The following is a 140,684-nucleotide window of genomic DNA, read 5'->3' as shown; positions in this document are numbered from 1 at the left end:
AGTGCGCCCTATAATACATGTATTTTCAGGAATTGCGGAACAGAATTTATAAGGGTCATGCAAAAATTCTACGTTTGTCACTTTCCCTAAAGTAGTCTTCTTATGAACCTGTTTTTTTTGAAACCATTTATAATTCATGTAAATTTTCAATTTACTAGGGGAGGTAAATGCAAATTTATAAGATAATTGACAAAAATTTTGAATTTCACTTCCCCTTTGTCCTTAAACCTGTTTTTTTTCTAACGCATTTATCATGTTGTAAATTTTCAATTTACTAGGGGAGGTAAATGCAAAATGTACAAGATAATTGACATAAATTTGGAATTTACTAGGGGAGGTAAAGACACCTGTTTCGGAAATAAAATTTTAACCCATAGTATTATAATATTATTATACTATGGGTTAGAAATTTATTTCCGAAACAAGTGCCTAGCTATGGTTGAAATTACACCACATTTCATAAAGGAATTAAAGACTTGTTAATATTTACACTGATCGTCAATCTTTCCCATTTCCGTAGAATTTTTGGTGTCTTTTACCTATTCCCACTTTTTAAAAAATCTCAATACCAGCTATCTATGTGTTTAGATGGTTAATTTACATCGGGTTCAAAGGATTTAGAAATCTAGTCGATAACCTTATGTAGAATCATAATGTCCAACGAAAGTAGATGTCATACAGGATAGATATTTTAAACAACGATTTATAAAAATCTACTTAATGATAACGGATGCATTGTGCACTTATATGTACAAACAAGGACGTATTACGTCACTGACTTAAATAAATAAAGAAGGACCCAGAGATATTGAATGAATTTTTCGAAGGAGTGTTTTTAAAAATGCTCCTCCCACTTAGCGGGTTAATATAAGGAATGCATTCTGCACGTACACAAATATAGATCTGTGCAGGACAAGGAGGTAGGCATTCGGTCTTTATTTTTTATTTTGAAGAATTTCTTATTTTGAAGGAAATTTAAAGCTCCTCCTACTTTGAATGAACAAGGATTATGCATATATAATATAATGACAGCATTTACATCTGCACATTTGTACTACAACAGGAGGCCCATAGGCCACAACGCCCACCTGAGAAATCATCATAAGCATTTTAATTCTTCTTTTCTGTATACATTTGATATGTGTATTTCTACGAAGAGCTTTGGTTCCTGTTTTGATGTAACCCAACCCAGGTGTTTTGTATTTATTAAAGATGTAGTATTTCCTTATAATATTACCTTTTGGTCATTTGAAGAAACTGGAATCTATTATTAATAAACCTCAAGATACTTCGACGTTTAAACCCTTCCCTACTACTGTTCAGTGTCATAATCTGAAGAAAGGAAAATTTATTTTTACCTTAAGATACTTCCATGTCAATATATATGTATGATAAGCATGTTTTTTTATAGTTGCTGAGAAAAAGATTTTAGCCCCTCCCCATGTTTTCAAATATACATTCTTTGTGACCTCACGACGTGGCGGGTCACGTTTTGAACAAACTTTAATCTACACTATCTGAGATTACTTCCATATCAATATGACTAATATGGCTTTGTTATTACCGACAAAAGATTTCAAAAAAAAAAGTCCATTTATTCCTATGAAACACTTTGATTCCCTACTGTGGCTCCATCATACACGATAGGAAGGCCGGGACCACAATAGGGTGACCGGGTAGTGGAGTGGTTGCGTACTCGTTTCTTATTGCTGCAATCCGAGTTCGATCCCTGTGATCGACAAAGGTTGTACTTGAAAGGGTAAAATGGTTGCCTGCTCAGATACGTGTTTTTATCCCCGGTTTTCTCTCACAGAAATTATCCCCCTTGGCCCCTCACACTAACATCCGTGCAAAGAATGTCATTAAAAATAATAAATGAATTTAACATTAATTAAGTTGAATCTACATTACCTGAAAAAAAATCCATATCAATTACCCTTATCATAGCTTTGCTGTTTTTAAAAAGAAGATTGATAATAATTATTTCCTGTAAACGTGTATTCTATGTAAAACTGATTTACCATTGTGTCCTTACTCAACCCCTTTGGGATGGGGGTGGGGGACACAGTTTGAACAAACATGATTTTCTGAGGATTAATATGACTAAGAATGTTGTCTTTGTTCTTATTGAGAAGAATTTTTTCGATATTTATAGTCATTCATTAATATTTATTCCTATGTTAAACTTTGATTCAGTGCCCAATATGAATAATAATAAAAAAAAAAACAATGTTTTGGGGTATGTTTAATTATGCATTGTAATTTTTCGTCTTTAATTAACAGATTAATTTCAGTGACATCTTTGAGGGCTGTTTATAAAATGGATTCCACAGAAGGAAATGACTTACAGGTTGAATTAGAAGAGGGACGTGAAAATGAATCTCCAACTGAGCCACAGTCGAGCCAAGCTGATCCAAAGCATATCAACGTCTCTCTTGTAAAACAAAATCAGGCCGCCAAAAGCAAAGACCAAAAAATCACAAGCTATGAAATTCAAGCCTCTAAAGAAAATCCACACACAATGACATTGCCCCACCTTGTGAGAAAAGTCCCAGAGAGTGATTTGACCCCACGTCCCTGGACAACCTTTAACCAGATTCTATGCTTGTCGTATATCAGTGTCTTATTCTTTTTCCCTATAGGGGCTTTTGCCAATAAATATGCCTGGAAAGCTATTAGGACATACAGGAAAGGTCTCTATGTCTTGGCCAAGAAGTGGGCCAAACCTGCTGTAATATTGAGCTATATTGCCGTCCTTGTTGGCTGTATTGTAATCACAATCATTGTACTTGTAGTGAAAAAGATACTATGAGAAAAGTTTTTGTGCCCTGGTCTAATATGCGTATGTGTAGCTGCCTTATATTACGCGTATTACACAACAAAAATCACCAACATAAATAACTAACGCTTGCCAATTTTTGTCCCCCGCTAGAAAAGTGGGGGATATTAATTTGGGTGTGTCCGTCCGTCTGTATGTCTGTAACGCGTTTCCACACGATATCTCGAGAACCCTTTGAGCTTTCGCAATGAATTTTGCATAGCATCTCCCTATGGACTAAGCAAGAACCTATTGATTTTGAGGTCAAAAGGTCAAAGGTCAAGGTCATAAATTCGCAAATTCTGTATGTTATAACACTCGTTTCCACACGATATCTCGAGAACCCTTTGAGCTTTCGCAATGAAATTTTGCATAGCAAACCCCTATGGACTAAAGAAGAACCCTATTGATTTTGAGGTCAAAAGGTCAAAGTTCAAGGTCGTAAATTTATACATTTTTTCTGTATGTAACACTATCCTTTTCGGGCGATATTTCAAGAGGATTTTGAGCTTTTGCAATGTAATTTTTTATGCCCCGTTTGATTATATTACATGTCGCTATTTTTAGCACAGGGGCATGAGGAGAGTTATTACGTATAAAACATGTTCTCGGCCGACTTTATATTCTTATTTCATCTATTAGAACTGTTTAATGAAGGTTAAATTAGACACCATGTATTGTGTAAAATTTTGACAATATCGATAGTGAATATATACATGTATGTGACTTCATCTTTGCATATAATTTATATCAGTGAACAGCATTTCCGTGGCGTAGTGGTACATGTGAGAGTTCACGGGTTCAATACTCGGACGATCCATTTTATTTTTTTCCCCGACATACTGTTTTTTACTAAATGATAGTATTCAGCATGTGAAATGAAAAATTTATGAGGTCCAGTATGTACAAACTCATAAAATCATCATTACAGTGTGATAAATATTCCATTTAAAAAGAATCTTCTATACACATAATTAAGAATAAGCAATCAAATCTTTATATCCATATTTACATATTTTATTTGCTTCAGTATACATGTATATATTTAATAATTCTACAAATTCAGTGAGGGGGATCCGACTCCCCCCTCCCTTGAACTGCACATGGTTTACCTTTTCCCTAAGCGGGGGACACAAATTCTCTGAATTAGCTTGTTAGATGGTAGCTATACATTTATATTGCTGTTGTACTGGTTTATTGCATAACATATCTTGAACAAAAGTGTATCTATCACATGTTACTTTAATACTGTAGAGGACCAGTTATTATTAAAAGTAGATCTGAATTGAAAAGTATGACATTAATTACTGCTTAAATTATTACTGTGAATCTATGTACTGTGAAATCTCATGTGAAATCACTAATTTTCGTGGGGGGGGGGGGGGTAATTTTCGTTGTTTTCGAGGTATGAAGAGACCCACGAATCCATGCCCACCACGAAATGTAAATTTTCATATGCACAACTACTAAAAAGTTTTCATCCACGAAATCAAATCCCCATGAACCAACATTTTTTCCTCAAACCACGAAAATTTGACCCCACGAAAATATGTTATTTTACAGTACAATGATAATGATCATTTTGATTGATCTCATATAATCTACCATAGTTTTTTTTAGGAATATTGAAAAAAAGTTATGTATACATGTATATATATTTATATGTAGCGCAGTTTTACAAAAAGTTGTTTCTTCCTAAACAATTTGAAAATTTAAATTTTATTTGATGTTGTTGCGTGTGTTTTTCTACTAAGTAGAATACTAGTATTTGATTTTATGAACATGTAAGTTACTTTATTCATGTGAGAGCCTTCACTTTATACTTTGAAAGGTTGACGTCACATGTTTATTCTTATGACATTGATCTTAAATACAGATATTTTCTTTCAATACTTTTTTATGTGTAATTCTTTTTTACTGTGTATTTCAATCTCGTAGAATTGTTAAACTGTTGTGTTTAAAATAAATTTAAATAATTTTCTTAATTTTTAACAATAACTTATTATCCTTAAAAGATAGCACCTGGACGACAATGTGTGTCTTGTGAAACCAGTTTTTAGCACAAGTTGTACAAAAATATTCCTCGGTGAAGGGGAGTTTAAATTGTTTAAATGAAGGGTCATTTCCCTTATACAGCTGCAGGGACGTCTATCGTTTTTAAAAGTTTGGGGTAGCCACAGAAAAAAATAAACTTACCTGGAAAGAAAATTTAGAGAGGGGCGGGGGTAAGCATCACTTCTTTCAGTACCAAATTTTATTCATATACACTACTACATTACCCTTATTTCACTTTCCAAAAAATGGAGGGGGCAACCGGCCTTTCAAGAACATTTTTAATGGAAAAAAGTGTGGGGGGATCCCAGACCCCCTGAAGGTACGTGCCCGTAACATGGAGAGGTTTTCAAGAAAAGACAAAATATTTTTCTCAAGAATCAAAATGCCATAAAAGCTGAAACTTATGTGGAAGCCTCCTGGGGTAGTGTAAATTCAACGCTTTCACTCGGCAAGTTGAGTTTTGACCCAAAAAAGACGTTTCAACTTGGCAAATCTGTAAAAGAATTGCTGTGTTTTATCATATTTGATAAATTGCTGTGTTTTATCATATTTGAAAAGAAAAAGTGAAGATTCTTAGAGATGTGCACACCAAACATCGAGATACTGTAACTATCCATGTAGGTAATAATTCTTTAACTTTTTTTAAGTAGGGGTCAGTCGAGTTATTATTTATCCCTATTTGGATGTGTTACTAGTATCTGAGATGTACATGTACATAAAATACAGGCATACCAGGGACCTATGTAAGTATATACTTTATAATATGATATTTAATCATATTTAAAGATATCGGCAACAGACTAGTATTTAATCTTTCATGACAAGAAAAAATATATATTCTTGATCTGACATTGCTTCTAAATTAATATTTAAGTTAGTTTTCATTATACATCATTAATTTGGTGAAGAGTACTTAATATTTTCTTCATCAATTTTTAGGTCGGGTTCAAAGTATCTGAAAATCTAGTCGATAATTTTATGTAGATTTCGTAATGTCAATGTACATGTCGTAATCCTGAACTGCTGAAGAAGGTTAATATAAGGGATGCATTCTGCATGTTTTGCTTGTAAGGAAAATTCTTACGTGGAGTAAGAGGTAATTTGATTAGAAAAAAATCTATTTTTATCAGTTAAATTATTCTGTGTAATTTCATGTTATTCATTTGTAAGTTCCTAAACAGAGCACTTGGTTCATAAATGTGTACTTTTTTTTAACATATCAATAAGGTAGCCTACATGCATATTTATGAACCAAGACCCAAGTACCTGTGAAACAGAGAGCAAAAAATTTTTTTGATGATAATTACATGTTTGCTACTGGAGTGGGCAGTTTTATAAATAATCATGATAATATTGAAAACTGCCGACTCCTACACATAGCATAATTATCATAAAATATTTGTCATAGACATGTGGTATATTGACAATTGTCAATCTATGGAATTATTATAGTGTATACTTGAATAAGGGAAAAACAGAGCCAATCAAATAACCTAGCACAAGCTTTTAAAACAGCTAACACCTATGAATTCTCATGCCATGGGTTCCATTATATCGATAACTGACTGTCGCTTGTAAGTTACGCAGATATGTGGAAAATGTATGGAACACACCTCGCAGGAAATTTATTCAAATAAACAGTACTTATGTATAAATATACTGGTATCTCTACTATCTCATAATGTAAAGAAAACCAAATAGTACCCAATTTAATTCAGCAAAATTTGAAATAGAATAATTGTTTTACACCACATGTGTGGTTTTTACAATGTTTTTAAATATATAATGCCTTTATTTTTGATTCAGTGAGACCTGTGAATTTTACAATGGATTCCACAAAAGAGATTGATTTAAAGGTATCAGAGAAGGAAACTTCAAAAGAATCCCCATCTGAATCAAAATCCAGTCAAGCTGATCCAGCACATGTAGACGTCTCCCTTGTAATACAAAAACAAACTGCAAAAGACAAAGACCAAAAAATACCAAGTTATGAAATTGAATCTCAATTCAAAAATGCAAAAGAAAACCCACATACAATGACATTGCCCCGTCTTGTGAGAAAAGTCCCAGAGAGTGATCTGACGCCGAGGCCGTGGACAAAATTCATCCAAATTCTGTGTCTGTCCTATATTAGTGTCCTATTCTTTCCTCTCCTTGGTGTTTTTGCCAATAGATATGCCTGGAAAGCAAATAGGGCCAATGAAAAAGGACTGTATGACTTAGCAAAGAAGTGGGCTAAACTTGCAGTAATACTTAGCTATGTTGCTTTTGGACTTGGATGTATTACAATTACAATAATTGTGCTGGGAGTGAAAGATATGTTATGAGAGAAGATTTTGTTGTCTTAGAACTTTTGTACTTTGTTAATTTAATTTTATGAAGGTGCTTAGTGTTATAAATAACATGCAAATCAAAATGAAATCATAAAATTAGTCATTTTATTTATTTCATCACATTTGTTACTATATTTAAGTGTATCCTCTTGTAAATTGACCTATTGTGTTCATTTAATGATTTATAGTAGGAAAACAAACTGGTGTATGTTTACTCAAATATTGTGAAAGCACTTTTATTTGAAATCGCAATGTAAATCTAATTCTGTTTAGATTAATCTCATAAAACATGATAAAACGCTCTGACGGATTCTAAATTTATGTTATATTGTAAATTTACTCTATTTACATTTTCAATACTAGGTGAAAATTGATTTTTCAAATTGATGCATGTTCCGTAGCAATTTCCTGTATGTTCTAGGTGCAGAAATAGACACATCAAGGTATTCAGCAATGCACTTGATTTAGTGGAAGCTTGGTATATACATGTGCTTTCATCATGATCACAAAGCCACGTTAACTGAATCTTTTAGATAATAAATTTGGTAATTGGCAATTGGTAATTACCTGAAAAACTTTATTTCAATTCAATTGTTTATATGTACATATCTGATTCATAAATGTATATATCCACTGAATTGAATTTACAATTAGCCAATAGCTATAGGAAGGTAAATCTATTCATCTTTATAACTTGAACCACAAAAAAACTTGCACTACCTGTTTTGATTGTACATGCATACATGAATTTTATGCATGTTTATGTTTAACTGAATGTTAAAAGTACTGTACTAGTCACCCCCCCCCCCCCCCCCTCCCCCCAGTACTTACCTGTTTTTATTGTACATGCATACATGAATATAACCTCTTGAACATTCACTTCTGTCACATTCAATAATAATACCGTTAAGAACTAATGCTACACTGTATTTACATGATAGTTTTTCACATTGAAATACATTGTACATAGACCTGAAATATACTTAGGTTAATTCTTGTCTTTTTATGCAATTTGAGAAATTCGAGGAGGGATGTTGTACTCCTTGTTCTCTTAAGATCTGTATTTATATGTTGGTATTTTTATGTGTTGATATTTTTTTGTTCATTCGTATATCCTCTTCATTCCCCAATTTGTAAATTTCAATATTAAATGCCCATTTGCATAGTTCTATGAATTATTTCTGTTATGTACAACATATATAGTGTCCATCAAAAGTTTACTAGACTTAAGCTTATTTATTTTTCTTTATTAAAACTTATTCTAATTATTTTTTTATCATTTCATTATTTTTTTTAATGTAAAAAAGCAAATATCTATTCTAACACTTGTATCAAATAAAGGTAATTTTTTTTGACAATGGTATAACAATGTTTCATACAAAACAAAGCAGATGTATAAACCTGCATGCTAAGAGCGAAGCTGAGTGCCTCAAACCTTTAAATAAAAAGATTGTGTTAAAAGCTGCACAACTTATTTTAAAAGATCAGGTAAGTTGATCGCCTTTGAAAATATAAAATAAGTGCGTAATAAAATTCCAAGTAAAATCTGCATAATAAAATTTGTTTACTCTCAAAATAGCACATCATTTTTTCCTGAAATAAATTGAGGTACATGGAGACATTTTGTACATGTAATATAACAAGAGGCCCAGGGGCCACAGCGCTCACGTGAGAACATCGGCTAGGAAAAAGCACATATCAGATCTGAACTTAAAGTTTACTGAGGTTGGGGGGGGGGGGGGGGAGGCTTGAATTTTAACCCCCCAGGGGGTCATGATTTGAACAAACTAGAATCTACACTACCTGAGAATGATTCCATATAAATAGAACTAATCATGGCTTTGAAGTACTTGAAAAGAAGATTTTAAAAGGTTTCCCTATCTATTCCTATACAAAACTTTTTTGGCCCCACCCTACACCCAGGGGTCATGATTTGAACAAACTTGAATCTACACTACCTGAGGATGATTCCACATGAGTTTCATCTTTCCTGGTCCAGAGGTTCTTGAGAAGAAGACTTTTAAAGATTTTTCCTAATTAAAATATATATTCCTATGTAAAACTTTGATCGGCCATTTTTGCCCCACCCTAGCCCAGGGGGTCATGATTTGAACAAACTTGAATCAACACTACCTGAGGATGATTCTACATGAGTTTCATCTTTCCTGGTCCAGAGGTTCTTGAGAAGAAGACTTTTAAAGATTTTTCCTATATATTCCTATGTAAAACTTTGGTCGGCCATTTTGGCCCCACCCTAACCTCGGGGGTCATGATTTGAACAAAGTTGAATCTACACTACCTGAGGATGATTCCACATGAGTTTCATCTATTTTGGCCCAGTGGTTCTGGAGAAGAAGATTTTTTAAAAATGCCATTAATTTTTCACTAATTCATAATTATCTCCCCTTGGAAGTGGGCGTGGCCCTTCATTTTAACAAACTTGAATCCCCTTCACATAATGATACTTTGTGGCAAGTTTGGTTGAAATTGGCCCAGTGGTTCCTGAGAAGAAGATGAAAATGTGAAAAGTTTATGCCGACGCCGACGACAACGACGACAGACAACGGACAAATTTTGATCAGAAAAGCTCACTTGAGCCTTCGGCTCAGGTGAGCTAAAAACGGAGACTATTAAAAGAGAAGAAATTTTAGCTAAGCTTTATATATATATTTCATGTTTTCATTAATCAAAAATATTCATATATAGTTCACTTTTAGTAATGGTGTGCATAATGTGATTCTTTGAACCATTAAAAATGAGGTTTGAAATAATAGACTGGAACAATTAAAAAATCACACTGCACTTTTCCTATTTTCGTTGTGCATTAGCACTACAAAATACATTTATTAAGTCAAGTAAAAGAATGCCTTGTTGTTATCAGGGGATTAACGGTTGCGACACAGGAAAATATGTAAGCTGTTTAAGCGATACGGATGAGAGCTAGATTGCATCCGTAATACTTGACAAACTTATATAAAGTAATAACTAAATTTTGGAGGTGAAGGTACTTTAAGTTCACACATAATACACACATTATATAAAGAAAATATCAACACAAAATTTTATTAAAAAGTAGGAAAGGACCAAATCTATCGAATGCTCAATTTACTGAATTAATCTCAATTTACTGAATTAATCTAGGAAACTGCACGCATGTGTTACAGACTTGTGATGTGTGCTGGTGTCAGATAAGAACAACAAGGCTGTTGGTTCGAGTTTTGACAAGACGAATCTCTTTATTACGATGGATGTAAAAGATCAAAACCCTATAATGAAATAACAAATTATAAATATTTAGCATAAACACTATAAAGCTTTTAACCAATATACTTGTACAATCAATATGTTATATAGCTTTATCATAATCAAAGGAGATAATCCAATTATATGTAAAATACACAATAAAATCCCCCACTGCTTTAATCAATGAATATTTTTAATAAAAACTTTACAATAATTATCTCTCCAATGTATATGTACGTTATCAATTATTTTTCAGCATGAAAACAATGAACATGCATATCATTCAATGGGAATGGGTCAGCAAATAAGCTGCATACACAAGACAGCTATACATGTACTAGCCAGGATAATATCTACAAATCAACAATGAACAACCTTGTAGATATCTACACTAATCATAAAATAAAGTTTACTTTAAAAATATGAAAAAGTGAGACAGCAATGTATTTACTGTTTACACATAACTTTATATCTGAGGTCTCACTCTCACTATACATTTACTCCAGAAAAAGTGATTTAAAGAATTAAGTGCAAAAATTACAGATTTCACATTTAATAGAATTAGAATCTGATCACATTTAATAGAATTAGAATCTGATTACTTATTAGTATGAAAGAATTACTTACCATGCAATAGGAAATGTTGGTCGTACTCTATGTCAAATGTCAGATATGTAAAGCAAGACAGTATATTTAATGACAAAACTGTAACACTCCATCACATATGGCAATCAAGCAAGAATTGACCAAAAATACAAAGAAAACTTGGAGGGAAAAACAAAAACCAATGGAAAAGCATATTAAGACAATACTAAAAAGCCAGTGAAACTAAAAGATACAAAATGACCATGGCCAGAATATAATTAGAGCCCTGAGGCTAACTCTGGACCTCTCTGGAAAAGAATAATTTAAGGAATAACTGTCTTATTTTTCGATTTCATGATGTGATCAATCGATAAGGCGTTTATGCATAAAATTATCACGCAAGCCAATCGATTGATCATCGTTATGAAATTGAAAAATAAGACAGTTATTCCTTATATTTACATGCTTTGTGCTTTACGTGTTTTTTGGAACCGGGCCAATACATTTATGGGGAAATAAAGTACATTTACAATTTGTAATTTTATCTCGGACAAAGACACTGGGAATGTAAATATTTAAAAACCAATACACTTAACTAGGTTAAATGAATAATTATGTAATTCAGCAGTAGGAGTGTGCTGCAAGTAAAAACATATACATACATTAAATTACTGAATAGATGCACATGCAATATGCATTGCATGCACATGTGCATAATATATAAAAACATGAGTCTGTCACACATGTATTTTTTTTTAAAGATAAATTTTTATTCTAAACAATTTTAATTTGTTTTCCCTCTAGTTAAAAAAACCAATCCATGGTAAGAAATATAGTTTAATCTTATGAAAAGATCGAATAGAGACGGAACAGAAATTCACGAGAAGGTTAAGTTAATGTTCACGTACTGTTCAGACAGGATATATGCGACCTATGATCTTCCGATATAATTATTGTGCATTATACATGTAATTATAAAAATGTGTATTAGCTGCAAGTATAATGCAGCTCTTATTAGTCTATGGTTAAATCCTCATAGACTTTATATATTCAACTGAAATAAACCTAAAATATTGAGATGACAGTAATCAAGCTAGAAAATCCATTGAAAAAATACAAAATCGAAGAAGAGCAAATACGGACTTGTAGAATCCAAAGGAGGATCAAGTGACATGGGGAAATAAACATCCCCTGTTCACCAGTCACACTTGCTGTGTGCAGGTTGACACGATCGGACAACCTGCAAAATCCGTAGACATTTCAGTGTGTACATAACGACCTGACAGTTTTAATGGGAAACGTATCAACTTGCCTGCACCATTTTAGAAATTGTTCATACGTAGAACACGCTCTTGCTTATTGAATCAAATGGGAAACATAAACTCTGCAGTTGCATGATAAGGGTATATTGCTATATTTATAAATAAGGAAGTTGAACAATAGAACAACGTTATAATGTTTATTTTATTTTTTTTCCGTTAGATTACCATGAACAATTTCCCAATAAAATATCACATATATATGAAACAGATATGTCAGGCTCTGTGACTTTTTTTTTTAATTTCCAGTTCAAAAGGAATTGACTCAATGTAATCGAAAATGAATATTGTTAACTGAAAAAATGTCGTCGATATTTCTACAATGTATGTTATATGTCATTAAGAATATTTTATGTCGTGGTGTCCTGATTCTATCAGTAGTATCTAGAAAGCAAAAACAACCTTTATTCCTCATCGAATATACCGTCCCGATAGATCAGTCTGTAAAGCTCTCGCTCCGTGATCGGAATGGTCGTGGGTCAGCATGGCTGCACTGACGTTAGCAACTGTTCCGTGACCAAGAGCTCGGCATCTCTAAGTGCAAGTTGAGGGTCTTTCGGATGAGAAAAAAAGATCCCGTGTCACGCAGGCATTAGTACGATAATAAACCTTTAACACCGTGTCAAACCGTTACTTTGACGCCAGGGGGACGCCAGGGGGAGTCGATTTTCTTCGCTTGAAAAACTGCCGAAAGGTAGGTCACGGTGTTTTGTTGCATTTAGAAATAGTTTTTGCACAAATACTATATCGCACGGAACAATACGATAACTAAGGTACATGTACATCAGAAGTTTACCAGTCTTAACCATCTAGTATGCTCAAACACTTCGGATCTTTTTTCAGTATTCACAAATTTTACTTTGACGATGACAAAAAATATGCATTAATGAATATTTATGCAGTATAACCAGGTTGTAGGTGATCTAAATGTTTTATTATTTGATAATCGTTTTTGTTTGACAATTTGAATTTGGAAAATGATCGTTTAAGGAATGTACGGAGGCGATCGCGATTTCTAATTTCAGTGCAAAGGTAACGGAGGGGGGAGTCGATTTCTGTTCATGATTAAAAAAGGGGGAGTCGCAAAGTAATCTAAATAATGAATTTTGGCAATCAATGTTGTCGAAATGAGCATTTTGAATGTTGAAAATGTCATATTTTATTGTCAATATCAATCTTTGAACGTAATTATTCTGAATTTTTAGAAATGACAAAAAAGAAATCATCCTTATGACTCCATCAACCTAACAAAAAGGGAAAATACAAAATACCAGTAGTCCGTACAAATGGAAATTGACAGCTGATATATTAAACACCCCCTCAAAAACTCCTTGTTATTCAAAATCTCCAACACCAAAAAAGCTGAAAGTTCATAGAGTTTTTCAGTGCAACCAGACAAGAGGGTCACCTTCCCCGTTGAAAGGAACTCCCAAAAGACAACGGGTTGACAAATTTTCTGATATACAACAATTCAGCGAAATCGAGTATCATGATATATGTACAGCTGACATAGGTATCCAAACACAGGATGAAAATTCAAAAACAATATCTGAAGACCTTTTTTCAAAAGCTTCTGCGTAACTCTTCAAATACGATAAAGGCATATACTGTGAAGCACAAATTTTCGTGGGGATAAAATTTAGTTGTTTGTCATCTAGAATAGTTTCGCGGGGATTTAATTTCGTTGTTTTGAAAGTAACCCTAGTCAATATATAGTCATATAAAATTTCGTGTGGGATTAAATTTCGTTGATAATTGTTAACAAAAATAAAGTTTAAAGTTTTAACATTTTTGCGCCTTATTGATCAAAGTTCTACATAGAAATATGTAAGAAAATTCTTTAAAAATCTTCTTCCCGAAAATAGCAAAGCCATAATTGATCATATCAATATGGAAGCATCCTCAGGTTGTGTAGATTCAAGTTTGTTCAAATCATGACCCCAGGGGTAGGGCGGGCCCAAAATGGCCGATCGAAGTTTTACATAGAAATATACAAGAAAATTCTTTTAAAAATCTTTAAAAATAATTGCTTTGCAAAGCAAATTTGTTCATAATTGCTCATTTTACATAGAAATATACAAGAAAATTCTTTTAAAAATCTTTGCAAAGCCATAATTGCTCATATTTATATGGAAGCATCCTCAGCTAGTGTAGATTCAAGTTTGTTCCTAGCCACAATGCTCAGGTGAGCGATGTGGCCAATGGACCTCTTGTACTGAATCATTGTACCAAAGGTTGCCTTTAGAAACAGCATCACACACATTTGTAATAGATTGATGGCAGGGACGTAGCAACGGGGGGGGGGGGGGGGGGGGGGGTAAGGGGACCCCCCCCCCCACCCCAATTTTTCCCCAACATGACCTTTACTATAGAAAATATTCATTGAAAGTATGGTTGGTCCCCCCCCCCCACTTTTTACCATAGTATAATGATATCAAGGAATTGTAGACAAAAAAACTGAAGTACTTTGCTTTGAAAAAATTGCCCCCCCCCCCCCCCCCACGAAATAGGATTTTCGAGTTTGGGTTTGGGCAACTTTTAATTTTCTTTTTTTTTGGCTTGTCAACTTCTTCAGGTAAGTAACAAAAAAATTTCTCTGGTTGCCCCCCCCCCCACTTTCAAAAACGATGCTACGTGCCTAGATGGTAATCTTTTTATTTAAATAATGCACATTCTTTATTCAAAATGTCTAATTTCACAACCTCACAATCTTTTACAGGGGGTCTGATAGTCCATATTTCAAACTATGTGGGCAAAAAGGGTGTGGTTAAATTTCTTTGATATTACATCAAAGAGAAATTTTGTATCCTAAAACAAAATGATAAAAGATTTTCAAACATTGAGTTAGAGAATAATTTTGGCCTGTTTATTTTGTACGAATTAAACGCCAATTTGTCTCTCTCTTTGCAAGACTTTGTAGAGAGTGGTGCTAATTAACATATGTGCAGAAATCGAATAGACTGGCTCAGACTGTGATATATTTTTTTAGGTTGATGGAGTTAAAAGGATGATGTCTTTTTTGTCATTTCTAAAAATTCAGAATAATAACGTTCAAAGATTGATATTGACAATAAAATATGACATTTTCAACATTCAAAATGCTCATTTCGACAACATTGATTGCCAAAATTCATTATTTAGATTACATTGCGACTCCCCCTTTTTTAATCATGAACAGAAATCGACTCCCCCCTCCGTTACCTTTGCACTGAAATTAGAAATCGCCTCCGTACATTTTTTAAACGAACATTTTCCAAATTCAAATTGTCAAACAAAAAAGATTATCAAATAATACAACATTTAGATCACCTACAACATGGTTATACTGCATAAATATTCATTAATGCATATTTTTTGTCATCGTCAAAGTAAAATTTGTGAATACTGAAAAAAGATCCGAAGTGTTTGAGCATACTAGATGGTTAAGACTGGTAAACTTCTGATGTACATGTACCTTAGTTATCGTATTGTTCCGTGCGATATAGTATTTGTGCAAAAACTATTTCTAAATGCAACAAAACACCGTGACCTACCTTTCGGCAGTTTTTCAAGCGAAGAAAATCGACTCCCCCTGGCGTCAAAAGCGACTCCCTCGTTCTTTTTCGCGACTCCCTCAAAGTAACGGTTTGACACGGTGTTTAATGACTGAGTGCCGAGTAAAGATCTAAATTTGAAGTTGTCCACTGGTATAAGGTGACGTCTGTATGTGAGTGAAAAATTCTCGAATGGGACGCTAAGGAACGACAATCATGCATGCAATCAATTAAACATAGATACGATTTCAATTTCCTGCGCTCCCTGTTTACGTAGAAATAAAAGAGAAAGTAAATTTTCTCAAAGATATAAGGTCAAATGTTAAATGTCCTGTTTATGAGCTTTTCACTAAATTCAGATGTACGTCACCTGCTTCAGATGAAGTGCCAGAAGTTTTGACCTATGGTTAACTTGCGATCGTAGCAGCAAGGGTGTTTATCAGGCCAAAGCCTATTGTATCGTAATGCAGGTCCTCGGTTTCTTTTCCCGAAAAAGACCTGTGACTTTTCATTTCTAGTGCCTGGCACATGACGAAGAAATAGTCACTACCCAAGAAAAAGACTCAGCGCCGTAAATGAGACTACTTAGCTGGTGACCTCCCCATCACAAAGCGTTTGCCATACGACCAGTCATGCATGAAGAAGAAAGGACAGTTGACATGATACATGTATGATATTTGATGTATCTGAGGTATTATGTTATGAGATACATGTATCATTACTGAAGCACATCAATTCATGTTTTTTTCTACAGTACTGCTGGGCTAATTTCAACCAGATTTCAAACAAAGCATCCTTGGATATTTTGATTTGTATTCGTTATTTTAGATGAGGGACCTATCCATTTACACTGAGAGATAATCAACAAAAAGTGAAATTAGTGTTGGTCATTAGCATTTTTTTTCTGCCATTAAGATTTCAAAGTCAAAAACCTAGAAAAACTTTATTGTTGTCTTCCCATCTGCGCTAGCCAAGAGTTTCTGATACGCTACTCTCCTCACATGAGTACAGTAGCGTATCAGAAACCGTTGGCTAGCAAAGATGTTTGTCCATATACACTGTACAATGTCATGTATTATTATTCATTTAAAAAAAATAGATTGATTTGCAGTTAATAAAAAGTCTGAAACTTAGAAATCAAGTTGAAAGAACAAACTTTATTTATTTTAATAGAAGTTATCACATCCACTCGGAACAATACAAGGAAGCGAGAAGATACTTGTGACATTTAGCGCGAAATGATTATGTCACCCCAATGGACTGATCCAGTAAATTAGAAACGCAGAAAAAACTGTTACACTGACATTGATATAAGGATATCACCGTATACAACGGGTAACGCGGGGGAGTCGCTAAAAAGTATGGGGGAGTCGTTTTCAACGTACGGGGGAGTAGATTTTCACCGCTTCGGAGTCGGAAGAAATGTTGGTCACGTCTTTTTTCGGTATTTATAACATGTATTTACAAAAAACAAATATCCCACGGAAGATGGCAATAGTTAAGTTTTATTTTGGTCATTTGTCCGGCTATCATATACGTCTAGTTTTCTCAAACACTTCGAAACTATTTGACAGTTTTCATATTTACGTTGATCGGATGGTAAAAACATGCTTGATTGCACAATCTACGGCTCGCGTAGGGATTCTCACAGTTAAAACAGCAAGAGAAAACGTTTATCTTTTAAATGCAACAACTTAAACTTGACTAGACTTTATTAAAATTAATAATTAAGACATTTTCTCCTCAGACAGTAACGGTTACGTAGGGGGGAGTCGTTTATGGGAAAGCACATCGCAGGGGGAGTCGCAAAATAAAGTCAAATGCATACTTGGTGTTGTTTTCATCTCTTTTATACTGCTAATACCTTTTTATTTACTCGTAGATATCTTTAAATCTATGTTTGGTTATTTACTTTATAATTTGAAGTTACGAAAAGAGATTTTTTCTGTGGCTTTATTACTTCTAGAAAAAAAAATCAGCAATATACATGAACAATTGGATTATATATCATCGGAGCACATGTGCTAGGGGACAGGACCCTCCTCCCTCAATATGTAATTTTCGTACATGTATATCATAAAAATTCAATCCACGAATTCAGGAACACTAACTAACGACAATGAAAGCCTCTCCATAAAACAAAAGAACAATGTAAACCTATAGGGTTTAGCACAGACATATTGTTTGAACATTTTAAACTTAGACAATATTAATATCATAATCATTTTTAGTTTTTAGCAGTGAAAATAAAATGATATAAAGGTTTATTAAATCAGAATGTATATTATTAGTGACGCAAATTCGGTGACTTTATAATTGGAAAAATGACTTTAATTTTGTAAACAATTATTATCTTGTCAAAACAAATTGGATTTTGTTGTTGTTCCAATGCACTATAATTTGGTATATCATTTTGTAATGAAATTGATCCGAATTGAACAATCAAGCCCATCGATAGTAAGTAATAAAATTTGAACGGAAATACAATGGCATTATTTAGAGTTTTGACTAAGAGCAATAAAATTGGGAACTTAGAAGGAAATAAGTAAAAGAGCTTAGGGCTAGAACTCCTGTGGTGCAGAGATGGGGACTGAACCCATAAACATATTAGTAACATGTATTTACCTGCATTTGAGGGTGGTGCCTTGTTGGGGTTCATTGGTCAACGAACAGACCTACGGACAAAGCGCAGGTGATTGGTGATGGTGAATTAGCCAATGAAATGTATTTTTATATCCGGGATCATGAATACCCATTGAGCACAGAATACTCTGTTTTGGTCAGAAAAGAGCATTCCCGCTCTCATTCCTATTCCCGTTTTAATTTATTCCCGGTTTTCTTCTCAAATTATTACATCTCTTTGGCATTTTATTATTTTGGGAATCATTCTTTTGGACTTTTGTTTATTCATTTATTTGGAGTTCGATCTTAAACTCTTTATATTTTGGATGGATCCTTTGAACATTTATGTGCATTGGTTTATACGGATCAAATTTCAAATTTCGAAAACTATAAAAATCTATACGATCACGGAGAAATTTTAAACTTGGATTTATTTAATAAACTTTTGTAATCGACAAAAGAGTCGTCATTGGCTTACAACAACCCGATTCATAATTTGGAAAATTTCTTATTAATATCAAACATTTTTTCACTATAATTGATGCAGAATACTTAAATCATAGTAACTGTTATTTGCTAATGTGTTGATAAAATTTGGTTGTCAAACTGTTATTATCTCCTTTCAACAAGCCTTTTTTTGCTTATCAAAAATTTTTAGGTGAGTTGTATGTAATTTTTGTTTGTTATACTTGTAAAAATGTTATATAAATTTATACTAAAAAGAATAATCTTTCTACTGTTTTCTTAAGTCAAATAGTCAGATAAATAGCTGTTTGACCGAGGAGCGAGATGTTGGACCTTTTGATGAGATATTGTACCGTTTATGTCGGGCGGGGTCAGCTGTCAGAACTTTACGGAATTGACAGTTTTTAAATGCAGTGAGGGTTAACAAAAATGTCATCATGCTAATATCATAGTAAACAGTAAGATGTATAACAAAACATTTATCGAATGTGTTCTCTAGATCTGGCAAAATGTGCTTTGTCGTCCCCTCGAACAAAACTACTTGCCTTCGGCCTAACAGTTTCCTGCAAACAGTTTGGTTCTTGGGTCCGACAAAATACATGTTGCCTTCGAACCCTGTCTATAATTGTATAATGCTGGTTGCCTCAGACTGATTCTGGTACAAGAATTCACCATGCTATGTGTTCACGAAACTGCGAAAGGGGGAGGGGTAAAGGGGGTATCATATTCCGAGGAACTGTATATAGCTGGGGCAAGGAAAGGGAGGGTATCATGATAATGCAATGTACACAGAGAAGAAATTTTTCGTTTTTCCTCTTTTCAAAGTTTGTGATTAATTATTTTTACATTGACACTTCTCATTTCATTATATCATGGACATATATTTCCAGCGTTTTAGGTAATATGCAATTCAGTCCCTTCTTCAGCATTCATCCTGTATATTTACCTATGTGTATTAACCTCAGATTATCCAAAAAAATTCTCAATTTGACATGATACTAATTCGTTTGTGTCTGAAGATGTGTTATTTTATATGATAAATAAATAAAAAAAATAATTATGAATGTTATCTGTGAACCTATTCGAGAGAGTATACCAGTTAAATTTAACCCCCTTCCCAAAGAAGAAGTCAAGGGGCGCGTGCAGACGCGTCAGCGATCTGCCTTTTTCTAATTAAAAAAAAATGGTTGATATCATCAAGAAATTTTCCATATTATAAATCTGGTTGCTCTTTTTTTATGGAGAGGCTTTCATATTGCAAATGAGAGTTCGTGAATTCGTGAATTGAATTTTTATGATATACATGTACGAAAATTACATATTGAAGGGGACGGTCCTGTCTCCCAGCATATGTACTCCGATGATATATAATCCAATTGTTCATGTAATCTATATTGCTGATTCTTTTCTTGAACTGATAAAGCCACATAAAAAATCTCTTCTCGTAACTTCAAATTATAAAGTAAATAACCAAACATAGATTTAAAGATATATCTACGAGTAAATAAACAGTATTGGCAGTATAAAAGAGATGAAAACAACACCAAGTATGCATTTATTTTGCGACTCCCCCTGCGATGTGCTTTCCCATAAACGACTCCCCCCTACGTAACCGTTACTGTCTGAGGAGAAAATGTCTTAATTATTAATTTTTATAAAGTCTAGTCAAGTTTAAGTTGTTGCATTTAAAAGATAAACGTTTTCTCTTGCTGTTTTAACTGTGAGAATCCCTACGCAAGCCGTAGATTGTGCAAATCATGCATGTTTTTACCATCCGATCAACGTAAATATGAAAACTGTCAAATAGTTTCGAAGTGTTTGAGAAAACTAGACGTATATGATAGCCGGACAAATGACCAAAATAAAGCTTAACTATTGCCATCTTCCGTGGGATATTTGTTTTTTGTAAATACATGTTATAAATACCGAAAAAAGACGTGACCAACATTTCTTCCGACTCCGAAGCGGTGAAAATCTACTCCCCCGTACGTTGAAAACGACTCCCCCATACTTTTTAGCGACTCCCCCGCGTTACCCGTTGTATACGGTGGATATGGAGATAACGAACAGTATTCAATATCAAAGTCAATTAAACAATACAAAATAGGAGCAGAGCAAACACGGACCTCCAAAACATCAGAAGTGGGATCACGTGCCATGGAGGAGTGAGCATCCCCTGCCGACCGGTCACACCCGCCGTGTGCTCCTTGTCATGATAATAAATGATAAATAATCAATAATCAGTAATATAAATAATCATAACACATCGTTATTATGCATTAGAAACATGATTCTTCTTTCTGCAAATTGTATTTGTTAAAATGCAGGGAACAATTTTCGAAGTATATCAACACAAAATCTAGCTCACTATAAGTATGTTCACTTTGTTTCCTACAATGGAAAATTTTATCTATACCTGAGGCTCGTAGAATCAGGGAATAATATTTGATTCATATCTTCCGAGGTCCCGTGTCGCAGTAGGTGCTGGCACGAAAAAGTTCCCTTCCAGCTCAATGGCCTTAAATGCCGAGTAAGGCTGCATTTCATTTCCGGAATTTTTGGTAATTATCAATTTTTCATTTCCGACATTTTTTAGTTTTCATTTCCGACATTTTTTTGTTTTCATTTCCGACATTTTTCAAATACATAAATAGTACCTATAGTAAATTTGATAACTTTACTTATGAAAAATTTAAAGGAATGAATCATAAATGAATTATTGAAATCCAATTTTGTAAATCTATCAGTGACTTCGACATAAGTATGGTGCTGTCACTGACATTTAATTTAGTGCACCTTAAATATGGTGAAAATGTTTTATGCTCGTTTAACCTTTTTACCTAGACTTAGCGCTACATGTATGCATACGTGTATAGATGTTATTTTTATTAACATTTTGGCATAAATACTTTTAAAATTCCATTCTATTTTACTTAGAAAACATTGAATTGCCACACAGGTAAATTCCGGAAATGAAAAAAAAATTATGTCGGGAATGTAAACAAAAATATCGGAAACGAAATAAAAAAAATGTCAGAAATGCTATGCATATTTCCGGAAATAAAATGCAGCGGCCGAGTATTGTGCAAAATTTGCAGCTCTCCACCGGCACGTGGTGGCGTCTCCATATGAATGAAAAATTATCGAGAGTTATAGAAAGGGACTTTAAACAACATATAATCAATCCAAAAAAAAAAATATTCAGCTTGATGCAAACAGAGAGAAATTTATTAATTTATCCAAAACTGGCGCAGTGATATAAATAACTCATCAAAAGGTTGAACACAATTTTAAAAGTGATTTTTTTTTTGGATGTGAAAAATTAAGTGCAATGAAATCATTTCGTAATTTGTTTGAAAAACTGTTTAATCTCAATCTATTTCTGTAATTTTTAATGAAAAATGAGGTCCAAATTGCATCTGATGAATTATGGTATAAATTCATTTTATAAACATCCATCATACTAGTCTACTTTCCCACTAATGAGGCAGAAGATGAAACTAAGCAAGACTTCTACAAAGCACTACAAGCCGAACTTGAAAAGATTCCAAAACATAATTTAACCATCATCATGGGAGATTTTAATGCAAAAATAGGCCAAGACAACACCGGATATGAAAGAGTCATGGGAAAATATGGCTGTGGTACCATGAATGAAAATGGTGAACATCTGGCAGAGTTTTGTGGTAACAACAACTTGGTTATAGGTGGGACTTTATTCCCACACAAGGACATACACAAGTTCACGTGGATATCACCCGGAGGAAGAGACAAAAATCAGATAGACCATATTGTTATAAATGGTAAATGGAGACGATCTCTTCAGGATGTGAGAGTAAGACGAGGTGCAGATGTAGGCAGTGATCATCACCTTGTAACTGCAGATTTTAAACTTAAACTGATGTAAACTATACCCAAGTACAGCTGGAAAAGATTCGATGTTGGCAAACTTAGTGATACAAAAACCAAGCAAGATTTTAGATTAGAGTTGAAAAACAGATTTTCTATCTTGCAAAGTAGTGATATAGACGAAGAGCAGATAGACGAACACTGGCTGAAAGTAAAAGATAGATTCAACAATGCAAGCGAGAAAGTTATTGGCTTCAGAAAACAGGTACACAAAGAATGAATAACACCAGGTACATGGAAACTCATTGACAGCAGAAAAGAACTAAAGAAGAGGTTGTGCAACACACACTCAGAAAGAATAAAAGAGAAATTAAGAGAACAATACTCTGACAGTAACAAAGAAATAAAGAAGGCCATAAAGAGGGACCGTAAAAACTTCATTGAAAATATGGCACAAGAAGCTGAAAAAGCAGCATCAGAACAGAGAATGGGCGATGTTTATCAGATCACCAAGAAGCTTAGTGGACAAAGAAGAAATGCATGTATGCCAGTAAGAGACAAGCAGGGCTCAATGATTACATCTGAGAAAGACCAAGAACAAAGATGGAAGGAGCATTTTGAAGAGATACTAAACCGCCCAGATCCAAGCAACAGAGCAGAAATACCCGAAGCAAACATTGACTTAGATATCAACATAAATGAACCATCAAAATTAGAAATAATCACAGCAATCAAGAGTTTAAAGAACAATAAAGCACCTGGGAATGACAACCTACCAGCTGAAATATTCAAAACAGACCCTATCCTTGCAGCAGATATCCTTCATCCTCTTTTCTGCAAGTATGGAAGTAAAACATGATACCAGCAACATGGTCTGAAGGTAGCATCATCAAACTACCAAAGAAAGGAGACTCACAAACTGTAACAACTGGAGAGGTATTGCTTTACTCTCTATACCAAGCAAGATATTTAGCAAAATAATTGTAAGCAGAATAAAGACAGCAGTGGATAAAAAGCTAAGGAAAGAACAGGCAGGCTTCAGAAAAGGAAAGAGCTGCTGTGATCAAGTATTTGTACTAAGAAACATAATAGAACAGTGCACAGAGTGGCAAAGACAACTCATCATAAACGTCATTGACTTCGAAAAAGCTTTTGATAGTATTCACAGAGACAGTTTTTGGAAAATCCTGAGGCACTACGGTATACCATCTAAACTAGTTGACCTAATAAAAGCATTTTATGCAGAATTTAAATGCTCTATTGGTATATCATCAAACACAAGCTTTCTTGTTAAGTCAGGAGTGAGACAAGGATGTCCGATGTCAGCTCTATTGTTCATCATAGCAGTAGACTGGGTAATGAGATCAACCCTTAGTGATGAGAATACGGGCATCAGATGGACTCTTTTCAACAAACTAGAGGACTTTAGTTAGATTATGCAGATGACCTGGCTTTATTATCTCATCTGGAAACACAAATGCAAAGAAAAACATCTAATTTACAAATAAATGCCAGCAAAATCGGATTGGACATCAATATAAAGAAAACAGAAGTAATATCCCTAAATTCAAAAAACCCACCCAAAATACAATTGAATGGAGGAGATATCAAAAATACATCTAGTATTTTACATACCTGGGAAGTGTGGTAACATCAGATGGCGGAGCTGACAAGGACATAATATCAAGATTAGGTAAAGCCAGAGGAGCCTTTGTCAAGCTTAAGAACATATGGAAGTCAAGCAGTATTAGCAGACATACTAAGATCAAACTGTATAATAGCTGTGTCCTATCTGTTCTAATGTATGGTGCTGAATGCTGGAGGATGACTGAAAGTGACATTAAGAAACTATCAAGTTTTCATAATGGGTGCCTCAGAAAGATCTTGAGGATATTTTGGCCAGCAAAAATAACCAACAAAAATTTGTATGAAACAACTAAAACAACAGACATGAGGACTTTACTAGTGAAATACAGATGGAGGTGGATAGGCCATGTCTTGAGAAAGCCCACAGATGACATCACAAGAGTGGCACTCAGATGGACCCCAGAGGGGAAGAGGAGGAAAGGCCGACCAAAAACAACCTGGAGGCGAACTGTAGAGAAAGAGCTAAAAGAGATAAATCTTACCTGGGGAGAGGCAGAGAAGATAGCTAAGAACAGAGAGGAATAGAAATCCCTAGTCCTTGCCCTATGTGCCTCCGGGTGCAACAAGGACTAGGTAGGTAGGTAGGTAGGTAGGTATAAATGACAAACAAATTCATTATATCAGTGACACATGATTTTAAAGACTTTTTCCTGCAATTTTTCGAGAGTAGTTTACTCTGCGAGAAAATGAGTGAGAGAATTATACAAAAAGGGTGCTCCAAGAAACAGATGTGTCGCCTGTTTTAGCACCATTAAAGACATATCTATATTTAATAATATGATATTGGCACTAAAGTTAAAGCTAAAAAAATATCCACGGATAGTAAGACAGCGATAAATAATATTTATCATAAAAACTACGATCGAAATAAATTAATGTTAAAATAAATAATTAAATTAAATTTATTAGAAATAATCATCTATTCATCAGAATTTTTTCAATAATATCCAAGGTTCAATGCTCAAATTAGTATACCGATCATAACGTAATGGAACATCAGACAGGCTTTCCTTCAAGTTGAAAACATCGACCTTTTCTGTCAAGTCGAAAAAAATATGATTTTTTTTATTAATGCAAGCCTATTTCAACAATTCCCTAATTTCACACGAAATGGTCAGTTTACCGATCCCGTTTTATTCTTTTAAAGGCAACTTATAAAAAAATCACATGACTCTTTTGTCGCGAGAAACCGTTTCCTCTTGGTTGACCGAAAAGACGGAGTACCAGCTGAATGCATCAAAGTTTTAATTTGCATGTTTAATGTTATCATGGTTATCTGTACATGTAAATCTGGTTTTTCATAAAAGCCAATCTTCCAAGCATTACCATGATCAAAATATCAAAGCAATGCCTCCAGCAGTTCTCTCAAGTTTAAGGCATGACAGACGGACGGATGAAGGACGGACGCGGACAAACACCGAGCCAAGTTATCCGGAGATATCGCTCTGCTTTGCAAATGGCTCAAAACATAGAAAGGAGGTTTAATAAACTGAAGCATACGTGAAAACCCCCACTGAAAGAATAAATTCACAAAGTAGCAAAATCCAGAACGCGAAAAAGTCTATGGCCGAGGACACATCATCCCATGTCATTGATTCTTCTTTTTCTTCTATTTCTTCCATGACTTCTTTCTCGTTTCCTTGTCTGCTTTTAAGATATCTTTCATTAACTTCCACAACTTTATTGTTGTCCATACATTTACACTTTTTAAAAAGACATCCAGATTGCGAGGAGTCTTTTTCCCCTTCACATCTCATACGCCTTTCCATTCGTACCAAAAAGCGGAGTACTTTTCCTACCTTTCTCTCTTCAGTTCTGTGATGTAATCGGAGTTGTAGAGAGGTAATAATGAGAACAAGAATGCCTATACACAACTGCAAAATCAAATAAATACTAAGGACCGAAACTGAGTCTGAGTTTATCGGAAGCTCGGCACTAACCATGGTTAAAAACACTGCAAAGGTGAGAAATATCGTCACAGCATAACCCATTTTCTCTCCGGCGTCGGCTGGAATGATGAAGACAAGCAAATTCAAAACACCAAGAAAAATAATTGGAAGGATCAAATTCATGACGTAATACAATGGTTTTCGGCGAAGATTTATTATAAAATGTACATCTGTTTCGGATGTTGATACGTCATATGTCGCATCAGTTGATGTCACTTCCCAAACGCTATTCTCCACAAATTCGTAAAATCCGACCTTGTCTGATGAAACCGTTAGGTTGATTTCCCATCTGGAATAACTCCACGTCTTAAAGCTGATCTTACACGACTGCTTGTCAAACGGATAATGGGAAATATCAATATCACATGATGATTCAAATACCATGTATGGATACCAATACACAGTTCCGTCATAATCCACAAACAAATAGTAAAAATCACCCCCCATGGGCTTAAATGATGTGAAGCCATTCTTTAAAACAATATCAGGCGTCCATATATCCTTCTACAAAATAAATACGCGAATTAATTTTATTCATTTTTTGAAGGTTTCATGTAGATTTTGCTTCAGGCTGAATATCAATCAATATCTATCGCGTTTGTTAGAGACTGTATACAGGAATTTGAGACTGATTACATTGATTTACTAATAATTTAATTTTACTTGTAACACGTCATTTGATTGGATAAAAGATTTTATCCATTATCTATAACATAACTTGCCTACGTCACAATGAGTTATGTCAAAACGTATTACTCCGCTTGACGTTACTTTTAAAATTTAATCATTGTGAAGCCTTATTCTGGAGGAAAAATTGTCTTATTGTCTGCACTGAAATTAAATTATAAGGAATGCAACTTATTTCAACTTATACGAAATAACAAAACTTGGGGTAGTTTACGCTTTTTTATAAACCGCTTCGCGGTTTATAAAGCGTAAACTGCCCCAAGTTATGTTATGTTATATCGTATAATATAAGTAGAAATAAGTTGCATTCCTTAATGAAAATTTACATTAGAATTTTTTGAAATTTACAGTCCTAGTAATATCTCTTTAATTACATACCAATGTAAACTTTCCAAATACATGTATGTGAAAATATCATATATACATATACAATGAAAAACTGTGGAATCATTTTCATTCTTGGGGGTCAATGTTTGTTGGTAAGCAAAATTTGACCTGTTCTTTTGGATGTAATCAGGCGTCCCCTGTCAACCGGTCACACCCGCCGTGTGCTCTTTGTCATGATTGGGGAAATAACGGGAAAAATCATAGACAATTCAGTGAGTAAATAATGATCTAACAATTACTAGTAGTATGAAAAACGTCAGTTAGCGTTTGACTTAAAAACATACGCAACGCAGTTTTGAGCAATATCTCATTCTCTATATTATAAAGAGATCAGAGAATAATTTAAGAGTTACAATAATTGAAACTATTTTTTTTTTAATAAATTTTCCTTTAAAAATACAAGGATTTTCGTCCTTTGATATCTATTCCAATGGCCTGGTAATGTATGCTGATTTTGTTTAAGAATATCTGATGGTATCATTATAATTTTAGATTAAGTATACCTTGGAAAATCATCAGAGGGAAAAGTACATTGTAAAATTTCATGTAAGGTACGTTGTGCATGGCCTTTATGAGACATTGTATTTGCATTAAGGTCATTGTTTCGACCAGATAACTTACAAAATGATGATTTTAAACTATATTGCCTTTTAATATAAGAACAAATTAAGAATTTGATAACAAAAAAATAATAATAAAATAAGAATTTGAAAATCATACCATAGATACTTTGATTAACCCCCCCCCCCCCCAACAACCCTTAATTTCCCTAAAATAATGAGCATTTTTGGACTTTTCGCAGGGCTTTTCAAAAGAAAAACTAGAAAGAATTAGCTCCAAAGTAACTTTCAATTTCTGAAAAGAAGTAATCTACTGCCAAATAAGTTGATAATATAAGAATTAAAAAATCTCGTTTAGAGTCAGTCTTTCGCAGATGGCCAGTGGCCTTATTTGCAAGTGCAATCTATCGTCAAGTTGAATGTTGACTGGGGTTTAATAATTTTTTAGGCCATTAATTTCACACTGATACGTATACATATTTTTCCTGTTTAACGTATCAAGGGCACACGGAGGTTGTGACCGGTACAGGGGATGTTCACTCCTCTATGGTACCTGATCCCACCTCTGCTTGCATATGTCTGTGTTCCCCTGCTCTAATTCGTATTGATTAACTGTAATTTTGAGGAGATTGCTGTTCGTTTTCTTCAGACTCAGCAATTGATAATATCAATAAGATATTACTCTTCATTTGATACTTTTTTTTTCAATATTATTTGAACGATTAAGAATTTAAAATGAGGAAAACAATTTCATCGCCGTATATTTTTTTCGTGAGACAAAATGTTTGAATTAAGTTAAACAAACCTATTTCTAAATATATCATTATCGATAATGAAAAATAAAGATTGTTTCATCAATGATAGAGATCTAATTGAAAATTCAAAATATCCAAAATACAAATTAAGAATTAACAGAAAGAAGAAAACTGGAATTAATTAATAATTGTTCTTCCACGGTAAAAAATTATGAGATTTAAGTTAATTAATACAAATATGAATTAAAACAAATGCAAAATGAAAAAAAAAGATTAAACCAGTGAGTAGATAAGAGATTAAAACACAACAAATATCCTAGAGGTTACAGCATTTCATATGTCATATCACACACCCTAACAAAGATGTCGTTCTGTTGAAGATATAAATGTATAAGATGATACACATGTACATGTTCAAAAGATTAAATTGATTCATTCAAAGTGAAAAAAACATACAAAAGAAAATAAGAGGATTTTTTTTTCAAAACGAACCTGATTAAATTGCATCCAATAGATCCCAGTTGTGGTTTCATTCCAGGTTAGGAGTTCATCTACCCACGTGACATATAAGTATGCTGTTGTCACCAATTTCTGGTCCACGGAGTTCACATCATTAACGCCAATCAACCACAGGCTTGTTTGCATTTTCAGTGAATCCCCCTGATTTTTGATGGGGCGGATTTTACTGGAATAATTTGCAAGTAGGGAGTCTGTCAAGGATTTGTAGTCTTCGATAGTGTAGGAAAGATGAGTAGCTCCTGCAGTACCTACACAAAATAAAAGTCCCATCAGCTGAAACCAAATCATTTTGTCAGTCTTGAGTTGCACAACAGATGCATGCAAATGTTTAACAATGAAATCCCAATAAGCTGCAATTTATACTGTTAAAACCTTATTTACTTAAAGCAATAAATTAAGCCAATAATCCATTTAGAAACAAAGTAGCAACAGTACATGTACCTTTGCTGAACTTTTAGAACCAATCACGTAATGAAATACGAAAAAAAGTCCAATCAAAATGCACCAAAATTAAATACCCAATAACTTTATCATTATGCATGTATTGCAATAACTCTCTATCTCTGATAAATATCCTTCTCGAAATATACCAGTATGTACATGTAAATAATGGTCATTATGAAAATAAATACGTATGAACATTGAAACGGCGGGTCATACAAAGTAATGAACACATCTATTTAATTTCTCATTCATTTAATTCATTTTTTATAAAATCTTTCAGTTCTTTAAGATTTTATCATATATTACTTTAAAAAGGAATTCATTCAGCGACCTGTGTTATGTGTAGATGTACGATTACTTAAGTCTTTACATGCAATTGAGTAAAATATCTTCTGTTTGCTCATTCCATAAAATTCAAATTTATATTTCAGTGAATAGAATCATGGGTAGATACAGGAATATTTATCAGAGTTGGCGTTTGCTTAATTTTCTTATACATGTTACGTGTAAAGTCAATACATCAATCCTTGGGATTAAGTAATCTTCTCTAAAGGATGTTTAAAGAAAATAATATTAAGTGGAATGTAAATATCAAGCAATGACTCGTTAAATATACTTGTATGATTCTAAAATAAAAAACCTCTTTGCCTTTAATCCATTGCAAAGCTTTGTTCTGCTATTCATTGAGCATAAATTTCATTTCAAATGATTCATAGATTCTCAAAATATAACCAATTATTGACCAAACACAATAATTAATATTTATAGTTTTTCTTAAAGGTGATTGTGAAGGTTCTCGCAGATCACTTGCACTTTTAAAGATTAACGTCTTTCATTGTTCAGCCAATAAAAATGGATTGCATTCCAATAATCTTAAGGGGACCGATTGGGGTTTTATTGTGTGAAAACTACAATAACGAAACTCTTCATTTTTATACCATATATATACACAATAACTTTAGTTTACATGCCAAGTTTGGGGGGAAATCTATCGTCCATATATTCTTTAGGGACCGTCTCAAAATACAGGTACATTTACTATAGGGTTATACAGGAAAATGCCAATTTTTAGCAGTTTAAAATAAATTATACAAATACTATAATAAACTTTTTGTTCGAATAATAATATTTGATGACTAATACTATATTGCACATTACATGTAAGAAATATAAAATTCTACCGTCTTGTTACCAGAGGGGGCATCTCCAAATATCTCAAAATTAACGAATTTTCTTGTTTTTATAGAGTACTACGAAATATGACGGGCTCAAAGGATTTATATGAAAACAAAATAAAAATACTGGGAATATTCTTAGATTTCTATATTTTAAATTTCAAGAGCGTCTGTTTTTTTTTTTTTACTTTTTCTTTAATAACATTTTTATTACGCCTTTCTTTGAGAACTTCAGTTTACTATAACGTCAAAAGCACACAGTAACGACTTCAATCACATATCAATTACAAAATCGATTAAAAAATCAGTTATATAAAATTTTAAATAAATTTTTAAACTTGTAATTTCTTAATTTCGTTAAATTTTATCAATTAAGCGAAAAAAGTTGCATTAAAACAGTAAATACGCTTCATTTTACTATGATGTACGAAATATTGCGCAATGAAAACAGTCGGCCCCCCTTAAAAATGACCAATACTTTATTTTTCAGAATATTTATCTTGACATAATCTTTTTCTTTACATTATCTTTTTTCTCACAATAATCATTTGTAATTAAGCAGAACAATTAAATTTAAATATCGATATCAATGCAAAAGACTTGGTATACAGCTGTATAGGTTGTTATACAACAGGTTAGGACCAATCGCCCAAATGGGATATAATAGTCCGTTTGGGACATAATATCCCAAATGTGCTATACATTTACAGTGCAAAAATTGAAAATTTTTATTTTGGCAATAAACATCATAAATCCGCATCAAAACACTTAAAAAGGAATAACTTTTGGTAAGCAAGTTTTTCTGCAACACTACCGTTTGTTAGATTGATCCCCAAGAAGTTAAGGAACTTCCGAGGGATCAATCTCCTAAACAATGGGCATAAAGGAAAACTTGTCAACCAAAAGTTATTCCTTTTTAAGTGTCCTGATGCGGATTTATGATATTTATAGCCAAAATAAATTTTTTTCAATTTTTGCACCGTAAATTTATAGCCCATTTGTGATATTATATCCCAGACGTACTATTATATCCCATTTGGGCGATTGGTCCCGACCTGTACAATATTATCATTTATAAGGTATACCCAACCTTCGCTTCTACTTATAATGTTTTTTCTAATGTTTTTGGCAGCCAAGTTTATGGTTTGTTATTAATTCTTTATTTTCAAATCTAAGTACCGTATATGTCGGTACAACTTTTCGCCAGAATCAGTTGATAATTTCAAAGCAATGTTATATTATTATCGGCGGATATGTTTTATAAAATACATGTATTACATTACGCTGTCCAGATAATACTGATCTTTTGTGACTCGCCTATCAGGCGAATCTAGAGATTTAGACCAAAATTTAACTTCCCCAAAACCGACCTATAGGCGAGTATAGAGTAGAACGGCCATTAATAATCAATTAGATACCGATAAATATTTTGAAGGAATCTTTCAAGAAAATAAGCATCAACATGTTTAATTTGCGATTGTTCTATTTCTTACCATTTTCTTTTTCATTTTGTATGATTAATTGCAAATTTTAAATTATAATATAAAGAACTTTATGTTTGATAATGAACCATGCACTGACCAACTTTGTTTACTGTTGCCCCTCTTTTAACATAAACTATTATTCGGGTAAAAGGTCTTTATGAATAAAATCAACAGAACTTTAAACAAAATGAAAAGCACAGAAGGCACAAAAAGTCAAACAAAATATATGAGAATATTTTTTCACGGTCTGCAAGATTACAATGTATTACAGCACTGGCCACTATTTATGATTAATAAACTTTAATTCACGAATAGCTGCGACAGTCTTTTACAAATATTTCCTTCGCGATCCAATGATTTAATTGCTTGTTCATGAAGAAATGTTCTGATTACAGTTTCTTAAATGTTTGTTAAAAAGTTTCAAAAACCTTTAAAATCACACAATATGACTTGTTTAAAGCATTTTTGAAAATATCTATGTAACTGTGAATAAAAAATTTTCTTTTCGCTAAGCTGTGTTTGTATATATCGGTACCGACTGACTGGTATTCCATGTCATACTTTCAAGTAATATCTTGTCGCTTCATCCTTATCATCAGTATTTGAAACTTAACCTCCTTCCGTTTTTTATCTGATTTCGAATTTGACATTGAAATATATGAATTTCAAAACATAAAGATTTTGTCGTGGTTAAAACAAATTTATCTCCAGACACTTTAAAAGAAAATGAGTGTGTTTCCACCAAAAAATACCAGGAAGAACGGCATTATAAATGAACAGAAAGCTCGAGACAAATGAAATCAAAGTAACAAAAAATCAACAGCATGAAATTAAACTGATGACATCAACTATTGCATAAAAATGGACTTAGATGAGAAAAAGAATACGTAAGAAGAAAAATACACGACATCTTGAAAATTGTGGAATAGTGGATATCATTACAATAATTACTTGCAAAGTTTGGGTAAAAAATTGTTTGCAAAGTCCGTAACAGAAATTTCAATATTGTTTGCCCGTATATAAAAGAGTCCATAAAGGTCAACGAGAAGTTATAAATGTTTTGCATAATTCAAGGATTAACCGGGATTAATGCACCGAATCAGGTCAAATCTGGTCAACACTGCGGATAAGTATTCTTAAAGTACTAGTTGATGTACTTTTATTTTTCTATGTATTGTTTCATGCATTCAGACAGAATTCATAACAAGATTTAAAGTGGCAATTTTCTAATCGCTTTATATATCGATAAAGAGGAAGGGCGTATTAAATATTTTAGAACTGTAGTCTAATCCCATGTAATATGCTCCTGCGATTCTTGGGTTTAAGGTTTGTAACTCTTTTAGCACTTCTAGCATTCAAGCGAAATTGTTATAATGTAACTACAAGAATGACATTTTTGATATGATAAACTTGTCTTTTTAATTGAAAGTTTTATAAACAAAGAATTGAATAGATAAACTAAAGGAATTTAACTTTTTTTTAAAATTAAATCTGACTTACAAAGCCAAAAGAACTAAAAGAATTTCCATGGTTGTAGGTATTAGTGTGAATTACGACGTCACGACTTCCCTATTGTCTCTGCCTATTATTGTCGGAATTCAATGCATTGAAATTCAAAGGAAAAAACAAGTATGCGCATTAAAAAAATTATTGGTCATTTTAAGCTACAATTTTAACAATAACCTGACATACATCTATCAGGCCCTGTCACTCCGGAGTAGTTCCATGTTTTTTGTATCTTAATCAGACTCTTACTGGCATAAGCCTTGCCATATCAAAGATAGTGCCAATTAGTCTTGTACCTTAATCCGTTTAATTTAGTTATTTAGTTAAAGTGCAAGGGAACTTTGGTATAAGACTAAGTGCCAATTGTATCTTCTTAGGCCTTTCAGATAGACATTTTTTTGTCAGACAGTCCCAAGAAATTGCAATTGAGATAAGTGGATTGTAGATAGGTACTACACAGAAAAATAAAATGAAAACAAATTTAAATATGTGCATGCAATAAAAAACAATTTTCTCTGCAATAAAACTACATGTACTCGTATAGAACACTTTTAAGCAACTGTGGGTAAAAATCTTATTATCGTTTTACAAACAGCGTGACAGTTTGCTTGATAGGGCGTGTTAAAATTTTGTATGCCCATTATCATTTTACTCATCGATTGGACGATTGATTTCAATGGAATCAATAATACTTTGCATATGAAACAGAGAACCCAACAATACCACTGACAATACTGATCAATCGTTTTGAATGACATATTTACGAGTATGCAGTAAACAACAATTACATGTGGACGGACAAAGCAAGTTTTACAACCTATAATGATAGCTACATTAGGACAACAGTAGCCGAGCAGCCTTGCTTACTAATTCCATTCTTTGAGTTTTCTTATACATGCACGTAGGCCTACATAAAACCCCATGCGGTCAAATCACAACAAATATAATACACGTGTTTTTTAAGGACAGGAAGCGGTCTTAGACAGACCACGTGTTGCTGGTGAGTACAAATGCCGCACTGGTGAACAATCATTCAATGTGATTGGCCGATATTATCTGGATATTGTTGTATTCTGGGTTTCATATGCAAATTATTATTCATTCCATTGAAATCAAACATCCAATCGATGAGTAAAATGATAATCAGCATACAAAATTTTGGCACGCCCTATCAAGCAAACTGTCATGCTGTTTGTAAAACGATAATATATGTGAAAAGAAAAGCAAGCACTTGCTGTGGCAATCAACTCGACATGTAGATTATCAACAACGTATTGTAAATCAACAATTTAATAGTTTTTTCCATTCTTATGTCGGAACAATATAATCCCGTTGAGCTTGAAATGAAAGATACCACAGATCGAGTCTGACACACTTATTTCATATTTGGATATTTTTCTACACAAAGACGTTAATGGTAATCCTTATCGTACGCTTATGGGGTTTATATCTCTCTGTTGATTCGATATGCAAGAGCATACTCTACAAAAGAACATTTTCTAAACTTAGTTAATTTGATTGGCAATTATGTTGATGAACCATAAATATAAACAGTCTCGTTTAGAGCCATCATTTCGTAAGTTCTATGGTCAATACAATGACCCTGTTAGCAAATACAATCTATCGTTAAGTCGAATGCTGACAGACGTTTTATACTAATTGTTATAACATTATTTACACTGAATTGTCGATGAATTTCCCAATAACGACAAGGATCGTGTGTGAGCGATCAGCATGGGATACTTATTCTTCCATGGCACCTGATCCCATCTCTGATGTTTCCGAGGTCTGTGTTTGCTCTGCTTCTGTGTTATTATTGTTTGAAGTTGAATACTGCATGCATATATATTTCATTGCAAACAAATAAAATGTCAGTCTTGTTTATCACAATTTTTTTTTGTTCGTTTTGTCAATTTTTTCAAGATTGAAAATGAAGAAAAATTACTGAGTCGTACGAAAATCATATCAATAGAAAATTATCTCTCTTGTCATGAACAGTATTAAAACCAATGACTGAAATGAAGTTATTTTCATGGGAGCATATCCGTGGAATAAAATTTCTTTCACTCCGCGGGTAGAAAAGTTTAACAATATAGAATTTGAATCCAATATTGGAATTTCAATGGGCCTAATAAGTAATTGTGTTTCTTTACTAACCGAATCATTTCTATATTTCTATGAAGCAATATATATTAAACAACTTCTCAATAAACTAATGAAAATGCTTGATGTGGCATTCAAAACAAAATTTAGGTTTATGAAAAAGGTGAATACACTTATCTCAAGAAAACGTACATGTAATACAAATGGACGACGTTTTATCAATTAACACTGGCTAAATTCGTTTATAAATATGTCGACTCAATATTAAGCTTGAAATAAAGGATTCCACAATGTCTGCCAAATCTGCTCTTCATATTTCGATGTTTTACAGAATTTAATTAAAATGTCTTATAAACAACTTTATTGAACTTTTTGATCGTTAACTTTTCTTATTTTTATGTAATAATACATGTATTCCACTTTTACCTGCACATAGTGTTTATGTCTCCCAACTTACCTGATAAACGAGACAGTGCTGTGAGCACGATCATTCTTTTTAAACGGAAGCAGACTACAGACAAATAAATTAATACAGGGATAGGAGGAACGCATTTATAAAACAAAAAATCCACTGTTCTATGTAAATCTTTTCATCAGTGACAGTGTTCTTTTCTTCAATAGCCTCTCGTATACAGAATAGATGCTTTAAATAATTTTTTTTTTCTAGTGGTTTGTTTTGTCCGTCCCTCTCGAAAATTTTTCATTCCTGTTTGGAGGCCACCACTTGCCGGTGGAGAGATGCATACTAGCATTTTGACCTACATTCAGCACTAAGGGCCATTGAGCAGGGAAGGATCCTTTTTTTGTCAGAACCGACTGCGACATTGGACCTCGGTTTTTACCCTCTCACTCAAAGGACCATTCTCCACGTCCCGCAGTGGGCTTCAAACTCATGTCCTTGTGTATCAAGTAATTTGGGAGACATAAAGATTAGGTGTGCAGGTAAAAGCGGAATATCACGACATAAAAAAAGGAAAGTTAACGACCTAAAAGTTAAATTCTTCTCGTTTGTCATATAGTTTAGTTGGTAATTAGCCATTATCGTTTAAACTCAGCACATACTGGCAAAAAAGATCCCCCATTGCTCAATGGCCCTTAATGCCGAGTATAAATAAAATTTGCAGCTTTCCATCGGAAAAATCACTAGTACGAAAATAAATAATTTCGTGCTTAAAGGAGAAAAAGGAAAATCTCAGTCTGCATAAAAAAACAACAAAATCTTCCACCACAAAATTGAGAAAGTGAATTCAAAGGTTATCCGTACAAGCTTAACGAAATGCACTTCACACTGTTAAGAAAAGTGATATCTAACATTTTCCTCCTTGTCATTAATATTTGAAGTTTTCAAGTAATTTTTCTGACTTTGAGCTTGACATTGAAACGTTATAAAACACTTAAATTTCTTTATACAGGATAATAAGTTTACGTCTTAATACAAAATGTAGCTATAGATACAAAGCAGAACGAGTAGATTTTACCAAGATCTACCAAAAAGGTATGTGTATAGCATAAATATGATCATTTAAAATTAAAATAACAAATAAGACAAAATCAATTTAAACAAAATCAATACATGGGGTAGAAATGGATTAAGCATTGACGAACAGAATTGTCTTCTAGCAAAATAGACAATTGACAGTGTAAATATAAAGAGAGTATACATGACATGTTGAACATTATTGCAAGGTTTATATTGAGACTACTGTGTTTTAATTGATATTCATTGAGGACCAATTTTCGAGGAATTCCTTGTTGAGCTGATCCACGAAATTAAATATTCATTGAACTGAGAAATGTGTTATCAATTTGTATAGAGAATGTTTTCGTCCACGAAAGAACGTATTTTCGAAAACACCTGTTTTTCAAAATCCACGAAAATTGATGGCAATGAAAATTAATGAAACCACAGTATGTTTATTTTCACACGTACAAAATTGTTAATATTCACAACACAAGATTCACTAGGTTATACACAGACAACATAAAGTATCGAGAATTTGTAGACCTTCTCAAAGGTTCTAGATTATCTCTACATAACAAATGTACCGATGAACCAGGTCAAGTCTAATTAAAGTACATGTAACCATTTATAAACATTCCTAATTCTATTTGTACTTTTATTTCTGTTTCAGTTGTTTCATGCCAACAGAAAAAGAATCATGTTAAAGAGAAATACATTTAATAAAAGTAAATACTTTAATCGCTTTACATACGCATGATCGTAATCTTCTTTATAAAGAGAAAATTATTGACATCACTTTTTTGGCTTATTCAATATGGCAAATTCAAGACAAGCGGAGAATTTTTCAAAAAGGCAAAACCCTGAAACCCTTCTTATAGATAAAGCATCAAAGAATTTTTTTGTTACAAAGAATAGGAGTCGCCGATGTTTTCTCGAATTCTAGATGGTTGCATAACAGGGCTTCACACAATTGCCTTCTGTAAACAATATTCATCCAGTAAACTGAAGAGACTAGACAACCGGTATACGATGTCAACTGTTGTTATGTAGGAAACCCCAGCTCCAAATATTCAAAGGAGGAGGATTTTCCAAATAGTGAGACAATTTATACATCCTGTAGAATCATTTGTAACATACACCCATCCAATTCAAGTTTAACAAATACACAATTCAGCATGTCTTTAATAAAATATTGTATATTCAGTTTAAACGCTTTGAGAATTCTAACATATTCAATTAACACAATTAATGAATAAAGAACAAATTCATTTATCCCTGACAAAAAAATCCACAACAAGAGGTTTGGCAACTTTATAGCACTTTTAATAATTATTTGTACTTTTATAACTCTTTTTGTGAGTTCATTTAACAATGGCACGTGTTTTAATCGCTTTATATACACATATAGGGAAAAGGAATGTACAGTTTACAGGGGTCAAGTTTCATTGTTCATTATCATGCAGTTTGCACAGAACTGATTTTTAAAATTATTTTGAAATGATAATTACATGGAGGTTGTTATCGTGTGTTTGTAATTTCATGAGTAACTGACGTTCGGTAAAAAGGGGTCATTAAAATGTATGCTCTTGAAATTTCACATACAAACACTAGCTGACAGGAGAGTAAAGATAAATATGATATAATGGAAACCTTACATATTTATCGAATATTTGAATATCAATTATTAACAATTTTGACATCTCTAATAATTATTATATCAAAAAACCCTTGGCTAAGTTCTATTGTGTATGAGCTATTCATTGGTTCCGTTAATTTTTTAAAAAGTTTTTGCAATACCAATGATTCGCTCAAAATGCACCCCTTTGCTCGAAATTTTACTATCTTGAACTACAGTTGCACATGAAATTCTGTTTTTTATTTTTTTTTTTAAATGTAGGTATGTGTATCGGAATCTTTTTGTGAACAAACATCTCTTCACATTGATCCCTTTATCTGTCCTAAAAAGAGATCTTTCGTACAGATTACTTTAACAACCGCTTGTAACTAAAGTAGAGTTAAATTATGTTTAACTGGAATGGAATTTCATTATAAGGAAAAAAACAATAAAATAAAGGATATGAAATTGCCTTTGAAAAATATAACTGTATTTTTAGTCATTTTTCAAATTTGGAATCCAAATCAAGTAGTAAAATGGATCTCAAACTTAATGGATGGTTTCGCACTTTATTTGTAATAAAAACAGTTACAGGGCGTAAGTATTATATATATGTTACAGTAAATACCTGAAGTTAGGAATTAAATTGTATTTCCTACACCATTTAAAGTATGGAATTACTGGACGATTTAGGAAAACATGTAAGGTGTTCTTTTTTCTTTCGAAGATTTTCATCCGAAAATGGCATGATTTGTTTCTGAGAACCATAAACTTGTAGGGAGGCTCCCGAAATTAGCACTTTTAACCATCTTAATTCATTTTTGAAAAATTTCACAAATCCAAAAACATAGCACAGAAGCATGAAAAGCAACGTAATTTAACCATATAAATTCAATTCCCATAGTTCTTACATTTATATAGACTTACATATATCTGTATGCACTCCGCTTTAAAATACATTTTTAAACTACCTTGTATAAGGTACTATACTTTTTTCTCTATATACGGGAAATACCATACACATCGAGAACGTTCTTATAATGATATAAAAATCCCACAAAACGGACAAAAAATCTACATGTACATCTGATTGAATACTACGTAATAATTCACAGATATCTATCATTTAAAAAACTTCCTTTTTAACACCTTTTAGCCAACAGCTGCAGTCAACTGACAAATGGTTGCTGTAACTTCCCCTTACTTCTTTGATTTTCTAGGACACTTACTTTGCAAAAACAAATGAACTCTATGAAGTCTATCATGTCATTACTCCGATATCTAAAGTCCTAGCACATACCGTCCAAAACTTGAGGCCAAAGTAAAAGTTTGGAATTTTTGTGAAAAGGTGTGTCAAATTCCAAGATCAAGAGGTCAAAATTGGTTGTATGCAAAGAAAGGTCTTGTCACAAAAAATACACCTGTGGTCATGAAATATGAAAGCCGTAGTCTCATCCAATCAAAAGTTATGGTCATATTAAAGTTTTTGCAGACAAACAGACAGACGGACAGGTACAAAACTATATACCCCCGAAAGTTCTTTTACGGGACATACATTTAATATACATGTATGTAAACTGACAACTTTTACATAATCCAACATTTTTTTAACTGGTAAAAAATTCTTTAAAATCATTACATATAAGTACATTTAGAAATTGGAAACACGATATCACATGTGCCAATTTTTGGTATGACGAGAAGTTCTTTCTTTAGTTAATCATTCTTATGCTAAAACCTCCCTTTTGTTAACGTTCTATTGACACTAGCAAATGACGAAAGACATTTTAAAGGTTTTGAGCAAACCACTTTTTGTTTCCCTGGTATCCTAGGTCTGAGGCAATTTAATTTAGTATTTATTTTAACAAATTAAATCATCCCTATTTTTTATGAGAAGTTTGAAACTACATTCATAGAAAACTAGATATTTTTGTCAAGATCTAATTTTCTAAGCAAGCTCTCTTTTTGTGCCAGTTTCAAAAATAGGGATAAAAAACATTAGCGTTTTGAAAAATAAAATTTTATTTTGATTTTTGCAAATTATTTATCCAGCCTGAGGGTAAAATCAAAGAGATTAACAATAAAGAAAACTTTTTAAAATTCTTTTACTGTCACCAACTAGAAAATGAAAACTGGAAACTTTCTGTGTAAAATGTAATAAACAAATCTATAAATGCGCGTATCTCTGCTCTAATAACCTTAGAACATTTTAATAGATATTGTTTCCCTTTAATGGGGATAAAACGGTTTGTATTATTAATGTAATGTATAATCTAGCTTTGATTTTCTTAATTTATTTAATCTTTCAGAGATGAACACTTATCATTAGGCTGCTTGATATTACCCGTATTCAGTAAAAATGAACAAAATTGGCTGACGTTTTTAGAAAATACATGATTTGCCTGCAATTCAGTAATTATTACCCAAAAGTATAATAATAAATTTTTGCTCCTCAATGAATTAATATTCATTGGGATTCTGCAAGCCGAAAAAAAATATCCATACCAGATAAATTATGATGCTACTATCAATGCAATCAAATATATGTTGAAAAGGCGTAAAATACATAAAAAAAATTACCCTCCTCACATTTGAAAGTAAAAAAATATCAGGGGACACAGATATCAGGTTTTATGGTATAAAAGGCAAAGGGTCAAATTTCTATGGGGATCATTTTTCAACGTGTATGGAGTCATAGAATTACTTGTCTGGAATGTTATTCTACGGTCGAAAAATGACCCTACTTGTCGTGGAATATTGACCCTGGGTCATTTTTCGTCGTTACACCGGATAACTATACATAACATAATCAGGAAGTTTACAATACAAGTATACACCTTTGAAGACAACAGGTAATATACAGTATATAGGTTTTTCTCTCACTCTGTCTGAGATTCTGATTGGAATTTTAATTTGCACTGCTCTGTCTGTGGTAAATCACGATGTATAAAAAAAATTCTTATCTAAATGCGGGGAAAATTTGCACCTTGTGTCTCCTCCTAGGTTCCTGTTGATATATAGGAACTGGATGTCTCAATCTTCTTCGGATTTACTATACCTAGTACTTATCATCAATATTCTAAGATTACTTGCCAATGGTGCTTCTTTTCCATTCTTACCCCAACTAATTTATTTACTGTTCTTTTCCCTCGGCTCCTGATTCATCTGTCGGCTTCTTCTTCTAACTTCTGATAGCCTGACGTTCCCAAAGCTTCGCTTTATATACCATTGAGCTAGTCTATGCCAAGGGTAGTCAGATCAGTTCATTATTTGAGTGAGATCTTCTATATTTTTATATAATTGCTCCTTAACCATTACAGTGATAATCAAATGTAGATTCTCAAGAACTCCAAAGAATGTCTGAGAAAAATACATCAAAATGTTTCAAAAGACAGTGTTTTCAGAATAATGTCTTTTTAAAATCACTCACAGTATGCCACACATTAATAAAAATATTTTATCCCACTGCATTAAGCTATATCGTCTTTATTTCATCAAGTTTAAATTCTTTTGACAAGTAAGTTAAAGGTGCAAAGACACAAATTAGAAGTTAATATTTTCTGCATCATATTACTGCGTATATATTTTAATAGCATTTCACACAAAAATATCTCAAAAATCTTATTTCATCTAAAAGTTATTAAAACCTCAAATTTTTAAATGGGTTTGATTGGCACTTTCACAAATTTTAATTTCATTCTCAATACTAAGGAAAAGTAGCAATCTTGTTGTGTATAAATGAAAAATATTAAAACTATTATCAAGAAAATTCAGAGTAGAAATGTTCGAAAGCAAAACATACACACAGTATATTGTCAGTCCGTGCAGTTGTGGTGAGCAGACTTTAACAATTGAACGCACCCGGCGAATCGTAAACACCAACAATAGCAGAGCTCGAATCATGTTTACAAAACTGTGTACATTTCAAGGATGTGATCAATTTGCTAAACTCTGTACATAAAAAACAGCGAGGAATGACGATACTTGTGAAGGGGTTTGCTTTCTAACATTTCTACTCTGTATATTATTATTTCTCTGGATTAAAGTTTTAATATTTTTCATTAATACACAGCAAAATTGCCATTTTTTACTAAGTATTAAGAATAAAAGTAAATTTGCGAGATTGCAAGGATGTGTCAATCAAACCCATCCAAAAATCTGAAGTTCCAATAACTTAAAGATGAAATAAAATTTTTCAATACATATTTGTGTGAAATGCTATTAAAATATATAAGTCGTGATTTTATACAGAAAATATTAACTTCAAATCTGTGTCCATGCACCTTTAAAGAACTGTTGCCACTTTCTTGATATTATTCACTCATTAAATTCATAGGAGTTCATGTGAAAATACATGTAAAAATAAAAAAAATACACAAAAGTGCCTTTAAAAAAATTCTGCGACATCAATTTCCAAACCATGCATCACGTGTAAGCACCGTTAGAAACTACAAAAATTCAGACAGAATGTAAAATTATTTGATGAACAACATTAATAAATGGTTTTCATGCGTTCTATGCATTTTTGAAGTCAAATACAAGTCACATATGAATCTGTGTTAATGCTGTATTGGACCATGTTCCATCATATACAAGATTTTTTATGCCGGGAACATTAGCGAAACAATTTTTTTTTTATCAATTATCATGGTCTATTTTAAAATAATATTGCAAATATTCGATAGGCTGTCAGGTTTACAAAAAATGAAGAATGTTCACGAATGTTTTGGAAAACTCTCGAATGTTTTCCAGTGTTTAATCCTTACAAACAAAGACACAATTCGGGTTCCAGGAAATGTTCAACCAAGCCTCTTTCTCTACTCTTCACTAAGATATGAAGGAGAAACCTCAAGAGTACTGTGCAACAATATATTCAAGAAGTGGTGTAAATCAGAAGTGGGTACCTAAAATTCTGAGAAATATTTAGACAATTTGAAATTACAAGATTTTACCAAAATCAACAGCTTAAAAACTTTTACGATGTTTCAACTTTATACGCAACCATTCTTAACGATAAATTAAAGTCCAGGCTTTTGGATATCTTTGACAGCCGCTTTATGATTTAGATAGAACTTGTAAATTTACTTAACTTGTCATTGGTCATTTGCAAAATTATTTTGTTAAAACATTCTGATTGTACACACAGATACTTTAAAGTTGACATCAAAAAGATGCTTGAGATTCTGATTGACAATATGTATGTGGCTTTTCGGAGACCAGGTCTTCCAACAACCATTTTGAATTCCCAGTTGTGCACAATTGTTAGCAGATCTATTTTAGTATTCATATGAAGAAGAATTTGTCCAAAATTTTTTACGCGAAAAGAAGAAAACACTTACTGTGGCCCTTAACTCGACATATAGATATATTGACGACGTATTGTCAATTAACAATGGTTTTTTCCATTCTTATATATGTCGATACAATCTATCTGGGTGAGCTTGAAATAAAAGATACCACAGCGTCTGACACATCTGTTTCATGTTTGGATATTTTACTTGAAAAAAGACGTTAATGGTAATCAAACAACCAAGCTCTAGGACAAACGTGATGGCTTAAACTTTTCTACCGTCAGCTTCCCTTACTTGTGCAGCATTATACCTTCATCACCTGCATACGGAGTCTATATATCTCAGTTGATTCATACAAAAGAGCATGTTCTACGTATGAACAATTTCTTAAACGTGGTAAAATATTGACAAATAAGTTGAAGAAACAAGAATATCAGTCTCGTTTAAAGTCATCATTTTGTAAGTTCTACGGTCAATACAATGACCTTGCCAGCAAAAACAATTTATAATTGAGTCAAATACCAACTGACTTTTTCATACTAATTTTTAGTTTATTATTTATACACTTAATTGACGACGGATTTTTCTGTTATTTCCTGATCATGACAAGGAGCACACGGCGGGTGTGACCGGTCAGCAGGGGATGCTCACTCCTCCATAGCACCTGATCACACCTCTAATGTTTGGAGGTCCATGTTTGCTCGGATCCTATTTTGTATTGTTTTATGGACTTTTGATCTTGAATACTGTTCGTTATCTACATACTATGTTTCATGCAGTTTTTTCGTTTCAGAGATCCTGAATTATTTTTTTTTGTTTGAATGACTAAGACCTCTGACTGCAGAACAACAACTCTTTGATGTGAATAGTTAATCATAATTCTTATTAACGTATTTTTTCAGACTGTGGTGTGCAGCAGAATCTTGACGTAGTTATACTATATGATGAATCTTCAAGCTCTGGTTCTTCTAGATTTTCTAATCAGCGGCAATTCATCGTATCACTAGCTGACGCTTTACACCTGAATTCCACTGATACAAACATTGGCGGACTATGAGTAGATAACAACGCTTATTACGGATGGGGACTTCGAGATTATTTCACATCTTCTGCGATAAATTCAAAGCTGCTGAATATATCGTTGAATTTAGGAAATGGAGGCTCAAATTTGGCACCTGGGTTTGAAATGGCATGGACTCATATCTTATCCAATAGTACCAGGCCGGGGTCTCAAGCGTGGCTTATAGTTCTAACTGATACGACAACTGCAACCTCTACAAAGGGGTTAGACAAAGCTAAAGCGGCTTGTGTAAAAGTTGGCTTTGTAGGGACGGGTTCTGTGGCAAGCTATTCAACGTATGCTTCTGACTCAAAATACATTGTCAGTGGCATGAGCTGGGGAACTCTTTCTTCATATATTACAAGTGTTGTGGAATTTTTCTGCCCTGCTGGTAAGTTTGAAACTAGGAATGGCTTGTAAGCTTCTGTTTTCTTTGTTCTTGTAAGAATTGTCTTTTTCACTAAAAGATTTCAAAAAAAAAAAACAAAAACAAATGGAAATAGATACCTTTTTTATAAAATTCAAACGATAAACACACACATTCAGCAAAAAATAACAACAGTTGTACAAAAATATCGATAATTAAAACCCCGTGATAGTTTGTCTTTGTGCACCTGTAATATATGTTGTATCGTTTTAAATCCTTTAATCAAATGGTAATCATTCAAAAATGCATTTCTGATATTTTTTTCTAATAATTCTACTAATTTCTTCTAGAAGCTAAAACATTTGATTAACTGATCAGAAAACAAAACCTTAAGAAAAGATATAGAGAAATTGATGCTAACTTTGAACATAATTCCTCAAGATAAGAATTGGTTTAATCATCTAACAGATTGTGAAGATTTTGCTTTTTACTATGATCTTCCCAACAGTATGAACGTCCAGGCTGATACACATTCCAGTGAGCAGATTCTCCATTACATTATGAAAAATAAAATATAAGAAATTGTGAATTTTTACATTTCATCAGCTGACAAAATGGCATTAGATTTCATAAATTGTCATGAAAATTATTATCATAGTTCGAACAATAAATGCAATTCTGTTATGTAAGAATGATCAAGAATGATTTTTTTTATATTTCCAAATATTATTACGTGCAATAGGCAATTTTTAGATTTCATTGATACATGTATACAACTGAAGTCAAGGAGTTATCGAAACTGTACCAAAATTTCATTTTTTAACGATTCAGTAAGATACATTTACCTGGCCTCGTGTGATGCATCGATTACACGTATTATGTAACGCCTGAAGAAGAAATGACATGTCATACTATTTCATTAGTGTACTGAGGTTAAATAAAAATACTTCAGGTACACAAAACACATGGATTGTAATATGCAATATCTTGAATTAAGAACATATTTAATCACAATAACTTGATTGAAATGTCGAGTGTACAAGCATTTTTTTAAGACATCAATTTGCAATGACAAATGAGAATAACGATAACGAACAGTTATCGAACTCATAAAAACTTCAAACAATATAACCCCCCCCCATATTTTTGGATATTCCAGTGGTGGGATCGGGTGCCTAGGAGGAGTTAAGATCTACTGTCCAACGGTCATAAATGTGGTGAGCTTGTGTAGTTATCAAGTAGATGGAAAATTCCGAAGTGACCGGTAATTATTTTATTAAATTCAGTTAATAGAAACAATACGTATAAAACAAGTCAGCCAAAATTCGACCCATTGATATGTTATAGCGAGCGCAGCGAGAGCGTTGCGAAGCGACGCTCGTCACTGCGAGCTCTTAAAAAAAAAAACGCCTGGGCGAAGAGAAATTTGGACTACTGCACATTCATTCATCAGATTTTTTTCCTCAGTAACACTGAACTCACAATGCATCACTTGTTAAAGCTACGTTCTCGCGAGAATAGTAGCTAAAGTTCAACTAAAATTTAACACGTCCTGATTTAATGGATGAATATTGAAGAAAAAAAGCACTGTTCAGGCTTCTTTTTAGTAAAAGCACCGTCAACATATTATTTGCTAATTGGACCACTATAACGACCATTGAATTTATAAAATGACTTTATACGAGGTTGTTGAAATCTTATAACTCCAACGTCCGTCTTAGAAGCCTGTCTATCAAGCAGCGAATACGCTGTGAGACATTAACTCTCATTTGCAATTGCCTTTGGAATATTTCTACATATATAAGAAAACAATGGAAAAGCTGAAGTCATGTAAAAGATGAGAAAAACAATATATTTGTTAAGTACTAATATTCATCGTTCGAGTAGAGTCCACCTGCATAGAATAAGAAGGGACGGAATGTAAGGGGCGTGTTGTTGAAGAGAGAAAATTGGGAAAAATTTTTTTCCAGTACTGAACTCGAGTCAAATACTGCATACTTCATCAAAGACAAATATCATTAAGCATTTTCCTTCCAAGTCAACTTCTCATCATCAGTCTCTTGTTTTAATATTCGAGAGAAACTACTCATTACATGTATAATTGAAGTACACACTGAACAATTTAAGATTTCAAACAATTTTATGATGCAATGCTAAACAGATTATATGTATGATTGTTTAATAAAATAATGTCATAGGTTAATGACGTATTGGGCAAATATCTGAGTTTGGTAAAATATTTTTATAAATGCATTATACTTGAGTAATATGATGTTTCAAATGTGGGCTACTATTTGAGCGGTACAGACGTCACCTATGACGTACATTGTTGTGGAACTGTGTCTTTTGTAGAGTTCAAGGCTGTAGTGTAATGAATTACGACATGTGGAAGTTTAAATAATTCTTGCTGAACTTTGACACTTAAGGTACTCCGGTCCTCAGGTTCTGAAAATTAAGCATTGAAGAATTGAAAATGCTCACAAAAATGTCTCTAAATTTTCAAAGTAACGTGTATATGACCACGGGTATTCTTCATAGTTCATCTTTAAAGTTAATCATATCATTTAGGAAAATAAGCACATTTCATATTAATTTTCAGGACATGCAAACAAAAACACCTCCACTGCATTCAAATTTGATCAACAAACATATTTTAGAAATAAAAATCATTTGTATCCAGACTTTTGAGGAAATTGCACGAATTTTATACATATAAGGTACTTAACGGGGTTGGCTCCTGATATTTAAAGTCTTAAACTTTTTTATCAAGTATACATTTACTTTCTACACACATAGCTTAATTAAATATCAACTCAAAATATAGTGGTCAATATGCCTCTTTTTAGCGCTACAGTACATTAAATATAACCTTTTTGAAATCTGTGTCTGTGTCTTAATCAAAAATAACATATTCAACTATTTCCCTCCAATATTTTTATCCAAATAAAGCATGGAACAAAATAAAATATAAGTCTATTTCAAAAATATTAAAATTGCTTCGTATAATCAATTATTTGACCTTTATGCACTCACAAAATTTGATTTTTCTTGCATTGAAAATTTAATAATGAAGAAAATTATGTAAAAGTCTTAAACTTTCGCAGGATTTCAGCAGATAGGTCAAAATTATCTTTAATATTCAGAAAAGAACATCAAAAGTGGAGGTCTATGATGCAAATTTTTAGATATTACTAAAAATGTGTCAATTTTATGTTAAAATTGGCTCAATTATTTCTTGGACTTTCAAATTATATTTACTAAATTTGTCATAATTTGTCGAAAGAATTCATGAGATATAATTTAATAGATATTTCAGAACAAGCATAACACATTTCACTTCAAAAAACAGCTTTGTATGCAATCAGCATGGAAAAAAGGAATCTTGAATTAACAGTACTGTATATAGTTCAAAAGGGAAAAATTAAAAATTTTCTTTAAAAAAAGCCCCTTCCGCCATAAAATATAGTTCCTGGCTTAATCCTATTTGAATGGAATTAAATTGCGGTTTTTGCAATGGATATAGTTCAGTTGAATTGTAAAATCTAAATTCAATATAAAAACTTAAAAAGATGCAGATTTTTAGAAGTAGAGTCCTGACCCTGACCAAAATCGACTGAAAAGCACAAGATCGAACGTCCTTAAGGTTCTTTCATTTACTTCAATCATTTTACAATGCATACTGTATAAAACGCTTTGCTATCGTTGCAAAGCACCACGAATCCCTTCTAATTTCATATCACTTTCAAAACATTGGTATCTATGATAAAATGAAAAAAACCTCAATTTCTTTTAATATATAATTTTAAAATTTTTTCATGTGGTAAAATTTCGACTTTTTATAAGACATTTCTGAGAACTTCAAACAACCTTGAAGCACAACCTCGAGAGGCACAAAATGAAAATGGTTGCATGGAAAGATTTAATTTTCAACTTCATGTTGAGACTTTTTGAATTAAATTATAAATGTAAGACTTATCCCTCCTGGCTGAGGATCGGAGTACCTTAATACACTGTGGAAATACCTGATAAAGGCAAGCAGTTGCGTTTGATACGCATTTAGGATTATTCATCTAGGAAATTCGTAAGACCTTAAAAAGGCATATTATTGGATTGGTTATTAAGAAAGGTGAAGTGCAAGAGGATAATATCTGTTGAGAGGTAGTAAGTAAAGGATAACATTTGATTTGATCATTTTTAAGTTTTAGGTTTTTGAACTGACTGTCCTTAGAGATATATGGTTGTTCAAGTCCATATGTACCTATTGGGATTTTAATTTTGTTCATGTTCTGCATTGATTATTCAAGATAGATAAAATTACATATTTTTGAGAAAGAAAAAAATAAAGATGGCTTGATTGAAAATTGGCATGATATATAATTATTTTCGCAAAAGAAAACCTTGACAAAACCCATGACAAAATTATTTAATTTGTATATTTTGATAACCATTTGTCCTTAGAAGAGATCTTTCACACAGATTACTTTAACGACCGCTTTTAACTAAATTAGAGTTAATGGATGCTTTAATTGGAATGGAATTGCATAAGAAGAAACGACAATAAAATCAAGGATACAAAATTGCCTTTGTAAGATATAACTGTGTTTTTGGTCATTTTTCAATTTTGGAAATCCGAATCAAGCTGTAAAATGGATCTTAAACTTTTTGGTGGATGGTTCCTGGCTTTATTTGCAATAGAAACAGTAACAGGGCGTAAGTCTAATGTACTATATACAGGGTTATTTTCGCCCCGTTTTATTTTTGCCATTTCACTTGCAAACAATTTTGCTCAGCTTGAAATTCGCACAATCACAGTTTTGTTTGAAAAATAATGTTGTGTGGTTTTTTTTTTAATTCTCCTTTTTAGAATTCGCCATTCTTTACATAGGATGAAAGGGGCGAAAATAAAACGGCGGTGAAAATTCCCCTGCAAACAGTTTATGTTAAAGTATATATGCCCGTATACCGGTATATTTCAACATCAGAATGATTTATTTGACAAGGTTTTACATCTTTTAAAGAACTGCGAACGATAGTATTGTTCTCCCGCCTACCTCCAAGTCAGTTTTCAGAAGTTAACGTATTCGATGAATTTTTAATACTTTTATAGGGAATTATATGGATTTTCATAAAACATTACTTATTTGGGAAAATAAGGAGAGATAACTCTAGATTTTTTGTAAAACTTGTGTTTTTCACTATAGAAATCAACAGGAAACGAAAAATATTTTTAAAATCTCTCTGATATGCATAGAAATGCCGCTACCCACTTCAAGAGTGAAGAAATATTTAGAAATAACAAAAGATTCAAAACTGTTGAAAGTCAATTTGCGTAGTAAGTTTGGTGTATATACTGAAAACAACCAACAAATGAAATAATATAAGACTACACCCGTTCCTTCTCTTTCGCTAGTTTAATAAACAAAGCCGCACTATAGTTTGTCCTCCTTTTGCGTTGATCAAATAGGTCCAAAACAACCATTCGTAATTTTTGTTGTATTTATTGTGCATTTGTGTTTTATATGATAAATAAATTTATTACCAAAAATAATTTCCGATGGAATCAAGGTTTTATTTGTATATGTATTACATTGATAAACATGATAAAATAAGCTTTGTGGGCTAAGAGGCTCAAGAACAAACTTTAAAGTTTTTTTCTAGATTTTACCGAGTAACAGAGTACACAGTCGGAAAAACGTCCGAGTAACCGATTATCAAATATTGACCCTTTGACATTCCTAATATTCTCATGTATTTTTTTCTCAAAAGCCTACTATTGTAAGTAATCAAGTATTTGCATGAAAACGGATTAAATGTATAAAAGAAACACAAGATATGGATTGATAAAAGATTAAAGTTACTTTGGTATATTTAAAAAAAAATGAAAAGAAAATAAGTCAAAATAAAATACAAAAAATCGCTTCATTTATGCCATTAAAAGAATATTTGTTATGCTATCAAACATATGTATCATAACTTACGACATATTTTTAATTCCCCTTTGAAATATAATAAATTGATTTAAATATACATGTACTCACCTTCAGTGTTTCTGGTTGTGCTGAGTTGAGTTTTCTTCTGCCATTTAGAGGTGAAACAGAGCGAAATTTCCACATATTCACCATGCAATCGTTATTATCTCTCTTTCTATTAGCTGCCTCCGTCTATTCAGACTAAAACAGTTCTTATGCTTGTGTTTTCATTCTTCAGCTTTGGCTCATCCTTCAACATATTTACATAAGATTAAATGAGAAAGGATATATAAATGTATACACAAACTCGGCATGATAATTCCTCAAATAATTTCTCCCAGGCATGAAATTATACAGTAATATGCAGTTCGTTCGATCAAGACCCGGCCAAAACAGATATCATGTTACGATGTCTATAATGCTTGCCAGCATAGTGAGGCGATATTTTCAAGTTAAAAAATAAAAGGTAAGCTAATCACACAACGTGATTACCTTGCTTGTGTGGAAGAGAAGGCCTGTCACTTCCATTGAAAATCATTTGTACCCCACGTGGGTTTGTTGACAATAATTTACGCTGAATCGTCTCATGTTAGATTATTACGCGAAAGCAGTACATCGGTATAAATAAACAATTGATGAATTGGATACCTCTTTTCTACTATTTTCTAATAGATTATTAAAAAGATTAGTTCCTCAGTAGCTGTATACCTGTCATTAAAATTACCTTCTTTAACAATTTTGTCCCTCGTAATATTTCTAAAGATCGCTTCCGGACCTAAAACATAATCAAATGTTGAAACCCCATTTGTTTATGTTTTAGACATACAGAGCTGGCGTTCCTTCTTCAAACGTGAAACGTTTCAGGAAAACTAATGTAACTATTAGTTCTATTATCAGGATATTGTTTTTATTTGACTTTTTTTTTACATAAATCAAAACAATTTGTTATAATTCAGTCACAATACACTCTTTTGGTATGATAATAACGGTAAAGATTGGGAAGGGGGTCGAATATGAGTAGCGGGTTGTATGCCCTTAGTTTAAGATACATCCGTTTGGAGTACAATGAAAAAGGGCAAAAATGACCTTGAGATCATGAAATGAAGAAGGCCATCAAAGCAAATGTAATAGGCGGACTCCGCCTGAAAAGCATTCAAAATAAAACTATATATGATGCGGGTCTTCTTCTTCTTTCAAAAATAGTCCCACTATAATTACAGTTAAAAAGCTATAAGCACATCGTCGACATGTATTCATTTGTTTTACCAACTTTGTAGCTTAATCGATACAGTGCTAACTCCATGATTGTTGGTCGTGGGTCGCGATTGACCTTTGTCGAAGAAGGAGGTAGCAACTGTTCCTTCGTCAAGCGTTCGGCACTTTGAAACGAAACTTGCAGGTCCGTCGGATGAGACCTTAAGATTCAAGACCCCATCTCGCGGCACAGCCTTGACACTGCCCAATGGACTGAGAGTCTTGTAAAGATCATTATTTGAAGCCATTCATCGGTATATGGAAACGTCTATATATGAATAGCAAATTTACAAATGGGACGTAAAACAACATACAATTAATTAGCTATTCTTCCACCTGTGTGGCAACGCACTTTGAAAAAATTACGCACTTTGAAAAATTTTTTCAAAGTGCGTTAAAATTGGAACAAAATCAACGCACTTTGGAAAACTTTTTCAAAGTGCGTTAAATTTGGGACACAGTAAACTAGTCCATGAGCCAGGCCATGAAAGTTTCGGTATCGGTACCATCTTGGGTGAATAATTTTCATTGTTAATTTTTGAAGGAGATTTATGTCTACCTTCAGAAAATGCATGATAGCATTCAATTGATTGTGGCTTTAATGGTGTATCAACTGTTTATATACACCAACCCAACTTGTTCGTTCTCTCAGCTGTGTATTTGAAAGAAGAAGGTAGGTTTTTCAAAACGCAATTTCTATCTTATTTTGAATGATATTTTCTTGAAAATTCGTTTGAATGCAGACCATGCAATTACCCGGTTCAATTATTATTCAACATTGGCTCTGTAATGAGCTGTCTAAATTATATAGGAGTATTATTCTACCCTTGATCGTAAAAGTGGAATATGCGATTTTGAAATTTGAATCAGAAATTACTACTGTGAAAATTTTTACATCAAAAACATATTGCACGGTCACTTTATTTAAAGAGTCTTTCTCACGTATTAGCATTTTAAAACATTATTTCAGCTATAAATATATATAACTTGATTTAATAGTAAATCTTCATCCATATCCTAATTATGAAAATTGAAGAATAATTCCCTTGATTAACCCTGAGCGTATATTCTTTTCTTAACATATATATTGTGAATACTAGTATGTCAGGCCTCAAGTAGAGCCTTTACTTAAAATGTTTTATCTATTTAATCTAAAGCTAAATCATGGTGGTTACAGACACTTATATGTTCATATATGTTAAACCTGTAATTTGTTATATATTTTTGGCATCGAAATTAAGCAACATATGTGCACAACCATTTGTTTCAATATATGCATGCTTTGTGGGCAGTGGGCAGTGTCTCACGACCTGCAATGGCCTAACGCCCCTTCCCTTCACTAGTCCGGGTAGAGAGAACCTGTACCCTCTTAAGGGAGATCCCTCTAGGAGAGCACTCTCTACACAAAGCGCACACGGGTCTCAAACACTGTTGATTGAGGGATTGTCTACGCATAACGCATGTAAAGACTGTGCACCGGCAGACTCTTTGGAGGAAATCGTAATGGTTCAACGGAGAAGAAGGCGGACACAGCAAGCACCGTGGAATGCTTGAAGCAAGGCATAAATAACAAAGAGAACAAGAAAAAAAGGATCATCCCACTGTACCTTGGATCGTGGCACGTTCGAACGCTTCTCGACAGAGACATTACAGATATACCTTAGAGACCCACAGCGAACTCGCGAGATATAACATTGACATTGCAGCTCTCAGTGAAACCAGGATGGATGGAGAAGGTGAACTGTGTGAAAGAGACGTTGGCTACACCTTCTTTTGGAGTGGATGAGGAACGAAAGAGAGACGGGAAGCTGGCGTAGACTTTGCTATAAAGACGACACTTGCTGGCAAGCTAGTCGGCGTACTCAAAGGAGTGAACGACCGCCTGATGACGATGAGGCCCCCCTCACTCGAGGAAAGTTCGCCACTATTGTCAGCGCAAATGTTCCTACCCTACCTAACGCAGAGGAGGCTAAAACAAGTTCTATGAAAACCTCCACAATATCATCAACGCCGCCCCCAATGCCAACAACCTCATAATTCTTTGTGATTTTAATGCAAGAGTTAGGTGTGACACCACCACCGGGGAAGGCGTGATTTGGAAGCACGGAGTGAGCAAGTGCAACAGTAACGGTCTGTTGTTTCTCTAGACCTGCACTGAACATGGCCTTCTCATCACTAACACCGTTTTCTGCCTTTCCATCCATAATAATACGTCATGGATGCAACCTTTCTCAAAGCACTGACATTTCATTGACTACGTCATTGTCAGGAAGAGAGACAGACAGAAAGTTCGATTGTTCACCAAGGCTATGTGCGGCGCGGAGTGATCACCGTCTCATCGTCTCTAAACTATAACTCTTAACTTCCGGATCAAACTCAGGAACCGTTCACGGTAGCTCAGTCGGTAGAGCGCTCGCTCCGTGATCGGGAGGTCGTGAGTTCGTATCTCGGCCGCGACCGACCTAGTCGTTAAAATGGGTAGCAACTCTTCCTTCGCCATGCGCTCGGCATTTTGAAGTGAAAGTTGCGGGTCCTTCAGATGAGACCTTAAAAACCGAGGCCCCGTGTCAGCGGCAGGCGTTGGCACGATAAAGATCCCTCACTGCTCAATGGCCCTGAGGTCAAAATTTGAAGCCCTTCACCGGCATACGGTGACGTCTCCATATGAGTGAAAAATTCCCGAGAGGGACGTTGAACAATATACAATCAATCAATCAATCAAAATCAGGATACATGTATGCCCTCAGGGGACTAAGGCTTCAAAAAGTCTCAACGTTGGCAAGGTCAAGTTGCCTTCCACCTATCAGTACTTTGCTGACACCCTGGAAGAACGCCTGAACTCCACCGTGCTGGATGACCACGACGTGGAAGCAGCATGGGGCACACTTTGTAATACAGTGTACAATACAGCCTTCGAGTGTCTTGGGCCCTCCATCAAAAAACACAAAGGCTGCTTTGATGAGAACTGAGCCGAGATCACACAGCTTCTTGACTTACAAAGCTCATGTAGATGATCCCACCTCCACAGCCAGCCAAAAAGACGCTCTGAGGAACGCTCGCAGCACAGTACAACAAAAGCCTCGGGATATGCAAGTCCCCTGGCTGAATGCCAAAGTTGACGAGATCCAATGCTTCGCCGAATCTCATGGCAGGAAGAATTTTTACTGTGAAGTGGGGGAAGTCTACGGGCCACCTCCATCAGGCTCATCCCCTCTCTTCAGTGACCCTTATCAAAGAGAAGGAAAAGATACTCGACAGGTGGGCGGAACATTTCAATGGCGTTCTGAACCGCCCTTCTACCATCAACGACGAAGCCATCAACCGACTGCCCAGTCACTGGACGCCGTTTGCACGTTAGATGAGATCCAGAGAGCATTTAGTCTGCTGTCAACTGGAATACCACCTGGTGGATACTCCATCCCAGCTGAGATTTACAAAGAAGGGGGCGTAGCTCTAGTTGAAAAACTCCATCATCTGCTTGTGCGAGGATCGGCCTGTCCAGTCACCCCCTGCATCCACCATCCAGGTCAACCCCCTCCCCCACAAAGATGAGACAGTGGTCATCAGCGTCATTGACGGACGAATAACTAAACTAGTATATGTACGTTGGTACTTATTTTTTTTTTCATTAAACAAATTTATGAGGTACATGTACATGTATTTGTTGAATAAAAGTGGTAAAAATGAGCAATTTTTGTTAAAATTAGGCTAGTAACCAGTTAATGCTCTTTTAATATGTTCATCATATCTCTGAGTAATTCTGGTAGAACTTTCTATCACGGTTGGCAACTGTGTGACAAATACTTTGCAAGTTGCAAATATATTAAGCAAATAAAGGGCAATAACTCTCTCCAGCATTGAAGCCACAACAGATTTGATGCTATCATACATTTTCTCACTAGTTAGGGGTATTCTTTACCAAATATCACCATAAAGTTTATTCACCCAAAATGGTACCGACCACTCCCAGTGGCTCATGGACTAAACGCACTTTGAAAAAAATTTTCAAAGTGCGTTAAGAATGTACATCAACATTTTTTATCATGAGGAAATTTAACGCACTTTGAAAAAATATGTATAAAACAAAAATTAAAGACTTAGATTTTAGTAATTGAGATAATCAATTTGTAATCGTTATATCTTTTGAATAACTTTTTAATTTACGTGTATTGATTTAACCTCATAGAGCACAAGGAGAAGACGAGTAGAAGGTCTCTGAATCCAACTCTTTTTTTTTCATATACATAACCGTCGATTGCAAATTGAATGTGCCCCCCCCCAACAAAAAGTAAGCTCCAATTTTCAATGCCTATATTTTGTATATATTTGCATAACATTTGTGTTTCTAATGAACCCCCCTCCCTCCAGGTACCGACGCATATGCTACACCCAAGTATATGTATTTGCATACCGGTATCTGGTATGATGTTGAAAACTTTCAATAAATTTTAGTTTGCATAAAATGCATGCAAACTGGAAAAAATTAAGTACAAAAACATTTAAGAGAGAAATAATTTTCAAAGTATGGAAAACTCAAAATCGCTCACTTTCACATCCTGAAGTGACCCTATCACCGAAAAGTTATACAACAGGTTCAATTATTTATCAAACCTAAGTTTTACAAGAATATCGACCATACACATTTTTTCAAAGTGCGTTAATATGGTCGATTTTAACGCACTTTGAAAAGAAATTTTATTTTTTTCAAAGTGCGTTAATTTGGTCCCAAATTTAACGCACTTTGCAATTTTTTTTTCAAAGTGCGTAATTTTTCAAAGTGCGTTGTAACACCGGCAATGAATTGGGTGTTAGACAAGAAAAAAGAGATTACATAATCAGTATCGCCTCCGTTTGTAAAGGTCACTGTTAAAACTGTTTTTTTGGTATTTCATAATTAGAAGAACTCGCTTTTAATTTTACGTCTGGATATTCAGGTTATATTCTATGAACGAAATTCTGCAAAATCGTTTTTCAGCAGTTCGGTCTACGAAGATGGCCGATCAAAACTATCTTATACTGGATTCTTTTACTTTATCAAAATTCTTACAAAGATGAATTGCGTGGATCGGCACTTTTTCTAGTAGAGTTGTATTTTTACTCATCATAAAAATATTATGTGCTCTATAGGAGAAATTTCCAACGTTCAGTGTAACAACATATCTTAGAAATGGTGATAAGCATATGTGGTTTACTTAAAACTCCCAAGAATCTTTGAGAAAAAAAGTAAATAAAAAATAAAAATAGTGATATCAAAATGTTTGATGGTCCAATTTTTTTTATACGATCATTCCTCGCGATAATTAAAATTAAGGCCTACTCATATATAACATTAATAACTGTTTCTGCTACGAAAATTGGAATTTTCATATCTAATTGTAATTGGCTTTCAACAAAATTATTCTTTCAAAAAATCAGAGTCTAGTGCTGGAATTAAGATATTTCCGTATCTTGGATTGTGATTGGCTTTCAACAAATGTATTTTTAAAAAAATCAACCACAGTCTGGAACCGCTTATATATAAAAAAACCCTTTGCTTTGAGCTTTCTAACGAATGTTTACGGGGACTCCGTATTAATTTTCATTTTTGTTTTAAATTAACATTGTTCTGCTTTCTTCAGCTTTTATTAGTTCCACAAAATAGAATCGTATTTTTTTTTACATTAAATTTTAATTCTTCTGACAAGTAACTTTAACAATTGCTGTCATTTTCATGATATTTGCTTATCAAATTAATAGAGGATACATGTATATAAAAATACACAGGAATCTCGCCGAAAATCGCCGAGCCTGATGGGAGAGGTGAATATAATACTTCGAAGGTGGCTAAATCATTGTATTGACCTCAAAAACAGTAATGGTTGTTTTATTATATAATTCAATGTTAAAATGATACAACTCTTTTTACTTGTTTGGATTTGCTGAAGTCCTAGCGAAAAGTTTTGGGCAGAGCTCGATTTTTTGCAGTATTTTGTTCAGCTAGTTAAATATTCAGAGAACTGAATCGATTTTATTTTCTTTGAATGAATAAGACCCTCGGCTGCAAAATAGCATATGAATAGTTAATCATAATTATAAATTAACGTTTTCTTTCAGACTGTGGGGTTCATCAGAAGCTTGACGTAGTAATATTGTATGATGTATCTGGTAGCTCTGGTTCATCTGGATTTTCCTACCAGCGACAGTTCATCGTTTCATTAGCTGACGCTCTACACCTGAGTTCTACAGACACTAACATGGCCGGACTGGGTGTTGACGACTCAGCCTACTATGGATGGGGACTTCGAGATTATTTCACATCTTCTGCAATAAATTCAAAGCTGCTGAATATATCGTTGAATTTAGGAAATGGAGGTTCAGATTGGGCATCTGGATTTGAAATGGCATGGACTCATATCTTATCCAATAGCACCAGGCAGGGGTCCCAAGCTTGGCTTATAGTTCTAACTGATACATCATATACGACCTCCACAAATGAATTAAACGAAGCTAAAGCTGCTGGTGTAAAGGTTGGCTTTGTAGGAACGGCTTCGGCGTCAAGCTATTCAACGTATGCTTCTGACACAAAATATATTGTCAGTGGAATGAGCTGGGCAACTCTTTCTTCATATATTACGAGTGTTGTGGAATTTTTCTGCTCTGCGTGTAAGTTTGAAACTAGGAATGGCTTGTAAGCTGTTTTCGTTATTATGAAAACCCCGTGATAGTTTATCTTTCTGCAACAGTAAAAGATGTTAAATATCTGTCGGTAAATCGATTTATCAAATGGCAATCGTTCACAAATGAGTGTTTGATAATTTTTCTCATGATTATACCGATTTCGTCCATAAGCTAAACATTTAATTAATGGAATCAGAAAACTAAAATTAAGAAAATTTACGTGAGAAATAATGAAATTGATGTTAACTTTGAACATAATTCTTCAAGATGAGATTTATTTTCTTCTTTAACAGATTGTGAAAATTTTGAGTTTTACTATGATCTTCCCAACAGTATGAGTGTCCAAGCTGATACACACTCAAGTGAGTAGATCCTTCATTACATTATAAAAAATGAAATATAAGATGATGTGTATTTTTTTTTATCACATCAGCTATAACAAATTAATTGACATCAGATTTCATAAATCGTCTGAGTCATAAAAATTGTTGTCACATTTCGATATCCCCACCTCAAAAAAATTTATATAAGAATGATCAAGATTGATTGATTGTTTGTTGTTTCACGTCCCATTCGAGAATTTTTCACTCATTTTGAGACGTCAACATGCTGTATAACGGTGTACGGCTTCAAATTTAGACTTGACTTTTACTCGACACTTAGGGTCAATGAGCAGCGATCATGGCTCTTTATCGTGACAACGCCTGCCGTGACACGGGACCTTGGTCTTTATGATATCATCCAAAGGACCCGTAACTTTCATTTCAAGTGCCGAGCACATGGTGAAGGAACAGATGTCATCCATTCCTTATCAACGTAGGTCAGTCGCCACCGATATTCGAACTCACGACCACCCGATCATGGAGCGAGCGCTGACCTACCGTAAACGGTAATGGTCAAGAATAACAATGTCTAGTATTTTCATCCTTTTGTTAAAAATAAAAAATATATTTTATAGATATAACGAGCAGTATTCGAGCTCAAAAGTCCATTACACATTGCAATATTCGAGCGGAGTAAACCTCTTAAACATCAAAGTTGTATAAGGTGCGATGGAGGATGAGCATCCCCTGCAAACTGATCATTTTCGCCGAGTGCTCTATGTCATAATCGGAAAGTAACGGAAAAAAACAGAAAAAAATCCACGGACAATTCAGTTTGTAATTCATGACCTAACAATCAGTATGAAAAAAGTAAATGATAAAAAAGTAAGATACGTTTAATTGGCCTCATGTTATGTAGAGCCGGAAGGAGAAAAATGACATTCTATTTCATAAGTGTTTGGAGTTAAATAAAAAATACTTCAAGTATACATGTACAAAACGCACGGATTTTAATATGCAATTTCTTGAATTAAGAACATATTTAAAACAGTAACAGTCAAATGATGAAATGATGAAAAAATAACAATAAAGAACAGTTACCGATCTCATAAAAACATCACTTATACACATACACAGAGGTGGGACCGGGTGCCTAGGAAGAGTACCGCATCCACTGTTAACCGGTCATAACCGCGGTGAGCTTGTGTGGTGTTCAAGTACACGGAAAAATCCGAAGTTACCGGTAATTATTTTATTAAATTCAGTTTAATAAAACAATACGTATAAAATAAATCAGCCATAATTAGACCCAGTGATATGTTATATTTGATAATAGGATCACTATAATGACCACTGAATTAAAAAAAAATATGACTTTAAACGAGGTTGTTGAAATCCTATTATTTCAACATATGTCTGCCATGGTTTAAAAAAAATAATAATAACCTGGAATCATGAGTTTTCGTGGTATTACAGTATTACGGTTTATTTGTAATAAAGTGCTTCAAGACTGAATAATTGAGATGTTTGCTATTTATCACATATACAAACAATAATTCTTATTTTGAAATGATTTTTACTCATATATCATTTGTTTTTTTATCAGAAGGTTATTGAATTCTTGCATAGTCGCTCTTTCGTTTTTTTTTTGTTTTTTTTTTTGCTGACGTCATATGTTTTCGTGGTATTTATAAAACAAGTAAACTTTGGAAATCTAGTCAGGCAAAATCCTTATAAATTTTACATTGTCAAAAATACTAGTTAATTGACAAAATGATTACATTATTTGACATGGAAATTTATTTGTTGTTAATTAAGACCACATCTATCTAGGCGTGTCTAAGCTGTATTGCCAAAAAATGTAAAAAAAAAAAAGAAGTTATCTTTCTCGAGAATGGCGTAGAAGTAATTTTGTAAAGCTTTATTTGAATGTTTCACGTTTTAAAATTAGAATTCCATGTATATTTAAAGAAATTAAATGTTTTAATCAATTGCTTATCAATGGCATTATATTTTTTTATCATATAACTTTTTAACACTCCCTATATTTTCTTTGAAAATTATATAAAAGAATTACGTTACAAGATCACCGTACAAAAATATCAAAAGTGGGAAAATCCAAATTATTGTCATATGACCGGTATCTGTATGGATAGTTTACAGACGATGATATGCAGGATCGCCTGCTATTAGTTCGTAAGTTTGGTATTCTAGTTCAAAACACGACGAATAAGCGTATATTACCGAAATTGTCAAATTTGCTAACAATGCATAACTCACTCGCTATATTTTATTTTGTTAATAGCAAATATGACGTCATTTCGATCTCGCATTATGCGATTATTCCTAAAAATAAACTAGATGCTGTCATGAGACAGTAATACCCGCACTATGGTGTTTGCCTCTAAATATACACTCATTCATATTGGACTTTCCAAGGAAGAAGTCAAAATAATTCTATAATTATCACCGTACATGTATTCGTCAAATTGAACATAAAATTTTCAGATGACCATATCAACTCTGAGCCTCACATATGTATTTTAAAATACTTAATTCATAACCAGTCTGAAATAACAGAATTTAATTAATGATTGAAGTAAATTACTTAATTAGATTCAAATAAATAATTTTCCCATAATTTGGAACTTTTTAAATTTACTTTCTCAACGACATAAAATATTATTTTAGTACAAAGCGTTTTTGATGAATTTATCAAAATGTGCAAACTGATTTTAGTATTTGGTCGGGAAAAAAACCCATTGAAAATACAACCCGATTAATTTGTCAATGCCTATCTCCCCCCCCCCCCCCACACACACACACTCTCTCTCTCTCTCTCATTCTCACTTTTTTTAAAAAACATAGTTTAGTTTATTATGATAGTTTGAAATTTGTTCTTGTACTAAACAGTTTTATTTTTTACATTCACATTGGGTTTGCGTCACCCATTATCATATTTATAGATATCACCTCTCGGCACACCTCGGCCAATTCATACTGGCAACGGAATCAGCAAAGGTTTGTCGAATGAGATTATTTAGCACATGTATGCTGACGATGCAGTGTGGTCAGTTAAAATCATTTGTGTTTTAATTGGATTATATGGATTATATTTCATGAATTCGTTGTCACGACCTATGACATTCGGTAAGTACAAGATTTAGTATAGATTGCATAAAAATAAATAAATGCAAATGGTTAGGTTGAAGTTCAAAAAGGGTCAACATGGTCAAAGATCATCGCATGCCACAGTCGACAAATTTCACATTGTCAAGTTATCTCCCGTTGCGGACATTCAGTATATAACAGACGCAGATCCAGAATTTTTTTTTCAGAAAGGGGGGGGGGGGGGCGTCACACCTCAGTCAAAAAAATCAGCCCAAGATTTCCTGAGATGGAAATAAAAAATAATAATAAAAACAATGATGGTGGAGTCCCTGTCTTCTAAGGGGGAGGATGTCCAAAGTCATTTTTATTCTCTACAGTACATATATAGTCTTATTTAAATAACTGCTAATTCCAGGGGGGGGGGGGGTCTGATCTCCCTAGCCACTGACTCCCTGTACCTGAAATGACAATTGATCTTCTGACTCCATAATAGTAGAAAATTTTTTCATTTGACTATTTATACATATTTTGTTTCCTATGTTTATGTATTTTTGTTTGTCCACGGAAACTTTAACCTTGCCCATATTTTTTAAGTGGATTGGGCTATACACATGGCTTCAATATTTCATAGGTAAATTTCTTTTGGCAAAACCTTTTAATGGGTACCACCAATTTTGACCTCTTGATCTCTTGACCTTGGAGTTTGACCCAATTTTACAAGAAAAATACCTTGAACTTGGCGTAAGTTTTGAACAGGTGGTGCTAGGACTTTCATGCTCTTACATGTGTATTCATTGTGAACTTTCAACAGGTATAATTATTTTTGACCTAGACCTTAGAGTTGAATCCAATTTAACTTTAACCTTGGCAATAACTTTTGAACAGGTGAGGAAGTTCTAGGGATTTCTCCCTTTTTTCACATTTGTATTCCTTGTGACAAGACTTTCCCTTTGATACCAACAATTTAGACCCTTTGACCTTGACCTTGGAGTTTGACTTACATTTGAGAAACTTCAACCTTTGCCAAAAGCTGCCATAACAGTTGCTGTCACAACAAACAAACAAATTACTAAAAAAAAAACACAGAATACATGTACATATTTTATATTCAACAGATATACATCTGGTCATATCTCTAGTTCTCCCTTGAATGAGACATGGGGATATAAATTTTAAAAAATAATTATAAGAGTTGAAAAGGTTGTGCATATTGAAATATACTAAGCTCTGCGGATGAATTAGATATACCAGTTTAGCTTTATTTTGCTACCCAAAGCACCTTGATTAACTATTTATAAGCATACTGTTTTCTGAAATGTACTGATTTCTGTTGTCCATCTGTTTATCTGCAAACTTTTCACATTAACTTCTTAAGAACCACTGGGCTAATTTCAACCAATTTACATTTAAATATGCAGGGTACTTTTTAAGCGCCCGGATCGATAGATCCCGGGCGTATATTGTTTTTGTCCTGTCTTTTTGTCTGTTTGTATCTGTTTGTCTGTTTGTCAACTTTAACCTTGGCCATAACTTTTGAACAATAAGGGATAGAGACTTCATATTTGGTAAGCATACTCCACTAATAAAGTCCTTTCAAATGACTTCAAGGTCAATGACCTTGTGACCTTGACTAAGACTTATATGCTAAAAATAGCTTTTTCCACTGTTTGTCATAACTTTTGAACCATAGGAGATAGGGACTTCATATTTGGTATGCATACTCCACTAATAGAGTCCTTTCAAATGACATCAAGGTCAATGATCTTGTGACTTTGACTGTGACCTATATGCTAAAAATAGCTTTTTACACTTTTTGCCATAACTTTTGAACCATCAGAGATAAGGACTTCATATTTGGTATGCATACTCCACCGATTAAGTTCTTTCAAATAACACCATGGTCAATGACTTTGTGACCTTGACTGTGACCTATATTCTAAAAATAGCTTTTTCCACTGTTTGTCATAACTTTTGAACCATAGGAGATAGGGACTTCATATTTGATATGCATACTCCACCGATAAAGTCCTTTCAAACGACGGCAAGGTCAATGATCTTGTGACCTTGACTGTGACGGATATGCTAAAAATAGCTCTTTACACTTTTTGCCACAACTTTTGAACCATAGGAGATAGGGACTTCATATTTAGTACGCATACTCCACTGATTAAGTTCTTTCGAATGACACCATGGTCAATGACCTTGTGACCTTGACTGTGATCAATATGCTAAAAGAAGATTTTTTTAACTTTGTTGCCGCCGGGCGCGTAGTGTTTCACAAACACATCTTGTTCCAACATAAATCTTCTTCTCAAGAACAGCAAAGACATTTATTGTCCCCATTTTTGCTAAAGGTAGGGTACATTAAATCTCATTTGTTTGTCAATCTGCCCATCTGTCACAATAGATTTAACCTTGGTCATCATGGTCGTATATTTTGAATGAGAAGAGATAGGACTTTTATATTAAACATGTGTATTAGTATTAAATGGGACAATACCATTCTACATACACTATGATTTTCATTACCCATGATCTTGAAGTTTGACCTAATTTCCTTAAAAAATTAATTGCTTTGAATTGATCATTTTGAAAGATAAATGAAAGGGCATTCATATTACCTGTGATAAGACCTTCCAAAATGTATCATGACTTTTTGACTCTGTGACCTTGACCTTGAAGTTTAACTTAGTTTTCATTAATGTTGTATTTCCTTTTCATTGAGAAGAGATTTGACTTTCACATTTCAAGTGAACATTACCCATAACAAGAGGCTCCCAACATGCTATGATTTTTTACCCCTTGACCTTGATGTTTTAACAAAATTTCAAAAGAGTGAACTCTCCCAAAAGATGATAAGACCACTGTTTAAAACAAAAAAGGAGTTTAGGGAAGACTGGGCTTTTTCCATAAAAAACGTCATTTTTCAACCCTCATTTGACCCCCCGGGCAAAATCAAAATTCCGAAACCTAACTGCACATCTACATGACCCAACCAACCATCTCCCAAAAATGATTAGGATGCTGAATAAAATGTAAGAGGAGTTCAGGGAAGATGGGGCTTTTTCCATAAAAAACATCATTTTTCGACCCTTATTTGACTCCCCGGGGCAAAATCAAAACTCCGAAACCTACCTGCACATCTGCATGACCCCACCAATCATCTCCCAAAAATGATTAGGATGCTGAATAAAATGTAAGAGGAGTTCAGGGAAGATGGAGATTTTTGCATAAAAAACGTCATTTTTCGACCCCCATTTGATCCCCCAGGGCAAAATCAAAATTCCAAAACCTTACTGCACATCTACATGACCCCACAAACCATCTCCTAAAAGCTGGTTAGGCTACTGAGTAAAATGTAGAAGGAGTTCAGGGAAGACGGGGCTTTTTGGACAAAAAACGTCATTTTTCGACCCCCATTTGACCCCCCGGGGCAAAATCGAAATTCCAAAACCTTACTGCACATCTACATGACCCCACCAACCATCTCCCAAAAGATGATTAGGCTACTGAGTAAAATGTAAGAGGAGTTCAGGGAAGACGGAGCTTTTTGCTTAAAAAACGTCATTTTTCGACCCCCATTTGACCCCCTGGGGCAAAATCAAAATTCCAAAAGCTTACTGCACATCTACATGACCCTACCAACCATCTCCCAAAAGCTGGTTAGGCTACTGAGTAAAATGTAGAAGGAGTTCAGGGAAGACGGGGCTTTTTGGACAAAAAACGTCATTTCTCGACCCCCATTTGACCCCCCAGGGCAAAATCGAAAATCCAAAACCTTACTGCACATCTACATGACCCCACCAACCATCTCCCAAAAGCTGGTTAGGCTACTGAGTAAAATGTAAGAGGAGTTCAGGGAAGATAGAGCTTTTTGCTTAAAAAACGTCATTTTTCGACCCCCATTTGACCCCCTGGGGCAAAATCAAAATTCCAAAACCTTACTGCACATCTACATGACCCCACCAACCATCTCCCAAAACCTGGTTAGGCTACTGAGTAAAATGTAGAAGGAGTTCAGGGAAGACGGGGCTTTTTGGACAGAAAACGTCATTTCTCGACCCCCATTTGACCCCCCAGGGCAAAATCGAAAATCCAAAACCTTACTGCACATCTACATGACCCCACCAACCATCTCCCAAAAGCTGGTTAGGCTACTGTGTAAAATGTAGGAGGAGTTCAGGGAAGAAAAGTGTGACAGACGGACGGACGGACGGACGGACGGACATGAGTAACAACAATATACCCGAACTTTCTTTAGAAAGTGCGGGTATAAAAATACCACGAAAACGTATATACCACGAAAAGACATGACGGGACGGAGCATAGCTTTCGAGTAAAGAATACGTTGTGAGACATCAAAATCATTTGTATTTGATAGCAGAATATTTTTGAATTAATTAGGGAAAAATACTATGGAAAATATCAAGTCATCTTGAATGTTATACAATTTTGTTGTTAGTTATCCTTTGTAGTCTATATTAAATAAAACATTAAAAGCAATATGAGCTGCAACTTTGATGTCGAAATTTTTAATTGTAAAATTGTAAATAACTACTTCAATGACCAAAAAAAAAAAGACTTTAATAAACTTCTGTTGTTCGTATTTGAGATGGAAGAACTATTTATAAGCTTCGATGGAATCAAAATTACATTATTGCCGTCCTATACAATAATGATTTCTTAATATATAAAAGTGTATTTTGGATTGCATATAGAAATCTTTCTTCAGTTCTTCAGTCTAATTGATCATAAAGGTTTAAATTAAATACAATTTTATCATAATAACTCATTTTAACAGCAAAATAGAATTGTTAAAATTGCAGCTCATATTGCTTTAAATTTGGAATAGATGTGTCATACTCTTTCCCGTTTTTTAGTCCATTTTCACTTGAATAAATTGAGCCGACATATAAATAAAAAAAGTTTTTTATTGATTAAACTTCTTCGACATAGATAAATGTCGAATTGAATGCCCCAGCAGATGTTTTCGCGTGTGAAAGTTAAGAAAAAAGTTTTGAAATGTTCTAACTATTCATCGCTCGATTACAGCTCTTTTTTCCAGTAGTGCATTCGAATCAAATACTGCATTCTTCACCACGGACAGATATCATTAAGCATTTTGCTTTTCAAGTCAACGTCTCATTTTCAGTCTCTTGTTTTTAATAGTCGATAGTTAAGTAACGACTCCTCACAAATGAAGTACACATAGAAAAAAAAATAAATCTAAAACAATTTTTATGATGCAATGCGCAAGCAGGTTTTGGTTATTGACTATGCATAAATAAAATAATTTCATCGGTTAATGAGGTTAAAGGGCAAAGTTTTTATGTAATTTTTTTTTACTTATTATTGAGTAATGTGATGTTTCAGATGTGGGCTACTATTTGAGCAGAACAGACGTCACGTATGACGTACATTGTTGTGGAGCTGTTTCCTCTGTCGAGTTCAAGGCCACGACTTCCGGAACATTTAAGTTTCAAATATGGCGAAACTATGTCTTAGTGTCCGAGACATCAGTATCAGCCTCAGGTGTTTAGGAATGGGTGTATTTCATATTTTAATGACATTTAAAACCTGGAAAACAGCAGAAATCTATATATGTTGTATTCACCTAATTTTTATATATTCGATAGATACATAAGAAATACATCTTCAACGCTTTAGAGTTTTTCTTTCTTTTTGTAAATTTTGCCTTTCAAGACAATTCTCTTGTGTTTTCTTTCTAGCTGGATATCAAAAACATAATTTCTCCCCGAAACTTGCAGTACAAGCCAAGGACGTTATTGGGTGGTAAGTTAATTTCAAAATTTGTTTAATGAAGTGCGATATTTCTTTGATGAATTAGCAAGAAAAATATCAGACACCTACTGTATCATTATGTACGTAATATTCCTCTTTATCTCGTAATAAACTTTTATTTTCTGAAAGGCATGCTCAATAAGTAATGAAATATACGTCTTTTTATAAGAAATGCAGATGTGATGCATTTATTTTTTTTACAGTCCAAAAGTACAAAGATATAATCTCAAAAACTACATGTTCATTCCTGTTGTCTTTGCAAAGAGTTTGACCTTTAAAGTAAGCCTTGTCACAATACTAAATTTAAAACTGTTTGTCTCTACTAAGAATACAAAGAAGATGGGGAAAGTAGGCGTGCAGAAAACTTATAGCTTCAGATATTAAATAGAATCATATTTAATTTGTTAATCTAAATTAATATTCTATTATTAAAATTTATAGATTGATGAGAAAGAAACCTTTTCTGAGAGAAAAAACCTCAGGAAAATTATTCTTTTTTAAAATTTAAGATGGTATTCCTGGGATTCGAACAGTAAAAATCCGGAGTATCCTTTTGCTTTGAGACTAACGCGCTTACCACTACGCTACATGGCCCATGATGAATTTGGGTATTTAAATCATGTTTGTGACATGACCCTTTGTTTAATGGACTTACAGTATTTCTTGGAAAGATGCGAATGTTATGTCGTTTAAGTGTACTTTAAGGTATAGTGGGTCTTTGCTCCATGTTTTTGTAAAAGAAAAAATGTATATATTTCATTGCAGACTTTTTTCATTATCTTTAAAAAAATTGATTAAAGACCCACACATAATTTAAAAAATTGTTAAAGTTTTAGAAATTGATCGTTTTTGTTCTCTTTAGTGTGTGTATGCTTCTTTGAAAAAAAAAACTTCTGGAGACTGTATATTTAAGACATGTTATTGAGATTCGGAAAGAAAATAAGTAGACTAAAATCCATATAGAGATCAAAAATGTCAATTTTATCAATTGTCAGATTAAAAGTGAAAAAAAAAAATTGCTAAGACCCCACACGTATCATACCACAATAGTTTATATTAAAGTAGCGGGCAAAGGAAATTAATCTAAAAAATTGATTTATCTCAGATGAATGCCTTATTTTCTTACAGAAACCCAAAAGAAAATACACGTTCAATGGATCAAGGGACTATCCAGATTTAAACATTTAATGATTAAATTGTTGACATGGTTGTACAAATAATAAGCTATGAAAATTTACAAATAAAACAAGTACACTCGTGAAGCTATAAAGTTGTTTTTAAGGTAGTCCGATCCTCAGGTTAATAAAAATTAGCGGTTAAGTAATCAAAAATACTCAAAAAAGCATCTCTGAATCCACAAAGTTTTGTAAATTCATTCATAGTATTTCGTTAAAGCTAAAGATTAAAATTAATTATATTACATGTATAAAGGAAAAATTGTCAAATCTGCAATATTTTTGCAGAAAAAGCGAATTGGAATATCAGCAATCCATTTTCGAATTGCAAATTGATCAACAAATATATTTTAGGTCAAAGATCCAAGCATTCAGAGAAATTGTCATGATTTTTATAGTGGCTTTTGGGTCTCTTATTTCACATTCATTTGTAATTTGATAATTTAGAATGCTAACTTGGTGTTGGTTATGGGATTTATCCCACATCTGAACATCTATGGGAGTATATGTCCCACATATCATGTCTTATGGGATTTATTTCATATTTGGCAATAAATTGGAGAAAATATCCCACTTGTCAGTATCCATAGGATTTATCCCATTCGAACAAATTTGTGGAAGAAAAAATCCTAATGGAAGAAAAAATCCTATCTGACATTTTTTCTCCCATCTGAATTTTTTTCTCCCATGGGAGAATGGTGGGATAGCTGGTGAGACTGAAAATTGCATGGGATTCTGATATTTAGGACTTCATATCTTTTAAAGTAGAGATGTTTATAAGTTCAACATGAGAATATATGATAGTGCTAAAAAATCCACCAGGTGCTATAAAATTTTTTGGACATGATAATTAGAAATAGTAGTAGAAAGTCCGGACTATGTCGAGTCCGGAGTTAAATGTCGCACTGTTATACGTTTTTGGTATTTTTGTCTTCTATTTCCGTCATGTGTTCTATAATACATAGTGTAAAAGGCTTTTGCTATCATTGCAAGACGACACAAATCACTTCTTATTTCATATTATGCTAATAAGTAATGTTATCATAAGGCTGGATTTAAAAACATCTTATTTCTCTAAAACTGTATTATTTATTTTCCTTTTATAAGGTACAAATGTCTACTTTTTAAAGACGTTTCTAAGCCTTCCAAAAACCTTGAATCTTATAAAGATAAATAAAATGAAGATTGTTACATAAAAAAATTCGTTTTTAAGCTTCATTTTGATGCATTTCAAATTAAATATTAATTTTCGGAGTTATCTTTCCTGGCTGAGGATCGGATATCCTTAATTGAAAAAGTTGCAAATTAATTCAAGGAAAGCAAAGTTGTGATAAGTCATAATAATAGAGAAGCAACCGTTAGAGTAATATCAGGCTTATAAAAATCATGACCCTAAGGGTTTAGGTAGTGTGAAACCACAATGAGGATCAGCATGGCATTGAAATATATAGAAAAAAAAGTTTTGAAAAATCTTCTATGAAGAACAGTGACGTCGTGGGTAATCATATTTATATGGAAGTATCTTCAAGTTTTGTTGATTCAAATTTAAAAAAAAATCAACAGGAAAATAAAGGATAAAATCTATGTCATATTAACTTTCGTGAGCGAGGGAACCCATCGATCTCATTCATGGCTTTCTTATGTTTAATGACCTCTTTATCATCTTTTTAGGATTATATATTATGTATCCAGTCATGTACAACAATTTTCGTTACGTAGAAGCAAATTTTAATACGTTAAACATCTTTGAAATTAGCCAGCTAATCGCTTCGGATTCAGTTCTTAAAAATTGAAGAGATATACATTTACCGTTAGATATAACGGGTATCTATAGGATAGGGATTGAAATCATGAAATAAAATATTGCAGAAAGATAGGCGGTTACTTTTTGTGACTCGGCTAAAAAATACTAAAAAATATAACTGGGTTTTAAAAGATCTGAAATGCTTATAAAATGTATTTGTTTGTTCTAAAAAATTAGTATACAGATGATAAAACATATGTAGATCTCTCGTTTCACCCTGTATTTAAGTATAAGACTTTTCATTTGAGAAACATTTACCCCACATAATACATATCTTTAATAAAGAGAAAAAGCTATTAATATTTTTTCTATATATCTTTCCATGCCTTTAGGTACTCACCTGGAGTTAACCCTATTGGCATTGCCTCCACCTGTTCCGGAGACTTATGTACCAGTGGGACAAAACGAGCGACCAACATGGGAACAGTAGCAGTGGGGGCGTCTTATTCATGGTCTAACGCCACTGAACTGCCAGACACGGCATTTGCTATCAAATTAACAATAGACAACAGTAATTACTTTTAACAATATTAAACTATTTTGTTATACTCATTAGAATTTACTTGTCTTTATTATCACACCCCTTGTTTTCCGTATTTTTGCTAATGTTGCGCGTCCTCCTAACGGACTGGGTGATATTTCCATGAAAATGATCAGATGGTTCTTCTTTCCCACTTTTCAATTCTAAATTTTCTGGATTATAGATTTAATATTTTCCTTTATGCACAAAAGCAGTTGATTGTCGTACACATGTAGTAATAATTTTATTATGATCAACAATTAACAAAGCTCTGAATTTATTATCATTTTAATAAACGAAGCCAAATTTGCTACGACATACGCTAGCAAGTAGCATTGACCAAATGTGAAATGAATGTTTACAACGTGATTTATTTTCTAAAACGTCTGATCAGGTGAATAAGGTTTTAAAAGTTTATGCGAGTTCACGACAGATTATAAATAATTGTTAATAATGATGAAGACCATGTCTCAAATGCTTTTTTTTTTAAAGTTTGTCATAATTCTTCTGTAGTTATAACAGAAGTGTTAACTGCAACTCGCACTCTCTGCTAGTGTTCGTATTTACACCCTTCTTTTACCACATATAATCACACTGTCCTAAAGTGTCTCGGACTTCTAAAATACGCTTCAAGTGTACCTCCTACTTATCTTACTTATACCCAGTCTTCTACAATACAGATTAAAGTAAATTTTCTTTATAGGCACAGTTCCTACTTATACCCCGACTTCTCCAGTGTACGTATCTGAGCTTCTCGCTGTGGGATCCATTATTACTGTCTTCAGGGTTACAGATGACACCGGTGATGTAATAACCTATAGCAATCCATCCAGTCCGTACTTTTCCTTTGATCAGCTTTCAGGTCAAGCATATTATTGAATGATTATAATAGTTCTCTTCAGAAAAAATTAATGAGAAAGTAGATTCATTCAAAATTTTCTCTGGATATGCATTACATGCTGTAAAAACTATAGAGACGTAGAATTTTAATCTGGTATTTTATCACCGTGATAATTTGTAAAGACAAAAGCCAATTATAACAAAAGCAAATAACATACACAGTATTGTGCCATCAGTGATCGTCCAAATTCAAAATGGCCGCAGCTATTGCACAACTCGCTTGGTGAAAAAAAATGGAATAAAAAATAAACAATTAACTTTCTTACCTCAATATTTAGTTATGTAACTTTCTGATCGTAATACTCTTTGTACTCTCCGTGGGATTGACCTGTAAAGGCTTTGCATGTAGTTAATCGGGATATTAGTCCACATCCGTCTAATGGCCATCTCCAGTTCATTTTTAGAGGTGATAATTCTGTTGCCATTTTTCAGTTCTCGTTTGATTCTGATCCATACATTCTCTATAATGTTTAAATCGGGACTCTGTGCTGGCCAGACCAAAGAGTGAATGTTATTTGTATCTTGAATTCTTGCACCAAACGGGCTCTATGTATGGGTGCATTGTCGCCTTGGAAAATATAATTATTACTAGGAATATGACGCACAATAACCGGCCACAAGTGTTCATCAATGATATCTATCTATCTATCTATCTATCTATCTATCTATCTATCTATCTATCTATCTATCTATCTATCTATCTATCTATCTATCTATCTATCTATCTATATATATATATATATATATATATATATATATATATATATATATATATATATATATATATATATATATATATATATACAGTAAGTGTGCCTACACCATTAAAGGTTACACATCCCCATACCATCAAACTGAACTTGGGCCTTGGAAGTTGCGATAAACGACAGGGTAGCCAGTCCTCGCCGACCTTTCTCCAGATAAATACGCGACTATCAGATCCAATGTCTACTTTACATTCATCACTGAATATTTCTCTCTGCCAGTAATAGTCGACAGTTTTGTAGCGGTTGCCTCTGCACCAAGAAAGCCGAGCTTTACGATTGACTTCACGAATTCGGATTCGTTTTCTTACAACTCTCCTGAAATACCCCTGCTTATATAACGTTCTCTGCATAGTTCCTTTGGTACATACTCTATTTTGGTTAAATAATGCAGTAACATCGGACAAACTTCGTTTTCTGTTTTCTTTTACTGACCTCAAAAGTTGTCGTGCATCTCTGTCATCCAGTTTTGACTTCTTCCGTTTTCTTGGTAGTTTTTCTATATTACCTCGCTTCCGAAAACGATCAATCACAGACGTAATTGTAGTGCGGGGTATTTCCAATCTTCGAGAAATTTCTCGTTGTTTAAGTCCCGTCACATATAAAGAAATAACTATTTCTTTGACATCATTACTCAACTCTTTCCGAGCAGGAGCCATCTTGTTTACATTGACAATACAAGCAGCAGACGAGAGTTTGTGATGTGTAAATTTGTCAAGTGATAGTCACGAGGACATTCTTAACATAGCGACATTTTCACCAACAGCAGTACCTTTATTTATTTATTGTATGCAGATAAAGTTTACTAAAACACCAAATAATACACATTGCACGTGAATTTGGACGATCACTAATGGCACAATACTGTAGTTATTACTGTAATAATGATATAAAATATGAAAAAAATATGTAAAGTGTTTCTTTTCTAATTTTCTGCATGCCCACTTCAAAACTTATGACGAAAAAAATATTAGTAACAAATATGTAACAAATACGCGATATGCTTTTAAAATCTCCTTTATATTGCTTACTCGTAATTAAAAATTTTAACAGATTAAAGATAGTTACTGATGCGTTTACTATCCTTTGCTAACAAATAACCTTTTTTCGTTTTTTTAAGGAAAATGTTTAAAAATGCAAATTTAAACCAATGAGAATTTAGTTACTATAAAAGAAAACAAGAATGACATGTTCCAAGATCAGAAACTTCGAAAAATGAAACACGTGGAATAAGAAGTGTTAATTTTCTAGCACTCTAATGTTGAGAAATTTGTAGGTGCAATAAAGCAGTTTAATAATATAATCATCCATTGAAGATTTCTTCTACATTATACAGGGGAAATAACTTTGATTTCACCATTACCCACTCCACATGTAGAGACACCTTACATTCTTACAATCGATGTTATGGACTCCTGTTTCAACACAGCCACTGCCACCGTTAACATCACCTCATTTTTTGTTGTATGCTGAAATTGTAACCCTGTTGTTAAATTGATTGCGTTTGTTTTAATTGCTTTTTAAAACCTTTTGTAATACAAATTGTAAGGAAAAAAGATTATTTTTTTTTTATTACAGAACATATTTTTATGACATCATCTAATTAATTAAAATAACATGTACTTCCTTGAGCATTCAATTGCATCAAATATGTTCAACTTTCAAAATAAGTAAAACTCTGTTTTATTTTCGTCATTTGATTTAGAACTAGCTAGTTTATCAAACTTTTTAGCCTCCAGCCTTTCATAACTTGCCGACGGAAGTGGAGATAGGCGATGATGTTAAAGCAGAGACCCTTCTGATTATTATCAATATGACGGATGGATACGCATCTAGCATTATTTGTACCAAGACTTCCATGTTTCCTGAAACCCAGTTCTTCAGACTCGATGATTATATGAATGGCAGTAAGTCGCTCGATAAAAGTGTGTATTTAATTTAGAAATCTAATAATTTTTAAATCCCTTACTCGTCACAGGAAGGTTGTAAAATACTGGTTTCTATATTTTGATAGGTTATTGATTGAATTAATATTACGCAACATTAACACTATGAGTATTTATTTTAAAATGCGAAGATAAGAAATAGAAATTACTTTAAAAGGTTAAGATAATGTGCTTAGCTGACAAAAATCTCTGAAACAAGAGGTGGGATCAGGTGCAAAGGAGAAGAAAGCATTCCCTTTCTACCTTCACACTCGCCATGTTCTCCATATTTAAATCGGATAGATGGAAAATTCGTAGGCAATTCCGTTCAAAACCTTTGTATAAATGACGTCAGTCAACTATTATTTCTTAACTACAGATTATTCTTGTTGAATTTTTTTTACCTCAAGTATCTAAAAATTTTTGATTTTGTTGATAATTTTCATGTATTTTTGATATTCCTTCATGTTTGAAATTGTTCGTACTGTAACGTGTGCCATGTCTATATAAACATGTGGACACGTACCCGGTTACACCCGGGATTTCTACCGTGCAAATGAAAACATATGTTTTGTCTATTTGGACAAGAACTTAATCAATATATTTACTGTGATTATTCAAACTATATACTTGATAAATGTATTTACTATGATTTTTACAATAATCACAATTAAATCAAGGGACAATTGATACTTGACCACTTGTCCTAACCTTTAACTAGTGTTCCCGGACAACAGGCCTAACCAAGGGTCCTGGTTACTGACAAGAGATCTCTTATCAACTAGCATCTCCAGATCACTTGGATATAAGGGTACAGACTTATTAATTAACCCTTTATTTCCAATGCCAAAGCTACGATGGTCGACCAGTTGACGTAACCTATTAAATAAGACTTATCCAGCCCTACAGTAACCTTCTACTGTAAATTAGCTTATTCAGCGTCCTCACTACTATATCACTCTTATTTGGCCACTTTTCAACTCTGCTGTGGCAAATGAACTCTCAGACAAACTTTCTATGAAAGACTCTTCCAACAGACTGTATAATTCTGCCAATACCCATTATATATATAGCAAAGGGCTAATCTATTTCATGGTAGGGGAGACAGGTTATTCCTTGCCAAAAACCATAACAACCCGATTAACATTGATTGGTACAACCCTGATTTATTACAGTACATATACTCTGAACATTATTCTTCACATTATTTCGTTGCTTTGTATTTATTAATGAATCAATATGACGGACGCTGAATATGGAACTAAAAATAACGTTTCTAATAAATTTGTTATAAGATTTAAATAAAAAACATGAATGCTTTATAGACTTTCTAATAGAAATCATACAACTTATTTTACAGCTGCTGCGGTTTACCTCAATGCAGATTCTAAGTTGGACTTTAACACAGTTGAGGAATATAACATGACCATTACATGTAATGGGAGTACATCTCTTGAATCTGGACTGACCATCAGAATACTGGATAAATCCACAAAAGTTGCAGGTATGTACCGGGGTATTTACCCTTTATATGATTTTTATCTTCGACTACAAAATTCATCAAACTTCATGTATGCATTTTAAGCAATGTTGGAAGTTAACACACAGATATGCATATTTCCATTTTGCATGAATATTGTTATTCAAAAATATATAAACCATAAAAAATTTTGTTTTTTAGAATTTGTAGACACAAGTATCTACTCCTAGTTATTAAAATTCAATTCCTATATTCCTTTATCGGTACATTGTTTTCGAATGGTCGATGTAATTGCCCTTTGGCGTGAACTTACATCTCAAAACCCCGCCTCCCATATGAACATAATGGCAGTGTAGATGTTTTGCTCTGGAAATCCAAAATATATGTCAGATCAAAAAGTAAAATAGGAGGTGCACAATGGCAATATGTAATGAAGATTCTGTGAAAGTTTCATTAAATTTCCTTCAGTGGTATGAGAGGAGTTGCGGATGAGAGATGGGTACCCCAAAGTATAACAGACGGACGGATGGACGGACGGACGTACAGACGGACGGACGGACGGACGGACGGAAATACCGATTACTATATACCCTCCCACTTTTCAAGCGGGGGGTATAATAAAAGATTACCATTGTGCAAGATTTCCTTTAAAAAAAAAGTATAATATAACGGTTTTTACAACTTAACGCCAAAAATTTCCATATATGTATGTAACACTGACAAATTCTCTTTGGATCTTGCAAATTTTTTACAATTAGTGAATCACATCCTGTATTCTGCAATCTGATTGTGAATTAAAACTTAGGACCGTTGCTATTTTGTCTGAAAATTTGGTAATAGCTTTGACATCTGTTCTACACCTCAACCCAAGAAATCTACCACAGTCAAAACTGTATATATATCAAATGGAAAACTTTAATTTAATTTTAACCATGACAACTAAGTTCCGTTTGCACTCTTAGGCGTGATGTGTGGGTTTTTTAAATAATTGATTTTCAGTGCAATTTCTTTTCAGATAACCCAGACCTGCCTGAAGCTGTGATTGTGGTCATATGTATAGCATCCATTTTTGCTCTTGTTGGTTTTGGTCTAGGTACTTATTGTCTCCATTCAAAGGTAAGATTAAAAATATTTTCAGCTAGAAAAGAAAACTCTGTGTAATCTCAAATGCATATTTTAATTCAAGTTCTATTATATGTATCATATTATCTCATAATGTTATATTTATTATTATATACTTTTATACAATATATTTGAAACATGTCATCCAAAAACAGGACTAATTAATAACTAAAATTTTCTTAGAAAGTGATTAAAGCGATAAGGCAATGCGTCCTAAATAGCAAGCACTAAGTAAGCCCCAAATAAGAGCTAAAAAAGAACGAATTTTGTAGGCTTTCAGAGATTGGAAAGAAAACAAAAAAATTGTATATTTTCTCCTGAATTTCTCTAACAAAAACGCTCAAATAAAATAAAATCAGAATCTCTTAAAACGCGTTTAATTAATGTATTTTCTTTTATTTTAGCTGCAGAAATCAAACCAGAAAAGAATAAATGCCTTAGACAATTGATGTTGAATTTTAGTAAGACAGACAAAGATTACAGGAAGAAAGAGAGTACTTGGCAGCGTTTACGAATTTATATTTGAATGATTTATGTCATGTACGTAAATGAAATAAAAACAATATTATGTAGAACAGATATCTTTTTTCTTTAATACAGTAAAGAGAAATAACACGTTAGAGTTACCATTTTCATACATTGTATCCTAAGGGGTGTTAAGAAAGTTCGTTCCGTAATGAAATATATTTGAAAATTTCAAAGTAGTATTTAACTGACAAGATTAATTTTCCAGTCTGACATAATCAAAAGATTGTGCTCTCGATTTCTAGAAATTAATTTTTGACAGGAAATTATAGGATTTCTTTCCATATGAAAATATACATAACCATCTTTAAAACACCCAAATGACAAAAGTGCTGGTCATTTTGTGTGAAAATGTGGGATTATTTACTTCTGTTTCTTCGCAGCTTATCTGGCATTATATAGAACTGATGAGGTTAGTTAAAAGAAAGATTAGTCACTTTTCCAAAGAATAGTTTTGTCATATTGGAATTCTATGCTGACTTGATGAGTTTTGCATAGGTATTTGAAAGGATGAATTGACCTGTGTGCTTTAGATATTTCACAAATATGCTGCATCCCTGATTTTTCTGTACAGACATCATCTGCTTCAATACCTGCCCTCCCTTTTTCATTGCAACCAAACCCAATTAAAACCTTATCAGTAGCAAGAATGGACTCTGTGGACATGAAATGCCACAAACTATAAATATCTTCTCATTGTATTTCTTTTCGAAAAATGAAAGAAAAATTGGGAATGAACTTTCTTTACACCCTTTACATTAAATCACTTAGATAAGAGGGGTTATTCTACTGTCAGTTTAGTGGATGTAATCTCTAAATTTCTTTAGACAATAGTCAGAACTATCACTTTTATCAAATTCATTTTGTTTAATTTGATAAATTTACGCGATATATTAAATCTTTCATTTTATTAAAAAAACCACACTGATTGCTTGGGTGACCTCACATGCTGGTATATAGCAAAAGATCAATCGCTAAATTGAACAACTTCATTTCCGTGGCCATTTGGTCATCGCAAACAAACATTATATTTCCATGGGACTTCCCTTTCCCTAAACAAAATATAATGTTATTTTCTCAGACTATTTTGGGTTAACTGCTCCCCCCCCCCCCTTTTTAACATGTACATAATGTTTCATAATTGAGCCAGCCATAAGAATTAGTTTATCATTGAACTTTTAAATCTGGTAAGTGAGAGAATAAAAAAGGGGAAAATCTTCAAAACTTTAAACACCAATGAATTTTTTTTCCTTTGTCAAACCAACATAATTGGTCCTCATGACAACTCTAAACAAGTCTGTAGAGCTGATATGGTTAGCAGTTTTTATTGTTGATAGACCTATGCGACAACGTTTTTCTACAGGAAATAAATGAGAAATATTCAGAGGTTGTAAATACGATTTTGAATAATCCATCCTGTTCGTTATTATTATTATTGATTTATCTATATTATTATTATTTTTCATTTTTTTTTACATTTAAAATCCTTAGATTAATGAGAGTGAGATTTTTTCATCGATGGCTTTTGAAAGACGTCATATCAATATCAAGATAGAGATAGAATTTGTTCATATATTACGAGAAAGTGAAAGAAGATATGTAAATGCATAATAAGAGAAAGTGAACTGGACGTTTTCGTGAAAATATCTTTTCCCCAAACAAGAAAAATCAATAAAATAAAACAAAGTTTTGAAAAAGATATCAAATAAAAATATTAAAAACAAGATGTGTTGAGAAACTCTTAGGCCCCTGTTTGTCAGTTTATAGCGTTGATTGAAGTTTTTCAAATGCAAGTCTGAATCCAAGCTCAAAGTCCAAGGTAGATGTCAAATGTTGGTTTTCAGAGAGAGTTCTTATCTCAAGGAATACACCTGTGAAATATGAAAGCTCTAGTACTAGTTGTTCAAAAGTTATGGCCACGGTAAAAGTTTTTTTTTTTAAAATGAGTCAAACTTTAAGATCGAGGTCAAAAGGTCAGAAAATATGTATACCAATTGAAAGGTCATTTAAGAATAAATACACACGTTATGTATGAAAACCCTAGCACCAACTGTTCAAAAGTTATGGCCAAGGTTAAAGTTGATTGTTTTGTGTAGGATGGTCAAACTGCAGGGTCAAAGTCTAGAGGTCAAATTTGGTGGTACCCAAAGAAAGGTCTTGTCACAAGAAATACAGCTGGGAAAAATAAAAGACAACCCAGTTATGGACAAGGTAAAAGTTTTGCAGACAGACAAATAGACAGATAGATTGACAGGGCAAAAGCTATATATCCCGATTCTTCGATTACGAGGGAATCGAAATGATGAAAATGCATACCAAGTATTTTTTTTACAATCCTGATTGATGAAATATTAGCAAGCGCTTTTAAGAGTCAACAATATTACAATATATGTATTATAAGTATGGAAGCTTGAAAAGCAGTTGGTTATTTTTTTTTCAGGAATTCCAAAGCACTATGTTGATATGCTGACAGAAAACAAGACAGCCCAAAATACAGCTAAACAGACAGACAGACCAAAATTGATATCCACCACTTTCAGTGAAAGCTGGAGAAAATTAAATTTCCATTAGATATGATGGCATATTTCTGCCCCCCCCCCCCTACATGCAAGTGAAAATAAAATTATGTTAACATGCAACATAAGACATGAAACATATTTATACAACATGTAAGTTAATTATGATGACATGCAAGTAATCTTATAAGAAAAAAAAAATAATTATGGGTAAATATACCAACTACCGCCTTCATCTGACATTGTAGATGCAAGATTCAACATAGTTATGTAGACATGCGACTTATTTATGTCACCATGCATGCTATTTATATAGACATGCATCTTATTAATGTCAACATGCAAGATAATTATGTCAACATGCGACTTATTTATGTGAACATGCAAAATAATATTATGTTATCATGCAAATATGTAAATTGATATGCAAGTTATTATCTTGCATGTTGACATTAATAAGTTGCATGTGAACATAAAATTAATATCCTGCATGTCTTCATAATATCTCGGATGTTAACATTAGTATTTCGCATGTTAACTTTGGTATCTTGCATGTTGACATAAATAAGTTGCATGTCTTCATAATTAACTCGCATGTTGACATAAATATCTTAATTGCATCTATACATAATTAACTCGCATGTTGACATAAATATCTTAATTGCATCTATACATAATTAACTCGCATGTTGACATAAATATCTTAATTGCATCTATACATAATTAACTCGCATGTTGACATAAATATCTTGCATGTCAACATAATATCCTCACATGTTAACATAAGTAAATCGCATCTTATCATAATTATCACCTACGATGTCAGATACGGACCTCAGCACGGGATTGTTTCCATATTTAAATCAGATTCCCTTAAAAGAATTGTAAATTGCATGCCATCATAAGTATCTTGTGTGTATACATAATTTTCTTGCATGCTGACATAATTTTCTTGCATGTTAACATAATTTTTCTTGCATGTAGGGGGCAGAAACATGCCATCATAAGCACCATTTTTAAAAAATATATATATTTCTTTGAGGCAACTCTCTTAAGTTATGGTTTATAATTAGGAATTGAAAGGCCGATATTAGCTTTTTAATATCTCATATGAATTTTTATTTATTTTTTCACAGAAATGAAAGAAATCTTTATTCGCAAATAAGATGCTTTAGAAAGAAAAATTTTCTCTACTGAGTGCATCATATGAATATCAAATAAAATATGTAAAAGAGCCATATACCCATTTATAATTTTTACTACAATGTAGAATGATTAATGAAAATAAAACATTATTTGAAGAAAAAAATTTTTTTTAATTGTTTAAATGTTCCTAACACTAGTCACAACTAGGGAGAACATATTGGTCAATCATATTTTAAAAAGAAATAAAATGCATGAAATTAAATTTAAAAAAATTGACCAATCCAGATCAAGATTAAAATGATCACAACAAGAATTGATTTGAAAAAAAAAATCACAAAAAACACTTTGAATATCTGTAAAACAACTTTAAAAATAGTTGATTCCAGCAATCAAATAAATGTCTTAGTGGTAAATACATAAAATTGGCAATACGTTATTATTTTATTCATTTTGTGTTAATTTTGATCGGGTAGAATTATATTTTGATCAGGATTGTTCATAATAAGTTTAATTTTAAGAATGATTGATGCTATGAATTAAGTATTTTGCTGTTTTAAGAACCTTGGGTAATGATGCCCATTTAAGCTCGGATACCTATTTAGAATAAGATTTTAAACTATTTTAAAAAATAATCTATTGACCAGTGTATATAAGATTACACGGAATTTGCGCATAAAGAAAATACTGTTGAAGTTTTCTTCAATAAGTTCAGGTATATTTTTGTAAACAAAGAATGTGTGTATTTAAAGATATCTACTTCAGAAGTTATTTAATAAAAGTAAAAGCATGTTGTTTTATTGCTTACTAGTCATATAGTGATCAAGTATCTGTCAATTCAAATTATTTTTGTAGATACATCTAATCAATACATTTTATGAAAAAATTTATATATTTTATGCTTGTAAAAATCAACATTCCCAATCAAAGCACGTTAACGGTTTGTGATTTTTAAATTAATGAAATTATATCAAATTACAATTATATTGTCTTTAGCTTTAATCTTTCAAAAGTTTCCAGATGAATACATTTAAGACAACCTTTTAAATAATTATAATGACGTTAGCCATACGGATCATTTCCTTTCAATCCTATGGTAAGTCCTACATACAACTGTAAATATATATCACTTTTCAATTATTTATTTGATGTTTTTTTAACACAGTAAAACCAAACTTCATTAATTGAACCACCTTTGATAATTTTAATGATAAAGGGATATCGGGTTAAGTGTTAAACGTAAAACTACGCGATATCAGAAACAGAAAAATAAAGGAGACACAAATGAAGCGAAAACGCTAATGAAAGATTAAACTGTTTTTTGGGACATTGTGAAATGAGATTCAATGAGGAGGGATGGAACTTAGTAGTTATGGTGGAACATTTATCATTTCATTGTGTATTGTATCAGTTACTGGACGTAAGTCAAAACTATGTCCGTTTCTTTTAAAATTAATTTTTATTAGTACACGTACATATATCCACTTATATATTTCTTTTGACCGTAATGGCATAACATGTTTTTAATTGTGTTCTTTTTTGTTTGTTTTTCTTCACTCTTTCCCATCGTTTTTCTTTTCTTTTTATTTTTATTTGATTGCTTATTTCCCCTCTTTTTCCTATTTTTTTTTCCAATTTTGTACCCTGTCACCTTTATTAAAATTATCTAAAAATACATGTCTTTGTAAAATTTCTAATATATACATTTGATACATTTGTACTTTTATTTAAAATGGAGAAAACTATTATAGGCCATTTTTGCCAGCTGTTGAATCCATGATCATTGAATATGCTTCTAAGTTAATCATGAATAAACTTCTTAAACCAAAGTAATTGTAGTCTTTTCTTGAAATGATAATGGAATTTTTTGATTGATTTTCGTCAATTTAAACAAAGGTTTGTTTTCAAGAATTTTTTGGACAACTCTCATACGTTTTTTTTTTATCAATTTGATGCAGCTGTTTTTTTTCCATCATTAGCAGGGTAATTTTTCTGTTCATATGAAGCATAATCCACTTAATATCTTTTACACAAGAAGACGTAAAGTCGACGTTTAGATACATCAACAATGTATTTTTAAAATAAAAAAAGTTACTTCCATTCATATGTCGAGCCGATATATCCAGTGAATTTGAAATGAAAAAGTTAAAAGCATAATATATTTTCATATTTGGATATACTAATAAAAAAAACCGTTCATGGTAATCTTAATAAAAATAATCATAAAAAATGACTACAACTTTTCTAGCATCGTCTCCTTTCTTGTGTATGACTTGAATATGCAATTTATATCCCTCAGTCCATTTCATACGCAAGGGCATTTTCTACGAAAAAGTATTTCTAAAACAAGATGAGCCATTGCAAACAAAATGATGAGACATTGATATTAACATACTTAGTTCTCCATGGCACCTCATCCCAACTCGTGCGTTTTCAGACTAGTGCATTTGCCTCCGTTTTGTATTGTTTTCATGGATGTGTGAGTTTTATTACTTTTCGTTATCTATATGGACAAATCTAAAAAATCTATAAACAATAGAAATTTGTGGAAAAAAGCATGAAACATGGACCCAAAAATTTCCATGGGATGTCGTGCTTAGGAGGAGTAAATATCACCTTTTGACCAGAATCTTCCACAGAGAGTTGTATTTATTGATCACGTAGATGGAGAAATTTAGTATAAAAAAACAAAGGTTTAACAATTTGTATAAAAAAGTCGCCTAAAATATGACCCAATGATAGATTTAATATAAGGTTATTATAACGATCATAGAATATATAAAATGCCAACTTTAAACGAGGTTGTTAAAATCCCTGGAACATGACATTATATGTCAGTAGCCTGTCTCAGTTTTAAAATCATCGTATTTGGACCATGCTCTTGAATATCGAATAAGGTAAAAGATGTACACACCATAGGCTGGTGATAGTGGGATATTATTACATAACTTAGCAATTACATAATCATAATTATTACTTTTTTAATATAATGCTACATAAATATTATCAAATTGCATTAAGCTAGCTGAATTGGTATAATTTTCTAAAAAATGACCAAAAATATATAATTGTTTTATATGATCAGATAAATATCATAACTTTGATTAATGTGTACTTTCAGACTGTGGGGTGCACCAGAATCTGGATGTAGTTATAATGTATGATGAATCTTCAAGCTCTGGTTCAACTGGATTTTCCTATCAGCGGCAGTTTATTGTGTCACTAGCTGACGCTCTACACCTGAGTTCCACAGACACTAACATGGCCGGACTGGGTGTAGACACCTACGCCTACTATGGATGGGGACTTCGAGATTATTTCACGTCTTCTGCAATAAATTCAAAGCTAATGAATATATCCATGCATCTAGGAGATGGAGGCTCAAATTTGGCACCTGGATTTGAAATGGCATGGACTCATATCTTATCCAATAGTACGAGGGCGGGGTCCCAAGCGTGGCTTATAGTTCTAACTGATACGACATATACAACCTCTACGAAGGGATTAGACGAAGCTAAAGCTGCTGGTGTAAAAGTTGGCTTTGTAGGGACGGGTTCGGTTGCAAGCTATTCATCTTATGCTTCTGACTCAAAATATATCGTCAGTAGAATGAGCTGGGGAACTCTTTCTTCATATATTACAAGTGTTGTGGAATTTTTCTGCCCTGCATGTGAGTAAAAAAAAATAACATGCTTTTAAAGTTCTTGTAAAACTCAATAATTTGTGTTCGTGAGAAAACTCCTTCAACAACTAAAATTCAAAAGACTTCAGCAATGTCCCATGTCTTTTAATACCAAAACGATTTTTTTTCAAAACAAAAAGTAGAATCGTAAAACAACCTCTTCTATGTAAAATACTATATATAAAGCAGCTCCATATAAAGGATAACATAAAATTTCACAAAAAAAAGAAAGATAAATGTATTTATTTTTCATTCGCAATTATATAGATATTTGCTTTTTCATCCATTCTGTAGATAAAACCTATAGCCACGCGACGATATATTGTATATTTCCGAAATTCGTTCAATTCCCTCAATACTAGTGCTAATAGCGTTACTATTTTATATCATATTTGAATACAAATGGTGATAAATCTTTGTTTCATATATTTTTTTTTCAAAAATACTTTAAGTTGTAATTTTGACATTTTTCGCTTTTTATGATATTAGATATTGATAATTTGCATTCTAGATGAATAGGTCAAAGGAAAGTCAAAGAGAAAATGTTTGTTAGTATTCAAAATAATAAATGATAAATGTTATTGCTAATGATAATAGCTCTGATGAAAGACTGTCTTGATAATTTACAGATTGTGAAAACTTTTTGTTTTACTACGATCTTCCAAACAGTATGAGCGTCCAAGCTGATACACACTCAAGTAAGTATTTAAAGTAAAAAAAAGACAGCATATAAAATTCCGATATTTTTTATTTAACTTAAGACTTCGTCGTGCATTGCGTCATGTGTAATGTTTTCACAGTTTTGACCTTATGAATACCTAAGCTATAGCTACTTAGCGACAAAGCAGCTACCATTTTTGAAAGTATAATCAAGAACACCAAAGAAAATTCATCCTTATAGACAAAAACTTCAATTTTTTTTTTAAATTTTCTTCATTTTATCTCATAATGCATATGAACCAATTTCTGGCCATGTGTCAAAGGAATAACATACACTGCTGTGCATGCTATAACCATACTTGTTTCATTTTTTTAATGAATTGCAAATCAGTTGATAATATTGATAATCTTGATATTGTTTGACAAGCAAGTTATACCAAAAAAGTCAGAGATAACTCAAGATTGCATTTTTTGTCAGTATGAGTAAAAAATGTGTTAAATCAGGGACCTATGTATTAACTTCAGTATACAGGTCCCTGGAGATATGAATATCTTCATATTAATTTTGACTTAAATATAAATATGTTAAAATTGTAATTTTCTTATTTTTGAATAATTAACACAGATGTAGGCTACTATTTGAGCGGTACAGACGTCACCTATGACGTACACTGTTGTGGAGCTGTTTCTTCCGTAGAGTTCAAGGCCACGACTTCCGGAACATTTAAGTTTCAAATATGGCGGAACTATGTCCTAATGTCCGAAACATCGGTGTCAGCGGCAGGTGATTGTTTTAAATGGTTTAAAATATTTGCGTTCTAAATGAATACTACAGTATTTCACATGCACATTTAACATGAGGTCAACTGCATTACGATCCCTTTTATTATACTCGCTTCTCATTATATCGCGGGTTCCATTGTATCGCGGTATATTCCAAAAATTCAGATACACAGCTCATATCCTTTCTGTTTTAAATACTATCTGTTTGTCGTCCGAATGTAAACTTTTGTGTTGATTAAAAAGTATGGAACATGTGTCAGTAATTCTTTATTCAAATAAAACGTAATTTTACAGATTTCCATTACCGTTAATATATTTAGATCATTGATTTTACAACCTTGTAAAAGCCAGAATAAAGTTCATGTTTCGAAAGTCTTTAGTTTGTGTAAATGTTTATTTTTAATGTAGAATTACACCGTAAATATAAAAATAAAAATTGAAGTCCATGTCAGCCACGAGTTTCCATGTTTTCCTATACCGCGATACTATGAGACTCTACAATTTAGGAGGTAAATAAGACTTCCCATTTTAAATATAGACAACAAATTAAACAATGCAAATTTGAGAAATAATTTGAGACTAAAAAGTTAGGCCATAGATTGGATTATGGATAGTATTTGATAAAAGTTAAAGTAAAAAACTGGAATAACACTTTTTATGCAAAAGGATTAAGTTTTGCGATATTAGGAGACACCAGTATGTATTGTAGTAATCGTTACAATTTTTTCTTACGTATATTCAGGATATAAATTGTATATTTCCAGCTGGATATCAGACTCATACTTTTTCACCCAAGCTTGCCATACAGGCTAAGGACGTTATTGGATGGTACGTTGCAATTTACTGATATTGTTCATTTATTATATTTGAAGTAGCATTTTTCATGTAGGCGTGTTGAACAGTTGTATTTTGTTTGAAATTTTTGAATTGAAAATCTGGCTTCATATATTATCAGAATCTTAGCCTCAGTTATTTTGATTAAAATGAATGAACACGTGAGGATAAAGAATGCTAATTAATTGACAAATAATTATTGATCTCCAAAATCCCACAAAGAATACAAGCCTTTGAGCAGGACATTAAATTCGGACATTTAAAAATTCAACAGGAAGAATCACATGCCTAGGAAGACTACATTTATATATTGACTTCAACATTCAAATCTTAAAATGGATTACAACTGAGTAAAAATTATTGTAATTTTCCCACAAAGTATTGAATGTAATAATACAATTTAGCCAAATGAATAAGGCTTTCTTTTCATGTGATACTTTTGAAAACTTATTTGCAGTGCAGGATATGAAGATAACAAACAGTATTCAATGTCAAAGTCCATAAAACAAAACAAAAAAGGAGCAGAGCAAACTCGGACCTCTAAAACATGAGAGGTGGGATCAGGTGCCATGGAGGAGTTAGCATTTCCTCCTCACCGGTCGCACCCGCCTCGTGCTCTTGTCATTATCGGGAAGTAACGGAAAAATCCGTCGTGATCACTACTGCTAAACGGGACCTCGGTTTATATGGTCTCATCCGAAGGCCGGTCTTCATGTTTCACAGTGGGATTTGAACCTGCGACGTAAGGAGCGACTCCTTACTTCAAAACTCCAGAGCAGACGCTCTAACCACTGCACCATCTATATAATCTATATCTAAAATACTCTTTAATGAAGCATAACTAACGTAGAGAATTACGCAGAAAATCAATTGCAAATAGTTTTTCTGCTTACTTTTTTTAGGTACTCATCTGGAGTTAACCCTATTGGAATTGCCTCGACCTGTTCCGGAGACTTATGTACCAGCGGGACAAAACGAGCGACCAACATGGGAACAGTAGCAGTGGGGGCTTCTTATTCGTGGTCTAACGCCACTGACCTGCCAGACACGGCATTTGCAATCAAATTTACTATTGTCAACAGTAATATATAGTACTGAAAAATTCCTCTTTTTTGCAACACTGTTACGAAACATGTTTCATATAATATTTTCTTTAAAACAGCGGTCATAAAACAAGACAATAAATAGAGAATATGAAATACTAAAATCCATATCATATGTCATATCAGCCCGAGGGCTGATGTGACATATGATATGGATTTTAGTATGTAGTATTCTATTTATCATGTATTTAAAATACTTAATATGCGAGTTCACATATGGTCGTTGAAGAATGTTTGTGCTTGTTAGTGACATTTTTTCTTTAAATCTAATAGAACCAATTTTAGGTAACTGAAAAAAAATGAAGACCACAAATGTCATTATAGAATTATTTTATATGAATATTTGAATAAAATCAAGTAAATTAACTTTTAAACGTAATACAAACGTTACTTCCAGTTTGATATGGATTTTTGGCCCGCCAGTCCGATACGTGATATGGCTTTTTGGACCGGTCCGTGATATGGGGTATTGTGACGTCAGCCGTATCACACCGTGCAGAATCGGTGTATTTACTACTAAATATATGATAAACACAGATGCATGGGAACGCCAGAAGCCAGATGGCTAGGAAAAGTAATCATTCCCAGTCGATCTTTCACAATCGTCTTCAATCCTATATATTGAAAAGGAATATAGACTGTTGTGTGGTCAAATTTAGTATAAACACATTATCCAAACAAATATGTATTTAATTGAAAAGTTGAAGACCACAGCAAGCGGTCTAGATCTATGAATAAATTCTACATTATATGAATTAAATTCAGAATTAGTTTTTGATAAAGTAATTTTAAAGATGTTCATGCAATTACAAGGTATAAAAAAGTGCTAGATCAGTTTGTGTCGAGAAAGCAGTTAAATTACTTTAAAGTTAAAAATTGTAAAAAATTCTATATTGGTTAAGCCTTTATTTTTCTACCTGATCAATATAAAAGACTCACAGAATCTGTGACCGGTCAACAAGGGATGCTTACTCCTCCTAGACACCTGCTCCCATATCTGGAATTTCCAGGAACGCGTGTTTTGTGCACTTTTCACAGTTTAATATTCAGTGTAGATTGTTATGATAGATCACTGTTTGATATTTTCACCTTTTTTTCTTTCTTTAAGTGTAGAAAAGACCTAAACAACCTTTCGATTTCTAAAGTTTCATTGCAATATAAATACCACTCTGCTCATTTCGGGGTACATTTAACACCCTAAACAAATTCCAATAGATATTCATAACAATAAATGTTTTTAATAATATTCGTCTATTAAGAGATTTCCTACTCACTCATACCCTGTCCTTTCAATGTACAGTTGTACATATCTGGGACCTTTCTTTTTGTAGGTACTGTTCCTAGCTATACCCAGTCCTCTCCGGTGTACATATCTGAGACTCTGGCGGTGGGATCCAGTATCATGGTCTTTAGTGCTACTGATGACACCGGTGAAATGTTAGCATACAGCGATCCTTCGAGTCCATACTTTGCTTTTAATCAATCTTCCGGTAAAGAATCCTAAAAAAACGTTTTTTCCTGTTTTTTTTTTTAATTCTCAAAAAAAGATTATAGGAGCAGAAAGAGAAACAATGGCGAAGATTTCGCCCATTCTGCAAATTATCTCACGTTTCCCACTGTCGTTGATGCCCTGGCATACTAAAATATTAGACAGTGATTCCTTAATTCGACTTATAAATTGCACTTTATCAGTATTATTTGAAATTTTCCATCTACATCCTTGAAAAGGCATATTTCGTTTTTTTTTTAAATTAAGGGTTTTCATATTCACAATTCTCTGAATGTAATAAACATATAAATGTTAGGCTTTTATATAATATATATCTATTTTATCTTCCACAGGAGAAATTACTTTGATTGGCTCGTTGCCCACTCCTCATGTTGAGACACCCTACACTCTTACAATAGAAATTATGGACGCCTGTTTTAACACAGCTACGGCCACCATTAATATAACCTCATTTGCTGTTGTAGGTTAATTTTTAAATTTCATTATGACATGTGATTGATTATTAAAATATTTTACAGGACTACTGATAGCCATCTAGCATGATGCTGATATTGTGTTTTATGTACCGTTTAAAATATAATATATAAATGATTAGCATTTAAGTTCTTAAGTAGATCTATAGTTATTCAATTCAAAACAAACAACACCTTGAAATATTTTGATCTTCAAAATGAACTTTTCAGCCTCCATCATTTCATAATTTGCCAACGGAGGTCGAGCTAGGAGATGACGTCACAGCAGAGACCCTTTTAATTGTTGTTAATGTGACAGATGAATCCGCTCCCAGCATCATTTGTGCTCAAACGTCAATTTTACCAGAAACCCAGTACTTCAGACTTGACGATTACATGAATGGCTGTACGTTGATTAAATTTAGCTTTTTTTACTTGTCATTGAATAGGAAACTATACAAATGCATTTAAATCCACTTGTCTGCACTATATTCATCAATGTTTTTTTTTTTTAAATTGTTTTAATGTTGTCATTGAATCTTTGTAAATGATGTGGATTTTTTTTTTGCCCAGTATTATTGCATTCAAAAGATTCTTGTACCATAACTTTTTAACAAATGCTTAATGAATAGTTTATTAACAAAAAAAGCTAGTAAAAATATTTTGTATACAAACTTCATGGAGGGTTTAAAACAGTTAAAGGTGCATGGACACAGATTTGAAGTTAATATTTTCTGTATAATATTACGACTTATATATTTTAATAGCATTTCACACAAAAATATATTAAAAATCCCATCTCATCTAAAAGTTATTAAAACTTCAAATTTTAGACGGGTTTGATTGACACACCCTTGCACTTTCACAAATTTTATTTTTATTCTTAATACTTAGGAAAAGTGGCAATCTTGTGTATAAATGAAAAATATTAAAACTATAATCCAGAAAATTCAGAGTTGAAATGTTCGAAAGCAAAACACACACACACACACACACAGTATTTTGTCAGTCCGTGCAGTTGTGGTGAGCAGACTTTAACAACTGAACGCTCCCGGTGAATCGTAAACATCAACAATAACAGAGCTCGTGCCCTGTTTACAAAAACTGTGTACGTTTCACCGATGTGATCAATCTGCTAAACTCTGTACACAGCACTTAGACGGAATGACGATACTTGTGAAAGGGGTTTTGCTTTCTAACATTTTTACTCTAAATATAATTATTTTTTGGATTAAAGTTTTGATATTTTTAAGGTTTAATGCTAACTATAATTTTCTAGTTAAATAGCAAGATAATGAAAGATCACTGAAGAATTATGTATTGCACTGAAGATTTATTTAATACCATAAAACACAGAGTTACTCTAGGGAATATCACAAAGAATATTCAATTTACAGCTGCTGCAGTATATCTCAATCCTGATTCGGTGTTGGACTTTAACACAGTTGAGGAATATAAAATGTTCATCACATTTGCACTGAAGTTTTATTTAATACCACAAAACACAGAGTTACTCTAGGGAATATCACAAAGAATATTCAATTTACAGCTGCTGCAGTATATCTCAATCCTGATTCGGTGTTGGACTTTAACACAGTTGAGGAATATAAAATGTTCATCACATGTACCGGAAGTACACCTCTTGAGTCCGTACTGACCATCAGAATTCTGGATAAATCCGTCACCACTCCTTATACGGTGCCAGGTAATGATAAATAACCTCTCGATTTATTTTTTAATATTAACATTTTAAATTTTGAAAAGATGATATTCAAGAAGTTTTTATTAGCCAAAACTTGACACACTTATTATTCCATATAAAGAAATAATAGGTTAACGATCAATCACCGTTAGACACGGGTGTGCTATAGACACCTCAGTATTTTAAAGCTTAACTTTCGAAGGCTGAAATTTCATTTTTCAAATTAATGTTTCAAATCCACTCTAACGTACATTGCATTATTCACCAATCATATTTTGTATATATTAGGCAATTTTTTTTTACCGGTTAGTCTTCCTCACAAAATACTCTTTGTTGAAGAGTCTATTGAGCTAAATCAAATTTAGACTACGCTGTATTTCTGTTCAAAGCATGGGCGGCGGGGGCCATTGTCGTCAGCGTGGGATCAGTGGGCGTGGTTATAGGAATGGTCTGTTTTCTGATTGTCGTAATTCTGGCAACAACCGATGAAGCGGAAGTACTGCCGCCAGTGGAAGAAGACAAGGACGCGAACAAGGAAGTGGATGATGCTGCACAGATGTACAAAAATGTCGACCGAATTCAACTTTATAGAGAGGGTTACGGGGAATTTTGAGCTGTGTTTTAATGCATTCATTGATTCAAAATATTTTTAAAATAGACACAAAAATTGTATGCTTAAAAAATCTGTATTTCATTTTTTGGAATTATAATGAATGCATGTGCTAACCAACATTACTCTCTCAAAGGATCATGAAGAAAAGTGATGTTTTTGGGCGTTCTCTTTTGAAATCAATAACAACTAGTGTCACAATATATACCTGATTGTGATTATTAAAATGTTGATGAATTATTTTGTTCCATAAAGCATTGAAAAACCGATTTCTTGTTTGTTTTACCTTTAAATCTTCTATTGGGACAACACGTAGTGAAAAGCAGACATCTGTTAGCACGCTTTAAAAGACTTTGTCAGTGAACGTTTTTTCTTATTGTCCTTTAACTAGTTGTAAACGAATGTTAATTACCTACAATCTTTACGCCCAGTGGAATTGAAAAAGAAAGTCAGTAATATAATACCACTGAACTGAATATAGTTGATAATCTGCTGAAATAATTTAAAATTATATCACACATTTAAAAACAGACATAGCCATTAGAAATATAAATGGTTCATTTTGTTGATTGAATTAATCTTAATATAGTAGTATTATAACTTATATTATCTATTATTATATTAATCTAAAATCCATTTACTATCTAATGTATTCTTTCCTAATTGATATTATAAAAATAAAACTTCTTATATTACGATTTTCATTTGATGTATATAATATATATCTGTTGCATTATATATTAATGTATACCTACATTTAAGATATTAAAAGGGGATAACACTTATTTTTGATATACGATTCAATTCAGATTAAAATCAAATGCAATATCGATACAATAATTTTTTTTTTTTGCACACTTGAAGATATTTTGACAAAAGGCTAATTGAATTTGAGACTAAATTCATTGAGGTGTAAACTCAAGGCAATGAATCAAAATGAAACCTGCATGACAAGTTGTAACCGTTGAAAGTAAACACAAGGAACAAACATGTTATTTGAAGTGTGTGGCACTGCAGCTGTCTTTACGCTGTTGATGTTTCATACTGCATACGGACGTGAGTTTTGAATTTTGATGGTCATTGAATATTCTTTTTTAAATTTGATTTTGCATAGAAAAATATTTACATTATTAAAGGCAATCGTAATTTTTTTTTAATACTAAGGTAATACGAAGAAAGTCAGGTGCTATAGCTCATAGAAAAATGTTTCTATTTTGGTGTTTGTTTTTATACAAACTTCCCTTCTTCGTTCGTCGATATCACTTTTGTTTTAATTAAGGTAAATAGACTAAATACATAAAAATTGATTTGAAATCTTCTGACTTGGATGTGGTTAATAACACTGCACCATCATTTCAATTAGTGGAGGCCAATTTCTTTTGTAACTTTACTTTTACTTATTCATAGGGACTAAAGGACATATGGTACAAACATTTTTTTCTTTGGAGGAGACTTAATATCATCTGATAGGTTTAGGAATGTGAATATTTCCTTGAATTTTCCCCTTAGACGTGTAAAATGAAATATAGTTCTAAAAGTGTAATTCAAATTTTACAAAGATATACCAAGTAAATCTTATGAGAAAACGTAAAATGCTGAAAATCAGAAAAATCACAGGCTGATTTTTACCAGTTTGCTTTTCCTCATAAAATTCACCTGGCTTGGTATATTTTTTTAAAGTTTATATAGCACTTTCATTAAACTAACATATTTGGAAATTTGTTTTTATCTCTAAACCTTTACTAAGTGTGATTTGTCCATATTTGTAATTTTATTGGAGTATTATGTATTATTTTCCAAGTCCATTTTATTTTCCAATTTTAAGGAAAAATGAAAAGAATTATTCCCTTTTCTAAACCTCTTACATGATATTAAATCTCCTCCAAAGAAGAAAATTGTTTGTATCATCTGTACTTAATTTCGAAGGTTACTCGTTTCGAGAGAAAATTCAAGCATGAAATACGCCGACAAGTTATGTTTGTAGGGATATTTATTCGTGGGTAAGGATGACAAACGAAATACATTTACATTAGCCCCTCAAGGACCAATGATTTTACGTACATCTATTTAACAGCTTGGTGTTTCCTTTTTCTATTGGTATATTTATTCAACACCCAAGTATAATAATCGATATAACACTTTTAAAAATAATTGAACAAATATGTTAACTCACAACATTTAGAAATCTCGTCAAATGCTGACTAACTTTTTTCATACTAGGTGTTTATTTAATTACACATCGCACCGTCTATGGAATTTTCTATAGCTTCCCGATCCGTGACAATGAGCACACGTCAGGTGTGACCGGTCGGCAAGGAATGCTCACTCATCAAAGGTACCTAATCCCACTTCTGATGTTTTAGAGGTCCGTACTTGCTCTTCTTCAAAATTCGTATTATTTGATGGACTTCTGCGCTTGAATACTGTTCGTTTTTTTCATATATTTCAGTATCATTAACTCTATCTCAGGTCTTTTGTTTACATTTTACACTTTTTTTTAAATGTAGATAATATCATTTCAAAATAAGGTAGTAAGAACGATGGGTGATTGGAAAGAAGACACGAGACAAAATAAAATTATGATTTACAAACTTTTTGATGAAAAGTTATCACAATTTAAAGCAGGTAATGTATTTATGTGGATATATTTCAGTCTGTGGTGTTCACCAAAAACTTGACATAGTAATTCTGTATGATGAGTCGTCTAACGCTGGGTACATTGGTTTTGATTACCAGCGCCAGTTTATCGTGGCATTGGCGGACGCTCTATACATAACGTCAAGCGCCACAAACATCGCTGGTGTGGGGGTCGACGACAAAGCTTACTATGGCTGGGGACTTCGAGATTACTTCAATTCATCACAAATTTCTTTAAAAATGATGAATATGACTATTTCCAATGGACCCAATTCGGATTTGGCGGATGGTTTTAACATGGCATGGAACACTATATTGTCTAAAAATGCCAGATCTGGCTACCAATCCTGGATTATTGCTATAACTGAAAAAGGCACTATAAACTCAACCACAGGACTGGATGCCGCTAAAGCTGCTGGTGTCAAAGTAGGAATTCTAGGAGGGGACCCCGCCAGTAGCTATACAACCATTGCTTCTGATTTGACTTATATCATAGGTTCAATGGCATGGTCCGCACTTGTGAGTTATGTACCGACAGTGGTCCAATTCTTTTGTAATTTATGTAAGTGTAATTGAATATTTTTTTTTGAGCTAAAGTTTTATTCATGAATACGGGTCTTTGAAAATGTTAAAAATTCGAACAAATTTTTTTCTATGAACCACTGTAACTGAGACTTGAATGTAAAAAAATATATAAATTAATGATTGATATAGAGTTAGCTAAATCGTTTGAACAACAATTTGTCTATAGTTTGATATCTTTCAGGTGCGACCTTCATTTAAAGCTTATCAACTGTCTCATTTAATTTCAGACTGTGAAGATTTTGATTTCTATTACGATGTGCCAAGCACTATGAGTGTACGGGCTGACAATTATTCCGGTGAGTGTTTTCATCTATTATAAAAAAAAATCAATAAGAAAACTTTACATTTACCTCAATTCAAATATAACGAGTTTGAAATAATTATGCCGTACTTAATGACAAATGTTTCTCTCGATACATTAAAAAATAGCAATACTTCTTATAAGAAAATGTTATATAAATACAAATGTAAATTATTCAGTTCTTTATGAATACATGTACACCGTAATCCTAATTGTTTCAATATAGATGTGGGGTATTACTTAGACGGCGTTGATATGGCCTACAACATACATTGTTGTGGAGCGGTATCCTCTGTTGAATTTAAAGCCACAACTTCCGGAACATTCAAATTTCAAATATGGCGAAAAGATGTACTTGTGTCGGAGACATCGATATCAGCCACGGGTAATTAGATACTGTACAATTGTCAAGAGCTTTTTATGCCATGTTTATAGATTTGTATTGCTTGACACGGCGGGTGTGACCGGTCGGCAGGGGATGCTCACTCCTCCATGGAACCTGATCCCACCAGTCCGTGCTTGATCTGCTCAAAATTTTTATTTAATATATGTATATTTGGAAAGAAAAAAAACTGTTCCTTTGACCTTCGACATTAATATATATCGACAATGTATTGTCAATTAACAATGGACATTTCCATTTCATGTCCATTCGATATATCCCGCTGAGCTTGAAATAAAAGGAACCATAGGGTTTGACACATCTCTTTCAAATATTGATAAAAATTAACTTTAAAATGACGTTAATGATATTCTAACAGCCAAGCTTTATGACAAACACTTCCCTTACTTATGCAGCAATATACCTTCGTCACCTGCATACGGGCTTTATGTCTCTCAGTTGATTCGAAACGCAAGAGCATGCTCTATGTGTGAGCAATTTTTAAAACGAGGTAAATTATTCAGAAACGAGTAGCTGAAAGAAGAATATCAGCAGGATTGTTTAAAGTCATCATTTCGTAAGTTCTATAATTGTTGATAGAATGACCTTGTCAGCAAAGACAATCAATCTTCAAGTCAATTGCTGAATGCCGTTTTTCCTACGTATCATTAGGCGATTTTAAAAGCATACTGAATTGCTGATTTTTCCGTGATCACCCGATCACGGCGAGTGTGATCGGTAGGAAGGGATGCTCACTCCTCCATGAAAGCTGATCCTACCGGTCCGTGTTTGCTCTGCTCCAATCTTATATGGACTTTTGAGAATGTATGCTGTTCGTTATCTCCATAAATATCTCCATGACTTGTTAACAGCATTTTTATTTCTATTGAACCATGTTGACTTAGATTGTTTTCTAAGAAGGAATCGACACACGAATTCAGGTCCATCACAAAATGTAAAATATTACATACATAACTACTCAGCAATTTTTCATCCACGAAATCAAATCCACATTAAAAAAGATTTTTTGCTCAAACCACTAAAATTTTACTTTACAAAGATATGTGACTTTAAAGTATATAATTTAATTAACTGTAAAAAATATGATGACAAAAATAGAATTCCATGATATACTTATATATTAAAAAGGTGGTTTCAATATATACAAAAAATTGGCTATGATACGTGTATACTTAGAATTTTCTACTATTTCATTTCTTCTAACAGGTGGTTATCAAAGTTATACATTTTCACCAAAGCTTGCTGTAGAAATGATGGATGTTGTTGGATGGTATGTCGATCATTTGAGACATCTTTTCTTTTAAATAATCTGTTCAAGAAAATTAATGTAAAGGTGTACAATATGCTGGGAAAATAACTTGATGGTTATATTCATACAGGGAAGGAATATTTAGTTTAACAAATTCTTTAACGCACTATTTGTAATCACCAGTCATTATTCACGTATCTTTTTCTAATGAAGTATTCTTTTAAAGCTGATAAATATGAGTTTAGAATAAAGGCATTGATTTGTTTTAATGCATGGTTAATTGATATGTGATCAGTGTAGTCTTACTGTACATAGAATGAAAAGAAAGAATATATATTTTCGGATGTTCTTTACAATATTATTTGATATTCATTTGATGAATATATATATATACATACTGTAAAAGCACAAATATTCGTGGGGGATTAAATTTCGTTTATTTCGTTGTTAACAAAATTCAACGAAATTAAATCCCACACGAAATTTTATCTGACTATATATTGAATAGGGTTAGTTTAAAAACAACGAAATTAAATGCACGCGAAATTATTTTTGATCACAAAACAACGAAATTTTATACCCACGAAAATTTGTGCTTCTACAGTATATTATTTTTATCATTTATTCCAAGCTCTCTGATTGACTCAAACATGATAATGTGATTAAGTATATAACAGCATAAAGACTTGAGTTACTATTTATAGAATCTGAAATGCATATCGACTTGATGTTTCTTAAAATGGAAATTATAATTTTCTGTAAAACAAAAACAATACTGATTTCACAATTATAGCTAGTACAGTGTATGACTTGATGTTTCTCAAAAAATATATACTTCATCTTGTAATGAATATTTTTTAATGTTCTGTAATTAATGAGACATAACAATTCCATGAATTAGGATCTACTTTGTATTGAAACATATTGAATATGTTTGTCAAAAATTGATACAAATAAATGTTAGTATTTAGAATTTTTAAATCCTCTAAATTACTTCATCAGTATAAAGGTTACAAAATTACATTAAACAGCTTAATTTATTTTGATCTCTAGTCTCTAAAAGTTAAAGAGAGAAAACTTGTGCCTTGTTCCCATTATTTTCAAATTGCATTTTGTTAATCTATGTGAAAATGATATAACAAATGTAGCCCTTTAATTCGGTCAATCCATAGATTTATCGACTTCACAGAAAAGCATATCGACCTCGCACTTCGGTCGATATGCTTTTCTGTGAAGTCGATATATCTATGGATCGACCTCATCAAAGGGTTATATTTATATAATATACGTTTTTGATATTCAGGTATTCCCCAGGAGTAAATCCTATTGGAATTGCTACGAGTTGTAACGGAACTCTGTGTACTTCCTTCACTAGAAGAGCCCCGAGCATGGGAACAGTGGCAGTAGGGTCTACCTATTCGTGGGCTAGTGCAATCAATCTGCCAGATACGGCTTTTGCTATCAAATTTACGATTGTCAATGGTAAAGATATGTTCAAGCACTCTAGAATTCAAACATGGTTACCATATATTTGTGACATTAAATAAAAAGATAGGAAGCACATACCAAGCTGTGCCATATGAATGTCCTTTCCCAAATTGCTTTTTTGGTTTTTATCTACAAATTGTATACAATTTGTTTTCAAGATGCTTAGGACAATTTTAGTGTATTTTTTGCTAACCCTGAAGAAAATGTTTTTTTCTGCAATTGATGTGTGGCAGCCTGCTATTCTGCTCGTCTTTTTTCTAATCGAAATGTTGGGTATTGAATACAATCGTGTGTAGATTATTATTATTGGAAAGTATTGCTGAAAAAATGCTGCCTATGACCTGAATGTGTGTTTTGAGTTTAATCCAAGTCATTGGAGCGATGCAATTCAAAAACTACATGTAGCAGTAAAAAAAATGTGTGTCAACATTAGATGCAACAAGCCTGATTGTACTACTTCTAGTACTACTGATATTTATTATTCAGTGACATCAGAGTTTTCCGCTAATTTTAAGATTTATTTTTGTTATTTTTATTACTTATAAGTGTCATATTAAGTGAATGAGGTAATTAGATGAGATGACAAACATTAGAAGTCAACAAAAAATTTCAATGATTTATTCATTTTTTAAATTTTACCATTTATAAAAAAAATTAGAAAATTTCAATACTTCAAATTCTTCATTAATCACAAATATATGTTAATAAAGAAATACTAATTTATGTCCTTCTTTAGTTACAGCTCTGACCTTTACAATGACCTCTCCAGTGTTTATATCAGAGACATTGACTGTGGGGTCAAATGTCACAACAGTCAGTGTAACTCACGATACAGGGATGGAGTTAATGTACACCGACCCCTCCAGCCCATACTTTGCCTTCGATCAATACACAGGTAAATCGGAAATGCCATTTTAATTCTCCTGTTTTTATGAAACAAGGTAAAGACTGGTATATGACGAATGAAACATAAAATTTTACTCATTGCTACAGTGTTTTGATTATGCCTTCTTGATTATTATTGAATTTAATATTAAGAGTTACATAACGTATTTAAAAAACATAATTCAATATATCTGAAAGTATTATGATTATATTATCATCATTTGTGGTAATATTGTGCTTCTTGTAATTTTTCTTAAAACATAAAACAAGAATGACTTTGTTTACTTCACTGTAAAACTAACTTTTTCATGGTATCACATATTCTACTCTAAATCCATTCATTACTTTCAAATGAAAGTACAATAAACAACAAACACACCATTTGGACATAGCAACGATACGAAGTAGCTTTATTTGTGCAGTGTACATAACATATGCAAAATATGAAAATCAATTTGTATAACAAGTTTATGTTGGATTGAATAAATCATGATAAAATTTAAACTTTATCGTGCTCTACGTGTCGTCCTTAACTGGTATTTAAACCACTATTCACCTCTTGTATAGCCTTGCTAACGAGACCGGTTCTAAAGAACCACGTGATATACACCAGGTATTCGAATGAAAACCTTGTAATTCCGAAAAAGTAATTCATTATCACACCAAGTAGAAATTGAATTCTGTCTAATTCGTTCCTCAAACGAAAGAAATCATATTTCTACTCTAAATCCATTCATTACTTTCAAATGAAAGTACAATAAACAACAAACACACCATTTGGACATAGCAACGACACGCAATAGCTCTAAATACAAAGAACGGGAAAATGAAAGTATAAAATTATTGATTTTAAATTCAATCCAACATAATTCATTTATATCATATCAAAGTCATTCAATATTTTAAACCAATAAATACATAAAATTTTACAGAAATTTTCCAATAAAATGTTTTGAAAACAATTAAATAATCACCAAAGAAATCCATTTACATGTATATCCATCCTAAACAAATTCAATACATCGCCGTCTTTTGAAAATCCATAGCGCAATTCACCATGTGAGTCTGATCATAAAAGTCTTGATGTTATGCACACATCCTATCCACGCATCGATAAATGTTTGCTGCACTTGAGTATTGAGTATAGTTCAAGTCAAATTCAACGCATACCATACGATTTATCGTGAAGTACCAGGGAAGAAGACCTCAAATATATGAAATGAATTCGACACAGTTATACATAGAAGTATATTCATTCTCCAATATCAAAAAAGCACAAAATACACATTCCTGTGAAATATCTTGAATCCCATCTCAATTCCTTGGATATGTGCCTCTTTGAAACTGTCATTATTGGAACACAGATTAATGCCTCATGATGCTTGAATCAAACGATAACCAATAATACATGGAAGAACAAATTTGATGTTAGAAAACTGATAGATACATATATCTTGTAACTCTGATATTTAAGTAAATATGTATAGGATCTCTTTTTCTCTCTCTCTTCATCTATAAAAAAATCAAAATCATCATCATTGTGGCTTGCAAAACATGCATACTATCATTGAATGATAAAATGAATCAAAATTCCACCATTAAATTCAAAATTTATGAATTGTACTAATAATTTTTTAATTAAGAAAAATATAAATGTGTTTGATTGATTGATTGTATATTTAACGTCCCTCTTGAGAATTTTTCACTCATATGGAGAGTCACCGTATGCCGGTGAAGGGCTTCAAATTTAGACCTATACTCGGCACTCAGGGCAGTGAGGGTTCTTTATCGTGCCAGCGCCTACCGTGACACGGGACCTACGTTTTTAAGGTCATATCCGAAAGACCCGCGACTTTTCACTTCTAGTGCCGAGCGCTTGGCGAGGGAACAGTCACTACCTTTGTTTACGTCTTAGGTATGACGCGGCGCCGCGAACGAGAATCGAACCCGGGCTTTTCGATCACGAAGCGAACGCTCTACCACTAGGCTACCGTGGCCGGTAAAATGTGTTTGTATAAACATCCATTTTATAATCAAGTTCTGATAAAGTGGATTTAAAAGAATTTTTTTTAAAACTAAAAAAACCATCTGACTTCATGTATATATAACTCTCTAATAAATCATTCTCGTCTTTTTGAAAAATCACAAATGGATTTGAAAAAAAAAACAACCATACAATCATACTATGATCTAATATAAAATATAAATTTATCAAGACTGTTCAAATTTCAATCAAATGTTACCTTATTTTTATCAGAATAATTAACATTTACTTTACTATGTGTAGAAATACTTCCTATTGAAAACAACCTCACCAAATGGCATCAAAACAAATGTGGTTGGATAAACATCCATAAAATCATTTTATGATATAATTTATCAAAAAGTTCAAATTTCAATCAAATTTTACTTTATTTTTATGAGAATAATCAACTTTTACTTTACTTCATATGTAGAGATACTTTCTACTTTAACCAACTCGCCAAATGACATCACCACAAAAGGGTTCGAAAAACATCCATAAATTCATACTATGTGATAAATTTATCAAAATACTTCAAGTTCCAATCAACTTTTACTTTGCTTTCATAAAAATTATCAACTTTTACTTTACTATATGCTAAGATACACTTTCTACAGAAACCAATCTTACTAAATGGCATCATCACAAATGTGGTTGGACAAAATCTATAAATTCAAACTCGTATGATATAGAACCCACTTTCTACTTTAACCAACTCGTCAAATGGCAACACCACAAATGTTGTTGGATAAACATCTATATAATTTTATGATAAAATGTGCAAAACATTCGAATCCAATCAATTTCTATTTCATATTATCAGCAATATAATGAAAACAATCTTTAATAAATTACCAAATGACAATACCATAAAAGTGGTTGAAAAATATTCATAAAAACATGATATGCTAAAACGTGCCAAAGTTATTCAAATTCAAAACCAATTCAATATTATTTCAAACAGAAATATTAATTTTCATTTGACTATTTCTGTACTTCTCATTGTCTACTGAAATCAATCCCGCCAAAAACCAAACACCACAGATGCGTTATGATAAACATCCATAAAATATTTTATGTTAAGCTGGGTTAAAGTTGGAATTCCGCTCAAATTCTATTTTTGTTTTAAATTCAAAAATAACAGCTTTTAAATAGCTACAGTATTATAGAAACCACTTTCCACTGAAAACTAATTTCAATAAAAGTAAATACCCCAAAAATTGTTGCCATTTAATAAACATTCATTAAATCATTTCATTATAAAATGAAATATATCAACGTTATCAAAATTCAAATCTTCCAAACACTACCAAACACGAAAATTGTGCAAAAAAATTAATATTCAGAAAAAGTTTAATTCAATTTTGGTGAATCATTTTTAAAATTAGAATTCATTGACAAAATTTCCTTTTTGCTGGAAAATCAAAACCGATAAAAATTCAGTTTCTGTTATCAAAACTTTTTAGTATTGAAACTAAGTACTTAGATCTCTTTTTCTAGATAACTCAATCAAGCCAATTAACAACACCCCAAATATTGCAGAATTATCATTCATCTAAATATTTTATACCATTTTGATCTTATCTATTTATTAATTTTTTTTTAAATTAATACTTAATTAATAAATTTCAATTCTAAGATAATTCAAATGAGACCTTAGTTTAACTACAATGAAAATCAAAATGCAAATATTCTAAACCTATAATCCTCTTACGCAATGCCGTACCTGTCCTGCATTAATCACAAGACAAGTAGAACTCGTTTTCTTCCATAAAGTTTATATGTCATTAACACATATACTTGGTTAAAAAATACCAAACAAAAATTGTCTATGTCCCATACTCTACTATACGGATTCATGATTGAATAATCTACTAAAATAAATCGAAAAACGAATTATTATATTCAAAGTTCAGAATATGAAATGCTTCTCTTTTCCATTGTGATGGAGTCCGCATTGAATTTAACTTTCAATAGGCATAAAACGCAAAGAAAAAATCTACCGTACTTCTCTGGAGATCTTAAAATCACCTTCTTCATTATACTCATCGTGATACCAACCCCATCATGTAACTACCTGAAACATAAGAATATACTGTTTTCTCTTCAATATATCTAAAACTTTCCATTTTAGTAGCACATTTGACAAAATGGCAAGAAACTGAAATTGAAAAATAAATTCAAACAATTTTAAGTTCTCGATATTTTCTGTACTCAAGAAATGTCCATGTTATAATGCTGATGTATTTAGGACGTTTTAAAATGATCAGCAAATATATTTAATTGGATATAAGTGCAAATATAATATCTTATAAATTCTATACTTGCATTAAATGAAAACTAAAATAAATTATCGTAACGTATTTGTTTTGATTTTCAGAAACACCAGTTTTCTTCCTTGAACAAATCCATCTTTCTACAAAACAAATTATCTATTTCTGGAAATAACTTCTATTATCACAGCGAAGATAAAATATTTATCAATATATAAAACAATCAAGAATTAAACCATGATATACTGACGAGAATTAACGAATCTCATAATTTAATACAATACATGTATTTGTTTTCAAATTCTCTCTATTACAAACCTTGTTGTCACTAATTTATTACTTATTCAAAAACTGATCATTTGTATTCTCAAATGAATACTTATCTTATTAAAACAAGATCTAAGATGGCTTTTCTTTGATGACCTCGTTTTCAACACTGTCAAATCTCTCTCCAACTCTATTTTCTGTGATTACATATCATCTACAATGGCTAAAACATGTCGATGAACCACTCCCTACGCTACTTCGGTCTGCTTCTGAGATTTAAACTTTATCGTGCTCTACATGTCGTCCTAAACTGGTATTTAAACCACTATTCACCTCTTATATAGCCTTGCTAACGAGACCGGTTCTAAAGAACCACGTGATATACACCAGGTATTCGAATGAAAACCTCGTAATTCCGAAAAAGTAATTCATTATCACACCAAGTAGAAATTGAATTCTGTCTAATTCGTTCCTCAAACGAAAGAAACCATATTTATTATGCTTCCTGTCAGTTTGTCCCTATATAACCCATACCCAACTATTTTCGCATAGTGTTCAAAGGATTTATATAGCGTAAAAATTTCTATGCCGAAAATCAAAACCGCAAAAATTCCATTTCTGTTATCAACAACGCCCATATCGGGGAGCGAACTCACGATTGTCAGTCCGACGCGCTACCGATTAAGCCACAGACGCCGATATTTAGAACAATGTACTATAATATATACTTGTCAAAATTTCTAAGTCCCCACTTTCATTATTTTAAGTATGTAAAAACCTTTAACATTAATTAAATAGTTGTTCACAATTTTGAATTACATTTTCAATGATTATCTGTTACGGCCAAAAAAAAAATTGGAATTGAATGTATGATTACTCAACCATGACCGTTTCTGTTAAAAAGCATGAAGTGCGAGTTTCATATGTTTTCGGGTGTATCTTTCATTTATTTAAATGTACATCTGTTCTCCATCTTCAGTTGTTTACGAAAAACAGAAAAAAACTTGTTCAAAATGTCGTGTATGTACGAACGACAATGTGCATGTGAAGTTGACATGGTCCAAGCTGGTGGTATTAAAGGAGAGTTGTATTTCCTTCCTTTGTATTTGTTTATGTTATTTAAAACCTTTAAAATACCGCCAGGAAGATGCACAAAGCATATTTGTATTCCTTATAATCATTAAAAATTGCTAGATTTTCAACAAATACCACTAAACCAGCCTAAGGTTTAACCGGAAATTTACTAAAACCGGAACCGGAAGTGCCCATGGTCAAGGCGTATACACGTTCTGCAACGCATAAGAACAGGGTTTCTCTTCTGCATAAGAATTACTCACTATAATTGTGGAAGGAACCTATCTGCACGTGCAATTTCTCTGCACTCATTAAAAATTAATTAAAGTCTCCTTAATTATCCAAATTATAAAAAACAAACTGGAAGAGTGGGGAATGCGTGTAAGTAGACCTTATGTACTGTAGACTAAATATTTTGGGGTAAAACAATTTCGGTAAGCTTCAATGTCATCCACATCTCAAACTTATAGAACATGAATGGGACAAGATGGACCGGAGAGTGAGAGCTTTTCGAGCAGCAGAATCTAGCTGAACTATAGAGGACGACCTCGTCCATACATGGAATAACCTTCAATAAGGATTTTTCTTAATTTTGGGAACTCTTTGGAAACGGTTGTCTTGATCAATATATAAAATCAAGGATAAAAGCAGTATACTGAACGTTGCGATTTTTTAATTCTAATGCCTTTACTTTTCTGCATTTGGTGTTCTCCCTTTGATAAAATTAGATTAAGTGAAAAAAAATCGTTTTGCTTCTTTTTATCCTGTATAGTTATCAATTTATATTTTCGTAATTATTTATTATAAAAGCAGTGTAAAACAAACACTACCTGGGGACTTAGAAATTTTGACTAGTATATATATAAACTTAGTTTCAAAAATTTTACACTTACGATTAAAAATAAACAGAACAATAATTATAAGATAGTTTTTTGCAATCCCCCTTCCTTCACTCAAATAATATTCTCTAAAACTATTTCTAGATTATACCTAAAGCATGGAACGTTCAAAATTAAAGAAAATGATTATGACGTAAATGTTGCATAAGGTGATGTCATAATAGCGAGCGCAGCGAGCGTCGCGAAGCGACGCTCGCGAAGCGAGCTCAATAGATTAACGTGTAAGAACAGAGAAAATTCGGATTGAAATCTGTACATACGTCAGCCAAATTTCTCTGTGCAACATTCCCAGAATTCCTGCACTACCCAATGTCCTTTGCGCGAATATTGCCGAATAAATAAATAAATAATAACGTAAAGCGCATATATCAGACTTTCAGTTTGTAGAAATCTTTCAAAGAATACCGAAGAAATAACTCTGCAATGTTTTTCGACAAAAATTGCACTAGTTCTATAGTTTCAAACAGACGCTCGGCTGTCTTTAGAACAATGTACTATAATATATATATATATATATAACAGCTAGTTTCAAAAATTTTGCGGCTTGACGTTCGAAATGGCAAAACAATCTCAAGTGTTTTTGATGGTACAACTGCGCTCGCCCCAACGGTCACACCGTAAAACATATTAGAGTAGACGAATGTTACAGGTGATGAAACATTGGAAATAAAGAAAATATTGCCGTTTTGATACAGTAACAACAGTCAGCATAATAATAACAATAGTGTTGTGTTTTGCGTGCACTATGCCTCAATAGTAGTCAGTGTTTGACACATAGTGCACTCGCCTCCGGCTCGTGCACCATGTGTCAAACCCTGCCTACTATTTAGGCATAGTGCATGCAAAACACAACATTATTATATAAATGGTATACAGTTTTGTTTGTTTACAATTGTCTGATTTTCATGCTTTTCTTTGAATTCGTAGGGCTTATCAGTTTGATTGGGCCATTGCCTGTAACGAATACAGAAACAACTTATGTTTTAGTAATAGAAGTCTATGACACATGTTACAATTCCGCAACTGCTACTCTTAACATAACATCTTACAGTGTGGTAGGTTTTTCAATAATTTACTGACGTATAATAAAGATATTTTAAAGTTTTATACTTTTCTGAATTCTTTTTCAAAAATTATAATCAGTTGGTCTCTTTAAGAGCATTTTACAAAAATTTAAAACCACCTTTCATATTAATAGCATTTTATAAAGTTATGACGTCTTATTTTTCCTGAATATAAGATGACACTTTTTGAATTTTTACATCACGTTTTCAGCCACCATCATTCCATAATTTACCAACGGAAGTAGAGATCGGAGATGACGTCACAGAAGAAACTCTTCTCATTGTCATTAATGCAACGGACGAATCTGCTCCAACTATCACGTGTACCGAAACGTCAATTTTACCAGAAACACAGTTTTTCAGATTGGATGACTATATGAATGGATGTAGGATGCATCACTTCCACATTTGTATTTATTTGATTAATTAAATGAAATGCTAATAAAAAAGAGTTTAATTTAAATACTAGTACCTGATTAAATAGACCAGTCAATATTCATTTGCTCATCTTAAAAATAACACTTAAATTTCACATCGAATTAATTAAAAAAATCTCACATTCGGAAATTGAATTTGAGTCGTTTGTATGATAAATTTGATGAAGGGTATTTTTTTAATATGTTTGCGAAATCAAGCAATAGACTGCATCGCAGTGGGAATAAAAACAAGTACAGAATATTCAAACATATTACTTCAACAAATCCATGAGAGATAATTTTTTGATTTCCTTGATATTGTATTTACAGCTGCAGCCGTATACCTCAATGCAGATTCCCAGTTGGACTTTAACACAGCTGAGGAATATAAAATGTTCATTACATGTACCGGAAGTTCATCTCTGGAATCCATTTTGACAATACGAATTCTGGATAAATCTGTGACTACTCCTTATTCAGTACCAGGTACGGTATATAGCATATCGTTAAACACCAAAAAGTCATGTGCTTCATTAACACATAACGTAAAGAGACTTCTTTGAAGGACAGATGATACAAACAAAAAATGGATGACTGGATTGGTATATACTTTATAACCTTATTTATTGCATATGATGCAAATGACAGATTTCTAAAATATAAAAAAAATTGTAAACCTTCTGTGATGTTCAAAATATTTGAAACCATCCTTATTATTCTAGACAAATATTTTTCACTTCAAATTCCATTTTTGTGCAACTTTGAAGAAAAAAATTAAAAAACTACACGGTGAAACTTATTCATTCTAATAATTAAAACATGACCCAAGTTGTTATTTTCATTTTTTAACAAAAGTTTGTATCATCTGTCATTAATCCTGGTAGTTATAGCATCTGAGTTAGAGTCGATCCTTACGTCGTGGGGTTCGAATCGCACTGTGGGACGTGGAGAACGGTCATGAGGATGAGAGGTCCCGTGTCGCAGTAGGTGCTGGCACGAAAAAGATCCCTCCCTGCTCAATGGCCCTGAGTGCCGAGCATAGGACATTGTATCTCTCCACCGGCGTCAATTGGTGGCGTCTTCATATGAGTGAAGAATTCTCGGGAGGGACGTTAAACAGCATACAATCAATAAATCAATCTTTTCATCCCGGTGTTTTTATTACGTAATTTATTATGTAATTATTTGCATAATTATTGGTATGTGTGAAGTTTTAAAAAATATCAATCCTCTTGCATATCGATTCAACTTGGATATATTTACTCCGTATGTGGCTGATAATGGTGTATTCCTGCATAAATAAGGGTAAATGGTGATGGGAAAATTGAAGTAATAATAAAAAAGATATTACCACTTCTAATAATTAACTACTTCCTTTATTTATAAAAGATACCAACATAAGTGGACTAAACTAGTTTTCACTATGGCCCTTTAAATATGTAATAAGACAAATCGTATGTTTACGAAGAAATATATATCCCTTTTCAGACTGGGCGGCGGGGGCCATTGTTGTCAGCGTCGGTTCTATGGGTGTCGTCCTCGGTATGGTCTGCTTTCTGATTGTCGTCATTTTGGCAACAACTGACGAAGCTGAAGCACTTCCGCCGGTAGAGGAAGAGGAGACAACAAAGACAGAAGTTGAAGATAGTAAAAAGATATTAAAAAACGTTGATAAAAAACCTAAGTATAGAGAGGGCAGAGTGTTTTGAATCGTATGTTATTTCTAGATATTTCTCATCTTGTCTTTTCAAAAAAAAACCTTGCCCATAACTTTTGATTTAGTGGAGCTATGATTCATATTTCAAATATCCTTGTGATAAGACCATTTGGGTAAGCCTTTTGACCTTGACCTTGGAACAGTAAAAATTCCAAACTTTTACTTTGGCCATAACTTTTGAATGGTAGGTACTAGGACTTTCATATTTCAAATATTTATTCTTTGTACAATTACGTTTTGAAAAAACTCATAAAAAAGTATATATTTTTACACATAAGTTATTCTTGTAAAAAGACCTTTCACTTTTACCTTCTTTTAACTACTTTTTAAGAATTATAACCTTGGTCACAACTTTTGAACAGTAAAAAAACTTTATATTTCACATATGTATTCTTTGTGGCAATTGGATACCAGAACTTTGACCTTTTAACCTTGACCTTTGCTTGTTGAAAAACTTTAACCTTGACCATTTTACAGGGCTAGGGCTTTCGTACTTCACGTTGATATCAAACCTTATTTTTAAAAACTTTAACCTTGTTTTTCAGAAACTAGGACATATTTTAAATATTTATATTCTTTGTGGCAAGACCTGTGAATTAACACCCTAAAAAATAAAAACAATTCTTTGAATTTGCTTGTTTTCTAGATATTTTTCATGTTGTCTTTTCAAAAAGAAACATTCATTGTTGAACAAATATCTTGCATATACATAAGAATTAAAACAGTATTTACCAAGGCCTGAACTTGTCTTGTAGAATTACGTTTTGCTAATCATTATATAATTTTTGTATTAATGATTTTCGTCTTTAAATCATATTTTAGGCATACGATAAAAAAGAATGAAGGATGACATTTGCTTATTGATGATCATTTTATTTTTAACAGCAAATTATCGTTTTCAACATATCACTAAATTAACATTAAAAACAATAATCAGTCACAATTCACCTATCGTTAATTTGTAGAAAAATCATAAGTTGTCTTAAAATGCCGTACGTTTAGTACTGCTTTTATACTGTAAGAATTTTACAAATACATGTTAATCAGCATCAACGACGAATAAACGTACGTTTCTTATATCTTTATTGACGTTTTCATTCTTTATATGTCAGGTTTCGCTTTGTCGATGTTAAATATATTTTAAGATTGCACAGTCATGGGAAGAAAATGTGATGTGTATTCGTTGTGTATTTTAGTGGTTTAAACTAAAAGAATACTGATTTTTAAGAAATTAAATACATCTCTTGTTTCAATCCTTTTTATCAGTTTAGAGCAGGCCGTCAGACCATAAACTTTCATGTCTAATGAATTTCATCTTTAGAAGTTTATGATCTTTTATTGCTGTTAGGGTAAAAAAATTAACTATTTTCGCGCAAAGTTTGCTTTTTGAAAAAAAAAATCATGCCAAAAATCATTACATATTTATAGTAAGAATTTGTTATTTTTAATAAATGTGTTATGTATTTTGATACAGCGTTCTTTGTCACTTGTTTTACTTATCGTGCCTTTTATTGTTTTAGCAATATGATTTTACTTTATTTATTTAAAATTTAAGTATGATGTTTCCTTTCTTGGAGAAATAGACGAGTTGCTACTTTGAAGCAAATAATCTTTTTCTTTGTATTTTTATTATTTTTTTTTTAATTGTGTTGCCAAAAAAAAAATTTTTTTTAGACAATAAACTTACTTCAATATCAGAATTGAAACAAAATTGTTTTTCATTTTTTTTAATTTCAGAATATGTTTCTCGACATGTCATTAATCAATTCTAAAAATGTGTCTTTCTCACATATTGAACTTTTTTTGTTTTATAGCAAGAACCAAATATATCATTATGTGTGTTGTGAAAAGGTGTTTAAAACAATCAAGTATTACATGAATGAAAATAGCGATAACTAAGTTAAGTGAAGGAAATGGTTGAAAACACTGTCATATAAACTTATTTGAATTGACTAACCCAAGTCTGTCTCTATTAAGTTAAAACAATAGAATCTTCATTTCTTTATTGTTGATTTGGTGTTTTAATAAGTATAATTCTTCTCATAGTAATCATATCCTTCACTGGCAAGTTGCTTTTAGATACACATACCAATGAGTTGTTTCTTCATGGAGATTTTGAAAAAAAGTTTGTTTCTTGTTGTAATAGTTGATAGATCTATATACCGTAATTTGCTTTTAAAACCAAGAGTATAATACTTATACTAATAGCAAAATGTAGTACTTATTAGGTCATACTTCGCAGTCTGATCACTCGTCTTATCACTCAAATATTTGTACAGACATGGCCCCGTTACATGAAATCAAGGAACCGACCTCATTGGAATGTTGTACTTTGGATTTTGTTTGACAGGTAAGACATTTCATAATGGAGTAAATAAGTCACATGTACATACATACTTTATGATCTCTGTGCCTTTGAAGCCTCATTAAGTAGAAATAATATAGTTTATATTATACGTTTTTTAAATACATTTTTGTATATTTTCAACAGATATATGGTATAATTTGTTTATTTTATCATAATACAAAAGAATATCAAAATTATGCTTCGTCTTAGTGCTAGAATGTAAGAGATTTCAACAATGAAAGTTTCTCCAAAGGCAAAATTATCATATTAAAATCCATGTATTACTTTAAGCTTAAAGATATTATGACGTCATAATCAATTTCAACTTTCTTTTTCCCGTTTTACGGCTTTAGCAGAAATATGTAGAAAATAGGGTATTTTCATGACATTCAATTCATATGAAAAATAAACTTATATTAAATTTGAAATTGAGTTAAAGAGGAGGCTATATTACATCCCTTTGTCGAATATGAAAAAAAATCCCATATGGCCTTTTTTTCATTGAAAATGAAAAAAAACAGTTTTTCAGTTTGCCTACAAATTATGCCCCGAAACATCTTATTTGACCAAGCTAAAGTTGTAAAGCATAAAGTTTGATAAATCTGTAAAAGTTTGCAAAAGTAATTATTTTGTTTAAATTTCTATTGTAATCAAAGTTTACATTAATTTCCTTTTAAAAAGACTTAAACCATTGTCAATATAGTGTTAATTAGAAAGTTATATGCAGAATTAAATTTTGGTCCTCTTCATAAGTTCTTTTGTAAAACGGGCCCCTGATCCCACAAGTGATGTTTTGGAGGTCCATTTATGCTCTGCTTCCAAATTTGTATTGTTTAATTAAGAAATAAGGTATCATTTTTAAACATCTATCGGGATATAAATACGGGTTGGTCACGAGATTAAATTCCATAAAGCCCGAAGGGCTTTATGATGAATTTAATCTCGTACCAACCCGTATTTATAGCCCGATAGATGTTTTAAAATGATACCTTATTACTTATATTTACATTTGTGACGTATTCATACTTTATATTTGTCTGATTATGACTTTTAACGTGTGAAATGCATTATTTTTCAAACCCAACGGCAAGTATTGTAATCCACTGATCGCGCGTCGACCCTTCATGACGTCACTGAGAAATTACGTCAAACGATTATCCAAACGCACATCTATGACCTCTTCCATACCTGTATTTATACAGTTATAGTTCCTTTCAGTAGTGTTATATAAAGGAAAACATTTGCAAATGTAAATATTGGACTTTTAAGCTTGAATACTGTTCTTCATCTCAGTTAGTTATATTGAATATATATTACACTGTACAAGTAGATTTGCATACACGGAAAGTTATATTACTAATTATATATATTAAGGATCTCGGTCAATATAAAATAAAGAACCATGGCATGACAAAAACATAAAAAATGTAAAAGATGAATATCTAGAAACACAAAAAGTTTAATTGGTGAAGCAAGCCTCATTTATCTATGTTATTTATTAAGTTATTTTATGGAACTGAGGTCAAGTTGATGAGAATCCTAGACAAATAACATTACACTTCTTTCTTTCTAAGTCTTACTCAGTTTCCATGCGAGTCCAGTGTCGTCTGCTTTATGCGATGACGCTGATTATGACGCGTGCACCAGACTATCACGTGTATCTGATGTCTGCAACGATCTATGCTTTGCTAAATATTGTCCTCGAACATGCGGAAAATGCCGTAAGTAATAGTTTATTTTTTTCTTCATAAAACATTAAAATAATAAAGTTTAAATATTTTTTTTTCTAATGTTAATTTCATGATTTTAAGGAAATAAAACGTTTCTGAGCTTGTTTCAAACTTGTGAAATAGACATGTTTTCCATTTTCAAATAATTTAATTTTGTTTATATTCTCACCTCTCATCGGTTGATTTCCAAAAAGGAACGCAAATATTTTGTGTAATCTGGTTTGGTATGGGGACACACCCCCTTGACGACCAGCTTAATCATCTTATCCATGCAATCCCCTCATTTCCAGTCCTCGGATTCCAAGGAAAATTCAAGATTTAATAAATGTATCTTTAACTTCAAACACTTACTCGATCTTACTTCATGTAAACACACATCATGGCTGCTTGATCTATGTATCAGTTATTACCTCCCCTCGCTTCACATCACTTCCGTTACTACGGTTGTATTATTGCGCGGTAAATTTGAACTCATAAAAAGCAACACAATTTTACATCCAAAGTTGTTGCATTATTTTAAAATTAAATTATAAGGAATGACTCTAATTCTTGGCCAAATTATCGAGTATAATCTGGTTTGGGTCAGTTTACGCTTTTTTTATAATCCGCTTCGCGGATTATAACGGGTAAACTGACCCAAACCAGATTATACTCGATAATTTGGCCAAGAATTAGAGTCATTCCTTAAATATCATATTGACACTTGAATATTTGATAAAGGATAATTAAAATTTAAGGAAGGCTGAGATGAACAGAAAATAAGTTAAATAACTGTATGAAATTCGAATCTGGTCTTTAAAAAAAATGCACAGTTCATTATACCAAGGCCATCATAGAAAGAGATGATGTGTTTCCTTCCTTGATGAAAACTTTCCATATTTTCAAAGTTTACATTTCAATTAGAGCGTCAAATTTGCCAATGTTCTTGTACACTGGCTTTGCATTATAAAATGCAGTTGAAACTGGTGTATTTGTAAGCAATGTTTACAATGTTTGATGGAAGAAGATCATATCATGAAAGATATATTTTGTTGAATTTTTTGCCGGAATAAAATTTATATTACCAATGGAAAATATACTTTGAAGCGTTATTTAAATTATTAAAGGAATATTCATGTATATGGAAAATTGAATGATTATATTAATTTTACCAATGACAAAGTTTGCATGATGCATTCTTAGCTAAAGTATAGTACTTGTTTGAATGAAAGCAATTATGATTTCACCTGCATTATTTCATTTAATCTTTGAAAATTTATAGTTTTTGTCCTAAAAATGAGGTAGTTTTTGAAAGATACTATAATGCATTCTGTCATATTCTTATCACATTAATATATAACCAAATTGTTTCTAACTCCAAGCTTTGAAGTGTTACAACTGTTCCGCCGAACCCTCAGCAAATACTTGCAATACCACGGAAATATGTTCATCATTTGGTCAGGTTTGTAAAAATACTACCTGCAGAATGTTTGCAATTGACATTTACAAATACATATAAATAAATAAAAATGGTTTGTAGTTTGATATATAATGAAATCTTTTCTTTGTTAATCTGTTTTGTAGAAGTGTATTGTCATGGAATCTTTGAACTCTGATTTGTCGATGAGCTATAAATCAGGCTGTGCTACAGGCCATGTAAGTAGAAAAGGAAATAACAATACTCCAAAAATAAGCTGCTCTTCAAAACAGTTTTAAACAAAATTGATGTTAACTTACATATCTCATCTTGTCATTTATTCATGTATCGTAGGTTTGTAGCCTGCTTTTTGGAGGACAACCGCATCAAACCAGAGGCCAATGTTGTGATCATGATTTATGTAATCATGTTATTCCACATTCCAAGCGTATAACTGGAATAACTGGACTACAGGGAACAGATATAACACTGAACACAAACCTAGAACTATTTAGAGGTCCAAGTTGATTTTATTATAAGCCTAGATTATAAAGTGTCATGGTTCAACTATAGTCTTTCTTATTTTTTAAAGCACCATTTCAATTATATTATTTTATACAATGTTTTTAGAGTGCCATGAGATTGATTATACTGCCTGTCAAATAATGAAGCAAAAAATTAACAATATGTGTGATGAAGCTTGCTGGGTACAGGCCTGTCCTCAAACATGTGGCAAATGCGGTATGTGTTTAATGAAACGAATAACTATGTTACATATCTATGAAAACAGTCACTATTTGTTCCTTTTATTAGCATTTCGATAATTATGCACATAAGATAGACATAGTTTCAAGTAATCTTTGCTGACTTGAAAAAAAAATCAATGATTAGGATTCAAAAGATTTTTAAAACGACGGTTGCAAATCTCTCTATGCTGCTTCTGCTTTGGATGTGTCTTGTCTTTTTATGCTGTTAGCCAGCTGTTTTTCTTGTGATCTGGTGAGCCATCCAAGACATTGTTCAAATACTACCGTTTGTGAACCCGGTGAGGTAAAAACAATAAAAAGTCCTCTTCTAAATTCATGTCCATACCTAAAGCAATAACTCTCTATAAATAAAATATCACACTAATACTACCATGGATTAAACCATTTTTTTTTTAAATTTCTCTTTTTTTATATATAGCAATGTTATTCAATGAAACATTTTTCTACTGATGGTGGATACGCGTACAAAATGGGTTGTCTAAAGCAGCAGGTGTGTTGGATAATGAATAATGCGTACTTCGATCGTACTTAGTGCGTACAATTCGTACTCAACAACTCTTCGTAATACACTGTATAAAATTTGAATCAGAGCATTTGGAAATGACTTCTTCCATTTTAATGTTTAGGAGTAGTTTTTGTAGGCTTGTTCAAGACTTCGCACGTCGTTCAGTAATGTCTTTGGACGAAGAGACGAGATAGAATTGCCTTTAGACGGAGATTGCTGTCAAGGAGACCTTTGCAACAATGTTGTCTTGAGACATTCAACTACCAGTACAACAACAACGACAACAACAACGACGACAACAACAACGTCAATGCCAACGACAACAACAACACAAACAACGACGACGCCGACAACATCAACAACCCGTGATCCCCTGGGTATTAAAGCTTATACATGGAACTTGTTATTAGAAATATTGGCACTTTTCAATTAAACAAGTTTGTCGAACTCATATGTTCTCTAGGTTGCACTTATTCCTTTGGGAGTCGATGCCCGGATACACACCAACAAATCGGCAATAAATGTCTTATGGTTTCCAGTAAACCTTTGGATTTTGAAGAAGCAAAGGTTGGCATAATAAAAAATAAGTCTACGATATAGTAATGAGTATGTTGTAACCTTGAAGAGGATAAGGAAAATAATTCTTCTGAAATATATTTTTGATAATAAAGTTAAAGATTTTCTGCATTTCAATTCAAAAGTGTTGTTGCATGTCATAGAATGTGGTCATTGAAAAAAAAGAGAAAAAAGTTGATTACTTATTAAAACTGAATATTTGAGTCTCGTGTTATGACAGGCGTTGGGGCGCTAAAATCAATTTATCAAAGGTATTAATAGTTGAATAAAAGTGATCATTAGTTGTCATGTATCAATAAAATATATGTGAAATAATACATGAATGCGACACTTCAAATATTCAGTCAATAAGTCATATAACTTGCAATGTAATTAGAAGCTATAATGACAGACAGACATTCTTTATTTCCTCTGCAGCAGAGATCAATGCATCAAACTATTAAGTATGTAACAATATTTGAACTTTTAAACAAAAATGTGGAAATATATATACAATCTCTCAATTACGCAAGTTACTGTCCATAATTTAAACACTATGTACATCATTTATCAATTTTTTGAAGTTTTACACTTCATGTAAGTGAGTGTTCATTTCTGTCATCATTCGCGCAACGCCAGTTGCAACAGCAAGCATAAACATTTCCCACTCCTCCTCAGATACGATAGAACCACGTCTTGATCCAAGAATGGTATCAGCGATTACGTCGTCCCTATTATTTGTGAGATTAACGTAAGATTGGACATTTATCGCGTTTACTATTTCGTCCATCAAGCTGTCTCTGCTACCAAATAGCGTTGGACATTCAAGGAGAAAATGCAATGCAATATCACTTGTTGTACGCGTACACAATTTGCAGTTCACCTCCTCTTTAACGATGTCGACCGAGAGTCTAATTATTGAGGCTAATTTCCATTTGTGTTTCGGAAGCTTCAAACCGAGTAGCCAAAGGGGATGAGTTGATAAATTTTCATGTATTTCTGCGTATCTGCGAAGCTCCTTTCTTTGATTCAAGTTCTCCCTCCACTCACGTTCAGCAGCAGTGTCAACTACAGTTCCTACGAATTGCTTCCAGGTGTATTTTAGTGGAACGTCACGATTCAAAAGGTACTCTCTGAAAAAGAAATCAATGTTGTATTCCCTCATTATGGAGTGAATATCTGCTAGGAATCCACGCTTCGGTCTTAGTGTCGTCGAACCAAAAGAGCACAACCTTGCAATGAAAAGCTTTTTGTAGAATAGAGAATAACTTGATGTACAGAGTCTGTTCCAGAACATCAACTTAATTTTATCTATACTCCTTTTCATTTCAACCAGGCCAAGGGAAAAGATGGTACACAGAGTTGGTGATCTTTGGTCAAATCCTTGCATTCGACGGGCCGCGTATCTCTGTACAATTTCCAGCTCTTCGATCGACTTTTTAGAGATCACATCCCATAATTCGCATCCATACAAGATCGATGGCATGACAACTGTTTTCCATAGTTTAACGCTGGTCATGGGATGTATACCCTGATCATGAACTCCTATGTTGATAAGTGAGTTTAATATGCGCTTGCCCTTCCTGCATGCTTGTGTAATTGTTGTATCATTTCGCAACCTATCAGTAAGGACGACCCCAGCATAAACATTCTCTGAGTGTAAGTTGATGATTTCCTGGCCAAGAATAAATGGTCTAGCCGCAGGTTGCTTTTGTCGCTTTTTGCTAGAGCTAAAGAATAAAATACAACTTTTGTTAGGATTATAGCGCAAGTGCCAACGTCTAGCGTAATTGTAGACAATATCCAGCTGCTTCTGGAGACCACTGGGAGTGTTGGATATAAGGGAAGTGTCGTCAGCCAGAATAACACTTGGAATGTGAAGGTCACACACACATGCTCCAGTCGCACTTTTATCCAGCTTTCTATCAATCCGTCAATCATCAGAAGGAAAAACCACGACGATGGTACCCTTCCATGTCCGACACCTTGCTGTAAAGTGAATTCCTTCGACAGTTCTTTTTCGTATAGGATTTGAGAGCTGGAATCACAAAAAAAGTCGGAAAGCAAACGCCACCCTTTACCATTGAAACCTAACTTGTACAGTTTGTAGAGTAAACCATTATGCCACACGCTGTTAAATGCCTTTTGGTTGTCTAAAAATGCCACATAAATATCAGAGTCTCTCTCTATATAGTGGTGAATTGTTTCCGTTATAACAAATCCTGCCGGTATACTTCCACATCCTGGACGGAAACCCTGCTGAAGAGGGTGTGGAAAAAGAATTTTAGCGTTGATATGCTTTATTCTTGTGTACAATATATTTTCAAATAACTTTTGTAGGACTGAGGTTAGGGTTATATCTCTATAACTATTTGGCTCCAGCCTGTCTTTTTTCCTCCTTTGAACAAAGTTATAGTAACTCCTCTTTTGAATTGTATCGGATATTTTTCGTTGTTTAGAATTGCGTTAAACAGTTCTAACAGGATTTCTAGAATAATGTCTTGCACAAAGCGCAAATGTTCAATGACGAGTTTGTCAAGGCCAGGTGCTTTTCCGTTTTTCATTTTCTCCATTGCTTCTGTAACCTCTTCTTTTTTTGTAATATTTTATTAAACCCCCTCTCCACCCTTTATTTTGTTTTGATTTTACCAAAGTTATTATGTAATGGATGACAGAACATTGTTAGAAAATATTTCAAAGAAATATAAAGAGGATCTAAAACAGATTATTATACTTCTGTTAAAATGTTTCCTATATAAAGTTCAGAAGGTAAAAAATAGCTATCTTTTATAGTTCACGCATACCAAAGCTATACCCCGGGGTATAGTTTTTGCTATCCACCCACGGAAAATTTTCATGCAATTTTTGCCTCCAATTTTGATTTCCAGCGATAAATCTATTGACTGATGATGTTATAATGACTTCAGTAGCATTGTGACGTCATCAGGATTTCAGATTATTCTTGCAGTATTATCTTACTCCAAAAAATTCAAACCTCAGAAATTATAATATACATCAGTATAATAAAACACTTATCCACTGGTTGTGAGTGGGATAGCTCTTTTATCAAACCCTTGACAGGAACTATTCCCCTCGGGCAAGCCCTCGGGGAATAGTTCACTGTCGCGGGTTTGATAAAAGAGGTATCCCACTCACAACCAGTGGATAAGTGTAATAAAAATCATCTGTTCTGTGGGAATGTTTTACGTTTGTTAATTCGCGACCTTTCGGTTATAAATGAAAAGTTTGTAATTAAAATGTTCAAGTATTTTATACTCTGTAATACATGATCTACAGTGTATTTTTAAATGTGTTGGATCATTTTTCTCATATATATATTTCATGTTTGACATATTTAAGATATCTCTGTTTCTTAAAACTTGATGTTAATGAGATGAGAATGTTTAATTCCCTAGAGATACTGTTATTATCATTGCTCCACTTTGGCAGAGGAAATCGACGGAAGGAATTTTTACTCCATTCAGCAATATTTATTGGGGTACTTTAGACAACATATAAACATAGGTAATGGACATTTTATTGATGTCGATAAAATGATTTTGCTTTGCTATTTTAATAATATTTTCTTCTTTTTTATATATGAAGGAAACTATTCAATACTCAAGTGGAGTTTATCTTGATGGTAAAAGCTGCAATAGTTATATTTTGTTTTGTGTTCGGTAATATGTTATTTTATTAATTTTTTTTTCTCTTTAAGGCAAAGGTTTTTAAAATATGTAGGTTAAATTGAGTTATATTGTGAAAATTATTAGACAAGAAAAAATAAAATTTCCATTTTTGCACTTGCTTATGATTTGTTAGTCAGAGGAGATTGTCCTTAGTTCTAGTCAGATTTATTTTCTTCCAAGGGTGTGATCTTTTTCCAAAGCATTGTAGTTCGTGAAATATATTGAAAATTAATATAGCTTTATTTGCAGGAGAGACTGGAAACGTCTACCTTGGAGCCATTGACAGACACCATGACGGAAAATTTACCTGGATCATATCAGGGACCATAGCAGCTGTACCAATCGGATTGGAATATAATCATTACTGCGGGGTACTTGTTTACGACACAGGGAGGCTAAAACCAGTCTCATGCAGCGAATCTCATTATGCTCTTTGTGAAGCTCCATTAAAATTAAACTACATTACAATTTATAATTTTTTGCCAAAATCCAAAGTGATGTGCCAAGACCTAGAAGATATACAAGAATAAGATACAGTATAAGATTAATTGTGATATTATAATAATAAAAGTGTTTTTTTTTTATAACAACTACTAGTAAGTATGAAAAAAGGCAAATTTTAAGTAGTAACAGTCGTCAATTTGCATCTCGTACAGTATTTTCTTTTACTTTTTCTATTATGGCTATCAATCGAACTAGAGCAAATCTAGTCAAATTTATTATCATTCTGATGATCTTTATCAAGTTTTTGTGTCAATGCAATCACATATACTAGTATGTCGCCGCGAAACGCAGTGTTTAGAGAGTATTGATGAACATATTCGCTAATTTCTGGAACAATTTTAATCTGTCCCACGTGGGACTAATATTACGCCGCATATACTTATCACTAGACTTTACAAGGTTGGATTTCTAGAAAGTATGCTTTTGATTTATCAAATGAAAAGAATGTTGTTCAATCAAGACATGTTTTAATAAAGCATGAAATGATGATTAAATATATAAAACTTTTTTTTAGAAATAAATCTATTTAAAAAAAAATTGAAAAACATATACCTTAATGAACATGCAAAAATATACCTTATTATCATTTTTTTTCTCGTAATTATAATTCATTGATTTAGATGTATTCAAAAACTAGGACATATGCTTATATAAAATAATAAATGAGGTCATATGATTTTCTGGTTTCTATTTCAATCAATCCTTGTATTGATAAGAAAGATAAGGTATAAACTTCGAATGGAAGCAAAACATGACTGATTTTCCTGCAATTATTGCTGGTAAGATACAATATATCATTGCTTAATCATTATTCGTCTTTTAACATTAAGCATATTGCACATTAACTTTACCTACCATATCTTAAATGACAGTGATCTGCCTGTGTGGTATTGGTGGGATTTCCTCCCAGACAACATGTGATGATGTAGATACCACTGTATGTCAGAAGTTCCAGGATAACCGTGATATCTGTGTGGACCCGTGTCTGTCTAAACTGTGTCCCAGAACTTGTGGAACATGTCGTAAGCTACTCTTCTCTCTTCTTCTCTTACTCTTTACTTTATATTTCAAATTAAAAATGTTTATATCCATCCTATTACATTGTTTGTTATTAATTGATTCGACTCTTTTACAGCATTAAAATGTTACAAATGTGATTCCGTATCTAACGTACAGGACTGTAATACTACATTGGAGTGTCCCGCAAACAATATGGTAAGTGTTATTTGAGCGACTGTATTCTATTTAAAAGATATACTGTAAATCGTTTTAATTCCACGGTGTTAAAATTTCACGATGTCACAAAAAGTACAAACAGTGATGGTTTTAATTTCACGCTGCAAGAAATTAATTCAAATTTTGTATACGCATATAAAGGTTTTTAAAAACTAATAATAACATTCACGATGGGTTTAATTTCGCGGGAAAATGATTAATCGCGAACATAATGAAATTAAAACCATCGTCATTATTTGCCAATCTACATTACTCATATTACGTGTACTAAATTTCGGTTGTAAATTGATATATTTTTGAACTTTCTCCTGTACAAAAAGTTGTATTTTATTCCAGAGTTATACCTACTTTACGATTACATACAAGTTAAATTAGCAATAATTTTCCTAAGGACATATTTTTTTTTTACTAAATCAAGCAATGCAAATGCAAGGAAAAAAATCAAATAGAGTTCCACCATAATTATTGGATTTTATTTTATTGCAGTGCATTGTCACTGAGTCCTTGGGAGCTGATTTTTCTATGACGTATCGTTTAGGATGTGCAACCAATGATGTGAGTATCAATTAATAAAAAAAATTTACTGATATATAATATTTTTATTCAAGAACAAATTGAAGGACTTAAATTTAGCTGGGTTTTTTTTTTCAGAGAAAGACTTTTTAACACAATTTAACAAAGTTAAAGTGATGCTTTATTTCATTGCATACATAAAAGTTAGTATTAGCATTGAACATTTTTTATGAATAACAGGTGTGCTCGCAATTATTTGGATCCGCTCCTACTGGATCGTCTCTGATTGTTGGAAAGAGAGCACCCGCAAAGAGAGCAAATTTAAATGGTGACTGTTGCAACACAGACTTGTGTAATAGACACTTTCCTACACCGCCACGGGTTATGCCAAATGTTACAACAACCATGGAAATGATGACGACTACTGTAATGATGACGTCAACAACAGGTGAAAATTATGACTTTTAATGAACAAATGTCCCTGTTTACATTAATAAGGGGGTTTGTTCTTTGTTTAAAAAACAATTCTTGTCAGCTCCATAGCTATTATAGCGGCTTTTAATCATATTTATACATTTTATGAATGTATAATGGCTCTTAAAAATGCAGAACAGCTGTTTATGTAAAATAATACTAAAATTTTTCTTTATTTTTAACGTCATATTCAACACTGGATATTGTATATTTATAGAAGCTTCCAATCTCAAATGTATGGATATTGACACATCAGCTTGCCAGAGGCTATTTAGTCTCAATAAAGCCATGTGTAGTGATCCTTGTGTGGTACAGGCTTGTCCAAGAACGTGTGGGCAGTGTTGTAAGTGTTTTAAATACACAGTGTTTTCGTCTGCTTTTTAAAGGGGCTGTTTGAGGCCATTTTTACAATCCCTTTAGGAAGATGATAGAAAGTTAAAACAATATGATCAAACTTTAAAACTAAAATTTATTAATTTTTTCTTTGCCAAATGATAGTTGAGAGCAACAACAGGTGAAAAATCTATGTTATTTTTTAATGAAGAAAATGTTCCTGTTTAAAATAACATTTCTTACATTGCCGATGATTGGGGGATGAGACGCGCCCTATTCATTGAAAATTATACATATAATCATATAAAATGACATTGGATACTTAACTTTGTCCAAAAGAGTAATTGAATGGTTTAAACCCCAATCACATTTCCAAAAACGCTTTTATATTGGCTTTTAAACCTATTTTTTTGTCGGCCGACCAATTTTATGTCCATCAGTCCAAGTTATAATTTTTCTGAAATTCATACGTCGGTGGCCGATTTCTTCAACTGAATGTATAATGACTCTGGTCAGTTTAAGTATAAGTCACATTATCCAACGATGTATACGATGAGAAACTGCCTTTTTTTATGATGTAAAATAATACTAAAGTTATTCTTTATTTTAAAAAATTCAGATGCAGTACATCGCTTGATCATTAACACATCTATATTTACAGAGCATCGTCCAATATCCGTTGAAAATGTTTATGGATATTGACACATCAGCCTGCCATGTAGACTGTTCACCAATGTATGAGCAATGTAATATACATCGGCCGATTATCCTGGAACATCGTTTTATAATTAGCCATGTGTAGTTCTCTCATAAAACCTTGTGTGGTACAACGCTTAATGTGACCTTTTAAGAAGGTGTGGGCAGTGTTGTAACACCACGTGTTTTAAATACCGGCCGGGAAATGTTTTATTAACTCGGTCGTCCGTGCATTTTAAAATTTCGGCCGACGGTGTAGACCAACTTCATTTGTGAATATTTAAAATAAACACAAACAAAATTTTGCTGAAATTTTTTGAACCGTAAAATATAAAGATCTTAAGTATTCTTTGGGAAGGTCGTTTTTATGCAATTCCATACAAATATTGCACACATTTTCAACACAATTCAGCCTTGCAAACATTACTTTTTATAGATCTATAAAAAATTCTTTTCTTTTTTGTGCTATTTATAAAGGCCACACTGTAAAGCAAAGCCTTTATAAAATTGACCTAGGCATATTTTTTACTTAACATATCAACAGACTTTAAAATGAATTAAATGCATAAATCCTTGATAATTATTCTTTAAAATGCATATATAATGAACTTTTAAAAAATCGTATATTATATATTTGTTATTGAGCGCTTTTTATTTATTCTTTTATTGTGTCCTTACTGTAAAGCAAATCCTTTATAATTTGATGAAAAATGAAAATCCTCATTTTCTTTAGAAAGCTAATTCCTATTTAATTCATATCATTATGTTGATTTGTTATTGACCCTTGGCGTCTTTTTTTTTTTTTTTATAATTGTTTGCTTTTATAAACATGTGATATTTGTGCATTTTGCCTTGACATAAGCGGAATGCTATTGGTGTGACCATGTTAAGAATCCTGAACAATGCAACACAACCACGCAATGTGAGAGAGAAGAGGTAAGAGAACTCGCTTTGTTGTTTGTTTATTCATTTATTTTTCGAATTATAATAGAACCTATTGCTATATAAAAATCATTTGAATTATACATAAATTCACTTTTATAACACTATTGCAGACTTGCTATGTATTGGAGACTCTTTCATACAGTGGAGAACATTCTTACAATGTTGGATGTATGCATCAGAAGGCAAGCAATTTAAACAACTAGCATGAAAACATACGGAGATAACGAAAAGTATTAAGGATTAAAAGTCCATAGAACAATACAAAACAGGAGCAGAGCAAACACGAACCTCAAGAACATCTGGGTGGGATCCGGTGCCAAGGAGGAGTGAGCATCTCCTGCCAACCGGTCACAAATGCGGCATGCTCCTTGTCATGATTGGGAAATAACGGAAGTATCCGCCGTCAATTCAGTGTATAAATAATGGACTAACAACTAGTATGAAAAATGTCAGTCAGGATTTAACTCAGTGATAAATTGTATTTGCTGACAAGGTCATATAACAAGGAAGTAGGTCTGTGTCTGTCTTTTTCAAATGCCTTTTACTCGAATTCAAGGTAACCATGATAATAACCACTGTATGTACTCACTGGACACTTAACTTTGACAGGTCTGCAGTCAGTTCCATACCCAAGCTAGTCATGTCTTTGGTAAGAGAGCAGATCCGGTCGAACTGTCTCTAGATGGCGACTGTTGTTCAGGTGACCTCTGTAACCATCACGCCCTGACCCATGTGACTGCTACTACTACTGCCGCTCCTACAGACAGTACGATAATTATAGATACTGTATATGTATGCAATTTAACCTAGGGTCATCTGTCAAATGTTTAGCTTAATAACATTAAGTAAGGTCAGTTCTCACTGTATCTCATCTTTAATACGTTATTAGGTTTTCTTTCAAAAAAAAAAAAGAAAAGAAGAAATTATTTTTATGCAGAAAAATTGTGTTTAAATCGAATGCTTTCCTATAGTGTGTGCCTACACAGCTGCTAATCACCACTGTCCTACAAACTTCCATCTCGTAGATGGTAAATGTTACATGATTGGAAGTACTGCTCTAAATTACGATGATGCTATGGTAAGTACCATCACCATATTAGTTATTTAATGCCTTATTCACAGTAGGATTATTTACTTTATTTGCAAAACTTTTTTTAAAAGTGAATTTCGATATTTAGAATTTTTGCAAGACGCACTGTTCCAAACTGGCCGAAAACCTATCACGCGGAGATTACATAGCACTTGAACATTTTGGTAAGATTTCTAGTAGATTAACCAGAAATAATTGTTTAGGAACTAAGAGGAATTTAAAATATTTTAAACATTATAGGACAATATGAAAGTTTCTTTTGGTTTTAAGATAAAACCACTGTAAGCTACAATTTTTCCTGGCAATAATTGCAATATGAATTGCCCAATTTCAAATAACAACTTTGTAAAAAATATAATAAAGTGGAGGAATAAACGAATGATGAAACCAAAAAATGAACAGATATATATTAACAGTTTCTACTAATTAAGTAAAAAGGATTATTATAACCTATATGAAACCATATAATATAACTTGGAACAGTTTACGTGTAAACAGCCCCAAATTATGTTATATCGAAAAACATGGGTTAGAAAAAGCTTTATTCCTTGTAATTTGATACCAGTGTAGACAATAAGAGAATTTTTCCATCAAAAATTGCTTCCACTTGAGCATATCTTAAAAATAACGGAGGTAACTTATGTTAAATGATATAAACTAAATCTTTTATCCAATCAAATGACGTGTTACATATAAATTAAATCATTTCAAATTAAAAAAAGTTTTAAGAAACGTGAATCTGTTTCTTTTTAATTCTTATACTCTTATAATTGAACACATAATTTAGTAAGTGGAAGGAGTCACCTATTCATTGGAGCTCGTGATCCACGAAAGAATGGCGAATTCGTCTGGAACACCAGTGGCAGACATGCAGGTACCTTAAACTATTTTGGAGCCATATTAGGAGTACACAATCCCAAACCATGTGCAAGTTTCTCTCCAGTCCGCCCAGGTCTCCATGCTGAAGATTGTACTGATTCTCTAAGGCCCCTGTGTCAGGCGTCTATGAAATAAATCTATATTACACAGTTTTAGACTCTGTTGCTGCTGATTGAGTAATATTTTTTACCCTCTACATTTCAATTTATCGTAAACGTAAAATGATTTGAAAGAGTTCTTTGACATTTAATTCTCCTTTTTGTCCTAATCTTCATTAAAATCCTCCTAAACTTCAATATCAATTGAAAAATATTCACACTAAACTTGCACTGCTAGTTTAGAAAAATCATGCCTTTACTGATTGTTTAATCCTCGTTTAAACAATGTTTACCCGGTGCCAGTTTTAATAACAGGTCCAAAGGTCAGAATTTCCAAATCGAATATGTGATTTCTGTTGACATTATGTAAAGAATCCTCACGGTAGCACCAATACCTTGAGATAGGTCATACGAAAACAATACTTTAGACTTTCTTTTTCGAAGGTATGCGGTAATAGCGGATTTATGCCAAATGAGATTTTTTTCCGGACTACATTTCCTATATCTTTTTAGCTCACCTGAGCCAAAGGCTCAAGTGAGCTTTTCTGATCACAGTTTGTCCGTTGTCTGTCGTCGTTGTCGTCGTAGTCGTCGTTGTCGTTGTAAACTTTTCACATTTTCATCTTCTTCTCAAGAACCACTGGGCCAAATTCAACCAAACTTGCTACAAAGTATCCTTGGATAACGGGGATTCAACTTTGTTCAAATGAAGGGCCACGCCCTTTTCCAAGGGGAGATAATTATGAATTAGAGAAAAATTAATGGCATTTTTAAAAAAATCTTCTTCTCAAGAACCACTAGGCCAGGAAAGATGAAACTCATGTGGAAACATCCTCAGGTAGTGTAAATTCAAATTTGTTCAAATCATGACCCCCGGGGCTAGGGTGGGGCCAAAATGGCCGATCAAAGTTTTACATAGGAATATATATGAATTTTTAAAAAAAAATCTTCTTCTTAAGAACCACTGGGCCAGGAAAGCTGAAACTCATGTGGAATCATCCTCAGATAGTGTAGATTCAAGTTTGTTCAAATCATGACCCCCGGGGCTAGGGTGGGGCCAAAATGGCCGATCAAAGTTTTACATAGGAGTATATAGGAAAAAATCTTCTTTTCAAGAACCACTGGGCCAGGAAAGCTGAAACTCATGTGAAATCATCCTCAGATAGTGTAAATTGAAGTTTGTTCAAATCATGACCCCATGGAGTAGGGATTAGTAAATATGGCCGATCAAAGTTTTACATAGGAATATATAGGAAAAATCGTTAAAAATCTTCTTCTCAAGAACCATTGAGACAGGAAAGATAAAACTCGTGTGAAATTATTCTCAGGTAGTGTAGATTCATGTTTGTTCAAATCATGACCCCCAGGGCTAGGGTGGGGCCAAAATGGCCGACCAAAGTTTTACATTGAAATATATAGTGAAATCTTTTTAAATCTTTTTTTCAAGTACTACAAAGCTATGATTAGTAATATTTATATGGAATCATCCTCAGGTAGTGTAGATTCTAGTTCGTTCAAATCATGATCCCATGGGGTGTTAAAATTTAAGCCCCCCCCCCCCCCCACCTCAGTAAACTTTCAGTTCTGATCTGATATGTGCTTTTTCCTAGCCGATGTGCTCAGGTGCTCAGGCGCTGTGGCCCCTGGGCCTCTTGTCGATCTTATCATCGTCAGCAGTTGTAAAACAGGACAAAATCAATCCAAAAAATTTTCTAACAATATTTGGTGCAGCAGGGGACAATCTTGCAAGATACTCGAGTAAAATAAAAGTACGACTCTAGGACCATTACGAAATTTAGAGGTTCCGACGATATACTGTGCGTGTAAGTAAATTGGCGAATTTAAAAGAATAAATCCTCTTAACACTATGGAATCCGGATAGGGCCACGCAGTTCACTATCGCATCATCGCACCATCGAGGTTTAGGTCGAAAGCGCGATGAAGCGATGGTGCGATGACGATGGTGCGATAGTGCGATAACGATGAAACGATGGTGCGATAGCGCGATGACGATGATGGTATGGCGCAACAATGCAATGACGATGGTGCGATAATGCAATGACGCGATAGTGCGATGACGTGATGGTGCGATGGTGATGACACGATGGTGCGATGACGATGGTGTGATAGTACGATGACGATGAAGCGATATTTACAATCGCTCAATCCTGCTATCGCACCATCGTCATCGCATTATCGCGCCATAGCATCATCGTCATCGCGCTATCGCATCATCGCTTCATCGTTATCGCACCATCGTTTCATCGTTATCGCGCCATCGACCTTCAAGTTGCTGCTCGATGGTGCGATAGTGAACTGCTTGGCCCTATCCGGATTCCATATAACACCGCAATCTCGCCCCTTTTTAAATGCAGAATTTTACCCTTTTAAATAAGAACATTGTTATCTTATAGCTAAAGTCTTCAAGTATAGTCTGTATAGATACTAATAAAGGATTTTTTAGGAAAAAGACTTTCAATATATACATGATATCGATTACAAATGTAAATAAAGTCGCATATTTCACTGTAAAACTTCGCCATTACGCGTACGGCTATATATAGGCCATTGTACTAGTACTAGCATTTGAATGAGAAGGCGGGGCGTCTATCAAGCGTGTGATTAGTATGAATACATTAGCGTGTGTTCAAGTTCAAGTTCAAGTTCAAGTTCAGTTTATTCACCCAGACCAATCTATTGGTACATGGGGTATTGTGCATAAATAACATATATACATTATATACAATATAAACAGTCTGGTCAGAGGTACATACACAATATAGAAAACATAACAAAAGATTAATGGTAGAAAAAAAGAGTGGGGAAACATATCAAGGAGGACAGACAGCAGCATAGATTTTTTGGATAAATATACAAAGTTTTTTCATCACTTTTTCGTTTGAGGTTGACATAATTTCCATGAATTTAATAACATTCGGTCTAGCCCAGGTAATTCTTTCTCACATTAGATAAAGTTTTACATTCTAAAATATAATGAAATTCATCTGCAATTTGATTGTTTTTACAAAGTGTACATATTCTATCGCACAGTGGTAAACCTTGCCATCTTCCTGTCTCTATCGGTAAATGGTGATTTGTGGTACGAAATTTCATAAATATTGCTCTAAATTTAGGAGATAACTTATCAATATAATTTTCAAATCCAAAATTTTGTTTAAAGATTCTGTAAGTTTGTCCTTTTGAAGAATTATTAACGTCACTAGACCACTTTTTAAATTGATCTTGTAATATTTGTTTTACGGTAGCAGTTATCCATTTATAATTCATATTGGCACTCTGTTCGTATACATTTAAACCACATATATTACATATTTTCTGTATACAATCTAACCATGGGTTTGTTAAATTTCCATCACAGTACAATTTAAACATATGTTTGTATAAAACATTTACAATTTTAGTTTGTGGGCTTGAAAAAAGCTTTGCCCAGAATGAAATCATTCTACAGTATACCGAGATGTACAGAGGAAAGCGACCTGTTTCACCATAGACCATGTACGATGGCGTGGAACTTTTCAAATTAAATACATGCTTTAAAAACTTCAAGTGTAAACGTTCTACAATATCAAGGTTTTCGTAGCCCCATACTTCAGAGCCATATAGTAAGACTTACTACAATCTATCAAAAAGATCAAATTGACAATCAACTGGTAATTTGAATTGTCTGATTTTTCTTATAATTCCATACATCGCTTTTTGAGCTTGTTCATATAAGTGTTTTTTTGTTTTACAAAAGGAACCAGAGCGTGAAAATACAACGCCTAGGTATTTAAATTCTTTAACGTTTTCAATAACTAAGTTGTCGTAATAAAATTTTCTTTTTAACATTGGACCCTTTGAAAATACCATGATCTTCGTTTTTTCGACATTAACTTTCAACTTCCATTGCAAACAATATTTTTGAAATTCGTTAATTGCATGTTGTAATTCATATATATAACAGTGTCATCTGCATATAAAAGTACTAACAGTTTAAAATACATTAGTAATTCATTCTCAATAGTACTTGAAATACTTTGCAAGCCTACAACATTCTTGTTAAGTAGAAAATCTTCAAGATCATTAATATACATGGAAAATAGAAATGGCGAGAGGTTTTCTACTCACATTGCGGCTGTGGACATGTCATTCATTTTCACCATAGACTTAATACCTTTATACATATTTTGAATATATTGAAAACATTTGCCTTTTATTCCATTAATTTGTAACTTGGTCCAAAGACCATTCAAAGTGTACTACGTTTTATGATGAAGTGACACCTAAAAGCCCCTTAATTAGCGCAAGAGACTGTACACATATAAGCATCCCTTTTTTTATTTGTAAGGCTTAACTTTTTTCTGCTTAACTTACGAGTTATATTTGAAATTATTTATTGGAAATTCGTCAAATTATTTATATATAAATGCACACAATGGAATTTGTGAATAGAACGTATAATGCAGGATTCACTCTTTTCCATACTTATTTTTATAGAGATAATAATCAATCCATTAAAGTTTATAATTAGTTAGCTTATTACATTCACGTGAATAATTATATCATATCATGTACATATATAATTTTGCGAAATTGGTGTGCTACAACAGATACGGCTGAATTGTGATATAAAACTTCACTCTGTGTATGAAAAATAAATTCCCAAGAAAGTGTAAATTAAACGTCAGTTTAACATCAATATTATCGTTGTTGGATATTAAAAAAAAACATCAGTGTTAGACAAGTGTACTTTGTACAGTCCAGATTGCATTGTTTAAAAAATGCTCGTCCTCTAGTGAGATAAACAATAAACCATTTCAAAAAAAAAAAATTACGCCCTTTTTCACTCGATTTTTGTTACATACTAATATTTATATTTAAACCTTTGATTGTTGTTAGATTTTGTGCCGATGTAAAAAGTTATAACATTTGTAGTGTCGTCAGATGAAACCCGGAGTTTCCCTCTTTTAAATTACATGTAGGGGTGCATTTTGTGCAATGTTTTTCATCCGCTATATAAATCTTTTTAATGCCTCATACTTCAATTTCTTTTCCGTAATGTTTCTTTAATTGGAATTACGCATTTGTAACAAACGGTTTATTTTCTAAAGATATGATAAATTGGTATTTTTAAGGTCTTCCGTTTCCAACGGAAGACCTTCTACTGATTCTGATGATTAAGATTATTTTTATTATTCTTTTTTTTCCTTTTCCTAGACGCCAACTTTGAGGCCTCATATTTCACTCATTTCTCAATGGATTTTGCTCAATTTTTCAGAGTTTATAGACGTTACTAAACTCCATCAGAATTTTGTCTAGCGTTTCAAAAATTCACTTCCGGTTTTGAGTTATTTCCCTTTAAACGAAAATTTATAGGCTTTCATTTCCAGACAAAGGCTCGGAGATGGCAAAAGCTGGAGCAGAAATTTTACTGATCTTACACAATAGAAGGTATTTGTTTTTCGATTTCTTGATTCAAAATGGTGCTATATAGGGGTAAAAAATTAGAACGCCTAAAAGAACGAAAATTTACACATATTTTGCTTTTTATCTTCTAAACTTAAAATATTTTGTTAAAACTTATAGAACAAAATTTGTGCAGAATTACAAGATCTTTCAAATGATATCTGAAAAAAGGGCTGACCCCTAAATTAAGGGATCTAGAGGGGCCAAAAGTTTTTTCCAGATATCTCAAAAAGTACTGAGAATTTGTAATACGTCCAAGAAGCAAAGTTGTTCAAAATGTCAAGCTTAATCTATTGAAGTCGTCAAAATGCATCCGGCGACGTCACTTCCGGTCAAACCGGAAGTCGCCACAAAATGCATATTTTTGCCGTTCTTGACGAGTTTTGGGGTAACATATGTCACTGGAAGCATAAAACTTAAGTTTCCGTCCGTCGACATCACTTCCAGTCAAACCGAAAGTAGCCAAAAATAGTTTATTTTTTAAGGTTTTGATGCAAAATTGAAATTATGAAGTGACTGGAGACGACTTAGCTCATTGTTTCCTTTTGTTGACGTCACTTTCGGTCAAAACAGGACGGAAGACCTACTCGTTGCTTTGCAACGAGCTTTGCTCTAGTTTCAAATAACGATCGTATTTTTTTATCTTCCAAGAGTCAATGAACGTAACGCTGATGTGATGTACATGTTTACTTAAGAAGAAAGACAAATTGATATTATATAATTATACCCTCAGTATTTGTTTTCAAATTCTGTATTCTGTATTAATGAGATACAGGCAGTAAGTGCAAGCTTTGTGCTACAAGCCTCCAAAATATATTGATAAATACCGAGAAAAAAATTAAACAAAATTGACTGAAATAAAAAATAAATCAAAATTGTTAACAAGTCTAAAATATACCGTTTTAAAGAAATTTTATCCCAGGGTACTTTAAATTCTAATTACCCATTTGAAAAGGATTTGACCATCGATAGCTCGCAACACTGGACACGATGTCGCATTGATCTGCTCAAAGCATGAAAGTGAATAGATTTGAGTCACGTGTTTAATGCTTTGTTATTCATGAGGTCAAAGGCGGGTTGAAATTTGTAAACAAGGTGTCTTTACTATAGGGACAGGTACCCGTGATTTTGCACCTTTTTGGAAAATAACATGTGAGCGCACGACTGTTTCAATTTCTTTCATGAATTAATATGACAAGTTTAAGTCTTTACATTGACCCTATTTACTACAACTTGAAACATCTATGCGCTCATATAAAAATTGGGCTTTCAAAATGGGGGTGTGGCCTAAAGCCTATGGGAAATCGATGTAAACATCGTACCTCTGCTATATTAATCAGATAAATACCCAATTACAGTGCAAGGAAGTGAAAATTGAAAATGAAATTAATAAACAAAAATGTTTGATGAAAAGATTGAGACAAAAATATGTAGAAAATCTTTAAACTTATTTTTTGTAAATTATCGGGGGGCCAAATGTGGACGTTTAAACGATTCATTCTTTAGCGCAATCACTTGGTTTTGAGTTTTTGGCATCAGCGCAATACATTTTCGGTCCATATATTAATTTTATAAAAGATTTTTTGCGGTAATTATGAATTAGTGCATCGTAGTCTACGCCAAGGCCGCTTAAATATGAATCCTTCTTTTTTCAGTACACATACAGTGTATCTTTGCTTTTGTTTAAGTTTCAATTATCCTTACATAGTACTAAAGGTTAAATAGAATCATATACTTGTTTATGCAAATATCTATTACTACTTTAGTCAAAGAGTTACTCCTATATCTTGTGTTATTTGAATGTGTCGTGTAACAAATAAAAGGTGTGTTTGTGAAATACTGATTCCCCCGTTTGGCAACATAACGAAGTTCAAATACAAATCAGATATGTGGGAACCTAATGTAAGGCCTTCTCATAAGAAAAAAATTTTGAAAATGAAATATCTAGCACCACCTGTTAAAATGATATGACCTAGGTTAAAGTTTTTTTAAGTAAGTCAAACTCCAGGGTCAAAGTCAAACGGTTGATATTGTTTGTTTTATAAAGAAAGGTCATGTCACAAGGATTTCATATGTGAAGCCCTAGTCCTAAATGTTCAAAAGTAACTTTAGGCCATTTTGAGTAAACACTATAAAAAGCCATCTTTAAAAATAATAAAACACATTACCGTAACTTTATATAGCATAAACCACTTCAAAACAAAGTACACCTCTACGTATGTACAATTTCTAAAACAAGGTAAATTATTGACAAACAAGTTGATGAAAAAAAATATCAGCAGTCTCCTTTAAGGTGATTCTAATCTGGCGTGAAAGTAATTGGAAATTTAAAAGATAGGTACCTTCAGAGAAAGGACAAGTTTATGGTTTAAGAATCATCAAAAATTATATATTTTAATACATTCGTTTCATTGCAACAACCTCTGAATATGCCCTTGTTTAAAAATGTAAAATATGGACAAAATCCCATTGTCAGTAAAAAAAAGTAACAAAAATCTTTTTCATGTGTAAAATAGGGTACATGTAGCAGATCAACACATCATCTTGTCATTTTTTTTTTACACATAGTAATTACATTTTAAGAGCATTCTACGACAGCCTGAATTTTCTCTGTCTTTTTAAAAATTGTCTATTTTTTCTTAACCTTGGTAACAAAAATGGTTATAAAATCACACTAAAAGTAATTGGATATTTATTTTCTAAACTTTATTTGAAATAAGAGATATAATTATAGCTAATTAAGTAACAGAGGGGGAAACTTGGTTTGTTCGTGAGTCAACTAAAAAAGATATGCTTATCTTTATTTTCTCTGGTTTGTTTTAAAAAATTCAATGAGTGAAAAAAAATTTGAAAGCGATGTTAAACAAAAAAAAATCAATCAAACAAATTAAACAAACAAACAAGCATTCTGTAATAAGTTGCCTCCCTTATGCCATGAAATGGAATTTGTCGAAGAGAATTTTGATAAGACAGAAGAGCGCCCCAATTGTCCCCACATAACTGCTGACATATTCCAAGAATTTGCCAGGAAATGTCTCTGGTCGTTTTAGTAGTATAACGTCCCTCGCCATGATGAAGGAGGTTATACAGATCAAGTAGGGCTTCATGTTGTTTGTCTGGGTTACCACGATAACAAAGTACTAACAACATAAGTGTCATGACATTTGGTGGTACCCTAATTAGAGGGGCTGTTGACACACTGTGTTCCAGATCTAATTCCTTAAGTCTAAGCGTATCTAATCGAATATTCCTAGCAACAGCTCTTCTCATTTTTTCATTCACCGTCATTTCTTCTACTTTTTCAAGGTACCTCTCCCCATCTACCATATGTGCATACATGATATACGGCTGATCAATAACTGTTTTTATCTTCCTCAAATATTTAGTTGCCTCTTTATTTTTACCCAGTGAGTAAAAGAATAAACCCAAATAAATCCTGTCAGATATAAATCCCATTTTCACACTTATTTTTAATAAATTTAAACAAGCATACACAATTCCTAATGCGTTTTTGTTGTTCATGTTTTGGGATATCCTACTTAAATAACAAACAGTACGTCGTAAAAGTGATGATATGATTTTCTCGAGAGCAGCACGTTGCCATGAACTGATATGCAGGTCCTGTAAGTGCCTGATTGCACACTGCAGAACAACATCTAAAGAAAACGTCCCCAAAGTATCTACCCTATCAATTTCAATGAAAAGAACACGATCAATGTGGAATTTAGGTGTTATATCTGATTCGGTTGTCTTTACTAGATATTGTCTGGTACAAAGTGCTAGAGTCAAGTAATTTCTGATCGTCTTGCAATGTAATAGACATGCAATCCCTTGATTGTAAAAAGCAAAAAGCCGCTCTAACAATATCTGCCTAGAATGCCCAAATATTTTAGAAATAAAAATGTTATTTTCAGTGACAAAAAAGTTTTCAAGCTGACCATGATACACACGTGACAATAGAAACTTGAAGAACAACCAAAATCCTGACAAAAGACTAGATGGGTTCCAATCTCCTAGTAAATTATTTTGAATCACCCAGAATAAAACTGTTTTCATAAAGTAAGAGCAAAGGAGAGGCTGTCCATTGCTATCTTCCACCCTCAGTACCTCTTTCAAAAATAATTTCAACAATCCATAACACATGAACTGTGTGTGATTCATACAATATACAAGTTTCTGCTCAGCTATGGAGAATGAAATCCTCCATTCAGAATCCTCCTGAGGTGATCCTTTTAATCCTATAGGTACAACATGGCAACCTGAGTTAATGATATCGCTTAAAACATGATTCGGTGGCCATCCTTTAGACCGGCATCTCAGAGTGAAAGACGTGGCTATGGATGGCCAAAATTTACTAGCAAAACAAAATGCACAATCATAATCAAAATCCGTAATTGTGAACTTTCCACTCGCACAAGGTCCGTGTTGCGTGCAGTCTTGTCCTACCATGAACAATGTATTTTCTTTGAACAGTGCACTTGATATGTATAGTCCACCATTTATTCTGATACAAGATCGTCTAAAATAAACTATGTGCGAAGGAGTCAGTAGCTGTAACATAGCAAATCTGGGACAGATGTTAGAATACTCCATTAGAATCAAAGTACATTTTTCTTCATTGAAATGAATAGCTTGGACTAAATCGCATATGACATGATGATCATTCAACCAACACATGAAGTCTATGTGTGATGCCACAGAACCAAACCCCTCTCTGTGACTTCCACTAATAATCTGCCTACCTCCAATACTTTCTTGTGCCGGCCTTTCTATAATCTCAGCAATATCAACAATTTCCCGTCTTTTAGTCACTATTGTAGGCGTGCCTATTTTGCGGCTCAGACCTACGTAAACAGCCTCTGATAACCGCGAAATTCGATCCATTTTGGATTACAAAATTATATTTAGCAACGATATCGTTTTTTCTGACTTCTAAATCATGACTGAAAACATAAACCTGAATGAAAAAGCCTTTTGCAAGTAGGGCCTCCCGTTAAGTCTTCACTTGTTGCTGTAAGACGTTGAAAATATAATTAACAAAGTATGGGGTACTATATATAAGGCCTATGTATATGGAAATGGAAATTTTCTTTGCAGAATTCTTCCTGATTGGTTACCACTTTAAAATACATAAGATTGCAGCCCTTAATCTATATTTACATTTCCAATGTCTTTGTCCGAGATAAAATTACAAATAGTCAATGTACTTTATTTCCTCATCAATGCACTGGTTCATCGAAAGGCTCGGTTAAAAAAAACCACGTGCATGTATATATATGTTAAACTTTGATTTTCCATTGTGGCCCTATCCTACCCCTTGGGGGTCATTATTAGAAAACACAACGTGAATCTAACAACCTGAGGATTTTTCCATAAAATATGACTCATCATAGCTATTCTTGAGGGGAAGTTTTTGAAGATTTTTCCAATATTTTCCTATGTAAAACTTTGATCGTCCATTATGGCCCCACCCTACCCCCAGGTACCATGATTTGAACAGATTTGAATCTACGCTATCTGACAATGATTCCACATAAGTTTAATCTTTCCTGGTCCATTGGTTCTTGAGAAGACGATTTTACAATTGTCAGCTATTTTGTAATTATTTCCCCTTGGAGGAGGGCTTGGCCCTTCATTTGAACAAATATGAATCACCTTTAAGGAAAGATACTCTGTGCCAAGTTTCGTTGAAATAACTCGGTAGTACTTGAGAAGATGATGAACAAGCTAACTTAGAGAATTTGTGTCCCCTGCTTAGGGAAAAAAGTAAACCATGCGCAGTTTAGGGGGAGGGGGGGATCGAGTCGGATCCCCCTAACTGAATTATTATGCCATTATTGTAGAAGTATTACATGTATACATGTATACTGAAACAAATAAAATATGCCAATATGGATATATAAGATTTGATCGCTTATTCTTTATTATATGTATAGAAGATCCTTTTTATATGGAATATTTATCACACTGTAATGATGATTTTATGAGTGTGTGCAAGCCAGACCTCATAAATGTTTCATT

The 140,684-nt window shown here is 32.9% G+C and overlaps 7 protein-coding genes across 7 annotated transcripts; 6 read left to right on the top strand and 1 right to left on the bottom strand.

The window, feature by feature from the left end:
* Nucleotides 1-25,950: 25,950 nt before the first annotated feature.
* On the bottom strand, nt 25,951-29,614 carry LOC134229284 (neuronal acetylcholine receptor subunit alpha-6-like). The gene is made up of 2 exons (XM_062711003.1): nt 29,300-29,614; nt 25,951-26,922 (listed from the first exon to the last, which is right to left on the bottom strand). Exons 1-2 carry the CDS (start codon nt 29,612-29,614, stop codon nt 25,951-25,953), a joined length of 1,287 nt encoding a protein of 428 aa, XP_062566987.1.
* Nucleotides 29,615-55,909: 26,295 nt separating this feature from the next.
* LOC134229260 (uncharacterized) lies at nt 55,910-79,088 on the top strand. The gene is made up of 12 exons (XM_062710972.1): nt 55,910-56,582; nt 59,150-59,698; nt 60,007-60,075; nt 68,521-68,679; nt 68,877-68,940; nt 72,261-72,439; nt 73,152-73,310; nt 75,449-75,576; nt 75,845-76,019; nt 77,398-77,541; nt 78,533-78,633; nt 79,044-79,088. Exons 1-12 carry the CDS (start codon nt 55,910-55,912, stop codon nt 79,086-79,088), a joined length of 2,445 nt encoding a protein of 814 aa, XP_062566956.1.
* A 5,007-nt stretch (nt 79,089-84,095) lies between these two features.
* On the top strand, nt 84,096-94,362 carry LOC134229255 (uncharacterized). Its single transcript, XM_062710967.1, has 11 exons — nt 84,096-84,243; nt 85,945-86,493; nt 87,135-87,203; nt 87,791-87,949; nt 88,713-88,776; nt 89,685-89,863; nt 91,217-91,375; nt 91,728-91,855; nt 92,079-92,253; nt 93,397-93,552; nt 93,939-94,362. The coding sequence occupies exons 1-11, from the start codon at nt 84,180-84,182 to the stop codon at nt 94,160-94,162; spliced, it is 1,926 nt and encodes a 641-aa protein (XP_062566951.1). The 5' UTR covers nt 84,096-84,179; the 3' UTR covers nt 94,163-94,362.
* A 777-nt stretch (nt 94,363-95,139) lies between these two features.
* LOC134229254 (uncharacterized) lies at nt 95,140-111,441 on the top strand. Its single transcript, XM_062710966.1, has 11 exons — nt 95,140-95,215; nt 96,813-97,358; nt 97,609-97,677; nt 97,909-98,067; nt 99,292-99,355; nt 100,638-100,816; nt 101,559-101,717; nt 109,171-109,298; nt 109,519-109,693; nt 110,054-110,209; nt 111,212-111,441. Exons 1-11 carry the CDS (start codon nt 95,149-95,151, stop codon nt 111,430-111,432), a joined length of 1,923 nt encoding a protein of 640 aa, XP_062566950.1. The 5' UTR covers nt 95,140-95,148; the 3' UTR covers nt 111,433-111,441.
* A 2,299-nt stretch (nt 111,442-113,740) lies between these two features.
* Nucleotides 113,741-117,441, top strand: LOC134229259 (uncharacterized). Its single transcript, XM_062710971.1, has 5 exons — nt 113,741-113,790; nt 115,362-115,508; nt 116,879-116,958; nt 117,081-117,152; nt 117,268-117,441. Exons 1-5 carry the CDS (start codon nt 113,763-113,765, stop codon nt 117,439-117,441), a joined length of 501 nt encoding a protein of 166 aa, XP_062566955.1. The 5' UTR covers nt 113,741-113,762.
* A 101-nt stretch (nt 117,442-117,542) lies between these two features.
* LOC134229258 (uncharacterized) lies at nt 117,543-122,959 on the top strand. Its single transcript, XM_062710970.1, has 7 exons — nt 117,543-117,654; nt 117,890-117,963; nt 118,099-118,170; nt 118,322-118,562; nt 118,649-118,752; nt 122,157-122,265; nt 122,679-122,959. Exons 1-7 carry the CDS (start codon nt 117,579-117,581, stop codon nt 122,957-122,959), a joined length of 957 nt encoding a protein of 318 aa, XP_062566954.1. The 5' UTR covers nt 117,543-117,578.
* A 683-nt stretch (nt 122,960-123,642) lies between these two features.
* Nucleotides 123,643-129,234, top strand: LOC134229252 (uncharacterized). The gene is made up of 12 exons (XM_062710965.1): nt 123,643-123,712; nt 123,806-123,955; nt 124,069-124,148; nt 124,656-124,724; nt 124,923-125,130; nt 125,374-125,499; nt 127,048-127,121; nt 127,241-127,312; nt 127,740-127,896; nt 128,102-128,208; nt 128,309-128,384; nt 129,008-129,234. The coding sequence occupies exons 1-12, from the start codon at nt 123,685-123,687 to the stop codon at nt 129,232-129,234; spliced, it is 1,374 nt and encodes a 457-aa protein (XP_062566949.1). The 5' UTR covers nt 123,643-123,684.
* Nucleotides 129,235-140,684: the final 11,450 nt, after the last annotated feature.

The sequence above is a fragment of the Saccostrea cucullata genome, unplaced genomic scaffold (assembly GCF_032062105.1).
Source record: "Saccostrea cucullata isolate Sc308-1 unplaced genomic scaffold, CSIRO_AGI_Scuc_v1 ctg1320, whole genome shotgun sequence".
Lineage (NCBI taxonomy): Eukaryota > Metazoa > Mollusca > Bivalvia > Ostreida > Ostreidae > Saccostrea > Saccostrea cuccullata.
The sequence above is the reverse complement of the archived record's forward strand: the minus strand, read 5'-3'. Positions and strand labels throughout refer to the sequence as shown.

Excerpts from the sequence above, each read along its gene's own strand:
- LOC134229252 (XM_062710965.1), top strand. The coding sequence starts at position 123,685 with ATGACTGATTTTCCTGCAATTATTGCTG. Across the intron at positions 125,500-127,047 it reads AAGAACGTGTGGGCAGTGTT|CGGAATGCTATTGGTGTGAC; the intron begins GTAAGTGTTTTA and ends CCTTGACATAAG. Across the intron at positions 127,897-128,101 it reads TACTGCCGCTCCTACAGACA|TGTGTGCCTACACAGCTGCT; the intron begins GTACGATAATTA and ends GCTTTCCTATAG.
- LOC134229259 (XM_062710971.1), top strand. The coding sequence starts at position 113,763 with ATGTTGTACTTTGGATTTTGTTTGACAG. Across the intron at positions 116,959-117,080 it reads TATGTTCATCATTTGGTCAG|AAGTGTATTGTCATGGAATC; the intron begins GTTTGTAAAAAT and ends TCTGTTTTGTAG. Across the intron at positions 117,153-117,267 it reads CAGGCTGTGCTACAGGCCAT|GTTTGTAGCCTGCTTTTTGG; the intron begins GTAAGTAGAAAA and ends CATGTATCGTAG.
- LOC134229260 (XM_062710972.1), top strand. The coding sequence starts at position 55,910 with ATGACCACGACGTGGAAGCAGCATGGGGCACACTTTGTAATACAGTGT. Across the intron at positions 68,680-68,876 it reads GACATCAGTATCAGCCTCAG|CTGGATATCAAAAACATAAT; the intron begins GTGTTTAGGAAT and ends TTTTCTTTCTAG. Across the intron at positions 77,542-78,532 it reads TAAATCCACAAAAGTTGCAG|ATAACCCAGACCTGCCTGAA; the intron begins GTATGTACCGGG and ends ATTTCTTTTCAG.
- LOC134229258 (XM_062710970.1), top strand. The coding sequence starts at position 117,579 with ATGAAGCAAAAAATTAACAATATGTGTGATGAAGCTTGCTGGGTACAG. Across the intron at positions 117,964-118,098 it reads CCGTTTGTGAACCCGGTGAG|CAATGTTATTCAATGAAACA; the intron begins GTAAAAACAATA and ends TTTTATATATAG. Across the intron at positions 122,266-122,678 it reads TAGACAACATATAAACATAG|GAGAGACTGGAAACGTCTAC; the intron begins GTAATGGACATT and ends CTTTATTTGCAG.
- LOC134229254 (XM_062710966.1), top strand. The coding sequence starts at position 95,149 with ATGTTATTTGAAGTGTGTGGCACTGCAGCTGTCTTTACGCTGTTGATG. Across the intron at positions 97,359-97,608 it reads CCAATTCTTTTGTAATTTAT|ACTGTGAAGATTTTGATTTC; the intron begins GTAAGTGTAATT and ends ATTTAATTTCAG. Across the intron at positions 99,356-100,637 it reads ATGATGGATGTTGTTGGATG|GTATTCCCCAGGAGTAAATC; the intron begins GTATGTCGATCA and ends TTTGATATTCAG.
- LOC134229255 (XM_062710967.1), top strand. The coding sequence starts at position 84,180 with ATGGAACTTAGTAGTTATGGTGGAACATTTATCATTTCATTGTGTATT. Across the intron at positions 87,950-88,712 it reads AACATCGGTGTCAGCGGCAG|CTGGATATCAGACTCATACT; the intron begins GTGATTGTTTTA and ends GTATATTTCCAG. Across the intron at positions 91,856-92,078 it reads ATATAACCTCATTTGCTGTT|CCTCCATCATTTCATAATTT; the intron begins GTAGGTTAATTT and ends TGAACTTTTCAG.
- LOC134229284 (XM_062711003.1), bottom strand. The coding sequence starts at position 29,614 with ATGATTTGGTTTCAGCTGATGGGACTTTTATTTTGTGTAGGTACTGCA. Across the intron at positions 26,923-29,299 it reads ATTGGATGCAATTTAATCAG|AAGGATATATGGACGCCTGA; the intron begins GTTCGTTTTGAA and ends TTTATTTTGTAG.